We start from the raw sequence: 113,917 nt of genomic DNA on the forward strand, positions 1-113,917 counted from the left end.
TTGGCTGTCCACCAAAGATGACGCCAAGAGTTCAGCACAGAATACTCAGAGAGGTAAGGAAGAACCCTAGCGTGTCAGCTAAAGACTTACAGAAATCACTGGTACAGTACGATATCTATGTGCACACATCAACTATATGTAAAACTATGGCCAAGAATGGTGTTCATGGGAGGACTCCACGGAGGAAACCACTGTTGTCTAAAAAACATTGTTGCTCGTTTAATTTTCGCAAAAAGGCACTTGGGCACGGGTTTTTGGCAAAGTATTTTGTGGACTGATGGAACCAAAGTTGAATTGTTTGGGAGAAACACACAATGTCATGTATGGAGGAAAAAATGGAACAGCTCACCAACATCAACACCTCATCCCCACCGTGAAGCATGGTGGAGGAAGAATCATGATTTGGGGCTGCTTTGCTGCCTCAGGGGCTGGACAACTTGCAATCATTAATGGAAGAATCAATTCAAAAGTTTATCAGGATGTTTTGCAGCAAAACCTGAGGCTGTCGAAACTAAAAAGAGAATGGATGTCGCAACAAGACAAAGATCCAAAACACAGAAGTAAATCAACTTCAGAATGGTTTCAGATGAACATAATACACGTTCTGGAGTAGCTAAGTCAAAGTCCAGACTTGAACCCCATTGAGATGCTGTGGCATGACTTAAAGACAGCGATTCATGCCAAACATCCCAGGAATCTGACTGAACTAGATTAGTCCTGATCAATGTGCCAGACTGATCTGCAGCTACAGGAACCGTTTGGTTGAGGTTATTGCTGCCAGGGGGGGGGAGGCGGCACAAAATATTAAATGTGATGGTTCCCTTTTCTATTTTTCCCCTCCTGTCATTTTTTGCATACTATCCTAATTAAAATATGAAAACCTATTGATGTTGTGTGGTTTTAGTTATAGTAGACTGTTTTTTCATCTGTGTGATTTTGACAAAGATCAGTTCACATTTGATGATGATTTTATGCAGAAATGTGAGAAATTTCAAAAGGTTCAGATACTTTTTCATATCGCTGTCGGTGTTTTCAATATCAAAATTCCTTTTTTTACTAACTACCACGACACATACTTTGTGACCTGGTCTGACAAAGAATGAGTTAAGTGAATGATAATTTTTGAATAGATGTCCACTGTCCCTGAAAGGGTTAAAGTGCATAGGCATTCAGCCATATCACAGAAAATGAAAGTTGAGTCTGTGGTGCATTTCAGTGAAACGAGGGAAGGGTGCTTTTGGGTCATCTATTCTGGAGGACACCATCTAACTCTGGCAGTGACGCTTTTATGCTTAACCTACTTCAATGACTTTCCTACTTGTGCGTTAAATAAAGCAACGTTTGGCTGCTTTCAAGCTAACCTCCGTGACCCCGGACCGCATCATCATGTCTCCGGTGGGAGTGGTGGACCAAAACGGTCGCATTGCCAAAACACTCAGTCAACAATGAACAGTTCATCATATAGCTTTTTGTTCCGCGACATGCGGTTTCCCTGCAAATGCCAAGCGGTGTTTAAGCCGTAACCAGTCGCCATAGCAACAAAAGTCTTGTTTTTCAGGAGAGGGCCGTTGCCAGATTGATGATTTTAAGTGCACTTTGAGTGGGACAGCGGTGAGTCGATGACGAGGGTGGCGGTACCGACGCAATCAACTTTAGTTGGCTTCAATCCAGCTTATGTAGCAAACATGCCGGCCAAAAGTATCGGCACCCCTGCAATTCTGTCGGATAATGCTCAATTTCTCCCAGAAAATGATTGCAATTACAAATGCTTTGGTAGTAATGTCTTCATTGATTTTGCTTGCAGTGAAAAAACACAAAAGAGAATGGGGAAAAAAAATTAAATCATTATCATTTTACACAAAACTCCAAAAATGGGCCGGACAAAGTATCGGCACCCTTTGAAAAATCATGTGACACTTCTCTAATTTGTGAAATTAACAGCACCTGTTACTTACCTGTGGCACATAACAGATGGTGGCAATAACTAAATCACACTTGCAGCCAGTTAAAATGGATTGAAGTTGACTCAACCTCTGTCCTGTGTCCTTGTGTGTACCACATTGAGCATGGAGAAAAGAAAGAAGACCAAAGAACCGTCTGAGGATTTGAGAAGCAAAATTGTGAGGAAGCATTGGCAATCTCAAGGTGACAAGTCCACCTCCAAAGACCTGAATGTTCCCGTGTCTACCGTGCGCAGTGTCATCAATAAGTGTAAAGCCCGTGGCATTGTGGCTAACCTCCCTTGATGTGGACGGAAAAGAAAAATTGACGAGAGATTTCAACGAAAGATTGTGCGGATGGTGGATAAAGAACCTCGACTAACATCCAAACAAGTTCAAGCTGTCCTGCAGTCCGAAGGTACAAAAGTGTCAACCCGTACTAGCCTTCAGCATCTGCATGAAAAGGGACTCTATGTATAGGGTACCCAGGAAGACCCCACTTCTGACCCAGAGACATAAAAAGCCAGGCAGGAGTTAGCCAAAACTTACCTGAGAAAGCCCAAAAATTCTTGGAAGAATGTTCTGTGGTCAGATGAGACAAAAGTAGAGCTTTTTGGGAAAAGGCGTCAACATAGAGGTTACAGGAAAAACGAGACCTTCAAAGAAAAGAACACAGTCCCCACAGTAAAACATGGCGGAGGTTCCCTGATGTTTTGGGGTTGCTATGCTGCCTCTGGCACTGGACTGCTTGACCGTGTGCATGGCATGATGAAGTCTGAAGACTACCAACAACTTTTACAGCATAATGTAGGACCCACTGTGAGAAAGCTTTGTCTCGCTCACAGGCCACGGGTCTTCCAGCAGGACAATGACCCAAAATACACTTCAAAAAGCTCTAGAAAATGGTTTGAGAGAAAGCACTGGAGACTTCTACAGTGGCCAGCAATGAGTCCAGACCTGAATCCCAAAGAACACCTGTGGGGAGATCTGAAAATGGCAGTTTGGAGAAGGCACTCTTCAAATCTCAGAGACCTGGAGCAGTTGGCCAAAGAAGAATGGTCTAAAATTCTAGTATAGCATTGTAAGAAACTCACTGATGTATACCGGAAGCGGTTGTTCGAAGTTATTTTATCTAAAAGTTGTGCTACCATTGGCTGAGGCTGCCAATACTTTTGTCCGGCCCATTTCTGGAGTTTTGTGTAAAATTATAATGATTTGTTTTTTAAAAAATCATTCTCTTTTGTGGTTTTTGTTGCAAACAAAATAAATAAAGATATTACTACCAGAGCATTTGTAATTGCAATCATTTCTTGGGAGAAAATGAGCATTATCTGACAGAATTGCAGGGGTGCCAATACTTTTGGCTAGCACTGTATATCATAAGCATTACATTATTACATACATTATTTTAAACAAAAATTGGTATTTTTAAATTTATTTACAAATCAACTCTCACCTCAAGAAACTGCAGTAATATTTGAAATCCGAAAGTTGACAGCACCTACACCTTTTCCTGTCGGTCATTTCGTCTTTATCGGCCGTCCCACGTCGCGCCGTAGTTAAACGCCACCGCACAAGCCGTCTGTCAAAACCACTGTCAATGGTGCCCTCTAAATATTTACAGCTTTGCCACGCTTGGGTTAGAACGGTTATACTGCCGTTTCCTTTGTCTGCCATCAAATATGTATCCGGAACAATCATTTACGCAGTCATCAGTATCGTCTATTACTTAGAAATTACATGCGAATCGGCTGCAAGAGGTTCTCTTCAAGATTTAGTTTCCAGTCACCAGTCGGCGGTCACCCTTCCCAAGATGGCCTTCAGTTACAAATGCTTTCGAAAAAGCAGAAGAAGAAGAAGCAGGAATAGAAAAATATGTTGTATTTTTTTAGCCTTGGATGTTTAATATTCTGATAAATGTTGTTAAATGTATTCATTTATCAGTCATATTTTTTATGTTTGGGTCTATACAATGGATAAACGTACATGTAAACGGGTAATACCAGCCAGGATTTGAAGTTTTGTGAACAGAGTCATTTTTTAATGGGGTACCATTTGGATGCAACAAAGTGGACACTGACAGAGGGGACATTTTGTGCTAAAGTTAGGCCTCAGAATAGCTTTGCTAGCATAATAGCTAACATTACTTTGGATACTTGATGAAAAATCTATCATTTTAATTAGGGATGTCCCAATCACATATTTCTGAACCTGAGTCCGAGTCACCTGATTTAGAGAATCTGCTTAGTCCAGATTTTTTAACAAAAGTTCCAAACATTTTACTGTCCCACCGTGCCGCCTTCATAATGTGAATTATTTTTAATCATGTATAATGTAGAAAAATGCTTGTCTTTATTAAATGCTTCATTGAGTAAGTTCACTCAAATCCACTCACACCGCTGAGAACAACTTCTCACTTACACAATGAGTTGCCACGGGACACTTCTACAAGTTTAACGATGATTGACACATGTGTGCCTTTGATCAGAGAGCTATCAAGCTTCGCTGACAAGATCAAAGCTACAAACCTATCAATCATCGTTAACTTTAAGTACCAAATGCAAGCTGGACAGTTTGACCGCACTGCTTAGCAGGAGGGAGAGTGAGATGCTGTGGCGCTATATGAGCACGAAACAGAAAAACATTTTAATTAAAAACCCGATCCTTTTCACCTGATTAGGATCCTCTGAAAATATCGCGATCGGCCCGATTTCCGATCACGTGATTAAATCGTGACATCCCTAATTTAATGCAATTAATTTCTTTAATATATAGCAGGGGTCCTCAAATACAAATCTTGAAGGTCCACAACTGTTTTTTTTTTTTCATACAAGCATGGCTCCATTTATTAATGTTGGCCAAGGCACAAGGCACAAGGTACAAGGCAGGTCGAAGGTGGTAAAGGTGGTTTTCTTTTGACCAAACAAAAATTCCATGCACATTCTGATTTAATGAAAATAAATTAACAAAACATTTTCTTGACTAAAAATGAAAATACAAAAAACATGCAAGTACATTGTTTACACATGTACACTAAAAATTGACAAGATCTGACCATAAGCTGCAACCATAATAATTATTGACAGTAACTTTAACTGTAAAACACTTCTCAATATGAGAGAAATGGCATTTGGGGCTCACAAAGCTGTTAGCTTACATCAACAGCCAGTAGTACTTCAATGCGTCTTATGGTTGATGAATGTGAGAGTGAGATTTGTTTGATGTTTGTTGTCATTTCATCCTTTTCTTTTACTTCGAACATTGCTGTCATCACTTCAGTCATACACTCTTTTAATTATTTCTCCATCAGAGAACGGTTTCTTATGTTTGGCCAACACCCACGACATTCTGAGTGAGCACTATGTTGCAATTTGTTGTTGTGTCATTGTGAGAGAATTTTATTCATGCTTGGGACAAATTAAAAACAGACTGGTGCAGAAGGAAAGACTTTGTCACCTTTTGAAATGATCCATGGTCGGCGATAGAATAGGACTGTATAGCAATAGATCAGTGACTCATACAAATAATATATGTTTAAAAAAATTGTTGTTTTTTTTTTCATTCATTGCCATTTGCTCTGGGTCCACAGAGAGGCATACCATGGTCCGGTCGTGGACCGCGGTCCGCTGATTGAGGACCCCGGATATATATAGCTTTAACAGAGTGGACACATTATGATCAACCACACTGAACGTACATCATAAAACTGCCAATCTCATTTTTAAAAGAGGTAAAACTAAAAATTAGAATATCACAGTTGAATTTGCCGCCACTGGTGTTATCTTATCGCAGAAGAGTGACATCATTGATAATTGGAGAATTTTCTTTAACACAACTTGACAGAGTTGACAGTGACACTGGGGACGAACAGAAACCTTTGAAAATAAAAAAAAGAAATAAATGAATAAACTAGGGCTGTAAAAATTATCGCGTTAACGGGCGTTGATTAATTTATTAAATTAATCACGTTAAAATATTTAACGCAATTAACGCATGCACTGAATGACCCGCTCACGCATTGTCTCAAACAGATTACAATGACGCCATTTATGGACATTAGGAGTGAAGAGAATGCCACCGGCCGCTTGGGGGCAGCGCCGTTCCATACTAATGTTATTCCTTCTAAAAGTGGGAGAATTAGTGGTTGTGAGACGTTTATGCTTTTGGATTGGACATATTTCTGTAAGTTTTCTTTCTTTTAGTGGCAATTATGTGTCTCCTGTAGTATTTTGGGTAAGATATGTTCAGAGATATATATGTTATAAAGGCGAGTGGACACAGGCTTTCTTTGGACCGCGCTGTTTATTGGCATAAGCTTCGGCAACTCCTTCACAACAAACATACGTATTATTTAGTGAAAGCACAACAAAAATAATATTCCTGTCTCTCAAAAAAAAAAAAAAAATGTTCACAAAAAGAAAAGCACTTCAGTCTGTAGTAATGAGGCCCTATTCTCACAGAGTTAAACAACAATTCAAAGTGAACTTGCATTCCCAATCAAAATAGCTATGCAAAATACACATAAAACTTACTCAGACTTTGGTCACTCTATTCTTATTATTGTTATTTTTATTCTTATTATTATTATATTAACTCTACTTTTGATAGAAAATTTTACAAATTTTATTAAAACGAAAACATGAAGAGGGGTTTTAATATAAAATTACTATAACTTGTAACTATAACATTTATCTTTTAAGAACTACAAGTCTTTCTATCCGTGGATCACTTGAACAGAAAGAATGTTAATAATGTTAATAATTTATCTTTCCATTCCAACAATAATTTACAGAAAAATATGGCATATTTTAGAGATGGTTTGAATTGCGATTAATTACGATTAATTAATTTTTAATCTGTGATTAACTCGATTAAAATTTTTAATCGTTTGACAGCCCTAAAATAAACACATGATTAAAAACAATAAAATCATAACAATTATTCTGGATTTTTTTATTTATTTATTTATGTTTTTTTACTTATTTTGGTTATTTTATAGACTGAATTTGAAAGAAACACACTGGGGACATAGCAAAATTAACAACCTTTTACCAGAAGTTACCCTGATAATTGATAATACACAAAAATGTTATGAAAAATTGAATGTTATGAAATGTTTTATAAAGGTTAAAAAGTTACCTAGTGTTGCTTTAATGTACATCCTGTGTTCATAAGTAGATAAAATCGAGGTTTTGCATTTAGATGTCAGGAAATGAGGGAAAATAAAAATTAGGAGATGGAGGTTGGGGTAATTGCTGTTTTAGTTTATTGTAATTTTGCAAATCATTGAAAAAAAAATGCAATTCGTATGTCTTGTGATTGTAATTCAGTAGCCTAATGCATTTGTAAGGTTGGATAGTCCATTGCATGAGAAAAAGGGGTGAGCTCTATCATATTTTGATGTTTTAAGCATGTAAATTAACAATAATAAAAAAAAAAATTTAAGGGACAAAAACTTTCACCAGTTTTAAGGATATATTTTTGGAGCCTCCAGAAATGGTGGGAGTGTGGGCAATTGTCTGTGGTTACCTTAATGCAGGTCCACTACTATGTCCACGTGGCCCCAATTTAAGCCCCTCATCTATCAAAGTACGATATTGCGTCGTCTAATTAAAAAAAAAAATCCGCATGCCAGTGCTATGTTACCAATTATAATAATTAATCAACAGTGCCGAACAGCAAAAACCTTATTAAAGTGGGTTATCTATCAGTTACGTCTTTTGAGAGGCGTTTTATTCATTAATGAAATAACTTCATCATTCACCTCCAACGTGACAGGCATTTACAGTATAGCGTGACGATGAATATGATCGCGAGACAGATTATCCCTGATATTTGGACGTCACAATAACTGTCACTGTGAGCAAAACAAGTCCTATCATTTCGAAATGTAGATCAATAACAGTAAGTGGATCCCGTAAAGCCGAAGTGACGTCACAGCAACTGACGAGCAGACAAAAGTGGGGCACTAGAGCATGTTAATTCAATTGTTTCTCATTACTGACCATCATAAAGAACTAGAAGAAAGAGTGTTTTGTGTGTGTGTCGTGTACTAATGCTGCAGAGCAGCTGCACTATGTAAAGTGAATTACTGACTCAAGACTACTAAAGTCATTCTAACTTGTTTAAGCCAAAATGAAGTCGTGCTTTTTGTCTAGAACGAGCACTTCTAAAGTCTTTCCTCCAGCTGTGAAGGTTGAATGACGATGACACAAGCTGTGCGCCTGTCCGTGTGTCACTGATTCACCCCCGTTTACATGGCCATGTTTGTTCGATGCATCTAATTCATCTTCCATGAGACAAGAAGTGGGCATCAAGCCTCTTCAGTCAATGTAGAAAACGAGTGAATGCATTATTACGATTATTATTGTAACGGTAGACATTTAAGTTGAATATGACATGATTTTAATTTGAAATGTTCACCCGAAGTGCACGTTAACCCCATCGGCGAGTTTGACTTATGGGGCAGGGGGGCACGACATGTTGATGACCCCGAAGTGCAGTGTCAGTAATGAAATTAACTTACAAAAATATTTATAATGATAAGTTGAAAATTAGCATTTTTTTGTTTCCCATCATTCTTGAGGGGAATTCTAAATCAGGCTGCTTTGGACAGCTATACTTGTCGCTAAGATCATCATCCATTGAATATGGTACGCCCGCTGGTGTCGTGCCAGTGTAGTTACTAAAGATGTCCCGATCGGGATGCCGATCGATCGGGTCCGATCACGTCATTTTCAAAGTATCGGAATCGGCAAAAAAATATCGGACATGCCTTTTTTTTTAAAAATATATATATATTTTTTAATTAAATCATTTTCTAATTGTATCTAATGTTACAGACAAAATGTCTTACGCTCATCCAGCGTCTTTAGTTTTGGCTTAAAGTAAGGCTATCAAGTTTATCACGTTAACGGCGGTAATTAATGTTTTTTAGAATTAATCACGTTAAGATATTTAACGCAATTAACGCATGCGCTGCACAACCCACTCACGCATTGTCGCGTTCAATCTACAATGGCGCTGTTTTACCTATATATAGAGCTACAAGGCAGCGTAAACTGAGTAGAGAGAATTTTGACAGACTTTGGAGCCTTTTTATAATTGGCTAAAGCCTTACAATCCCTCTCTCAACAATTATTACCATCGTGGGAAGCAATGTGGGGAAGAAAGGTAGTTGTTGATCTTTTTCTTAACACCCTATGTTATTTCCCAACGCAGAGAAGATATATCAATTGGTGCCACTACGCACAGTGATGGTCGCACTTCCCATCATGCATTTGGGCAGAACAGTTAAATGGCTACAGTATTATTTACTGAAAGCTCAACAAATACACTAGATGGCAATATTTAGTCACAATATACAAAGTCTCCTTTAACAATTACAAGTCTTTCTATCCATGGATCCCTCTCACAGAAAGAATGTTAATAATGTAAATGCCATCTTGAGGATTTATTGTCATAATAAACAAATACAGTACTTATGTACTGTATGTTGAATGTATATATTCGTCCGAGTTTTATTCATTTTTTTCTTAATGCATTGCCAAAATGTATATGATCGGGAAAAATTATCGGGAATGATTGGAATTGAATCGGGAGCAAAAAAAGAAGCAATCGGATCAGGAAATATCGGGATTGGCAGATACTCAAACTAAAACGATCGGGATCGGATTGGGAGCAAAAAAACATGATCGGAACAACTAGTTACGCCTGTCAAAAACTGTATCCCCTGCGCATTTGCTTGATTTCTGTGTTTTGGTGATATATGTAGTTATCTACAAGGTTTTAAAACATGGCCCAACCATCAAAAAACAAAAAAAACAACAATTTTTTTTTTCCTGTCGTATAACGTAAGCTATTTACTGAACATAAAAAAAGGCAATGTTTTACTGTTTTACTCGTAGGATGACCTATAACTGTTATTGCTGTAATTCAAGACCTGTATGGAGTTTCTCCAGTTTGATAAACGTTGATGTCCAAAATATACAGGGTGTTCCAAAATAGTTGACCCGACTCTAAATGCCCATATCTCGGACACTACTTGATTGATCTTAATGAAACTAAATAAACTTTATGTTGAAAGTCATACGTTTTATTGGTTAAATTTACAAAGAAAAGTACAAATATCTGTTGGTTCAATGACAGATTTTCATAAATGTTCAAGATGAGTGCCGCCAGTGACACACGTCGAGTCGGTATTCGAGCTTGTGCCAAACTTGCTGGAGCATGTCTCCGGTAACAGTTTCCAGTGCATCTGTAATTCTCTGGTTGTTGTTTAGTTGGTGCCTTTGCAAAATTTGCGAAGAAGGCACCCTGCACTGTCTTCGGTGACTGAGTCCGAGCATACTCTAACACGCAAAATGCCTTTTCTTTTGAAGTGAACGGCATTTCTTAACCTGAAAAGATAGAAATGCCGAACGTTACACATAAAAATTTGAAACGAAATTTGAGGTCATTCCAAAGAAAATTGTGAAAATTATTGGCCTACGAAATAGAGTCAAACATTTTGGAACACCCTGTATGTATAACTTTGGTTCTTTTTTTTTTCTTTTCTAGGCCAACATAACTCATAACTAATGTGTGTGTGTGTGTGCGCTCCCGCGGCCAGGGGATACAATTTTTGATGAGGGTAACAACATTGGCAAGACACTGGTGGTGGCTCTGTTGTACAATTAGCGTCGTTAGTGGCGCAAATGGAAACTCCGCTCACCATTTTGGCAGTGCTCTCTGGCGCTTCATGGTCCAAATTTTCAATCCTTGGTTCTTGCTCAGTATTTGTTGTCGCTTTTGAAAGCTTAGGTTTGAAAAAAATATGTATATCCATCTTGCCTCTTCTGTCCATGTGTGGTTTTGGCTATGCAAAGCAAATGACCGTCAAAGGTCCTAGTCACATGATCTGTTCGAAAAATAATTCTGACAAGAGATGAAAATGACGTGATCGGACCCGATTGATCGGGATCGATCGGGTCCGATCATGTCATTTTCAAAGTATCGGAATCGGCGAAAAAAAATCGCCCATGCCTTTTTTAAATACATATACAGTATATATTTTAATTAAATCGTTTTTCTAATTGTATTTAACATTACAGACATAATATGTTACACTCATCCAGAGTCTTTAATTTAGGTTTAGGGTTATCAATAATATCCCGATAACGGCAGCAATTATATTATTAATAAATGTGTCACGTCTAAATATTTAATACTATTAATATATGCGCTGCACGACCCTCTCACTCATTGACGCGCTCAATCTGTAATGACGCCGTTTTACCAATATAGAGAGATAAAAGGCGCCACAAAATGAGTTGAGTGAATTTTGGCAGCCTTTGGAGCTGGTGTTCAATTTGCTAAACCTTGGATTCCCTCTTCCTATGATTAGAAATATCATGGGAAGCAATGTGGGGAAGCAAAGTGGCAATTGATCTTTGTCTTATCACCTTTAGTCATTTCCTAAAGCAGAGAAGATATATCCATCGGTAAATTATCGGGAATGATTGGAATTGAATCGGGAGCAAAAAAAAAGCAATCGGATCGGGAAATATCGGGATCAGCAGATACTCAAACTAAAACAATCAGGATCGGATCGGGAGCAAAAAAAATGAACGGAACAACCCTAATTCTGACCCATTATAAAACTTTTTCAATCTTGTTTTGCTCATTTCATTCATTTTTGTTTTTTGTTTAATTCAGTGGTTCTTAACCTGGGTTCGATCGAACCCTAGGGGTTCGGTGAGTCGGTCTCAGGGTGGAGCCTCTGCCGCTAAGGTCAAGACATACCGGCTCATCGGATCTATATGCGATGGCATGCCCCGCTTGGCCATCACTAGCTGCAGAAGATCACGTGACATTGCTTGTCCAATCAGTGCTGCGAAGAATTTAGTGCACTCGAGAGTGATACAACATCTGAAAGTCAACGTAGTATGTCGAATAATTATTTTCTTCATATTTTATTCCATACTTACTATGTCGAGCAAAAAGAAAGTGGTCGGACGAATATAAAGAGGTGAAATCGCATATGAAACTGGTGGGGTTCGGTAGCACCAACAAGGTTAAGAACCACTGGTTTAATTGCTTTAAAACTTTTATATGACACTTTTTGGCCATTGGCCGTCTGGCCCTCCCTTAAACTCTGCGTATGGTTAGCCCACTAACCATAAAATTACACTCGGTCTGAAGAGTTTTTGTCGTCATACAACCTGTTTTTTTTCTCTCGTCGTTTGCAAATGTGGTAAACCAGCCTGTTTTCGTAGAGAACTTTTAACCGCGAAGATTGCATTTTGGAGGATCTGCCCTTAGTTGATACCTGGCTAATGTGGTTAGTATGCTGTCTTTCCCCATTAGCCTCAATATAGTAATAATAACAACGCAGTAAGTGTGGGGTATGTATTTTCCTATTTTATATGTCTGAACTAGTTCTACGGTGTGTTGATATGCAATGAGCTTGGCTGTACAATTATAATTGTCATTACGCTGTGCATAAAAAGCACCGTAGTTCTATTTCGCTGAGAAATGTCTACGTGCGAAATATGAGTGATCATTTAAAGGGAATGAGAGGAGTCGTATTGATTGGGGGGAAGGGAATCGTGTGCCAAACTGCCTTTTCGCCCTGGATGTAGTACTAACGACAGTCTAGGTACCGCGTATGGTATCCCATTCATATAGTACTGATGTGTTCTAAGTCTTAACCTTTGCGTTGTTACCTCCTCTTTCACCTTAAAACAAAAATAAAAAAAGATTATAATTTTTTTTTTTTAATGAAATGAAATGTTGGTTTTGTTCCTAGGGGGCGCTACACACATTTACGCATATATATATATATATATTTTTTCATTTTATCACAGTTTTCACCCGTGTTCACCTGGCTGTTGAGTTTGGTGGGTTTTGAAGCATTCTGAGGGGGTCAAAGTAGGGCTCAAAGCGTCGGCGGGACAAAGAATGACTGCTAGGGGGCGCTACATAGTGTATTTGGAATTTGTCTTTACACAGTATCAAAGATTGCACCTGTCTTGACCTGCCTGCCGATTTTGGTGCATTTTGAAGCATTCTAAGGGGGTCAAATTGAGCTCGAAGGGGCTGCGGAACAATCACTATAATAATATTAATAAAACTGAGAAACCACAATAGGTTACCTAAAAAAACACTGTCACCCGCATGTCCATACTGTTCAGTTATGGATGTGTTTTAAGTCAAATCAAATCAAATCAACTTTAATTTGTTTCGACCAAATCACAACAACAGTTATCTCATGGAGAAAACAAAACATGTTTTAACCCTTTAACACCTAAGCCTATTTTGGCCGAATTTGCATGCCTTTGATGTTGCCTTTATATTTCAAAGAAAAAACTGTTCACAATGGCCAAGTTGGGTCCCTTTTTTCAGGATACCTTGAACTTCATGTCCAAACTGTTGTTTTCTTCACTGACCAACTTTAATCCACATTTTGGACCCAAAAAGACAAAAAAATCCCAAAATCTTTTTTCAAAATTTGTAATGTTGAAGTCCCACTGACAACCAAACATGCTCGACCAACCGTTTTGAAGCTTGATAATATTTATTTAACTTGCTAGGATAAACATTCAATAGAAAAAAATAAGATTGTATAGTTTTATGTTTGAAAATTCAACACAAACAGCAGCTATGGTCATAGGCGTTTTTGGCCTTCACACATACTATGGTCAAAACATGTTATATACAGTGCAAAATAGTGAGAAAAAAATTATATATATTATCCAACATAAAAAGGGTTTGGAAGATATCTCTTTGTGAAGTTAGGTATTGTACCCATCACCTTATCAAAGGTATATATGTACAATACATGCAATCAAGCTTCTCGAACACACATCTATATAAAAATTAAAAAGATTCATCGTGAAGAAAAGATAACAAACATTGAAAAAAAAGTATTTTCAAAAATATTGACAAGTAGTTCAGTTCAATTCAATTTTTTTTAGGCATGCGACTCAATAAAGTTTTCTTTCTTTTTTTTTGCGCACTCAATAAAGTTTGTTTTTGAACATGTCACTAAGCTGCGTCACATACAGCGTCACACAGCCTACTCAGCCGCCGTTTGCGCGCTGCTGTCACTTCTACTCGCCGAGACGCCAACTGATCCGAGGAAAACAATGACAAATACAGCTCATCCTATTTCTTGAGTTAATGAAATAATGCATTAGCTTGCGCTAAATTTTGTTTTTGATTCATTCTGCACGTTTCAAAGTCGCTCGCTCAATCCAACCGGCCTTTGCTTGCTACGCGTGTTTCCTTTCCCTTAGTTGACGCGTTGCACGTCAATTTATCAAAAATGTTCACATTAGGGTCGTCCTTCTTGACATCACAATGGCTCTTGGGATATGCTTGGGATATGCTTTTGTGCTGCTTTCGGTTTTGAAAAAAGGACAAGAAATGATGGAAATATGGAGATAGACACATGGTCCATGCAGCGTTTTAATGCATATTTATGAGTGCAATAAAACTATAAAACTCAAATGACATTATCTCCTGTTTTACTTGGTCAATTGACTTCAAATAAAAACTGGTGCGGACATCAACTTCCGTACTTTCAAACGAGAGCAACCAGGGACACGTGGGTGACGTAATTACAGCGTTACGAGGCTTCAAAGATGATATGGGTACACGTGTCGCATACGACACGTTCGGTGTTAAAGGTTTCAGCAGCCCTATGCTGGATTTCGACCTACTTGATCATTGAAGCTTTTTTTTTTTCTCCCAACCCCCCAGGTTTTTGCCCCCCCAACACCCCAGGTGAGAGTAATACCCACCCACACCTGGCATCCTGGCAACACCACTGAGGATGACGCAGTCTTGAGTTTACCAGAAATGCGTTGTTCAAGTTTTTTCACAGCAACATTTGTCAAAGACTGTAATGCAGAAAGAAATTTTAAGAAACAGGAATAAGGTGATGGTAAAAAAAAAAAAAAAAAAAAGTTGACGTGCTACTTGTCTTGAAAAGCTAATGAAACGTTTTTCCTTTGTACTTTTGTCAACTGCTCTCACTGACAAGTCCGTGTTTGCGTGTAAGCTGTGATTACTTGAACAACTATTCTTTTTCCAAGCTCTATTTTTGCATCTAAATTTCCTCGACGGATGCAATGTGTCACGCCGGTAATTGTTTCTGCCGCTCGGAAATAACACCGGTGTTCTGGATGAATCTGAGCAGAATGACACAAACTCAAATTCAAATGGAATAGACAAGTATCGCTGTCAAAAGCAGTGAACTAGTTGAACAAAAAAAAATGCTGCGACGGTTGCATTCAACTAGCTCCATGCAAATGAAAGGCCTCGGGCCATTTTGCTGTGATGCGAGCGTAGCGCATACTGGAGCGCTAAAGTGCCGCTAGCTATGATTGATGGAAAATGGATGAGAGTGCAATCACGCCAGAAGTCGAAAGCACTGCCGTGCGCACTCAACTATTTGGGAGTCTAACACCAATGTTAACTTTCAGTATAATGATATGATAATATTATCGTGCTCACAATTTGTCCTTGTTCCGATTTGTTCAAGTTGTCCAAACTTCGCGCCCTCAGTCGATCGCATACTTTTTTTCAGTTAATAAATAAATACAGATGAGCTGTCCTGAGCCAATCACGTAGTCTCTCTCTCCCTCCTGCTGTTCTTTGTTGGTCAGGCAGTGCACTGGAGTTGCTAATGAAAGTAACGATGATTGACAAACGTTAAGGTTTGATCTTGTCACAGAGGTCTGGAAGTCAAAACGTCAAAGCGCCGCATGTGTTAATCATCATTTAACTTGTTTAACAGTTGCTGTGGCAACTCATTGTGTGTAAGTTAGCAGCTTTAGCGGATTTGAGTGGACTCGCTCAATGAAGCAGTTAAAAAAGACAAGCATTTTTGTACTTTATTCTTATTTCAAAATAATTCGGGGGACAGTAACATGTTTAAAACTTATCATAATTATTATATTTGAAGTGCTTAAAATTATATATATATATATATATATATATATATATATATATATATATATATATATATATATATATATATTAGGGCTGTCAAACGATTAAAATTTTTAATCGAGTTAATTGCAGCCTAAAAATTAATTAATCGTAATTAATCGCAATTATTCGCAATTCAAACCATCTATAAAATATGCCATATTTTTCTGTAAATTAAATATATATATTCTGTAAAATAAATTGTTGGAATGGAAAGATAAGACACAAGATGGATATATACATTCAACATACGGTACATAAGGACTGTAGTGGGCATTTCACTCTACTGTCATTTAAATCTGTCTATGCTGTCCTCACTCCGAAGCGTCTACTTTTTCCAAAGCTAGACAGCTAATGAACGACGCCTTAATAATCAGACTTCTTCCTTTTTCATCTGATTTTTTAATCAAATGGCCTCAAACCACTGTCGTCTTTAGACCGTAGTGAAACAACAACAAAAAAGTACACAGCATTGCATTAGCAACAACGTTAGCTTAGCACGCTATAACGGTTCACTAAACATACACAAAAAGCGTCTCATACAAAAAATATAACATTTCACTTACTAACATAATATGTACATTCTTTACAACAACCATACTTACGGACAAATCTTGTCCAAGGATCATATAAGCACAACATTATCAGCCCGAGACGTCGTGCAGCCATAATGAAGAAAAGAAGAAAATAATAAACCATGTCGCAAAGCAACCACAAGAGTTCGCTGTTGGACAGCGCAAAAAGCCTTGCTGTAAAACTTACCAAAAGGCAGAATACTTTCTGAGCGGGACATGTGCGTTAATTGCGTCAAATATTTTAACGTGATTAAGTAAAAAAATTAATTACCGCGTGTTAACGCAATAATTTTGACAGCCCTAATATATATATATATATATATTATATATATATATATATATATATATATATATTATATATATATACATAATTTTTTGTTAATGATACTTTTGGTAAAAAAAAAAAAAAAAAACGTCTTATACAGTGAAGAAAATAAGTATTTGAACTAGTGTTGTCAAATTTATCGCGTTAACGGGCGGTAATTATTTTATTTAATTAATCACTTTAAAATATTTGACGCAATTAATGCATACACGGGATGACCTGTTCATGCGTTGCCTCAAACAATTTGGAAAGACGCCGTTTTAGCAGATTGAGAGATAAAAGGCAGAGAAGTGCAAGCGGACACAGGCGTTCATTGGACCGCGCCATTTATCGGTTTAAGTTTTGGCAACTCTTTCACAACAATTATAAGTATTGTGGCGAATGACGTGGTGAAGAATGATAGTAGACGATCTTTTTTCTTAACAAGCTTGATTGAACACAAGGCAGATCATACTGTATACCATTTGCGGCCACCACTGACATTTCATGGTTGCCTAACTTCCCATCATGCATGTCGGAGGAACAGTTAAGTCGCTACAGCATCATTTAGTGAAAGCACAACAATTTTTGTTTTTTTTAACCTGTCCTGTTCAGCTGTTTGACATGGAGAATGGAAGTCTAAGTGCCCGGATAGTCTGAGCAGTTTTAATGTTTCGCATTGAGAGTCTGACATACTCCCATTGTGATCATTCAACATACCTCGTTTATTATAACAAAGCAGCGAACAGGACGGGGTTATGGGGGAACAGAAGAAAAGAAACACAAGACAAGAAAGAAAAGAAACACAAACAACAACAAGAAATACATTGAACGCCCAACTACACTAACTACTAATATGTTGGTGCTATCGTCAGCTAAATGTATTTCCGGTTGACACCATGTGGGGGGCCTGTTGACCACGGAAAGAGCGGGAAGGAGGTGGAGGAGTCGATAAGCTAAGTGATAGAAAGGGGTAGAATGTACACAAATCATCTCTGTGATCTAGAACCCAGTAATCGTATGAATCCCTTGTGCCTGTAAGCCCGTTGGCGACCGACCCTACGCCGCCCCATCGCCAATCCCGGCACCGGGACCCCCCGCCCGAGTGCGCCTAATCACATCCAGCCGCACGCGAGCCCCACCGGGCACGCAACAGCCACGCAGACGAGCTGAGACGCCACGCGGGCGCCGACACAGGGCCACGGCCCCCACCCAGCCAGCCCCTTCCGGGAGTGGCAGCGCAGCCCATCCCTCCTCCCGCTGCCCAGCAAAGGAGCCCCCCCCCACCCCCCGGAATCCAGGGTGGTCTCCCGGGCCACCCGCGCGCCCATCTACCGACCTTCAGGGATGGCAAGAGGGGATGGGATGCACCACCAACCCCACGCCCGTCCCCAACCCCGTCCGCCCACCCGGGCCACGAGCCGCCGCCGAAGCCCCCCAGCCGACACGGTACGCCACGGGGCCCCCAGCGGCCCACCAAGCCCAGGCCAGGGTCCCCCGCTGTAGCAGGCAACATCCAGCCGATACACCGCCGCCCAGCCAGCGATCCGCGGCGGAGCACAGGGCGGATACCCAGTTAGAGAAGAGAGGGGAAGGCGGAGGCAGGAGAACGCCGAGGAGCCGCCGTGGGGTGACGCGAGACCGGATCCCCAACCTCCATCCACTCCCGCGGCCGGCAGCCCAGGCAGAGAGGAGGCCACGCCTCGGGAGCCATGCCATAGAAAAAAAAGTGTGGGACCCACCTACCACCCTATTACTGTGGCTGCCAGGTTCCCGGCTGGCAGCCATAACCGTGATGGGATTGTGAGGGGAGGGTAGTGCAATGTATGCATTAAAATACGAGAGCTTGGCTTGGGGCAGTGGGACCGCAGCATGGAAATTCAGCCCAGCTGCCCGTCCCAGCGCCCTTTGCCAGAGCTCTCCTCTGGAGTATGATGTGTGTGGTACGTTAAAAAAAGGTGCAGGGATGGCAGGGCCTGCCGTGAGGAGGTAACCGTGAGTGCTGGGATTCAGCATATTTCAGGATGTGTCGATTTCTATGCTGACTCCTACAATAATTAGAGTAAAGGATGAATAGTAAGGGTGAGAGTACACAACCCTGAGAGGAGCGAGGAGAAGATACACTGCTTTCAGAGATACAACAATTTACTCTAACTCTCTGTGTTCTGTTTGTTAAAAAGTCCATTATCCAGCTCATAAGATTACTTCCAATATTAAATTCTGCAAGTAACTTTACTAAAACACGAGGCTTGATTGTATTAAAAGCTGAGGAAAAATCCAAAAACAGGAGCCTGGCATGTGTACCTGGACCCTCTAAATGTCTGTAAAGGAGATCTAAAAGTGTAATCTGGGCATCCTCTACCCCCTTCTAGCCCTGTAAGCAAATTGCCCGGGGTCCAGGCCCACATGGAAACGTATTCTTACATTATTTCCCAATGGTGAAAAATGAGAAGGCATCTTGGGGAAAATCTCAATTTCTTATACTGAGGGATGCGGAGAGCAAAAATGCGAAAGACGTTTTTCATGTCTTCACAGTAGATTACAATACATCAACAAACACATAGTATTTGAGAGAAGAAGTGAGCTAAGCACCGCTCGTTAGTGATGAAAGGATCTCCGCTTTGAAAAGAGACGTCACTCCGCCCTCGGTGTATAAAACCGGGTGTCCTTTACGCCAAAGTAAAGGAAGCTGATCGAGCGTAAGGTGACATTGGATAAGTAATGACTCACACGCGTCATTCTTTTTCACTCATTCAAACTCAAACAAATGTGTCTGCGCACCTATGTCCATCCTTTGCATGGAAATGAGACAGAAATGTTGTCTTTTTTTACCTCAACAACTTGCTCATAAATCTTTCTTCACGTCCCTTTTTAATTGGATTTTTTTTTTTTTTTTGCAGGGTTCATTAGACATCAAATAAATTAAAAGTGATGTCCTTATGGCACCGAGAAAGTTTCAGCTTTTGTTCGTCAAATTAAAATCTCCTAATATGGTGGTTTTTTTCCATTTAAAAAAAGACTATTTTGCATGTTGGGCAACCTGAAAATACACTTGGAAACAGGGGTGGAGATCCGTTTTCAAAGTTGGGAGGACAATAATTTTAGACAGTAATTATTGGGGGGGATGGTATAAAATTTAGAGTTATACAGCATCTTTTACTGCAATTTGTCGCTTTAATCTTGAAACAGGGATGAACAATATCCTGACAGTTAGCCGTTTAGAGTGATAGAAATATATAATTACAGCTCCTGTCATCTCTTCTCTCTGTCTGTGACTGTCACCTTATGCTTAGCTATCATTAGCTTTTAGCTTAGATTAACAGCACTGGGTAATGGAGGGTAGACCTTTGAACAATGCAAGACAATTGATGCATTTTAGTTCATGGGTTGATTTAGAACTTGTGTAACTGTGCAGGGCCGGCCCAGGCCATTTGGGGGCCCTAAGCAAAATAATGCAAAGGGGCCCATATTTTTGGCCCACCATTTCGTCACAGTGTACTGTGAAACCCATACATGCAATCCAAGCCATACGTCCATATTTTGTAATCAGATTTTGTTGCACTGCATACTTCAAACTTCTCACCCCAAATGATTGTCAGTACTTACAGTAGATAGCGCCAAACCTTTTTCTAAAAGAGGAAAGAAAGAAGTTAAGGAAGAACTTTTATTTTTTTAAGCTTGTAATCGAGTATTAAAACTCACAAAAGTCAAATAAAGCAAACTGTAGTAAAAAAAATAGAATATAAATTTTAAAAATTGCCAGATTGGGGGCCCCCTAGTGGTCAGGAGCCCTAAGCAGCTGCATAGTCTGCATATAGGCTGGGCCGGCCCTGTGACTGTGTTTGTGAGTGGTGTCTCACTTACCTGTACCGTGTTAAATGAACTAAAAAAAATTCAGAGAACGGAGGGGTGACAGAAAGACTCTAATATTTAAATAGCACATTATTGCGTGACTAAAATGAGAACTGGATAGAAGAACTGGATAGATTTTACTTTGAGTTAAGTCTACAACCATAGGCGGAGTTTAAGGGGGAAGCAGAGGGCCAGCCTCCCCGGTGGCCAGAAAGTGTCATTGCATTATATGATTTTAAAATTAAGAATTTTCCGGTAAAATTACAAATTTTCCGGTAAAATATTGTCTATCAATGTTGTAAATTAATTAAACAAACAACAAAAATGAATGAAATGAACAAAAAATATATTTTTGTAATGGGTCAAAATTATATTTCAAACAGATCATGTGACTAGTCACTGGTCATTTGCATGGCTTAGCCAAAACCACCTGAGGACCGAAGAGGCAAGATGGATATATCTAATTTTTTTCAAACCCAAGCTTTCAAAAGCGACAACAACTACTGAGCAAGAACCAAGGATTGAAAATGTGGACCATGAAACGCTAGAGACCACCGTCAAAATGGTGAGCGGAGTTTCAATTTGCCCCACTAAAGACGCTAACTGTACAACAGAGCAACCACCGGTGTCCTCCCAATGTAGTTACCCCCGTCAAAAATTGTGTCCCTTGGCCGAGGGAGCGTACACACACACATAAGTTATGAGTTATGTTGACTTAATTAATTGAAGCCAGAAAAGAACCACAGTTATATATTTTGGACATCGACGTTTATTAAAATGGAGAAACTATACAGGACTTAAATTACAGTAATAACAGTTATAGGTCATCTCACCAGTGAAACATTGCCTTTTTTTACGTTCAGTACATATGTTAGGTTCAGGGGTGCCGAATAGGGGTGAAAAGCGATATGATTTCTAAGGGCCCATGCCCTGATGGGGCCCACAAGCAAAATTAGAACATCAGGTAATCGTTTGCAAATTCAAATATTAATCATTATAATTTTAATAGGAATAAAACAAAGGGTTTCTTTTTCTTGTTTTGTTTTTTGGAAAAAAAAGTAAACACCCAGAGAGCATATGTATTGCCAAACACCACCACGCCCCCAACCCCCGTATTTTTATTAAATGGTTTGGTCGGCCCTTCCTTCGATCAGACCGGGAGCAGCGGTGCACATACACCAGTCAATGACTCGGAGTGAGCGGTACCGTAGAAATGTTTTCAAAACAAAAATCGAGTTATCAAAAGAGGAAAGAAAAGAAAGCAAAACAGGAGAGGGGTAGAAAAGGCCAACAGGATGTGACAAAGTACTTCACAAAGGAAGGTTGGTGTCTTGTGTCAGTGTAGTGCTGAAAATTAACCTGTTATCTTAGCCCACTCCAGCCCCATCTGGAACCTCGCAATGTCTATTAAAGCTACTAATTAAAGCTACTAACTAGCTATTATTGTCTACTAAAGCTCCGAAGCGAGGTCCCAGATCACTCCGTAAGAAATACGGGATTTTCTCAGCCTCAATGAGCGACATTCACCTATTCAAAAACATTAGTTCCAAATACTGACGGCATTTTTTGGTATCCTACAGATGTTGAAAGTTGGTGTGGAAATTTTCTTTCTTCTTTTTTAAAATCGGCTTGCATCCAGTTTGTCAAGAATTTATTGAATTTAGTTTGTTATCAATTGAATTCAGTTTGTTAACAAGGGACCTCGCTTCGGAGCTGTAGCCTATAGTGGAGATAACGAGTTTCCAGATGGGGCTAAGCCAATTCCATAATGAAATACTGCAATTGTTTGCTAACTAGAGTTTGCTCCACTTTTAGATTACATTTAATCAGTACAGCAGGCAAACCCTTAGCAAGCTCTTCATACTAAAACAGTTGTCTCTGCCCTTGCCTGTTTAACAGGCACAACTCCTCTTGCTGTGTCTGGCTCAGCAGCCCTGTCTCCTGACCCCCTTTATGAGCCAGCCTCATCTTTACTCCCAACTGAAGGAGGTGAGGAATTAATTTGAACACTGCCACACCACACATAAAATATCAGTGGTTAGTGGTAAGTTAAAAAAAAACATTTATTCTAAGTCATTTATTATGGTATTTGCTTTGAGAATATTTCTAATAGAAATATATTTAGATTGTAAAAAATGGCCTACAGTACATTGCTTATAGATGATATCACTCTATTCACTATTGCTCTATACGCTGTATGTTGACATAAATATATTTTCATCTTAAATTAATGCAGAAAATGCACAAATTAGTGTGTAAAGATTCACCAGAATGCAGGAAATTACGTAGTTGATACTCTAAATGTGTGTGTGAATCCCGGCACTGGTGGTGGGGCCCAAAGTGATATCTTTTCATGGGGCCCAAAATCCCTGGCAGTGCCCCTGGTTACGTTATACGACAGAAAAAAACTTTTTTTTTTTTTAAAGGACGGGCCATGTTTTAAAACCTCGTACATAACTGCATCACCAAAACACGGAAATCAAGCAAATCAGTGCAGCGCAGTGACTCCGCCCAGGGGATACCATTTTTGACGGGGGAAACTACATTAGCACGACACCGGCGGGCATACCATATTCAATGGATGACAATCTTGGCGAAAAGTATAGCTGTTCTAAGCAGCCTGATTTAGAATTCCCCTCAAGAATGATGGGAAACAAAAAACGCTGATTTTCAACATAACGTAATTTTCGCACTATAAGGCGCACCTGACTATATGCCGCCACCCACCAAATTTGACACGAAAACGATATTTGTTCATAGATAAGCCGCACTGAAGTATAAGACGCAGCTGTTCTCACTGTATTATGAGATATTTACACCAACAGATATTAACCAGTAACATTTTATTGGACAGCGGCATCATACGACTGTCATAAGACCAGATGAACCACCATTAGGCTTTGAACCAGTTGGCTGCAAAGCTTCATCGTTTCAAGAAGCTTCATTTGGCCATCACTGCTCCCTTGGGGGAGACAGTCAACCTCTGCTGCCACCTGCTGTCAACACTCTTGTTGTCCAACATACCTCCTAGCATGCATTGCAGCACTACAGATATAAATAACAATTGAAATTCATGTTCATTTCTTCAGTTACTGTTCCAGTTATTTCATTAAATTCTACCACTTTATTTGACAGTGGCGCCATCTGACTGTCATTACACAATCATATAATTATGACATGACACTGTCATGAGTATTTATGAATGCTTAAAACAGATGTAATTTAGTGTGATCTGGCAAATCATCTCACTTTTGAATGAATGTAAAAGATCCAAGCTGGACATAAATGGAGTTAGTGAAATAATTTGCCGAATGACACTTAATGACATAAGCATCCAGTAATGCCATGATAGTGTCATAATTATAACTGTCTTATGACAGCGTTATGATGCCGCTGTCAAATAAAGTGCTACCTATTAACCCAAATAAATTGACAAATAAGCCGCACTGGACTATAAGTGGCAGGATTCAAAATGAAGGAAAAAAGTAGCGGCTTATAGTCTGAAAATTACGGTATTATTATAAATATTCCTCTAAGTTAATTTTATTGTTGACCCTGCGTTATGGGGTCATCAACATGTTGTGACCCACCTGCCCCAAAAGTCAAACTCCGCCTATGTCTACAAATCCAAAAATACACACCGGTAGTCCCCGGGTTATGAACGAGTTACGTTCCTACGCTGGCGACGTAACCCAAATTTCAGAGTAAATCGGAATTTACCCCAAAATAACCCCAAATCTCAAAAATAACTATCCAAAAACATGTATTATACATAATTGTACTGTCTTCGCCAAGATGTTGGAGCTAACCCTGAATTCACACCGCTTGCCGCTGCGACAAGATTGGCTGCGTTCATGACGTCGTAATAAATATAACATTTCCACTGCCTCGTAAGGGTCAACAACTTGCCGCGGGTAATCATAGGCTTGACGTAGTGGTCTATTTTTTTCTGGACTGGGTAGCCAGACCGCATGAAGTTGAAACAATACCCCGGTGCTAGAAATGACGTTTACCACTGATACAAAATAAAACTACCGGTTCCCTTTCAAAATAAAGCACTTTTGTCAACGAGGATCACGGTTATTATATTTACTTCGAGGTTAAATGTTCTGTAAAGCCATTTTATTTTCAATACTTTTCATTAGCATGAAGAGATAAAATATTTATTTACTTTTTTCATGAGCTTGTAATGTCCTCATGCGGAAACAAGACAAACTCAGTCGATAATTGATATTTTATTATTAGTGTTGTGAGAAAACAACAAAAAACAAACGGTGCACTTATTACCCATCGTTTATTCTCAAGTGTCTGACGTTGGGACGTACATAGTACATATTGCACCTGAATTCGTGCATTCTCATAAGAGCTCTTGTGATTTCCTCTGTACGCTACCGGTAGAAATTGACTTGAGAAGTTTTCGTAGTAGTCACGCAACCGTGCCGCAGCCAGTGTGAATTCGGGGTCAGTCCAAGCTAAACAGCAAGCTAAGTTCCGAAATGACAATGTCAGACATTCAGTTGTGGGATTTGCTGACTTTATTCAGCTGCTCATGACATCAACACTTACCAAATGAAACTAAAATAAAAATGAAATTAAATCAGTTTCATCTTCAATAACAGCAATTCAAATTTGCTTTCATAACAATAACAATCCACACAAACGATTAGCATGTATTAGTTAGCGTTCGCACATGATCAAAAACAATCACATCAACTCGCCACGAGTATTCGACCACAATCAAAAACGCACAATAAACAGAACAAAAGGTGTTTTATACAGGTGTTTCCTATGTGGATGCTTCATAAGCAACAAATTTGTGCGCAGGTTTGCAGCTCTTTCCCCTCTCTCAAGTGGCTCTTCCTCGTGTGTGCTCTTCTTCGTGTGCGCAAATACGTTCTTTTCAAGGGCGAAGGTTTGGTCTCAACATTGGTAGGGACGCTATAACAGCATAACCTGCATGTATATTTTTCGCTTGGGACAGGACATTCATTAGACCAAACAGATTACAGTGTATCCCAAAAGTGAGTACACCCCTCGCATTTCTGCAAATATTTAAGTACATCTTTTCATGGGACAAGACTGACAAAATGACACTTTGACACAAAGAAAAGTAGTCTGTGTGCAGCTTATATAATAGAGTTCATTTATTTTCCCCTCAAAATAACTCAAAATATAGCCATTAATATCTAAACACCTGGCAACAGAAGTGAGTACACCCCGTAGAAACTACATCCCTAAATGTCCAAATTGAGTAATGCTTGACATTTTCCCTCCAAAATGTCATGTGACTCGTTACAGGAGTGCTGTCAGCATTACTGTAGAGATTGAAGAGGTGGGGGGGGTCACCATGTTAATGCTCAGACCATACGCCGCACTCTACATCAAAATTGGTGTGCATGGCTGTCACCCCAGGAGGAAGCCTCTTCTGAAGACGGTACAGAAGCCCGCAAACAGTTTGCTGAAGGCATGTCAACAAAGCACATGGATTACTGGAACCATGCAATATGGTCTGCTAAGACGAAGATTAATTTGTCTGGTTCCGATGGTCTCAAGCATGTGTGGCGGCGACCAGGGGAGGAGTACAAAGATAATGTGTCATGCCTACATCAAGCATGGTGGTGGGAATGTCATGGTCTGGGGCTGCATGAGTGCTGCAGGTGTTGGAGAGTAACATTCCATTTAAGAAAAAAATGAACGCCAAAATGTACTGTGAAATACTGCAGCAGAGCATGATCCCCTCCCTCCAGAAACTGGGTCACGGGGCAGTGTTCCAGCATGACAATGACCCCAAACACACCTCCAGGAAGACCACTGCTTTACTGAAGAGGCTGAGGGTAAAGGTGATGAACTGGCCAAGCGTGTCTCCAGACTTGAACCCAGTACAACATCTTTGGGGGATCCTCAAGCGGAAGGTGGAGGTGCGCAAAGTCTCAAATATCCGGCAGCTCCGCAACGTCGTCATGGAGGAGTGGAAGAGCATTCCAGTGGCAACCTGTGAAGCTCTGGTCAACTCCATGCCCGGAGAGTAAAGGCAGCTCTGGATAATAGTGGTGGCCACACAAAATATTGACAGTTGACATGTTGTATGGTAATATGGACAACTTTCACTAAGGGGTGTACTCACTTTTGTTGCCAGGGGTTTAGATATTAATGGCTATATTTTGAGTTAGTTTGAGGGGAAATAAACTATTATATAAGCTGCACACAGATTACTTTTCATTGTGTCAAAGTGTCATTTTGTCAGTGTTGTCCCATGAAAAGATATATTTAAATATCTGCAGAAATGCGAGGGGTGTCCTCACGTTTGTGATACACTGTAGGTCAGGGGTGCTGAAGTCCAGTCCTCAACAGCCCCCATCAAGCTTGTTTTCCATTTCTCCCTCCTGCAACACACCTGACTCAAATAATCAGAATCATTATCAGGCTCCTGCAGAGCTTGCTGATGAGCTGATCATTTGATTCAGGTGTGTTCAAGGAGGGAGACATGGAAAACAAGCTGGATAGGGGCTCTCGAGGACTTGGACACCCCTGCTGTAGGTGAACGGGGTCAGGGCTACATTTCCCTACGAATGTGCTGATGTGTTTCCTACGTAAAAATGGACAAAAGTTAAAATTACAGTAATTGTCGGACTATAAGGCGCACCTGACTATAAGCCGCCACCCACCAAATTTGACACATAAACGACATTATCTCATAGATAAGCTACACTGGACTATAAGCGGCAGCCGTCCTCACTGTATTATGGAATATTTATACCAAAAGATATTAACGGGTAACGCCCTTATTTGACAGCGGCATCATACGACTGTCATAAGACCAAATGAACCACCATCATTGCTTCAAGAAGCTTCATTTGGCCATCACTACTCCCATAAGGGAGACAGTCAACCTCTGCTGCCACCTGCTGTCAACACTGTTGTTGTCCAACATGCCTCCTAGCATGTATTGCAACGCTATAGATGTGAATAACAATCAAAATTAAATGTTCTGTGCTAATTATTTCTTCAGATACTGTTCCACTTGTTTCATTAATTGCTAGTTATGGTATTTGGTAACACTTTATTTGATAGTGAAAGGTGTGAAAGGTCCCGGCACCTCTCCCTAAGCAGCGTCTTAGACCATAAATAAGTGTCAGTCTTACTTACAGCTAGCTATTTTTTCTTATTTCAAGGAATCTGAGTCAAATTTACTTGAAGCACTGGCAGATAATTTATTTCTAGTGTAATTACACTGAAAACAAGGGAATTTGACTCATTTTAAGGAGATGTGTTTTTGTAGTGTACTCGAGTTTTGTAGGTTAGTGAGTTCACACATTTTAAAGCTATGCAAATTCTGATACAGGTCAGACTGTCAGTAGCAAAATTAGTGGCGCATTCCTTACCGTCCACAACATTCTCTTTTTACATTACTTACAGTGGCTGCTGCGAAAAGGACTTCTAATATCCCTCCTCTTCGAAGGGGGTGAAGGAGGCGGTTTCTGTTGAGGTTGTGTGTGTGCGTTTGTCTTGAAAGGTGAGGTGGGGGGGGGTCTAGTCATCAGCCAATCAAGCATGCCTTTGAGGGTGGTGGGGAATGGACCGGCACATTCAGCATGAAAAAGGGGTAAATGTAAGTCTGAACACAATGAGAGTAGTTCACTTAATAGTGGTAGGGTCAATTTTATCCATACAACATATTGTTGTATAAAACATAAGGTTTTGTGTTTGTTTTTTCCTCCTAGTGTGGCTTGTCCCAGTGTGATTGCCCATTGATTTCACCTGTTGTGCCTGCTCCTAGTGTATCCTCCAATCTGCATCCTCCTGTGTCATCCACCTGTTCCTCGTTGACTTGTTGCCCCGTGTCTGTGTATATATATATAAGCTCCCTGTTTTTGTTGAGTCTTGTTGCGACATTGTGCATGTCCACGTTCATGTCAGCATTTTTGCCAGTTCCTCGTGTTCCTCGTCCTGCTTCGAAAGTAAGCTTAATTTGTTAGCCTGACTTTTGTTTGTTAATAGTTTTTGGATTCCCCGGTCGTTTTGGTTGAAATTTAAACATTAGTGCACCGCCTTTTCTGCCTCACCTCTCTTTCCCTGCAATTGGGTCCACACCACCGGCCTACCCGCGTAACTTAACACATATGGAAAGACAGTCTAAATGGCCTATATAAGTGAAGTCATTATATAATGCAAATAAGGTTGCTTAAAAGTTGGTCGGCACAATTTGAGCAACCAGAAAAGTTGGTAGTGTTTTGTCCCTACCGTCTCTACGCTAACCTACTTGGTTGTTCTTCGTGTGTACATGCGCCCTTGCTCGCGAGCGGAAGTACTACCTGCTCTACGATTCCTGCGCCAAAATAAAAAGCATGCATCACAAAACAAAAGTCAACATTATAAAAACAAACAAACAAAAAGACTGGAGACCCTAGAGTCGTAAAGTCCAATTCACGTAAATCGGGTACGTTTTAGCCCAAATTATTGGAGGTGGACACCTTAGTTGAGGAGGGAGACGTGTCCCACTCGTCCCCCATGGGATATCCACCCTTGCACAGAAATTAGTTTTTGAGCATGCTATAAATGCGGTAGCTGATGAATGAATTCATTCATTCATTTTCCAAGCCACTTATCCTCACAATGGTTGCGGTGGTGCTGAAGTAGTAGGTGGGGTACACTCTGAATTGGTTGCCAAACCAACGCAGATGAATGAATGTACTTTCTAAATTATTCAGGCGTTATTTATAAAAAATATATATATATTAGGGCTGTCAAACAATTGAAATTTTTAATCGAGTTAATTACAGCTTAAAAATTAATTAATCGTAACTAATCGCAATTCAAACCATTTATAAAATATGCCTTATTTTTCTGTAAATTATTGTTGGAACGGAAAGAAACAAGATGGATATATACATTCAACATACGGCACATAAGTACTGTATTTGTTTATTATAACAATAAATCAACAAGATGGCATTAACATTATTAACATTCTGTTAAAGCGATCAATGGATAGAAAGACTTGTAGTTCTTAAAAGATAAATGTTAGTCCAAGTTATAGAAATTTTATACTAAAACCCCTCTTAATGTTTTCGTTTTAATAAAATTTGTAAAATTTTCAATCAAAAAATAAACTAGTAGCCCGCCATTGTTGATGTCAATAATTACACAATGCGCATGGGTGCTTAAGCCCATAAAATCAGTCGCACCCAAGCGCCAGCAGAGGGTGACAAAACTCCAAAAAAACACAAGTAACCAGTTGGCATTGCACTGTGCTGTCATTTTAATCTGTATGAGTGGGGCATGTGCGTTAATTGCGTAAAATATTTTAATGTGATTAATTTTAAAAAAGTAATTACCGCCCGTTAACGCGATAATTTTGACAGCCCTAATATGTATATACAGTATATCTATAGTTTGGGGATACATTTCGCCACCTAAAGGACCGGAATGGAATATTTTTAAACAGCCAACATTTTAAAGGGTTTAATTGCTTGATTATGAGTTTTAAGTGCTAAGCAAAATTATCTTAAATATTTTGTTACATTTTTTGGATTACACTCGTTATTTAACTAGTTGTTATCTTCAAGTTATATAAAAAAGATGTTTTCAGAGCATCAGATCTCTCCATTTATTCAAGCGTTTACTGATGTGCTAGTTCTGTATTGTTTGTTCGTAATAAATAATGATTGAATTTGTTGATTAACATTTTCATTGAATCTTTTTCAGCATTCCAACTGTTGCTTTTACGATGGATTCCAATTTTTATTTCTAAGAAAGATTGTTACCATGTAATGAAGTCTAACGACAACAAAAAATCTCATTTTCTTTTAGACTCACACAGTCCTTTGCACATCACGTTCTTTCCATCGAGAAGGCCGCAAAGAAGGGAGAAGGAAAGGCGTCCGTCCAATGTAAACATATAGAGACCTGGCTAATAGTTTTCACGGTCCCCTTCATCCATCTGTTCAGTCCAGAAAGACAGAAGAAAAAAATGGACCCAAGTGAGAAGGACTTGGACCAAGTTCAGATCTCCTCGATGGAATGCGCGGGAACGAGGCCTCGCTTCTTGCCGCTGCTCAGCTTCACCAAAGTCTCGCCGTCGTCACACTTGCCCACGCAGATCTGACAAAAAACACCGCATTACACCCCACATGTCAAAAAACGACAATTTTTTTTTTTTTTTTTTAAATGAAAAAGACTCAAGAAATGACCTGTTTCGTGAAAAAAATGCACATGTCCATTGAAGGGGTGTGGCTTAATGATTATTGTTTACGTGTTTTCAATTTGTATTTTAGCTAGGGCTGTCAAAATTATCGCGTCAACGGGCGGTATTTAATTTTTTAAAATTAATCACGTTAAAATATTTGACGCAATTAACGCACATGTCCCGCTCGGACAGATTTAAATGACAGTAGAGTGAAATGCCCACTTGATAATTGTGTTTTATGGAGTTTTGCCGCCCTCTGCTGGCGCTTGGGTGCTACTGATTTTATAGGCTTCAGCACCCATGAGCATTGTGTAAGTCATTATTGACATCAAGAATGGCGGGCTCCTAGTTTATTTTTTGATTGAAAATTTAACAAATTTTATTAAAACGAAAACATTAAGAGGGGTTTTAATATAAAATTTCTATAACTTGTACTAACATTTATCTTTTAAGAACTACAAGTCTTTCTATCCATGGATCGCTTTAACAGAATGTTAATAATGTTAATGCCATCTTGTTGATTTATTGTTATAATAAACAAATACAGTCCTTATGTACCGTATGTTGAATGTATAGATCCATCTTGTGTCTTATCTTTCCATTCCAACAATTTATTTTACAGAATATATATATATAATTTACAGATTTACAGAAATATGGCATATTTTATAGATGGTTTGAATTGCGATTAATTGCGATTAATCGTGATTAATTAATTTTTAAGCTGTAATTAACTCGATTAAAAATTGTAATCGTTTGACAGCCCTAATTTTAGCATTTGATTTTTTGGCTCTGTTTTGGCTCTGATTATTCCCACGCGAGATCACGCAAATCATTGTTCTGATTTGATGTTTCCTTATACATTAATGTTGCATGAAACTGTTCCAATAGATCTTTGTATGTGGAACAGCTTTTGAACTGACTGCGTGTGACCACACTGATTAGACAGAGGGCGGAAGTCTGAGTTGATGAATTAATGATTATATCATTCAAGGTCTGAGAGTAGCTCAGTCTTTTGTAAACATGTATGAGGGAGTGTTCTATAGCGAGATGAAAATATGCCATAGTTTCCGTCATATGCTAATAATGTGTGACATTTGCTTATTGTACGAGTTGTCTACATCATTAGTGTTTAGTTGTGTCATTCATGTGACGTGCTGCCCCCCCCCCCACTCAACGGTGTCCTCTACAAACTTGCTATTTTTCAAACACATGGTAAAAATCGTTTATCTTGGCAAGAGGGAATATACAATGTTTCTTTAGCCTTTAAAGCTGTGGTTCTTAACCTTGCTAAGGGTACTGAATAGGGTTGTTCCAATCGTGTGTTTTTTGCTCCCGATCCGATCCCGATCGTTTTAGTTTGAGTATCTGCCGATCCCGATATTTCCTGATCCGTTTGTTTTTTTTCCTCCCGATTCAATTCCAATCATTCCCGATAATTTTTCCCGATCATTTACATTTTGGCAATGCATTAAGAAAAAAATGAATAAAACTCGGACGAATATATACATTCAACATACAGTACATAAGTATTGTATTTGTTTATTATGACAATAAATCCTCAAGATGGCATTTACATCATTAACATTCTTTCTGTGAGAGGGATCCACGGATAGAAAGACTTGTGACTTTGTATATTGTGACTAAATATTGCCATCTAGTGTATTTGTTGAGCTTTCAGTAAATGATACTGTGGCCATCCCAAATGCATGATGGGAAGTACACCCATGACTGTGCATCGTGCTACCAATTGATATATCTTCTCTGCGTTGAGAAATACCTTAAGGTGTTAAGACAATGATCAGTTACCCCCTTGTTTCCCCACATTGCTCCCCATGATATTTCTAATCATAGGGAAAGGGATTGCAAGGCTTTAGCCAATTGTAAAATGGCTCCAAAGGCTGCCAAAATTCACTCTACTCATTTGGCGCTGCCTTTTATCTCTCTATATAGATAAAACGGCATCATTACAGATTGAGCGCGACAATGAGTGAGAGGGTCATCCAGCGCATACGTTAATATTTAACATGTCACAATTATTAATAAATTAATTGCCACCGTTATCGGGATAAATTTGATAACCCTATCTTAAGCCTAAACTAAGGACTCTGGATGAGTGTAACATATTATGTCTGTAACGTTAAATGCAATTAGAAAACGATTTAATTAAAATATATATATATATATATATATATATATATATATATTTATTTAAAAAAGGCATGGCCGATATTTTTTTGCCGATTCCGACATTTAAAAAATGACGTGATCGGACCCGATCGGGACATCTCTAGTACTAAACCCCACAAGTTTCAAATATGCATACACTGAACCCTTTGGAATTGAATAATAAAGCATTTTTTTAAAAATTCAAAACCGATAGAGCTTAGCTATAGCAAGTTAATGTCTGAGTGAATTATGAGTGAATGTTTTTCATGTCTACGTTATCATTTTAGTGTTGCATTCTTGCATCACATACTATTATTATAGTGTACACAGTATAATATGCAAATGCATAATTTTTTTGGGGTCATACTTACTCATACCAAATACGGGTCAACCTTCCCCTGAGCAAACCAGTTTCTCCTCCCATTAGATAGAGCGCTAGCAGTTGAAAAAAACTGAATTACGGTAAGCTTGTAAATGGGGGGAAAACCAGTCCAAAAGAGTCTAAAACGAGACTTTGCCTTTAGTCAGTTTACGAAAATGGGGCCCTGTGTGTCTCAACCTTCACCGAACCCTTTAGACTTACCCACCGAACCCCTGGGTTTCGATCGAACCCAGGTTAAGAACCAGTGCTTTAAGGGTTAGTGCTGAGTGATCATCACACACTAAATGTAACTTGTAGCATTAGCATAGCATTCGCGTTAGCATTAGCATTTAGCCTGGTGAGCGTCATCTTTAACTCTTGGACAACTTTATTTTTTCACCTACAGTTTGTGGCGTCCAGGTGGACATCATTATTGAAAATAATGCATTTTTTTCCTGCTGAGTGTGTATTTTTTTCAAGTTAGCGTTGTCTTTTTAGACGCTACAATATGTGCTCGTTTGTCAATGCTCTTTTGAAATTGTTGGAAATCTTTATTTTTGGACAAAAACCTTTGAATTTTACAGAAGAAAACATTTTGAGTAATTGTCATCTACAACTAGACGAAAATTGTTTTGAGAACAAATACAAATACAGTGTACCACAAAAGTGAGTACACCCCTTGCATTTCTGCAGATATTTAAGTATATCTTTTCATGGGACAACACCACAAAATGAGACTTTGACACAATGAAAAGTAGTCTGTGTGCAGCTTATGTAAAAGTTAATCTATTTTCCCCTCAAAATAACTCAAAATATAGCCATTTATATCTAAACGCCTGGCAGCAAAAGTGAGTACACCCCTATGAAAAAAACGTGCATCCCTAAATGTCCAAATTGAGTACTGCTTGTCATTTTTCCCTCCAAAATGTCATGTGACTCGCTACAGGAGTGCTGTCAGCATTGCTGCAGAGATTGAAGAGGTGGGGGGTCAGCATGTTAGTGCTCAGACCATACGCCGCACTCTACATCAAATTGGTGTGCATGGCTGTCACCCCAGGAGGAAGCCTCTTCTGAAGACGGTACACAAGAAAGCCCGCCCGTCTCATCAGACCAGTAGGAGGTTCCAGTAATCCATGTGCTTTGTTGACATTTCATCAGCAAACGGTTTGCGGGCTGAAACTCCATGTAGTATGTATCACTGACTGCCAAGACAGAGGTGTGGATGGCCACAGCTGGATTTTTTTTACAATTTATAGGTGAAACATGCTAAAATAACAATAGTCGCGATAAAGAAATCGCAGAGATAATGGAGTGGTCCAGATTTTCTTTTTCATATATTTACCCTTTTTTTTTTCAGTTTTTCTATGTTTGGATCGATTATTTATCATCTAACATATCGGAGAAAATGCGACAGTAACAAAAAAAATAGAATTAAGCGAAAGTTATGAGGTAGATATCCAGGACTTTTTTACAGACGCCATTTTTTTCAATGTGACATTATTTGTTTAAAAGTTTAAAATATGGGAGTGAATTTTTTTTTTTTTTTTTTTCAATGAAATACAAGACATTAATTGATGATTCTAAGCTAAAAACGACCGACATTTTGAATAATAAATATAATTGATTACCTTCGTTTTATGGCTGGGTTGAAACAAAAGCGGTTGCGCGACGTCTGTAAAGTGGGGTGTTTCAGGGCAAAACGGACAAATTAAAAATAGTTCTGGGACTTAATGCGCCATGAATCTGCTATGTCAGCATATAGACATATTGTTCTATCAAATACAACAGTTCTCTTGGCTTAAAATACAGCAGGTTGTTTTAAAGAGGAGTGCAAGAGCAGAAACTGCTTTTTCAGTCTTGTCTGTGTTTTCCGCCATATACAAACACACAGTATATTAGATTGCAATAAATGGATCCATATGCTGCTTTTAGCCCTTATTGTCAATGACTGTTTACTGGATATAAAATCATTTCAACTGGGAAGTCTGGTATTAAGTTATCATGTTTCACTGCCATTGATGTTGATAGATATCAAACCCAATTTTGACCCAGTCCAAAATGTATTGGATGTCTATCACCATTAATGGCAGCCTATTTAGTTGACACGTGAATATAGATACGTTTTTAAAACTTGTATCTTTAAAAAAAATAAAATAAAAAAAATCCAATACCTTGAAAATGACATAATTGGGCCCAATTTACGAACACGTGAATGGATCAGGGACATCTCTGTTATATATATTAGTGCTGTACACGATGACGATATACATACAGTGGGGCAAATAAGCATTTAGTCAACAACTAATTGTGCAAGTTCTCCCAATTGAAATTATTAGAGAGGCCTGTAATTGTCAACATGGGTAAACCTTAACCATGAGAGACAGAATGTGGGAAAAAAAAACAGAAAATCACATTGTTTGATTTTTAAAGAATTTATTTGCAAATCATGGTGGAAAATAAGTAATTGGTCAATACCAAAAGTTCATCTCAATACTTTGTTATGTACCCTTTGTTGGCAATAACGGAGGCCAGACGTTTTCTGTAACTCTTCACAAGCTTTTCACACACTGTTCCTGGTATTTTGGCCCATTCCTCCATGCAGATCTCTAGAGCAGTGATGTTTTGGGGACGTCATTGGGCAACACAGACTTTCAACTCCCTCCACAGATTTTCTATGGGGTTGAGATCCGGAGACTGGCTAGGCCACTCCAGGACCTTGAAATGCTTCTTACGAAGCCACTCCTTTGTTGCCCTGGCTGTGTGTTTGGGATCACTGTGATGCTGAAAGACCCAGCCATGTCTCATCTTCAATGCCCTTGCTGATGGAAGGAGATTTTCACTCAAAATCTCTCGATACACGGCCCCATTCATTCTTTCCTTTACACAGATCAGTCATCCTGGTCCCTTTGCAGAAAAACAGCCCCGAAGCATGATGTTTCCACCCCCATGCTTCACAGTGGGTATGGTGTTCTTTGGATGCAATTCAGTATTCTTTCTCCTCCAAACATGAGAACCTGTGTTTCTATCAAAAAGTTCTATTTTGGTTTTATCTGACCATAACATATTCTCCCAGTCCTCTTCTGGATCATCCAAATGCTCTCTAGCTAACCGCAGACGGGCCTGGACGTGTACTAGCTTCAGCAGGGGGACACGTCTGGCAGTGCAGGATTTGAGTCCCTGGCGGCGCATTCTGTTACTGATAGTAGCCTTCGTTACTGTGGTCCCAGCTCTCTGTAGGTCATTCACTAGGTCCCCCGTGTAGTTCTGGGATTTTTGTTCACCGTTCTTGTTATCATCTTGACGCCACGGGATGAGATCTTGCATGGAGGCCCAGATCGAGGGAGATTGTCATTGGTCTTGTATGTCTTCCATTTTCTAATAATTGCTCCCACAGTTGATTTCTTTTCACCAAGCGTTTTACCTATTGCAGATTCAGTCTTACCAGCCTGGAGCAGGTCTACAATTTTGTCTCTGGTGTCCTCCGACAGCTCTTTGGTCTTGGCCATCGTGGAGTATGGAGTGTGACTGACTGGAGTTGTGGACAGGTGTCTTTTATACCGATAAGGAGTTAAAAAAGGTGACATTAATACAGGTAACGAGTGGAGCCTTGTTAGAAGAAGTTAGACCTCTTCGACAGCCAGAAATCTTACTTGTTTGTAGGTGACCAAATACTTATCTTCCACTCTAATTTGTATATTAATTCTTTAAAAATCAAACAATGTGATTTTCTGTTTTTTTTTTTTTTTTCACATTCTGTCTATCATGGTTGAGGTTTACCCATGTTGACAATTACAGGCCTCTCTAATCTTTTCAAGTAGAACTTGCACAATTGGTGGTTGACTAAATACATATTTGCCCCACTGTATATACTATATATGAGTGCTGTACACGATGACGATATACATATATGGTCGTGTTTAACAAATGAAATTCGAAGGATTTCAAAATGTCCCTTGCAGCTTTCGATTTTTCTGAAAGTGGCTCTCGGGGAAAAGAAATTTAGACACCCCTGCGCTACAGTTATCATTTTGACTTTTTGTTATCTTTGATTACACCCTCCTTCAGAGAACAGAATTTTTGTATTGTCATTTTTACTCAGAAGGTGCATCTTAGGACGCAGGAGCTGAGAATGTCGTCAGTCTGTTGCCATGGTTACGCTGGGACAAGAGAGCTCGTAAAATGCACCATAAAGTGGAGGCCTCGGGGTGCGCGTTACGTACCTGAGCCTCCTTGACCACCATGTGTCCTCTCTCTCGGCTGCCGGCAGACGTTGCCCGGATGACGCGCCACACTCTCTCGCCGGGACGCACCCGCTGCACAAAGTTGGCGGGGAAAAAGCCCACCCTGTCGCCGCTCTTGCCCTGGGAAGGAGGTCCAAACAACGCTTAGCTAACGTTAAGCTGAGAGTCAATTCATAGAAAACAGGTGCAGAGAGAAGTCTCACCAGCCAAAACCAAAACCTGAATTCCGAAACATGACGTCAAATTCTGACTAATACTCCTCACCATTTGCTAAATTGTAATTAAGAGTGTGTCCCTTTCATGTGCTTTGGTTGTCGTAGTAGCAAAAAACATAGCAAACACAGACATTTTGGTTTGTTGAGTGTGCAAAACGGTTTTAATATATGTACTACAACAAGAAGACAATGCATCAAAATGCAAAAAGGTAAATTTTGGTTTGTAACTGAACATTTAAAAAAAAGTTTAAGAAAAGTTAGATTATTAAGCTAGCGGAAAAAAAACAACCTGCAAATTGACGATATACAGTGATTTTTTTTTGTCGTTGTTTGCAAATGTTGTAAACCAGCAAATATTCATATTTGAAGCATCAACTTTAAACCACGAAGACTGCGTTTTGGAGGAACTGCCAATACTCGATAGCGGGCTAATGTGGTGAGTATGTTGTCTTTCCGTATTAGCCTGAATGTAGTATTACTAACGCAGTAAGTGCGGTACAGTGATTCCTCGTTTTTCGTGGTTAATGGGGACCAGAACCCGCTGCGATAAGAGAAAAACCACGAAGCAGTGCCCCCTGACCTCCCATTTTTTTTGTGTGTGTGTTCAATTTACTCATTCAGATTTAGAATTAGAAAGAGATACATATAAGACATATTTTTTCCACTTTTTTTCCCCAAGGTATACAGTGCTGGCCAAAAGTATTGGCACCCCTGCAATCCTGTCAGATAATACTCAGTTTCTCCCAGAAAATGATTGCAATTACAAATGCTTTTGGTGTAATATCTTCATTTATTTTGCTTACAATGAAAAAACACAAAAGAGAATGGAAATTGTCACGCCTATTGGCACGCTTTGAAAAATCATGTGATGCTTCTCTAATTTGTGTAATTAACAGCACCTGTTACTTTCCCTTTTGGTACATCGCAGGTGGGCGCAATAACTAAATCACACTTGCAGCCAGTTAAGATGGATTAAAGTTGACTCATCCTCTGTTCTGTGTCCTTGTGTGTACCACATTGAGCATAGAGAAAAGATGACCAAAGAACTGTCTGAGGACTTAAGAAGCAAAATTGTGAGGAAGCATGGGCAATCTCAAGGCTACAAGTCCATCTCCAAAGACCTGAATGTTCCTGTGTCTACCGTGCGCAGTATCATCAATAAGTGTAAAGCCCATGGCACTGTGGCTAACGTCCCTAGATGTGGACGGAAAAGAAAAATTGACGAGAGATTTCAACGAAAGATTGTGCGGATGGTGGATGAAGAACCTCGACTAACATCCAAACAAGTTCAAGCTGTCCTGCAGTCCAAGGATACAACAGTGTCAACCCATACTATCCGTCGGCGTCTGAATGAAAAGGGACTCTATGGTAGGATACCCAGGAAGACCCCATTTCTGACCCAGAGACATAAAAAGCCAGGCTGGAGTTTGCCAAAACTTACCTGAGAAAGTCAAAAACGTTTTGGAAGAATGTTCTCTGGTCAGGTGAGTCAAAAGTAGAGCTTTTTGGGAAAATGCATCATTATACAATTTACAGAAAAAAAAAAACAAGGCCCTCAAAGAACACAGTCCTCACAGTCAGACATGGTGGAGGTTCCCTGATGTTTTGGGGTTGCTTTGCTGCCTCTGGCACTGGACTGCTTGACCGTGTGCAAGGCATTATAAAGTCTGAAGACTACCAACAAATTTAGCATCATAATGTAGGGTCTCCCTCAGAGGTCATGGGTCTTCCAGCAGGACAAGGACCCAAAACACACTTCAAAAAGCACTAGAAAACGGTTTGAGAGGAAGCATTGGAGACTTCTAAAGTGGCCGGCAATGAGTCCAGACCTGAATCCCATTGAACACCTGTGGAGATATCTGAAAACGGCAGTTTGGAGAAGGCACCCTTCAAATCTCAGAGACCTGGAGCAGTTGGCTAAAGAAGAATGGTCTAAAACTCCAGCAGTGCATTGTAAGAAACTCAATGAGGCATACCGGAAGCAATGTTCGCAGTTATTTTGTCTAAAGGTTGTGCTACCAAGTATTAGGCTGAGGGTGCCAATACTTTTGTCTGGCTCATTTTTTGGAGTTTTGTGTAAAATGATGATGATTTATTTTTTTCATTCTCTTTTGTGTGTTTTCATTGCAAGGAAAATAAATGAAGGTATTACTACCAAAGCATTTGTAATTGCAATCATTTTCTGGGAGAAATTGAGCATTATCTGACAGAATTGCAGGGGTGCCAATACTTTTGGCCAGCACTGTAATTAAACAAACAAACAAACAAACAAACAACTTATAAATATATACATATTTTAATAAATAGTTTTTAAGCACTCCAAATTTAATAATTATGATAAGTTTTAAACATGTTACTGTCCCACCAAATTATTTTTTTTAACAAGAATAAAGTCATTCTCTCAGTCATAGTCTCATTCCGTGGCTGAACTTCGCAGTGTACTGACACACTCTCTGAGCTCCTGAAGCACTCTCTTATCTTAACCGATAAGCGCTCAGGGCCAGCAAGCTCGACTCCCACTATGGCTCCAAAGAATTTGAAACCTGGATACTTGGATGAAATAAAATCCTCCATACAGAAGTTGGAGGTCTCCTTGACTGGCTTGATTCAAAACCAGAATCAAGAAATCGTCAGAGAGCTCCAGTTAATTCGCGCTAAAAACGAGAAACTCAAGCAGGCGGTCAAGGAGAGAGATGTTCGCATCAAGAGGCTGGAAATTTTGGCTGACGATCTCGACCAGTGCCGACGCGCATATGAGCTCATCATTTCTGGATTACAACTAACGCCTAGCCCAGGTGACACAGCGGCGCAACTGGCAATTGCTAAGCTGAAAGAGTGTGGAATAAACATGGAACCGCTGGACATCCGTCGCTGCTTTCTGCTCCCATCTGGGGGGAGAGGACCGGCGACAGTGCTCATTAAACTGGCAGACCACAAGACCAAGACTGCCCTGCTTAACCAGCGGCGCCACCTGAAAGGGTCGAAGTTTTTGAATGACAACTTGACTCGCCGAAATGCCGAAATTGCAAGAAAAGCACGTCAACTCAAGAAAGCTGGGAAAATAGCCAACACCTGGGTCTCGGATTGCAGGATCCTTGTCAAGATCCAAGATATGAAGATTAAAGCTATTACGAGTCTTGACCAGCTGACGAAAATTAATGAGGACATCTGAAACCAGACTTCTGGACTACAACTTCTACAATAGCTGGATAACTGTAAATACTACACAGCGGGCCAGTATAACAACTCGTGGATGTGGACGGTAAACTGAAACTTATCAACGGCAGGAGTCTCTACAAGAATCTTGAACACATTAAGGATTATCTACTAAAGATAACAAAGGCTCTGACTTTAATTTGCACGGGTATAACATGACACGTAAAAACATAATTATCTGCTGTGCCTACCGAGCTCAAATGTCTAGTTTACTGAGTATATGGAAAAGATACTGTGTAAAACTAATAGCATGTTTTTCGCTGTGGAGACGTCATGTATGATGAAATTGTTACAGTGATCTTTGTGTGCCCTTGAGTCGCTACTCACACCAGCTGTGATAACACATAATCACTTTTACCACACACATAGCCACAACAAAATGTTCCCACAGCAAAGAGATGCAAAAATGTCAGGGACATGACAGAGCCATAACCTTGTCCTGAAATTAATCGAGCTGCTTGACTGGACGCTGAGTTACTAAACCCAGATTGTTTATTGTACAGTTTTGTGGCCATCTGATGTATGTACCATGTCTGAATGTGCGTCTTTAGTTGTATGGGGGACGGGAAACTGATAAGCATATGCTTCTTCCCGTCTGCCTTTGTCTTCTTCTTCGGTTCCTTCGGGCAAATCATATCACATTTTGTAATTGACAATGATTGTCAATGATACCGATGATAATGACAATAAAATATTTAAAAAAAAAAAAAAAAAGAAAAATGCCTGTCTTTACTAAATGCTTCATTGAGTGAGTCCACTCAAATTTGCTCAAGCTGCTCACTTACACACAATGAGTTGCCAAAACAACTGTTTAACAAGCTAAACAATGATTGACACATGGGACGCTTTGAAGTTTGGGCTTCAAAGCATCTCTGGCAAGATCAAACCTTAACGTCTGTCAATCATTGTTAACTTTAATAAGCAACTCCAGTGCACTGCCTGACCAAGAAAAGCAGCAGGAGAGAGAGTGAGACTACGTGACTGGATCGGGACAGCTCATCTAAATTCATTTATTTTTTTAATTAAAAAAAAAAAAAAATCCGCGATGGACTGAGGGTGCAAAGTTTGAAGTGCATAGTAGCGAAGGATCACTGTATGTTCTTAAAAAAAACTTAAAGTTTCTTACAATTCACAATTTCTTGTTCGTGCGCCGCCATTTTGAAAAGTGAAAGGTCCACTCATCTCGGAAACTCGGGTGTCATAATATAATCCCATTCCTCCAGTAAAAAATACGACTTGAAGGGGTGTTCACATGCAATTTTCCACTCTGTCGAATGTGTGTTATATTGTTTTGCATTGACTCGTTTCGTACATTATGCTTGATTTTTGCCTCTCGCACTTTGTTTCAACTTCGATTAAGAGTCACTCGCTGGCAGCCTTCCCAGTTATCACCGTCAACGGCAACAAACGCTCGTAATCATTTCCCGAATTGGAAAAATGTATACTAGAATGATGATGTCCTTTTTTTGCTTATTAGCGATTGCGATCGGAAGACTGGAGACAACAATCAATCTTGACAAGCTGAAATTGTTTTCGGTACATTTGCATAAACAGCTGAAACATCATGTGCATCCATATTTCACGTTTTTTTTTTCATCCCTATTTCACACTGTTCCATGTACATCACGCACACAACGATTACAGTTGGCTGAAGATGATTGAGCTGCTTGTTTTTTTTCCCTTTTTAGGGTAATCTTCTGACTCCATTTGCGGCTGAGCAGGTGCGCTCGATTTAAATACCTGTTATTATATGCACGACACACACACATCTGGCCAAAATAGGATTTATTCTCATCACCCACCTTCCACCATTCCTCATTGGAGTCGTCTGTGACTTGCACCCGATCTCCAGGGCTGAAAGACAGACAAAAAAAAGAAGGGTAAAGAGACAATGTGTCCTCTGAGGACACCATGATGAAGTCGGAGGTGCGTGACTGTTTTTTATGATAACAACCGGATGAGTGTTGACTCACTGTAGTTCCAAATCATTGTGCTCTTGAGGGAGAAAGCTGTAGAGTGCCACATAAGTGTGGATGGAGTGCACCTCGATGCGTTTGGGGGGCACCTGGAAATGGGAAAAAGAAAATGAGGGACATGTTGATGGAGCGTACATATGCATGCACGCACCTCAGCTGACGTCTCGGCTTGACCCCCTCGCTCGCCTTCATCCTTTTCTACCTCAGCGTTAGCAGCAATGGAGTCTGGGGAAGGAAAAAAGCTATAGTAAGTTAATTGTGGGAACACATGGCCTGTCACGAATAATCGACGAGGTGAACAGGAGGGAGGTCTTTTTATGTCCAATCAACAGGGTTGAAAGTGGGCCGGATTGGTCCGGAACGCCATTATGGTATAAAATTCGATAAAATTTGAGATTACGGGTTTAATTTTTTTTTGTTTTTTTTCTATCTAAATCAAAAAAATTTCATCCCCCAGGAAATTGAGATTTTAAACTTCCCAATGATGTATCACACATGCATATTGGACAATTTTGAAATTTGGCCAAATTGAGGGTCTCAGAGCGGAACTTCAAGTCACTGGAGTGTTTTCCGCCATATACATGTTCTCCAATTTGTATCATAAATGATACATTAAGCATGACATGCAGTTCTCGTGGTATACCAAATACCGTATTGGCCCGAACATATGACGGTGGTTTTTTTGCATTGAAATAAGACTGAAAAAGTGTGGGTCGTCTTATATTCGGGGTCATTATACCCATTCACGACGCTAGATGGCGCCAGATATCATTGAAGCAATGTTCTGTCATGACAAAGCTCAGCTACTCTCAAGTTTAACCAGTTTGAATTATTTTATTGCAATGTTTTCCTTATTCAGATTTGTTTCAAGACTACAGTTACAGTTAGACTTCACTTTGATGGTTAATGCAGTTATTGCAATTTTGTTGTTTTATCACAATAGATTGGGTTATTTACATTGAAAAAAAACAGAAGCCATTCATTTACGAATGTGATTGCACTTTAGTTTACATATCTAAATATTCAGATATTAAGATTTGAATTAAGCAAAATAACATGCTTTTTCTCTCAAATATATTGTTATAATCATTTGTTTAAGATATACTGTAATTGTTTTCTGTATAAACATTAATTTGGTGTTCAAAAAGTCTTTTTTCAAACTTGAGTCTTGAAAAAGAGGGGGTCGTCTTATAATCAGGGCCGTCTTATATTCGGGCCAATATGGTATAACTGAAGTGAGATTGAACACAATAAGTTTTTTAACATTTTTTCACTGCAACGAGGTCCAGAAATGCTTGTCTCAAATGTGATACATTTGGCAATATAGTTAATGTACACTATGGACTTATTTTTGTTCATTTACCTATGTTAGGCTACTTATTTCCTTATACTATATAAAAAGTCAATGTTTTGTGTAATCTTTAAAATATATTCCATTTCACTAAAATATGATTTTGAAACAATTTTCAAACATGTGGCCTTGTCAATTTTCCAAAGGGAAAAGATAATCGGAGAGAGCGTTTTGATGTTCGAGCGCGCTAATGAATTCAACTCAAAGCTCAACTCGTGCACGTCAACACATAGTAATGCATCAATAAATATGTAAATACACTGACATGAACACACCGTGTAAATCCTCGTACTAAGACAACAGAGGACATATTGCACTGATATTACCTCCTGTCTCCAGAGGGACGTCTTCCTCCACGCTGCTCTGCCTTCCCTCTCTATCACCCGCCTCACCCTATGATCAAAGACAGAATATATTACGGTCACTCAAACCAGATCAACTGTTTCGCATTAACCACATAGACACTTTGGCATAATACCCCGTACCATTACGGTACAGGCATCACGGTTCAGTGCACACAGTCAGACGGTGAATACGTTCTAAAAATAAAATCCATGTCGTGGTTAGTTCTCCTCCAATCCAGGGGACGGTAGCAAGCGACATTATGGTTAAGAAGTTATCAATGAATACTGGATGTAACCCTAGACCATGATTTTGCCACCACCAAACGTCACTGTTTTCTGAGTGAATCTCGGATCTATGCAGGCTCCAATAGGTCTCCTGCAATATTTGAGGCGACTGTGGTGTAATTCAATTGAAGATTCATCTGAAAAATCCACCTCTTGCCACAAAACAGTGAAGTTTGGTAGTGGCAAAATCATGGTCTGGGGTTACATCGAGTAAGGGGGTGTGCGAGAGATCTGCAGGGTGGAAGGCAACATAAATAGTGTGAAATAACAAATTTTAGCTGCCTCTTACATTCCTAACCATAAAAAGGGACAAATTCTGCAGCAGGATGGTGCTCCATCGCATACTTCAATCTCTACCTCAAGGTTCCTCAAGGCAAAGAAGATCATGATCCTCCAGGACTGGCCAGCCCATTCACCAGACATGAACTTCATTGAGCATGTCTGGGGTAGGATGGAAGAGGAAACATTGAAGACGAAACCCAAGAATGATGATGAACTCTGGGAGGCATGCATGACTGCTTTCTTTGATGTTCCTGATGACTTCATCAATAAATTGTATGAATGCTTGCCGAACCACATGGATGCAGTCCTTCAAGCCCATGGAAGTCATACAAAATATTAAATTTGGATCTCACAGCACCACTACTTTATCCGCTTATGTTATGTAACATATTTTTTTATTTGAAGTACATTTTCTGTTCAATTTTCACACTCTGTAGGCGACAAAACTTTTGTCTTGCCAAAATTTGACCTTTATGTCTTCATTAAATGCTAAATCTTTTTTCAGTGAAACAAATATATTTTTGTACATTCAACAACATTTGGGAGAGTCTTAGCTTTCATATGAGCCATTTCTGAAACCAATTGAATTCATATGAGCCATTTCTGAAACCAATTGAATTATTAAAAGTCAGATTAATAGCAACTGTTTCTTCAAAATGGATAAGCGACAAGACTTTTGTCAGGGACTGTATAAAGAATTCAGGGATTTAAGCATTTATTTTCAAGAATTTTCACCGAAAAAAGCTCTTTGTGATTTCAATCGGTCAGCTTTGACGGCCACGCCAACATTGCAGGCCCCCTATTAATCGGCCCCGCGCCCCGTGTACCGTCAATATCAATATGAAGTCTAGGCTAATACAAAAATATATCTTATGTCAGAGTTTATGTTCAGTGGTAATGATTTACAGTTAACTGTGCGTAATCCAACATTGAAAATTATGGTAGTATTTTATTTTCATAAAAAAGTTACCGAGCTGATGAGTACTACTTGACTTTAACTGTCACCTCAGTCGATCCCTACAAAATAGGGTGTGTTGTCTATTTTTTGCACATAAACTCTGAATCAAAGAATGTTTGAACAAAAAAAACAAAAAAAATTCACAAGTTCAATGTTTTCTTGTATCTATTTTGCACTTTAATAAGATCTGCTTTTTAGTTTTAGCCAATAGAACAAAACGATCAAATGCTGTGATTAAAAAAGCCTTTTTGTTTCCCCTGTTGTACTGAGGTACGTACTGAACCGTGACGTGTGTACTGTTAGACTCCTAGTCCGACTGTTGTAACTGCTTTAAGGTGCCTGTGACACAAAAAAGCATGTATATTTCATAATACACGTGGTATTTTATGCTCCTGAATGAAATGGACCGCTTGGATGTGTGTGGAAGCGATCGCTATATTTATTTAGTTTTTTTAATCCCGTGCCATGAAAATGAGTGACTTCCGGCTCCAGTCTCGAGTTGAGAAAGAGGGCGCTGTGACGTGTACGGTAGAAGGAGTCCTTTCATTATCCAGCCATACTGTTGTATGAGAAGGACTAAGGATTCAGCTGATTTTGCGGATTAATACGTTTATTTTTTGCATCATGCCAGCCAAACGGCTGCAGAAAAATCTTGCTGTATGAGGGAGAGGCGTGTGCGCCTTTTTGAGGTTTCAAAAGGTTCCCATTCACCGGTGGATATTGGCCAAAACAAGCCCTACTACTGTGGGACCATGGGAGTTACGAGAAAGTGAGTAAACATCGTGTTTTGTATTATGTCAAATACTGGGATCATTTTAATACGGAGGTGGCTTGCATTTTGTGGCTGACATGCTCCGGCGGCTTATCGCACATATCCCCGCTGGGCGAGCACTATACTCGGCTTTTGCCCTCTTGGTGTGCCCGGTGTCCTGTCAATTTTCCACCCGATCAGAAATTGCAACTTTGTGTAAAAAATAGCCGCGAGTACAGTACAGCGATTACAAAGTAAACACTACAAAATTTCTTTAAATAAAGGACCACTTGCGTCTGATCATGAATGGGCATGTAAAAAGCTCTCCTCATACACATTAGCTGCATATGTTAGCTGCACAACAACTGCAGCCGCCCTCCTCCACTGAGTCTTGCTGTTTATGACTTCGCCGTGTAGTAAAGCATTATTTTGCCATATTCCTGTTGACCATTTGGCAGCTACACGCTCCTCCGACCTCGGCCGGTTTGTTCAGCCAACTACAGTCGTCATTGTCCAGCTGCTTCCCTGGCGAGCTCTCCTGTCCGTAGTAGCAGGGGAACGAGCTGTAAATTGCTCTCCGCCGTGGAGTTTGCCGATCGGCGAAGACAATCGACAACCCAGTCGTCATGTGAAATGATCCGGGCTAGTTATGTGCGATTTTCCACTTCGAAGACTTTGAAACATCACTTGGTTCGGGTTAGCATGTCGGCTAGCTGTCACGCCTCTTGGTTTGTTTACATTTTCCAAAGCCAGGGAAGGGAAATGAGATATGCCCGATTTAGGTGGCATAAAATGAAATATCGTTCGGGAGGTGCGACAATAAAGGTGAAGTCGACAGTTTTGACCATTATGGAGTAATTTTGCCATGTCGTCTTGAATAAATGCATTTTTATTATTTCATATTCCATTTAGCACAAGACTGTTATTTGTCATGACCATGCCATTTATTTAGCTATTGGGGAAAAATACATGGATAAGAAGAATATCCTGTAAAAATATTGGAGTAGGGAGACTGAAACAATGACATTTTGAGGCTCTCTTCGTCGCGTTTTCCTCGTTGTGAATAATTCCCCCTCAATGGGCTTGTACTAAATCAGATGAAATCGTGACTCCGCTGACGTCATCCACCTGTTGGGGACACTAGAGCCCTATAATGGTAGGCGTGGCTAACCAGCAGATTAAAAGACTAATTTCTCGTCATGTGCACTTTGCTAAATTGTTGTATACTGTATAGTCGAATCATCTCAAAATATGATTCTAATTCACTTAATAATCCTATGTAAGACTTTTCTTCTCTTGTCGTATGCACTTTAATGTTACTTCATAAATTAACATTAGCTGCCAATGAAAATGATAAACATCCAATCCAGTTAAAGTGGGCGGGCTCCAAATGGATTGGACGTCTATCGCCGTCAACGGGACCGCCACCTACCAAGCTGCGCGTGGGCGACTCCGACAAGCTGCCGAAACTGGAGCGGCTCATCTGCGCCAGCGACGTCCCATAGCGCAAGGCGGCGTACACTGGGTCCGTGCGTGCCCGTGCTGCCTCTGAAAGTACACATACACACCCGCACACACACAATATTTATTTATATAACAGTATTGTACCAGTATTTGGGCAAGGGGGAAGAATGCGGTAGGGAGTCTAAATTTAGCTAAAGTGACCCACTTTAGTGAGAATCGGGGAGTCAAAAAATGAAGTCCTGCCAAGGAGCAAAGATAGGAACTTAGGAAGTTAACCTCTTCATGCACAATTAATGTTTTTTAAAAATTATTTAATAAAACTATTAATTAAATGTTTTTATTACATTTACATAGGACAGAGGTCTCAAAGCCAACGGAACAATATGCATGATTTTTTTTAACAGTTTATTTGTATGATACAGCTGCAAATAAGGATATGAACACCTGTCCATTAGATAGAATTCTCTCCTTGAAAGACCTGTTAGTCCGCCTATTTAAACTCCACCTCCACGCCATGTATTATCCTGAATCAGATGCACTTGTTTGAGGTCAATAGCTGCATAAAGACACCTGTCCACTCCATACAGTCAGTAAGACTCGAACGTGTAACATGGCCAAGACCAAAGAGCTGTCCAGAGACAAAATTGCACACCCCCACAAGGCTGGGAAGGGCTACATAGCAATTACCAAGCAGTTTGGTGACAAAAGGTCCACTGTTGGAGCAATACTTAGAAAATGGAAAAAGCTAAACATGACTGTCAATCTCAATCAGAGTGGCACCCCATGTAAGATGTCCCCTTGTGGGGTCTCAATGATCCTAAAAAAAAGGTGACGAATCAGCCCAGAACTACACGAGAGGAGTTGGTCAATGACATGAAACGAGCTGGGACCACTGTTTCCAAGGTTACTCTTGGTAATACACTAAGACGTCATGGTTTGAAATCATGGATGGCACGGAAGGTTCCCCTGCTTAAACCTGCACATGTCAAGGCCCGTGTTAAGTTTGCCTATGACCATTTGTATGATGCAGAGGAGTCATGGGAGCAAGTTTTGAGGTCAGATGAGAGTAAAATAGAACTTTTTGGTCATAATTCCACTAACCGTGCTTGGATGAAAAAGAATGATGGGTGCTATCCCAACAACACCATCCCAACTGTGAAACATGGGGGTGGTAGCATCATGCTTTGGTAGTGTTTTTCTGTGCATGGGACAGAACAAGTGTTAAGTATTAAGAGAAGATGACTGGGACCCTGTATTGTGAGATTTGGGGAACAACCTCCTTCACTCAGTCAGACCATTGAAGATGGGTCGTAGCTGGGTCTTCCAACATGACAATGACCCTAAGCCAGTACTTCTCAAATAGTGGGGCGCGCCCCCCCAGGGGGGCGCAGAGCGATGCCAGGGGTGGCGCATGTGACCTCGGGGAACATGCTTTTTGTTTTGTTTTGTTTTTTTTGCCGTACTAGAATAAAGTGTACTTGCACATCCACTCAGTGGGTGGCAGTGGCGCTCTCACTTCAAAGTGCGCGCAGTATTTTTAAAGTGAACAAGAGCACTCAGCAGCACACGGAAGAGACTCATGAAGAGCTGGAGAGCTGTGCGCCATTTTCGAAAGCAGTTTTCCGGCCGGACTCCAACCCACTGTCTTCTCCGGTTCTCACATGTCCGCCCGAGAAGTACCATTTTCGGCTTGGGATCGTCACGACGACCGCCCTCATCTATGGTTCTCCCTCACCCGCCTAGAATGCGCTTTTTTTCGGGCCGTTTGACTTTTGACTTTGACATTTAATACAGTGCTAGATGAGGAAAGACCACTGTTTACTGTGTCTAAAAATGATTATAGCGGACAGCCGGAAGCCAAATCAATTAAGACGCCACTTAAAGACATTAGACCCCAATCTCACTAATTAGCCGCTTGGTTGTTCATTTGCGAAAACGTGCCGAATGTTGCCAACAATCGTCCCGCTTTGTCAGTGTTATATCAGTAAACCAGTGAGCACTGTTAGCATGCTCAGTGCAAAATAACCCCACATCATTGTAAACTGGAGGTGATACTGGGAGCAGCGAGCAGCGAAAATGAAAACTGTCCTTCTGTCCAAAGACACTTTTTTTTATCTTCTTCTTCTATTCAGTTTTGTTTTTTCGGTCAAATTTTTTTGGCATATTGTCCTCATGAGTTACTGTTTCTAATCAATTTTAATTTGTTATTATTTACTGATATTATTTTTCAGTATCAAATGGTCAAAAATGTACCTTGAGTGTATTTTTACAGTTTGGATGTGACTTTTTTTTTTTTTTAATTCAGGCAAATTGATGCGCGTTAAGTCTTTTCTGTTACAAACAAAACAATGTTAATAAAGTTATACTTTATAAGTTCATCTCAGTTATTTTCTCTAATAGAAAAAAAGGACGCAATGTGAGGCAGAGGCGTACTTATAATAGTAATATTATAGACAAATGATACTATTTACAGTGGCGGCAGAGTTTGGGAGGGTGCGAAACATTTACGTCTTCCATGGGGGGGCGTAATAGAAAATAATTGAGAACCACTGCCCTAAGCACACAGCCCGGAAAACCAAGGGCATAATAATAAAGAAGCATATCAAGGTTCTAGCATGGCCTAGCCAGTCTGTAGACCTAAATCCAATAGAAAACCTTTGGAGGGAGCTCAAACTCCGTGTTTCTCAGCGACAGCCCAGAAACCTGACTGATTGAGAGAAGATCTGTGTGGAGGAGTGGGGCAAGATTTCTCCTGCAGTATGTGCAAACCTGGTGAAAAACTACAGGAAAGGTTTGACCTCTGTAATTGCAAACAAAGGGTACTGTACCAAATATTAACATTCGTTTTCTCAGTTGTTCAAATACTTATTTGCAGCCGGATCACGCAAATAAATCGTTAAATTGTGATTTCTGGGTTTGCTTTTTAGATTATCTTTCTCACAGTGGACATGCACCTACAATGAAAACAGACTCCTCCATGATTTCTAAGTGGGAGAACAAGTTGTTCAAATACTTATTTTCTTCGCTGTATTTTGTGATATTCAATTAAAAAATATATATATACATAATAATTTTAAATTAAATGAAATAATTGATGGATCTGTTTTGGAGAGAAATAACTATTAAACCAGTAAAGAAGAAGAATAAAACAAATTCAAATTAGTGTGGCCTTTGTGTATTTTGCTCTGGGAATTTTATGTTGTTTTTTTGTTTTTGTTTTGTTTTTATAAATCTCTCGTGACCTTGCATAGCTTAACTCTTTGGCTGCCATTGGCGGGAATACATCTCCAATTCCATTTGAACTCCCAGTTGAAACTGATTGAACGTCTATTGCCGTCAATACGGTTTTTCAATATCAATTTTCCTCGTTTACTAACTACCAAAACACATATTCTACGACCTGGGCTGACACTGAATGAGTTATGTTAATGATAACCTTTGAAAAGATGTCTACTGTCATAACCACTGTCCCTGAATCAGTTAAACAGGGCTTTTTTATTTTACTTATTTACGTTATAGGTTAATTATGTACCATTTTCACAGACGCTAAGAGGAAGCGACAGCACGAGGTGTGAAAGCTTGATTCAGAGCGACATATGAAACCCATGTGTTGACCTATCTATAGTACAGTATGGAGGCCCTTAGGACTTGTCGGCATCTTTTATCGTCATTGTGTACTGATATATTGTATTCGCAGCCAGCTTTGTCTTTATAGTAGCATCAATAAAAAATACATTAGATAGAAAAGATAAATGCTATTATTTCAGTAATTCATTATTTATTGCACAATTCATTTCTACAGTATAATCCAAGTTTGATTACAGTAATCCATTTTTATTTATTTCAATTTGTATATGGCGGAAAACACAGACAAGGCTGAAAAAGCAGTTTCTGCTCTTGCACCCCTCTATAAAATAAACTGCTGTATTTTAGCCAAAAGAACGGTTGTGCTTAATAGAGCAATATGTCTATATGCTGCCATAGCAATTTCATGGCACATTAAGCCCCTGAACTAAACTATTTTTAATTTGTCCGTTTTACCCCGGAGATCCCCGTTTACAGACATTGCGCAACCGCTTTTGTTTCAACCCAGCCATAAAAAGAAGTAAATATATTTATCATTTGAAATGTCTATCATTTTTAGCTTAGAATCATTAACTGATGTCTCATATTTAGTTTAAAAAAAAAAAAAACGACTTAAAAAAATTATTCACTCGCATATTTTAAACGTTTACACAAATTACGTCATAATGAAAAAAATTGTGTCTGTAAATAGGTCACGGATCTCTACCTCATAACTATCACTTAATTGTATTTTTCTTATTTGTTACCGTCGCATTTTCTCTGATATTTTAGATGATAAATAAACGATCCAAACAAAGAAAAATTGAAGAAAAAGTTAAAAGGCTAAATATTTGAAAAAGAAAATTTTGACCACTCTTTGATGTCTGCGATTTCTGCATCGCGCCCCTTGTTATATTACTGTGTTTCACACATAAAATCCCCACAAAGTCCAGCTGTGGCCATTCACAGCTGTATCTTGACACTCGGTGATACATGCTACATGGAGTTTTTGGATCGAAACAAGGTAACTACGCAATAATATCTCGTTAAAATCATCGTGTCATTAATTATGCTTTCTCATGCTCTTACCTTGAGTTAGGGTTTATGGGTTTAAATCTTTTTTATTTAAAAAAAAAAAAAAAGATCTCCAGCTCAAAATTTTTCCTCCACCAGAAAATAGAGATTTTAAGCTTTCCAATGATATATTACACATTTATATAGGACAAATTTGAAATTTGGCCAAATTGGGGGTCTCAGAGCGGAACTTCAAGCCACCTGAGTGTTTTCCGCCATATACAGTGAGGCAAATAAGTATTTAGTCAACCACCAATTGTGCAAGTTCTCCTACTTGAAAAGATTAGAGAGGCCTGTAATTGTCAACATGGGTAAACCTCGACCATGAGAGACAGAATGTGGAAAAAAAAAGAAAAAAAAAAGAGAAAATCACATTGTTTGATTTTTAAAGAATTTATTTCCAAATTAGAGTGGAAAATAAGTATTTGGTCACCTACAAACAAGCAAGATTTCTGGCTGTCAAAGAGGTCTAACTTCTTCTTTTTCTAACGAGGCTCCACTCGTTACCTGTATTAATGGCACCTGTTTTAACACATTATCGGTATAAAAGAGACCTGACCACAATCTCAGTCAGTCACACTCCAAACTCCACTATGGCCAAGACCAAAGAGCTGTCGAAGGACACCAGAGACAAATTGTAGACCTGCACCAGGCTGGGAAGACTGAATCTGCAATAGGTAAAACGCTTGGTGTAAAGAAATCAACTGTGGGAGCAATTATTAGAAAATGGAAGACATACAACACTACTGATAATCTCCCCCTTGATCTGGGGCTCCATGCAAGATCTCACGCCGTGGCGTCAAAATGATAACAAGAACGGTGAGCAAAAATCCCAGAACCACACGGGGGGACCTAGTGAATGACCTACAGAGAGCTGGGACCATAGTAACAAAGGACCCTATCAGTAACACAATGCGCTGCCTGGGACTCAAATCCTGCACCTCCAGACGTGTCGCCCTGCTGAAGAAAGTACACGTCCAGGCCTGTCTGCGGTTTGCTAGAAAGCATTTGGAAGATCCAAAAGAGGACTGGGAGAATGTGTTATGGTCAGATGAAACCAAGATAGAACTTTTTGATAGAAACACAGGTTCTCGTGTTTGGAGGAGAAAGAATACTGAATTGCATCCGAAGAATACCATACCCACCGTGAAGCATGGGGGTGGAAACATACTTTGGGGCTGTTTTTCTGCAAAGGGACCAGGACGACTGATCTGTGTAAAGGGAAAAAAATGAATGGGGCCATGTATTGAGAGATTTTGAGTGAAAATCTCCTTCCGTCAGCAAGGGCATTGAAGATGAGACGTGGCTGGGTCTTTCAGCATGACAATGATCCCAAACCCACAGCCAGGGCAACAAAGGAGTGGCTTCGTAAGAAGCATTTCAAGGTCCTGGAGTAGCCTAGCCAGTCTCCAGATCTCAACCCCATAGAAAATCTGTGGAAGGGGTTAAAAGTCAGTGTTGCCCAACGACAGCCCCAAAACATCACTGCTCTAGAGGAGATCTGCATGGAGGAATGGGCCAAAATTGCAGCAACAGTGTGTGAAAAGCTTGTGAAGACTTACAGAAAACATCTGGCCTCCGTTATTGTCAACAAAGGGTACATAACAAAGTATTGAGATGAACTTTTGGTATTGACAAATACTTATTTTCCACCATGATTTGCAAATAAATTCTTTAAAAATCAAACAATGTGATTTTCTGGGTTTTTTTTCCACATTCTGTCTCTCATGGTTGAGGTTTACCCATGTTGACAATTACAGGTCTCTCTAATATTTTCAAGTGGGAGAACTTGCACAATTAGTGGTTGACTAAATACTTATTTGCCCCACTGGACTTATTTTAAATTCTTGTTTTTATTCATGATTTCAGATTTACTTCCATTTTTATGGGCTTAAATCAACTTTTTATTCAACTTTACGCGTGCATGTCAAAATCCATTAGCCGCACTGGACTAAAAAACGCTGTCACATTTGCGGCAGCCCATTGTAAAAAGCGTAAAAAGCAAGAAGCCACGTAGGCTGACGATGACGCTGTCAGGAAGTGAAAAGCGGGTGGACTCAAGCAAGCTTATTTACTATAATCCCACGCACCAATGTTTTAATTTTTCATTGTTGCACAAAAAAAACGACTTTTCCTATTTTAGGGAGTAGGGAGAATTATAATAGCCATGTAAAGAGTTTGAGAAGGTGAGAAGGTGAAGCATTTTTTTTTTCTTTTTTTTTTTGTTATTCATGAACTACATTTCCACACAAACGCACATCGAGGTATCATTTAGCTTAGCAAGGAGAGATGTGAGAGTCATTTTTCGAGTATCAGAGATCTCGCGAAACTTAAAAAAAAGCACATTTATCAAGGTTTCATCGGCCGTGATTTGCGTGTATCTGTCTGCCAAAATAGCCTGATGGCACAGACATCAGTACGTCTGCCCCTTTGCTACTGGACACGTTTATTGACGTCAGCCCGGAAGACCTCCCTGATGTTGCCCTCCCATCGGACAAATTTATGAGTTTAAAAGACAAATATATAAATAAATAAATAAAAAACCGATGTCAGTCGTTTGTGCTGTGAAGCTTCATTTGTGCTGCTATTGTTTTTGAGAAAATTACAATCCTTTTATAGGTCAATCTGAGGTCAGCCAGCCCCCCATTTTGAAGACATGATTTTGTAGTGATGACGTCACGCAGCATTTACTGCAAAAAAGGGACCGGAAGTGGTGTCATTCGTTTGCGTTAGTTGTTGGGACACCCCTCTGTTGTTGAGAGAGTTGGTACACTCAGTCAGCCACAGGAGTTAGGATACAGAAGGGCTGCGAGTGACGTCATCACTCGAAATTAATACCTCAATAGCAGCGCAGTACACAGTGTTGTTAATAACGGCGTTAGAATATAACAGCGTTATTTTTTTCAGTAGTGAGTAATCTAATTAATTACTTCTCTCATCTTGGCAACGCCGTTACCATTACTGAGGCGGGAAAGGCGTGCATTACTATGCGTTACAACGTTGGTTGAATGACGCGAGAAAAGTCTGAGAGAGACGGACTCATGGAGACGAGAGAGCAGAGCAGGAGTGGGGAGGAGGCAAGGGAGTTGTGACACCGTTGCAAACGTGATGCTAGGTAGCTCCAATAATACCTGACTGTAGCCAATAGCCTACAATCTACGCCCACATGATGCTACTGTAGATATCACGTTTATATAGAACTAGATGCGATATTAGCAACATGTATAAAGAACTAGATGCATTAGTAAACAGCCGCCATCTTAAAGCAGTAGACTTCTCAGGAAGGCTCTGTTGTAGAGAACATTCCTAGCGAACCTAAGTAACTTTTTATCCAAAATGCTCCTAAATCGGCAAAATCTTGACTTAAATCTATCTTTAAATGATGAAACAGTTTTAAGACTTACACATGTCAAAGAAGACAGAAGGGATCTAATGCAATAACGGGAGCAATTTTAACAACTTTAAAGGTTGATTCACAACATTAAATGATTTCCATACATAGCAAAGGTTACTATCTAGTTATCGTAATATCCGTAATACCCCTGTGTCTAGTTAAGTTTAGGGTAAAGAATTGGGCTAGGGCCAATTGTCCCAAAAAACCCTCTAAACCTCACATTGTGTGACCTGTTTTTTTTTTTTTTTTTGAGAAAAAAAACATGAAAATTATCACCAGTTACCTTGCCAAGTAACTAATTACTCTTACATTCAGGTAACTGAGTTACTAACGCAATTACTTTTTGGGAAGAGTAATTTGTAACTGTAATTAATTACTTTTTTAAAGTAAGATGTTGTGTCCAAAACACCTTCTTCAATTTAGCTGTTGACCCAGAGCGAGGTGACAAAAGGCAGGACACAAAGAGTAGACAGAGAGTAGACTTTTACCAAACTGCAGTTATGGGGAGAGTCGGAGAGCACAACGTGCCAAATCGGAATCTCACCGAGGTCTCTCTCCGGACTCCCCGCGCTGCTGACTTTTATTGAGGGCTTGTTGCTGGGCGGAATATAGTTACAACACTGTTGTCCAACGTGGCAGTTTCAATCGGCAAGTTCCATATTCTAGTCATTGATTTAACAGTCACACTCTTGATTGAATTAACAGTCACACTCTTGATTAAATTAACAGTCACACTCTTGAGCGGGCAAGATAACTTTGTTTTGAACACACATTTGCACTCAAAGCACTGTAGCTTGGTGGAAAAGTACTGAGACATTGTGTGATGAATCAACATATGTGTGTGTATCTATTCATCAGCAGAATGTGAGCAATTGCCGGTAATAAAAATGTATGCCGGTAATAAAAATGTAAGCACATGATTATGGGCTAAAGCTGTATTCTTCATAATAGCTTGGGAGTGCGCATATAATAGCTGTGGGAGAGCAATCTTGTATGACCCGCAGATTATAATGGTCACACAATTAAGCATATTTTACAAAGATTAACAACAAACAAACAAATTTTTTACAGCACAAACTTGGCACCAAAAACACAGTGAAAGGCGAGTACTACGGGCCGTAGCTGGACCTAATTTAAAAAGGCGGCCGCTGCTCACTTTCGCCGAGAAGTCCCCTCCCACATACACAATGAACGGTTTGTCTCGCACCCTTTCACACCGGGCTGCCGTTAGTGTGAAATGGCCTTAAAACGCAGGGTTCAAAGCAGGGAAAAAAGTAGCAGCTAAAAAATGTTGGCACTTCTCTACATACACACACACTCATTCACTCACCTTGATTGGGCTGGACTTCCTTGACAACAGACAGCTGATCAGTGACCAGCATGGGTGAGCTGAAATTTCGCTTGAAGGCGCCCGACTAAGACAGAAGAGCACATATGATTTTAGCTTCACCTTTCCGTTAGTCCAATTTGAATGCACGCCCCCATAACGGGAGACTCCGTGCAAGTCATTTGCAGATTCTCGCAGACTCGGCCTTCGCGGGGATTTCAATGCGTGGCTATCTAACAGCCGGCTGTCATTTCACACTGAATTAAGCACAATACGTGTCACTGGCTCAGCTTGCAAATGAGCAACGCCGACACATTATGTGAAGAGAATGCACTTGCCAAGTCATCAACAGTTTTTGTACCCGCATGACTCGAGAATGCGTTGATCTACAAATCCTCACTAGAACACTAAAACATAGCTGTCCAAACTATGGCACAATTTTATTGGTCCCCAGCAAGTGATGAAATAATTGAATATTGTCCACACAAGAAGCTTGAGTTCACCTTGCATTCTGTTTCACTTCTCAGCTTCAACACTAGATAGAGCTAGTTATTTAAACAGTGCCTCTCCATTAGCTCAGGGGTCGAAACATGATAACATGTTGGAATCAATGTAGGAAATTGTGTAGAATTTTTTTTTTTTTTTTACATAAATAAAATTAAAACAATAATCCAATGTGATTAATTGAGCTATCTTGGTTGTGATTTTCCTGACTTTTTTGTGCTGGTGTTGTTGTTGTGTGTTATTGTTGTGCTTACTTTGGTTCATTAGTATATATATATATTTTGTAATATTCTTATACCTCTGGCATAGACTTCACTCTCAATTGACGAGACAGCTCCTGCAGACATTGCGCCACAGCTTCCCGTAAAGGGCCAGGCCAGGCAGAGCGTCGTGGCGGCTTTCACTGTGATAAACTCAAACACACGCAATGTTCCAACGTTGAATTTACAGTGCCCTCCATAATTATTGGCACCCCTGGTTAAGATGTGTTTTTTAGCTTCTAATAATTTTTTTTAATTCAAATAATATGGGACCTTAATGGAAAAAAAGAGAAAAATCCAACCTTCAATACAAGTGCATTTATTCAGTGGGGAAAAAATCCCACATAAAGAAATAATTATTTGACATCAAATAATGAGTGTCACAATTATTAGCACCCTTAGTGTTAATACTTTGTACAACCCCCTTTTGCCAACAAACAACACCTATATTTCTCCTGTAATGTTTCACAAGCTTGATTTTGTTTCTGGTGAACCATTTCTGTGTAGATTTGGCCATGGGTTTAGGGTCATTGTCTTGCTGACAGACCCAGTGACGACCCATCTTCAGCTTTCGGGCAGAGGGCAACAGATTTTGATTTAAAATGTCTTGGTATTTCAAAGCATTCATGATGCCATGCACCCTAACAAGGTTCCCAGGGCCTTTGGAAGCGAAACAGCCCCACAGCATGACTGACCCACCCCCATACTTCACAGTGGGTATGAGGTGCTTTTCAGCATGCGCATCTTTCGTGGCACGCCAGACCCACTTAGAGTGTTTGTTGCCCAAAAGCTCAATCTTGGTCTCGTCTGACCAAAGCACACGGTCCCAGTTGAAGCCCCAATACCGGTTGGCAAACTCCAGACGTTTGCGTTTATGATTGTGAGTGAGGAAAGGTTTTCTCCGTGCATGCCTCCCAAACACCTTGTTGGCGTGTAGACAGCACCTCATACCCACTGTGAAGTATGGGGGTGGGTCAGAGATGCTGTGGGGCTGTTTCGTTTCCAAAGGCCCTGGGAACCTTGTTAGGGTACATGGCATCATGAATGCTTTGAAATACCAGGACATTTTAAATCAAAATCTGTTGCCCTCTGCCCGAAAGCTGAAGATGGGTCGTCACTGGGTCTTTCAGCAAGACAATGACCCTAAACATATGGCCAAATCTACACAGAAATGGTTCACCAGAAACATAAATCAAGCTCCTCCCATGGCCATCTCAGTCCCCAGACCTTGTTTTGTTGGCAAAAGGGGGTTGTACAAAGTATTAACACCAGGGCTGCTAATAATTGTGACACACATTATTTGATGTCAAATAATTATTTCTTCTATGTGGGATTTTTTCCCCACAGAATAAATTCACTTGTATTGAAGGTTGGATTTTTCTCTTTTTTTCCATTAAGGTCCCATATTATTTGAATTTTTAAAAAAATTATTAGAAGCTAAAAAACACATCTTAACCAGGGGTGCCAATGATTATGGAGGGCACTGTAGGTGGAAACAGGACGAAATTTTTAGATCATACAACCAGGCTGGAGTGTCTCGAGAGTGATTTGGTCAAGGATTCAAGGTGATTATTATATAAAATAGCATGCATGCACTTTGAAACTCGGTGAAAAAAAAATGAAATGAATGGAAAAATGTGCGTAATTTTAGCTTGTAATATTTACGTAAAATGAATGATAACTACCCATTGTTTTGCTTTTAACCAAGAATCTAGACTGTTGTACGATCGTATTTATAAAAATTTCGGGATTTACGCAATTATGCACAAGAATTTTCAACTTAAAAAGCTCTTTGTTTTGTGACGGCTGCCACGTAGGATTTTGTATCTATACACAGTAGCGTAACTTTACATTCAAATAATCAGGGAATTTTCGGCCGACTGCCCATTTTATGGCAAAATACTAGTAATTAAGACATTTCTATGTCCATACAAAAAACTAATTCGGCTTTTACGTGTTTTATGTAACATTTCAATCTGAAAACGGCGAGGGCCAGATAATTGGGAAGACGTGCTGAGACAATAGGGACAATAAAATAAGATGTGATTGTATAAAGAAAAATTAAAAATTTGAGTGATTTACTAGCTTTTGAAAACAAGTCAAAAAAAAAAAAAAAATCAAGTCGCTATTTCGCCCTAAAACTTTAAAAACTGGTAAATACGGCTACTGAACCTGAAAATATAGGTGATTATCTCTGCATTTGCTGATTTTTGTGAATCTAACGTAAAATCTGAGAATTTTATAGCCATTTTACGTTTTATTATACTTATATAAAAAAAGAATTGTGATTTTATTAGAGAACCTCAATTTTTTGATGCCGCTTTTGGTTTTGGTTTTAGGTCACTTGCGGCTTTGGTTTTGAAAATATTTGAATTTTAAGTTTTAAGAAAATAGGCGCCGCGCCCAGCTTTCTGCCAACTGATAGTGAAGTCTATGCCTCTGGATTATTTTGTTGCTTGTTTCATTCAGTGCAATTTACAGTTCTAGACAGGTGCGGAATTTAGGAGGGTGCTTGGGTGCGACTGCACATGGGCCCGGTTTGCAGGCTTAAAGTGGGCGTAGTTGGGTGAGGGGTGGATCAAACAGAAAGGTAAGATGATGCATGGAGCTGGAATATAGTGTTTAAGTGTTAAAATATCTCTGTCAGACGCTTGGCCGGTTGTCTAGAGGGGCGCACAAAAACAATTCCACTTGCATGCCACACATACAGTGTATCACAAAACGTGAGTAGAACCCTTGCATTTCTGCAGATATTTAAGTATATCTTTTCATAAGACTTAACACTGACAAAATGACACTTTGACACAATGAAAAGTAGTCTGTGTACAGCTTATATAATGGAGTTTATTTATTTTCCCCTCAAAACAACTCCTGGCAACAAAGTGAGTACACCCCTTAGAAACTACGTACATCTCTAAATGTCCAAATTGAGTATTGCTTGCCATTTTCCCTCCAAAATGTCATGTGACTCGTTACAGAAGTGCTGTCAGCTTTGCTGGAGAGATTGAAGAGGTTGGTGGTCAGCCTGTTAGTGCTCAGACCATACGCCGCACTCTAAATCAAATTAGTGTGCATGGCTGTCACCCCAGGAGGAAGCCTCTTCTGAAGACGGTACACAAGAAAGCCCGCCCGTGTTAGGGCTCCTTGATTGCAGACTGGAGACCAGACGGGCGGAGACGATGACAGCTGCAAGCCATCGGAATCAGCCGCCTTTATAAACCAGCTCATTGTTGCTGCTCGTTGCAAGACCAAAGTTTCAGCTTTCCCGTCAGTGAAGTCCAGCATTCAGGTATTCACGTCTGGATATGCGGAGGATGCCTGGGGAAAATGGAGGCCCATATGCTTAACGTCTCTCCAGATTGAGGACGTCGAAGACATCTATCTTCGGCTCACTGATGGTGCTCGCCCTCCCGCTGCTTATTGGTGCCCTCTGGATACACCAATTCTCGGTGAGAATGATGCGGCAACACAAAGAGGCAATGGAGATTGCTCGTAACATCGGCGACGAATTGTCCCAGGTTAAGGAAGGAACAAGCAGCGTTAAGTGATGCCGCCCCTCAAATGGTCACGAAAATCATTACGGAGATCCGGGATCAAGAAAAGCTCGCTCGCGGGAGCCGGACAAGGGCGGATGACGACTAATCTTCCGGAGCGGATTACAGCGGACGTGGGCCTCAATGACACCCCCGGCCATCCCTCCCCACGCCAACTTGAAAATCAGCCTATCCAATGAACCTACTCTAATTGACAATATTGCGTAGTGCCATGGCAATCAATGACTTTTGGGAAGATATATAAGTGAAAAAATGGACAAAAGCAAAAAAATAAAACAAAAACGGAAAATAAAAGCTCACGTAATGTGATGTATGCAACTCTACCATGCTAGACTGTGCGTCCCGGGCTGTAGGGGGACGGGTATTGATAAGCATATGCTTTTTCCCCGTCTTCCTTTGTCTGCCATCGGTCTCTTCGGGCAAATTATTCCATATTTTGTGACTGTCAATGAATCTCTTTCTTTGGCCAAATTATTCCAGATTTTGTAACTGTCAATGATACCGATGATGATGACAATAAACATTTCATTCATTCATTCATCATTCATTTACCACATCTATTCTTACCTGGCTAATCAGACCTCTTGTTTCGTCCCAGGATTCCCTGTGCCTGCTCCCAGAATTGTACCGACGCCTGAATGACCTCCCGTCAACACCTGCCAGCTACAAGCCAAGTGCACATGCAATGCTGCGACCCTCGTGTGCTCATAAATAAACTTCAAAATCACCACAGCCACTCTTGCCTGCTTTGGGGTCCACTTCCAAGCGCACCCTAACAGCCCGTCTCATCAGACCATAGGACATGGTTCCAGTAATCCATGTGCTTTGTTGACATGTCCTTAGCAAACTGTTTGCGGGCTTTCCTGTGTACCGTCTTCAGAAGAGGCTTCCTCCTGGCGTGACAGCCATGCACACCAATTTGATGTAGAGTGCGGCGTATGGTCTGAGCGTTAACATGGTGACCCCCCCACCCCCACCTCTTCAATCTCTGCAGCAATGCTGACAGCACTCCTGTAATGAGTCACATGACATTTTGGAGGGAAAATGACAAGCAGTACTCAATTTGGACATTTAGGGATGTACGTAGTTTCTAAGGGGTGTACTTACTTTTGTTACCAGGGGTTTAGATATTAATGGCTATATTTTGAGTTATTTTGAGGGGGAAATAAATGAACTCTATTATATAAGCAATTTTGGGGCCTAAAGTGAACATATCCAGGCACCCTCTTCATGGGTCAGGGGTTAAAAAGATGAGAAGGGTGTGGAGGAAATATGTTCTGGTACACTAGGGCTGTCCTAAACGACAAATTTTCTCCTGATTAGTCAGCCGACTAGTTTTACGATTAATCGATTAATCTAATAATTTTCTTTCTTTTTTTTTTTTTTACTAATTCAGCAATGAAATTTTTGTTGACGCTTATTAATTCACAAAACTATTTTGGAACACGTAAATTCTTTATTAAATTACAAATAATCATGTAAATAACAATTTACTAGTGCAAAAGAATGGAAAGTAAACAGATTCAGAACACTGACTTTGCCTTTCCAACATTATTCAAAACAATTCTTAAAAAAAAAAAAAAAAAAACTCTAGTAATATCATTATAGTATACTACTATATATAATAGTAGTATAATAATTATAACATTTATTCATTGCCAATCATATTTGTCATGAAGAGTGTCATTTGAAAGCTATTCTTAGTGTAGAATCTGTATAATGTAGTATTTACTCAACATATTATAATATTAATTCTGAAGTATGTGGGATTAACTCCAGAAATCATTATTTATATGACGAACATGACGTGCTTTTGCTGTTAACCAGCTGTTGAGTGTTATTGTATGACTGATTGGAACTGTACTACATTGTTTTGCCACAGGGTGTGCTGTCGTGTATTTTATGTTCGGTGTGAAGAAGAAGAAGAACGTTAAAAGAGGCATTAGAGGCCTCAGGCCTGTTCTCAACTTCTCCCTCACTGCACTTTGGCTCTCATGGAGAGCATGTTCGCTCATATGTTCGAAATAAACGATAGCTGACGTGCTAAGTAGCAAGTGAGCTGTAAAAATAGCGAGCTTAGTGGCGTGAAAACAGCGGGAGAGCTAAGTGAAGCTAACAAACAGCTAAACGATGCTAAACGGCGCTAAATTAAGCTAAGCGACTGATACTCTGTCCGTCGTCGTGGAACAGTCCATTGTAGTGCGTGTGTGGGGGGAGAGATATTATAAATGCAGCATTCAAATGGCTTTCTTTTTTGTTTTGTTATTTGTTTGTTTGGTATGCTGACATAATTATCCATGACGAATAGTTGGGGGTGCTGCTGGCTCCGGTGGCCCAAGCCGTTGGCAGCTGGTTGGGGGCCCCCTACTGCTTTGGGGTTGGGGGCCTAAGGCAATAATCTACTTCTCCTGAATAGTAGATCCGCCTATAGTCCCTACTCACCTACGTCACGAAATGACGTGTCGCTGTATCCGGCCGCCATATTGTCCGTCATTTTTTAGCCCTACTCTCAATGGTTTCAAATACGTCGTGCAATTTATAGAGCAATTAATGGAAGCCCCGGTGTTATCTGACGCTGTAAACTCATTGGATACGTTGCATAAAAGGCGTTATGTGGAAAAGCTTCAGTTTATCCATTCGCCAGATCCATATTTGATGCCTAAATCGATGTTTTTCGACCCGCTGTCTTCGCCGTCTCTGCCTGACATCTGCTCCCCTGATATTTACAACTATCTTGTCCACACAACATCAGCCTATTCTCACGAAAGTTTGAAAAACTTTAAGAGCTTGGAGGCTTATAAATACTTTGTTGCTGGTTGGGTGAAACAGGTCCTCGTCCACGAAAATTCGGCAGGAATCTATCTTGTGCTCGGGAAGGTGAGTTACGAAATTTTCAATTCAAAATCTTTTGTTCTTGCTAACATCCACTGTCAAGTCTAATGTATTTCATGTCATTTGTCAATGGAGCTAGGGCTTTTAATGTTTATATGGTTTAGCGATAGCACTCTCACTACATACATATATAATATGTAATAAATATGAAGTGCGATAGCACTACTCCAGATTGTCCCTAGTTCAATTTATTTTTTGGCTTTTGACCTCAATAGTGAAATTGTAAATTAATTGTATGACAACTGCCTTATAATTATATATTTTCAGGTAGTTCATTCACAACGTCTGAGTGTATGTTGTCGGCGATCAGCCTAGCAATGATCTTAACTGTGGTTGTCAGCCCCAAACCCTCTAAATATATATTGAATGCATCTTACCAGATATAAAATGACTACTACATAATCTGTGGTAATCGTTTGGAGCCCAGTTTTCTCGTCGAATTGCAGCAGCCCATCTCGCTCTCCTCTCCGGGTCTCTCGGAATCCGGTAGAACTTCAAGTCTCTCCGTCTATCTTCTCTGTTATTGCAACCGACCGCCACACACGCCTTCACCATTTTGATTATTAATGTTAACGAGCAGAAAAACACGCCATAATAGGAGGAATTTACGTAGCCGTAATGCTTAAACCCGACGAGCTGATGGACAATATGGCGCGGAGGCGTGGTTGTGACGTCATGTGAGTAGGGTCTATACACAGACTACAGTATTTTTCATTGTGTCAAAGTGTCATTTTGTCAGTGTTGTCCCATGAAAAGATGTACTTAAATAGCTGCAGAAATGCGAGGGGTGTACTCACTTTTGTGATACACTGTACACACACACCGGACGATCGTCTTGAGGGGACCAAGAAAGTGTGTAGGGGCCCACAAATAATTGTCTACTAGCACCCTCCATTGGACAGTCCACTCAGGTGGGGGTTCCGTTTATGCTTGTCGCACCCGGGTCCTGTTAACATTTGTTCCGCCACTGGTTCTAGACATCAAATCAATATTAACTGGGAAAGCTGCCACTGAGTGATCATGTTTCACTGCCATTGACAGCAATAGACGTCCAATCCAATTTTACTGGGTGGTTGGCAGGAATCAAATGTCAGTTTTGGATTCCGCAACAAAAATTGAGTTCAAAACAGCTGTCAAACAAAAACGATTTTTTCCCCTTTGTCATTTGTGAGCTAGATTGTAAATTGTGTGTTTGGTACGCGTGCATTTGTGGCACCTTTCCATGACACGGCTGTTGCGAGAGTTCCGACGTGCACCACAGGTGAGCTGCCAGCTTGCATGTTTTACACCGCAGAGCCTGTTTGGAGTTTCCTGTTCCGGAAGGAAGACAGAAACATTTCATCAGTCACAGTGTTAAAAGCACTCTTACGCAACGCTCCTAGCGCTTTTCAATGATTTACGAGCGCTTTTTTGTTCCCTACCACGTCGGAATTAAAAGCGAGCGCTTGGTTGACGCGCTGATTACAGCTGCACAGGGAGGAGGTGAGCACAGGAGGCTGCAGGGGAGTCAGATGATGCATCACATAATAATAATAATAATAGCAATGGAGATACAACGCGTGCTGGGAATAGGAATTACAACGCGAGAGAAAACGAGCTGTTTGAGGACGGTAATCCATGGGAAGTAGCGGGAAGAACATTTAAAAGCAAAGCATACGCAAAACAATAAAACCCAGAGAGGGAAAGATTCATACACAAACAGCATTTCAGTTTACACAATTACAGCTTTTATATTCAAGTTGCCAGTGGGATTAACACAGTAAATTAGGGTGACCAAACGTCCCCTTTTGCCCGGACAAGTCCACTTTTTACAACCTGTCCGGGGCGTCCGGCGGGGTTTTATAAATTCATGAAAAAGTGTAGTTTTCATTATTTTTCGCGGGACCAATAAGCTTGTGTTGAAACTGACTGACGCTTTGCACAGAATACTCGGGTACTGTGCTGCCTGTGACATGTTCCCAGAGAGCCTGCCCAGTTGTTTAAACTTTTATTATGATCAATACGTAGATAATCAAATGCTCATGTACAGTAGGGCAAATAAGTATTTAGTCAACCACCAATTGTGCATGTTCTCCTACTTAAAAAGATTAGAGAGGCCTGTAATTGTCAACATGGGTAAACCTCAACCATGAGAGACAGAATGTGGAAAAAAGAAAATCACATTATTTGATTTTTAAAGAATTTATTCCAAATTAGAGTGGAAAATAAGTATTTGGTCACCTACAAACAAACAAGATTTCTGGCTGTCAAAGAGGTCTAAATTCTTCTAATGAGGTCTAACGAGGCTTCACTCGTTACCTGTATTAATGGCACCTGTTTTAACTCATTATCGGTATAAAAGACACCTGTCCACAACCTTAATTAGTCACACCCCAAACTCCACTATGGCCAAGACCAAAGAGCTGTCGAAGGACACCAGAGACAAAACTTTAGACCTGCACCAGGCTGGGAAGACTGAATCTGCAAATGGTAAAACGTTTGGTGGAAAGAAATCAACTGTGGGAGCAATTATTAGAAAATGGAAGACATACAAGAACACTGATAATCTCCCTCGATCTGGGGAACCATGCAAGATCTCACCCCGTGGCGTCAAAATGATAACAAAAATCCCAGAACCACACGGGGGGACCGAGTGAATGACCTACAGAGAGCTGGGACCACAGTAACAAAGGCTACTATCAGTAACACAATGCGCCGCTAGGGACTCAAATCCTGCACTGCCAGACGTGTCCCCCTGCTGAAGCCAATACACGTCCAGGCCTGTCTGCGGTTTGCTAGAAAGCATTTGGAAGATCCAAAAGAGGACTGGGAGAATGTGTTATGGTCAGATGAAACCAAGATAGAACTTTTTGATAGAAACACAGGTTCTCGTGTTTGGAGAAGAAAGAATACTGAATTGCATCCAAAGAACACCATACCCACTGTCAAGCATGCGGGTGGAAACATCATGCTTTGGGGCTGTTTTTCTGCAAAGGGACCAGGACGACTGATCCGTGTAAAGGAAAGAATGAATGGGGCCATGTATCGAGAGATTTTGAGTGAAAATCTCCTTCAATCAGCAAGGGCATTAAAGATGAGACGTGGCTGGGTCTTTCAGCATGACAATGATCCCAAACACACAGCCAGGGCAACAAAGGAGTGACTTCGTAAGAAGCATTTCAAGGTCTCGGAGTGGGCTAGCCAGTCTCCAGATCTCAACCCCATAGAAAATCTGTGGAGGGAGTTGAAAGTCCGTGTTGCCCAACGACGGCTCCAAAACATCACTGCTCTAGAGGAGATCTGCTTGGAGGAATGGGCCAAAATACCAGCAACAGTGTCTAAAAAGCTTGTGAAGAGTTACAGAAAACGTCTGGCCTCCGTTATTGCCAACAAAGGGTACATAACAAAGTATTGAGATGGACTTTTGGTATTGACCAAATACTTATTTTCCACCATGATTTGCAAATACATTCTTTAAAAATCAAACAATGTGATTTTCTGTTGTTTTTTTCCCCACATTCTGTCTCTCATGGTTGAGGTTTACCCATGTTGACAATTACAGGCCTCTCTCATATTTTTTCAAGTTGAAGAACTTTTACAATTAGTGGTTGAATAAATACTTATTTGCCCCACTGTATACATTCAACATACTGTACACAAGTACTGTATTTGTTTATCATAACAATAAATCCACAAGATGGCATTAACATTATTAACATTCTTTCAGTGAAAGGGATCCACGGAAAGACTTGTAATTCTTAAAAGATAAATGAGAGTACAAGTTATAGTAATTTTATATTAAAACCCCTCTGTATGTTTTCGTTTTAATATAATTTGTAAAAAATTTCAATCAAAAAATAAACTAATAGCTTGCCATTGTGGAAGGTAGTGATTGAAATACACCACAAGGTCTCAAAGGCGAGTTTTAAATTAATTCGAGATCTAGCCAAGTTTTTCCTAGTACATTTTGCCCCTCGACTGACGCCATAGTTTCCGGGTTCGTTGTACCTTACGTTCATTTGAGTGTTGACTTCACAACGTACGAGACCTCTGATAGTTTGTATATTTTGACTAAAATTGCCATCTAGTGTATTTGTTGAGCTAAACGAAATGTTTAAATAGAGTTTGACCAAAGTCTGAGTATTATTTTGCATAGCTATTTTGATTTGGATTGCAAGTTCTCTTTGCATTGAGCGCTTTTCTTTTTGTGAACATTATTTTATTTTTGAGAGATACGAATATTATTTTTGTTGTGCTTTCAGTAAATGATACTGTGGCGACTTCACTGTTCTGCCCAAATGCATGATGGGAAGTTGGGCAACCATGACTGTCAGTGGTAGCTGCAAATGGTATATCGTCTCTGTGTTGATTTCAATACAGAGTGTTAAGAAAAAGATAATCTCCAGACATTCTTCCCCACGTCGCTCGCCATAATTGTTGTGGAAGAGATGCCAAAGCTTATGCTAATAAATAGCGCATGTCTCTGCCTCTTAGCTCTCAATATTCATGAAGCGTCGCCATTGTAGTATGTTTGCGGCAATGCATGAGTGGGTCGTTCCGCGCATGCGTTAAATGCGTTAAATATTTTAACGGGATTAATTTTAAAAATTAATAAATTAAATAAATTTGACAGCCCCAGTATGAATACTTGCTAAATTTACCTTTGGCAATTGTTGACCTCTGTTGGAGCTTTGTACTGATGTGATCTGTAACATCTCATTTGGTGACACATCGTTGCACAGCTGATGTAAACTTTTATAGCAATGTTTGATTTTTTGCCTTGGCTACCGGTGCTCGCTAATAGGCTGTTAGTGAGCTAAGCCGTGCTGGGCATTATGGGAAATGCAGTTTTGAACTACTGCGTTTGGAAACATGCTGGTTGACTTGTTTGTCATTTTATTTCGGTTATTGTTTGTGTGCGCTCTCGAACATAAAATCAGGAAAATAATTGTGTGGGAATAAGAATTTGTCAACTACAATTGTATTGATTGTAATTTATAAAAATTTCTAGTTGGCACATTGTCTACAGTGTGTGTGTGTGTATGGCTGGACTACATTTCCATGGGTCTGCATTATATTACTGAAATATTCAGCTAGTAGTTTTTGAACAACTTCTATGTAATGATGACTTAATGATGACGTTGCTGACTATGATTAGACTGTATGGAGGTAGATTTGTGTCTTATTATGTATATTACACTTATACATACTGTACATTAAAGTGATAAGGCATCTTTGAGTGAACTTCGAGTAAAATCTAAGTATCTCGAGTCCAGGCCAGCCGAGTGTCCTCCTTTTTGGAAATCAAAATACGGTCACCCAACAGTAAATTCATAACAAAATTAAGTAACAAATAATAATGCACACAAGAAATGTCTGAATTATTGCAATATGGGATGGAATTACACAAGCAAGCTTCTCTGAAACTTCAAAATCTGATGCACATCAAAACATCAATGTCATTTGAATACACCCTGGCCATATTTCTATAGCATTATTCAAAAAAATAATTTAACCACATCTGTAGGAAGTACACCTTTCAACACATAGGAGAAGAAACGCATTGCACAAAAAAACTGGATATTGTACCGATACCTCCATAAGGCTATCAATATTAACTTAAATTTCTAGTACTGCTGCAAAAATAGCACAACTGGAATCTTTAGCATGGTCAAGTGAAATCTGTCCTGTTTTCATTCTTCCTCCTCAGTCAATTTAACAGTGCCAATCAATAAAACATGCTGCTATCTCGTGATCAATACTGGAATCACACCTATCGTAAACATGAAGGCATCAAATAGTCCGTCTCACCTAGTATCATGTGCTTGCACAGCTGGCAGTTGGCAGACTTGCGAAAAACGTGATTTTGGAAGCAGTGTGTCATTTGAGGCGCCTGCGGGGGCAGCGACGGGGACAGTCTGAGCGAGGGCGAGTAGGATGCAATGGAAGGGTTGGGGCTGACCGACGGCGATAGCGATGGTGACGCCCGCGTGCCCGGAACGGGGGAGCCCATCAGCTCCATGGACGGAGGCGAAGGTGGGGACGGGGGCGCGGCCTCCGTCGACAACTCTGGGGGAAGGCGGGCATCGCTGTAGGACCGCTGGAAGAAGTTCTCGACGCTCTTGCTTCGCATGAACGACAGCGAGCGCTTCAGCCTCTGCAACTAAACACATACACATTAATACAGCACAAGCATAATTCAAATTTACCTCCTCGTAGGGTTAGGGATTGTATATGAATTTGGCTACTTAGGCAAAAATCTACTCTCTTTGCATGCTCCTCTAGTTGGTTTTTGTAGGCTAATGAGCCATAATGCAGATTGGACACCCGCGGCTCACCGTCAAGTGTGTTTTATTGCCCAAAAATTACTGTATGTAAGCAAGTCAATAATTGAGCATGTCAAAATGTCGAACAAGAGAAAATAGGAATAAAAATGAGCATTTGTGTACTGTAAGAACTCAGTATGTATAGAAACATTCAGGCCAGTGGTGTCACTAGGTTTTAAGAACAGGGGGAGCTTAGCCCCAAGGAGAGGGACAGGATGTAAGTGAACGTAGCGTACAAGCACAAAACTCCACAAACAGCTAACAAAGACTGATATATACAGTGTATGACAAAAGTGAGTACACCCCTCGCATTTCTGCAGATATTTAAAGACCAAATGTGAAGTAAGGTTGGCCAACCATGTTTTTGAATAATTTCAGTGGCTGAACAATTATAAGCATAATTTCGATATTTTTTTTAACGCAACCCTTCCAGATTCTTTGTTTAACCCATAGCAACGCCCTTGACAACGAAAATGCTTTTCTTCGACAATCTTCGTAAATCTTCGGAAATTACGTCACACCGAGAACTGTGAGAGAAGTCCGCCATACACACAGTATTGTTGCATTGCTTCTCGGTAAGATGCCACGGCGGTGTGTGGCGATGTATTGTTCTCAATCTAAAGAAAAGTTGTATGAGTGGCTGAAGGATAGCAGGGCACGTAAATGGACATCTTTGGTTCGCACAAAGCGAAAGAATTTCACGCCATCATCGAGTCGTAACAACAAAGTCTTCGAAGATGCCTGCTTCCTTAACCGGTCTGCTTATGATCAAGGATTTGCCAAAAAGTAAGTGTGATTTTTGGATAGATGACTGATGACTTTGTCAAAGCAGAGCTGCCAACTGTTGTGGTATGAACAGTAGAAGCTAGTGATGTTAGCCGAAAGCTAACTGGTGGCAATCCCCGATCATAGTTGTTGTTGCGTTCGCTAGGTTAAGCGTGTTTAAATTGTGCATCATCTACGATCTTGTCCGAAAGCGTTAATTCACTGTCAATCGGGAAAGGGGTGTGGATGTGCATATAAGCGGGTTGGCATCGGGGTAATTCACGGTCACGTTGCCGTAAGAGACACACAACGCCGGTGAGTTTGTGCACATTTATTTGTATTTGTATTATGTATTTTCACCTTCATGCTTCAAGCATTGCATTGCTTCTGGACGGTTCGGCGTTTTTTTTTACGGTGATCGCATGACAGCCTTCTAGTTTGTGTTTTACGAGAGCCGCTGACAGGTGACAGTTGACAAATAGCGTGTTGGTTTAGCGTAGCCATTGAGTCAATCTCGCAGTGAATCATGGCAAATGTCGTCTCGGGACAACTCTGAAGTGGTGCTTTGTAATCTGTTCGCTTGTGTGAAAAAACTACATTTCCTCACGCCATTAGACGCCACTTCTACAGGCTCTATCTATCGCTCCGCACAGCCTGCCGAGAGCCCCAAGCTGTGTTCGTACTGTTAGCTTTATGTGTTAATAAGGAAACAAAGTTGTCAGCACGTCGTGTGTTCGATACCTTTGTCAACAAAAAGCTCATAACAAGACACTATGCGCGATCCGTTTAAGACACGCTGGGACTGGAGAGCTGTGAGTAGTAGAAGGCGAGGGGGAGATGACGACAAGCAAAACTTCGCGGTCGAATGTGGCGGCAGTCCGCTATTATTTTGTTTTCTTATTGTTGCCACAATAAAGTGGAGAAAGCCATCAACGACTCATCTCCTTCTTTCCCTCCAACGTTTTTATATTATTATTTTATATGCACGAGAGCTGCTGGATCTGCCAAAATGAACAAGAAGTCTGATTATTTTTTTTAAACAATATCATCAGATAGACAAAAACATAAAATCATGTGCAAATGCCTGCATCTTCAAATCATGAAAATAATAACAACCTATATCTCACCAATCCTTTAATCTTGATGGGTCTTGTCTCCATTCCATGTCAGGTAGTCTAGGCACATTGTTTGCATCCTGATTAGCGTCTGGCTAATACATGTTAGGTCCAACATAAAATTCCAACCTCCTCTTCTTCCTCCAACTCTTCAAAAACTTGGATTTCCTCCCTTGCGCTTGATCTATCGCTTATATCGCTGTTTGAATCATTGTTTGAAGGGCTTTGTATGGCAGCCGTATGGAGCGCTGCCATCGCTGTTCTCGGTGTGACGTATCACTTCCGGGTTCGTCCCCTTTCAGGCTCGAACTTCGGAAACGCGATTATTTTGTCAAATATACAACATATAAATTATTTTTTTCATGCTTTTTTTGTTGGGCAATGTTTAATTACTTTAATTGTGACCCTATTTGGCATGTTATGAAATTACTTCACATTTGGTCTTTAAGTATATCTTTTCATGGGACAACAATGACAAAATGACACTGACACAATGAAAAGTAGTCTGAATGCAACTTATATAATAGAGTTTCCCCTCAAAATAACTCAAAATATAGCCATTAATATCTAATCCCCTGGTAACAAAAGTGAGTACACCGCATGGGAACTACGTACATCCCTAAATGTCCAAATTGAGTACTGCTTGTCATTTTCCCTCCAAAATGTCATGTGACTCATTACAGGAGTGCTGTCAGCATTGCTGCAGGGATCGAAGAGGTGGGGGGTCAGCATGATAGTGCTCAGACCATACTCCATATTCTACATCAAATTGGTGTGCATGGCTGTCACCCCAGGAGGAAGCCTCTTCTAAAGACGGTACACACGAAAGCCCGCAAACAGTTCGCTGTAGACATGCCAACAAAGCACATGGATTACTGGAACCATGTCCTATGAACTGATGAGACGGGCGGGCTTTCTTGTGTACAGTCTTCAGAAGAGGCTTTCTCCTGGGGTGACAGCCATGCACACCAATTTGATGTAGAATATGGAATATGCGATTTTTATGTATAATTTTATTTCCTGTTTCGATTGTCTTTGTTTTTACGTTCTATTGATTTAATGTGATTTTTATGATCTTCATGTGATGTAAACCCCGTGAATTGCATTGTGTTGAATTGTGCTATATATATTTGCCTTGCCTAAAATAGGCCTAGCAACACCACTGATTCAAGCCATCTTCATGTTTGATCCCATTCTTATTTCTATGATTTTCTCTAGCATGAAAACCAAACTGATATAGCCATTATTACACACCTGAAATGTTGGCAAACAGGAAACAAAGTTGCTTCCCAAGTGCTCATACCCATAAAAAAGGCAATAATGCTGCACACATTTTTACAAAAGTCCAACGTTCCCTCAGGGAGGGAAGCAGAACAATTTGATGGTTTCACTCTGCGACAAAACGAGCACTGCGGGGGGAAAAGGAACGTGACAAATCCCAAATAAAGTAACAACTGGGAAAGAAACAGCACACTCAGCAGCACACGAGAATCGTGAAAGCACTTGGGAGGAAAGGATGGAGTGATGGGACGTCATAGGAATTTACAAATTCTGTTCCTAGATCAGAGTCCTAACAATTTTTTGTCATATCGCATCAAAGCTGCCCCATCATGTTATTTTCAGAAGTTCGGAATCGGGTGTAAAAGATGGGTTTGTACCATTTACCGTAATTTTCGGACTATAAGCCGCTACTTTTTCCCCTTCATTTTCAATCCTGCGGCTTATAGTCCAGTGCGGCTAATTTGTTGATTTATTTGGATTAAAAGGTAACACTTTATTTGACAGTGGCATCATAAGACCGTCATAATTGTGACACTATCATGGGCATTACTGAATGCTTATGACAGGTGTCATCCGGCAAATTATGTCACTAACTCTGTTTAAGTCCAGCTTGGATCTTTTACATCCATTCAAAAGTGAGCTAATTTGCAGGATAACATCTGTTATAAGCATTCATTAATGCTCATGACAGCATAATGTCATAATTATGATTTTCTAATGACAGCCTTATGGCGCCACTGTCAAATAAAGTGTTACCAAATACTATAACTAGCAATTAATGAAACAACTGGAACAGTAACTGAAGAGTTAATTAGCATAGAACATGAATTTGCTTGTTATTTACATCTGTAGCACTGCAATGCATTCTAAGAGGCATGTTGGACAACAAGAGTGTTGACAGCAGGTGGCAGCAGAGGTTGATTATCTCCCCCAAGGGAGCACTGATGGCCAAATGAAGCTTCTTGAAGCAATGAAGCTTTGAACCAATTGGCTGCAAAGGTGGTTCATTTGGTCTCATGACCGTCGTGTGATGCCGCTGTCCAATAAAATGTTACCGGTTAATATCTTTTGGTGTAAATATCCCATAATACAGTGAGGACAGCAGCGGCGTATAGTCCAGGGTAGCTCGTATACAGTGGGGCAAATAAGTATTTAGACAACCACTAATTGTGCAAGTTCTCCCACTTGAAAATATTAGAGAGGCCTGAATTTGTCAACATGGGTAAACCACAACCATGAGAGACAGAATGTGGAGAGAAAAAAAACAGAATCAAAACCAGAACCAAATCACATTGTTTGATTTTTAAAGAATTTATTTGCAAATCATGGTGGCAAATAAGTATTTGGTCAATACCAAAAGTTCATCTCAATTCTTTGTTATGTACCCTTTGTTGGCAATAACGGAGGCCAAACGTTTTCTGTAACTCTTCACAAGCTTTTCACACACTTTCCATTCCTCCATGCAGATCTCCTCTAGAGCGGTGATGTTTTGGGGCTGTCGTTGGGCAACACGGACTTTCAACTCCCTCCACGGATTTTCTATGGCGTGGTGATCTGGAGACTGGCCAGGCCACTCCAGGACCTTGAAATGCTTCTTACGAAGCCACTCCTTTGTTGTCCTGGCTGTGTGTTTGGGATCATTGTCATGCTAAAAGACCCAGCCACGTCTCATCTTCAATGCCCTTGCTGATGGAAGGAGATTTTCACTCAAAATCTCTCGATACATGGCCCCATTCATTCTTTGCTCTACACAGATCAGTCGTTCTGGTCCCTTTGCAGAAAAACAGCCCCAAAGCATGATGTTTCCACCCCCATGCTTCGCAGTGGGTATGGTGTTCTTCGGATGCAATTCAGTATTCTTTCTCCTCCAAACACGAGAATCTGTGTTTCTACCAAAAAGTTCTATTTTGGTTTCATCTGAACATAACACATTCTCTCAGTCCTCTTCTGGATCATCCAAATGCTCTCTAGAGAACCTCAGACGGACCTGGACGTGTACTGGATTCAGCAGGGGGACACGTCTGGCAGTGCAGGATTTGAGTCCCTGGCGGAGCATTGTGTTACTGAGGTCCCAGCTCTCTGTAGGTCATTCACTAGGTCCCCCCGTGTGGTTCTGGGATTTTTGCTCACCGTTCTTGTTATCATTCTGACGCCACGGGGTGAGATCTTGCATGGAGCCCCAGATCGAGGGAGATTATCAGTGATCTTGTATGTCTTCCATTTTCTAATAATTGCTCCCACAGTTGATTTCTTTTTATTTTTTTACACTATGGTCTTGGCCATAGTGGAGTTTGGAGTGTGACTGACTGACATTGTGGACAGGTGTCTTTTATACCGACAATGAGCTAAAACAGGGGCCATTAATACAGGTAACGAGTGGAGCCTCGTTAGCCCTCGTCAGAAAAAGTTAGACCTCTTTGACAGCCAGAAATCTTGCTTGTTTGTAGGTGACCAAATACTTATTTTCCACTCTAATGTGGAAATAAATTCTTTAAAAATCAAACAATGTGATTTTCTGTTTTTTCCACATTCTGTCTCTCATGGTTGAGGTTTACCCATGTTGACAATTACAGGCCTCTCGACTATTTTCAAGTTGGAGAATTTGCACAATGGGTGGTTGACTAAATACTAGGGCTATCAAAATTATCGCGTTAACGGGCGTTAATTAATTTTTAAAATTAATCACGTAAAAATATTTGACGCAATTAACGCAGATGCCCCGCTCAGACAGATTTAAATGACAGTAAAGTGAAACGCTCACTTGTTGTGTTTTATGGAGTTTTGCCGCCCTCTGCTGGCGCTTGGGTGCGACTGATTTTATAGGCTTCAGCATCCATGACCATTGTGTAAGTAATTATTGACATCAACACTGGCGGGCTACTAGTTTATTTTTTGATTGAAAATTTTACAAATTTTATTAAAACGAAAACATTAAGAGGGGTTTTAATATATAATTTCTATAACTTGTACTAACATTTTTCTTTTAAGAACTACAAGTCTTTCTATCCATGGATCGCTTTAACAGAATGTTAATAATGTTAATGCCATCTTGTTGATTTATTGTTATAATAAACAAATACAGTCCTTATGTACCGTATGTTGAATGTGTATATCCATCTTGTGTCTTATCTTTCCATTCCAACAATAATTTACAGAAAAATATGGCATATTTTATAGATGATTTGAATTGTGATTAATTGCTATTAATTACGATTAATTAATTTTTAAGCTGTAATTAACTCGATTAAAAATTTTAATCGTTTGACAGCCCTACTAAATACTTATTTGCCCTACAGTATGAACACATGTCATTTTCGTGTCAATTTTGGTGGGTGGCGGCTTATTGTCAGGTGCACCTTATAGTGCGAAAATTACGGTATGTATTTACTTTAATTTTTGAATATTTACTCTTTGGCTGCCATTGACGTCAAATCAATTTTGCCTGGGAGGGCTGGCAGCGTTCGAACTATCGCTGACAATGGCAGTTAATAGTGTTTTTTTTTCTAATATTTTAACCCCAACCTCAAAACATTGGGCAGGAGCTCATTTTCAGTGTAATCTAAGAGCATCATGCTTGCATCACTCAATTAGGACAAATGACTAGAGAACCAGAGCACACGCACGTCTCAATTACAATTGATCAAATTGTTGGTGAGCCGGAGAGGCAAGAGCCTTACTCCGGGCTTGTTTTTCACCATTAGCTCCATGGGTGGAGGTCATTTCATGTGGACATTGCATGAGAAAGGTCGGATGAAATCTATTATTAGCTCAATTTTGGCTGCCAGGGATGGTGAAATACAATTTTTTAAAAACATAATTTTGTCAAATTGGAACAGGTTCTTTATTTTTAGGTTAACACAGATGCTGCATTGTTGTTTTTTTATCTTAATAGGTCAATTATCAACGTATCCTCACACCAAATGATGGTGATAGCATCACACATCCTATTCCACTACTAGGACCTGAAAAAAAAACTTCAAAGCAGCTCAAGGAACAAGAGTGCGGTGTAATTTTAGGATACAATCTTTCACGCTTTAAGTAGGCCGCCTCATCTCAAACAGCTTTGCGGCTTCAAGACGGGGGATTTTGCTCTTTTCCATGCTAACATGCAGCCGCCATCCAAAATCAAGCGCTTTCGTTCCCGGCCCCAAAACCATTCTGATCATAACGTAGGAGATGATCAATTGTAGATTTTGATGCCGTTTGACCACGAATCAATGCAGATGAGTTGTCCCCTGTAATGAATGAGTCCCTTTATGATAGACTCCTTTTTTTGTTTTTCAAAAGGCTTGACTCGAAATTTCAGCAAGAGGAACAGAAGTGTCAGGAGAGCATCTTGGCACATCATTAGCGAAACAGTCACTGACTGCAGTGCAATACCGTGTTCTCTTCTGACACTCACAGAAGAATGAGAATACCAGAGTACCTCCACTTGAGTTTCAGTATTTTATAACTTTACAAAAAAAAAACCAACAACATATCCTCACATATCGGCATTTACAAAGTCTTAAAATTTGAACATTAAATATTTGAATACTACTAACACTACAACAAAGGAAAAGTTTCAGTTGCACCTTTGTTTACTAAAATTTACTCTCGATTAATTTTAGAAATCATCTTTTAACATGGTATCTATTTGTAAATATAATTAGCTAACAACACCACTATGTTCACAGGTAACACAGGCGTGTAATAATGTATTTCTGGTTTGTTTGTTGTTCTCCTCTTCTGTCGGCTTCCTTCTTTTCTGTCCCCCCCATAATCCTTTCCTGTTCACTGCTTTCTCCTAATCATAGATTTCAATATCAGTTGGAGAGACAGCTCCTCCAGACATTGCGCCACGGCTTCCCGTAGGGGGCCGGGCCAGGCTGAGCGTCGTTGCAGCTTTAACTAAACTCAAACACGGATTTAGGTGGAAACACCACAGGAGTTTTAGTGCATACAAGCATGCAGGAGTGTCTTAAGAGTGATTTGGTCGAGGACTCAAGGTAAATATTATGTAAAATAGTAGTGGTGTCAACAATAATTGATGCGGCGCTGCATCCCGATGCGGGGCATGGACGATTCGATTCGATGCGGGCAACAAGCCGAATCGATTCAGCGCATTTTAAAATATATAAGTACGTTCAAAAATCTTCCCTGCGCAATTCCAGTGATGCAACGGATTTGGTTTCGCCATTTGTATTATTATTCTCATGTTTCATTTTTACACACCGCATAACTCTGGTCAAGTTTCCCACCTACCTCGTAGAAGACAAAATGTCTCCAAATGTCTGCTTTCAATGTCTTAGGTGCATCAATAATCTTTTTCGCTCCCTCTTTCTCCGCTTCAGCCATTCCTATCTCTTAGAGCAGACATATCCAAAGTCCGGCCCGGGGGTCAAATGCGGCCCCTGGTCAAATTTCATCCGGCCCCCAGCCTCTGTCATAAAATCAATAACGTCCGGCCCGCACACAGACTTAATAAATTGGTCAGCAGTACTGCTACCATCATATGAAGTAGCTTACACACTAAATGCTGCTCCTCATTTACCCAATAAAACGAAGCAGCACTCTAAGCAACATTACCCCATGTGACCCTTAACTCCCAATTTTCTAAAATGGTGACAATCAACACAAAAAAGAAAGTTGACTGCGACGGCCGACGCGATAGGTGGAAATTGGACTATTTCCTCAATAAAATTCGCAACAACTGTGTCTGCCTCATTTGCAAAGAGACAGTCTCTGTTTTTAAAGAGTTCAATGTGAGGCGATATTAGCAAACAACAGACGTTGACATGTACGACAAGATTACAGGGAAGATACGTAGTGAGAAATTAAAGCAACATGAAGCTAGTTTAATTTCACAGCAGCAGTATTTCGCAAGAATCCGAGAATCGAAAGAGAACGCCACAAAGGCTAGTTGCAAGATTGTTGATATTATTAATTTTAAAAAAATAATAAAGCAAATGAGATACACAGAATGGCTTGCTAAAATTTGCTTAAATATATTGTTCTATGTAAAGGACGTCAACCAAGGTCGGCCCCCCACATTTTTACCACACCAAATCTGGCCCCCTTTGCAAAAAGTTTGGACACCCCTGTCTTAGAGGTTAGATCTTGTGCCCGAACCTGAATAACATTTTGGGCCAAAAATGTTAAGCATTCACGTTCAGGTCCGGTCGGGCCGCCACGCCGGATTAATAAATTATTTAAAAAAAAAAAAAAAAAATTTTAAAAAGGGATCAAACCGAGAGCAGGCTCTCTCTGTATTGTGCATTTGATTGTGCACGCACATGAACGCCTTGGCCCGCATGTTTTTTTTGTTTTTTTATATTAAACTTTCCCAGTGTTATTTCGTTGTGTAAATGCTTTTATAATGATCATAAAAATATGTAGACTATTTAAACATTAAGAAAACTTGCATTTTTTTCTGCCAACTGAGAATTCGTTATGAAGGACACTTTTATTCATGCACACAAAGGCAAAAGAAATGTGATCCTTTTGAATCTTCTCCTCTGTGTGTCTGCAAAACCGCATGTTTGTTTTTTTTATATTAAACTTTCCCGGAGTTATTTGGTTGTGTAAATGCTTTTATAATGATCATAGAAATATGTAGACTATTTAAACATTAAGAAAACTTGCGTTTTTTTTCTGCCAACTGAGAATTCGTTATGAAGGACACTTTTATTTATGCACACAAAGGCAACACAAATGTGATCCTTTTGAATCTTCTCCTTTGTGTGTCTGCAAAACCGAAGGTTTTTTTTTTTTATATTACTTTCCCAGCGTTATTTGGTTGTGTAAATGCTTTTATAATGATCATAAAAATATGTAGACTATTTAGACATTAAGAAAACTTGCGTTTTTTTCTGCTAACTGAGAATTCGTTACGAAAGACACTTTTATTTATGCACACAAAGGCAACACAAATGTGATCCTTTTGAATCTTCTCCTTTGTGTGTCTGCAAAACCCAAGTTTTTTTTTTTTTTAATATTAAACTTTCCCAGCGTTATTTCGTTGTGTAAATGCTTTTATAATGATCATAAAAATATGTAGACTATTTAAACATTAAGAAAACTTATGTTTTTTTCTGGCAACTCGAAGAAATGAAAGTAAATTGCTGCTGCTGCCTTGTTTTTTTCGTGTCACTCCAAAAAAAAAAAAAAAAAAAAAAAAAAAAAGTTTTGTTTGCAACTGAACTGATCCCTGGATTGATATTGCGATAAAGATGCTGCTGCACTACAATAGTTTCTTTGTCGTTTTCTTTAATATTTACTTGAATATTTTTTTTGATAGGTCGTTGTGACTAAAATACAGTGACTGTTATTACTTATTTTGCACAGGAGTTCAGATGTTGCACTGTGTGAAAGGCTGCTACTGTGTGTAAAAAAAAAGGGAAAGCCCTGGTCTCATTCAAAGCACTAATCAAATGCTGTGATCTGTTTTATTTTTTTTTAATATATATATCTGAAAGTATTTTCATTTGACTTCAACCAGGAGTGACACACAAGAGCCAATAAAAAGTTGTTTAATGTCTGACGGCTCGTGTTGCCTCATGATTCACGAAAAATATGCTTTGCTTTAGAATTTTAATGCATCCCAGGCTTTATTGCATCGAGATGCATTGCCGAATCGAACCAAATCGTGACCCTCTGAATCGAATTGTGGCCCTCTGAATCGTAATCTAATCGAATCGTGAGGGGAGTGCCGATGCATACCTCTATAAAATAGCACCATGCATGCACTTTGAGACGTTGTGAAAAAAATGAATGGGAAAAAAATTGCCTAACTTCAGCTTGAAATATTTACGTAAAATGAATTTCCTGTTTTTTTTTTTTTTGCTTTTAGCCAAGAATCTAGACTGTTTTACGTTCATATCTATAGAAATTCCAGGATTTAAGCATTTATCTACATGAATTTTCAACTTTTTGTTTTGTGATGGCTGCCATGTTGGATGTTGTATCCATGCACAATAGCGTAATTTTACATTCGAATAATCAGATCATTTTCGGCCAACTGCCCGTTTTTGGCAAGAAACTCGTAATTTAGATATTTCTGTGTCCATACAAAAACAAATACACTTTTACGTGTTTTATTTTATGTAACATTTCAATCTAAACACTGTCCAGATAGCCGGCGAACATGCTGAGGCAATAGTGACATCGGAATTCAACCTAAATAAGTTGTGATTGTATGTAGAAAAATGCAAAATTTGCTTTTGTTGAGTAAAATTAAGATGATTCTGCATGCTCTACTCAAGTAATTCGTTTCTGATGTAAAAGTTAAGTGATTAGATGTTGAAAACTTATGTCAAAATTGCAGTGAATAAAAAAAAATTGAATCCACTATTTAGGGCAAAAACATATACTGTATGTTATGTTAAATATTACTATTGATCTGGAAAATATAGGTGATTATCTCGGCATCTGATGATTTTTCTGAATCTAGCTTAAAATCTGAAAAATTTACAGCCATTTTAAGTTATGCCATACTTTAAAAAATAAAATTAGATTTTATTAGGGAACGACTTTTTTTTTTTTTAAATGCCGCTGCTCATGAAGACTCATACAGTGCCCTCCATAATTATTGGCGCCCCTGAAAAAGATGTGTTTTTAAGCTTCTAATATTTTTCTTTTTAATTCAAATAATATGGGACCTTAATGGAAAAAAGAGAAAAATCCAACCTTCAATTCAAATAATATGGGAACTTAATGGAAAAAAGAGAAAAATCCAACCTTCAATACAAGTGCATTCATTCAGTGGGGAAAAAATCCTACATAAGGAAACAATTATTTGACATCAAATAATGTGTGTCACAATTATTAGCACCCCTGGGGTTAATACTTTGTACAGCCCACCTAGAGTGTTTGTTGCCAAAAAGCTCATTCTTGGTCTCACACAAAAATACACACGGTCCCAGGCTGGGACCGTGTGCTTTGGTCAGATGAGACCAAGATTGAACTTTTTGGCAACAAACACTCTAAGTGGGTCTGGCGTGCCACGAAAGATGCGCATGCTGAAAAGCACCTCATACCCACTGTGAAGTATGGGGGTGGGTCAGTGATGCTATGGTGCCGTTTCGCTTCCAAAGGCCCTGGGAACCTTGTTAGGGCGCATGGCATCATGAATGCTTTGAAATACCAGGACATTTTAAATCAAAATCTGTTGCCCTCTGCCCGAAAGCTGAAGATGGGTCGTCACTCGGCCTTTCAGCAAGACAATGACCCTAAACATATGGCCAAATCTACACAGAAATGGTTCAACAGACACAAAATCAAGCTCCTCCCATGTCCATCTCAGTCCCCAGACCTTGTTTTGTTGGCAAAAGGGGGTTGTACAAAGTATTAACACCAGGGGTGCTAATAATTGGGAAACACATTATTTGATGTCAAATAATTTTTTCTTTATGTGGGATTTTTTTCCCCCACTGAATGAATGCACTTGTATTGAAGGTCTTTTTTTCCATTAAGGTCCCATATTATTTGAATTTTTAAAAAATATTAGAAGCTAAAAAACACATCTTTTTCAGGGGTGCCAATAATTATGGAGGGCCCTGTATATGCCTAAGGGAGGTGCTTGTTTTGGTTCAGGTCGCTAGCGGCTTTGGTTTTGAAAATATTTTAATTTAATTTAATTTAATTTAATTTAATCTAAAATAGGCCCCTATGGCTCGGCCCCGCGCCACGTTTTGCGTCAACTGATAATTGAAAGTAAATTCATAGACTTCACTAATTTTAGAAGTCATCTTTTAACATGGTGTCCACGTGTAAAAATAATTAGCTAACGATAGCACCACTATGTTCATAGCTAGCACAGGCATGTAATCATGTATTTCTTGTCATTTGTTGCTCTCCTCTTCTGTCTGCTCCCTTCCTTTCTGTCCCCCATACTCCCTTCCTGTTCATTGCTTTCTCCTAATAAATAAAGCATAATGGACAACAACAATGGGAGTACAGTGGTCCATCGCTGATTTTTTTTTTTTTTTCAATTAAAAAAAATAAATACAAATGAGCTGTCCTGATTCGATCACAGAGTCTTCCTCTCCCTCCTTCTGCTTTTCTTGGTCTGGCAGTGCACTGCAGTTGCTTATTAAAGTTAACGATGACTGACAGACGTTAAGGGATGCTTGGAAGCTGAAACTTTAAAGCGCTGCATGCGTCAATCATCGTTTACCTTGATGAACAGTTGCTGTGGCAACTCGTTGTGTGTACGTGAGCAGCTTGAGCAGATTTGAATGGACTCACTCAATGAAGCATTTAATAAAGACAAGCATTTTTCTACTTTATTCTTGTTTAAAAATAATTCGGTGGGACAGTAACCTGTTTAAAACATAATATAATATAATATATAAACATATGATAATTATTACATTTGAATTGCTTGAAAACTATTTATACTAGGGCTATACTAGGGCTGTCAAAATTATCGCATTAACGGGCGTTAATTAATTTTTTAAATTAATCACGTTAAAATATTTGACGCAATTAACGCATGCAATGAATGACCCGCTGGCATATTGCCTCAAACATTACAATGAGGCCGTTTATGGACATTAAGAGTGAAGAGAATGCGACCGGCCGCTTGGGGGCAGCGCCGTTCCATACTCATGTTATGTCTTCTAAACGTGGGAGAATTAGTAGTTGTGAGACGTTTATGCTGTATTCACAATGCAATGCAAATTGCTATTTGTGCTCCACACATATTTCGGTAAGTTTTCTTTCTTTTAGTGGCAATTATGTTTGTTTCTTGTTTTATTTTGGGTAAGATATGTACAGATACAGTGGGGAGAACAAGTATTTGATACACTGCCAATGGGAAAACCCATTAGCAGTGTATCAAATACTTGTTCTCCCCACTGTATATGTTATACAGTAAAGGCGAGTGGACACAGGCGTTCTTTGAACCGCGCCGTTTATTGGCATAAGCTTCTCCTTCACAACAAACATAAGTATCGTTTAGTGAAAGCACAACAAAAATAATATTCCTATCTCTCTCTCAAAAAAAAAAATGTTCACAAAAAGAAAAGCACTTCAGTCTATAGTAATGAGGCCCTAATCTGACACACAGTTAAACAACAATGCAAAATGAACTGGCATTCCATATCAAAATAGCTATGCAAAATACACGTAAAACTTTTCACTCTATTTTTATTATTGGTATTTTTATTCTTCTTATTATTATATTAACTCTACTTTTGATTGAAAATTTTACAAATTTTATTAAAATGAAAACATGAAGAGGGGTTTTAATATAAAATTACTATAACTTGTAACTATAACATTTATCGTTTAAGAACTACAAGTCTTTCTATCCGTGGATCACAAGAATGTTAATAATGCCATTTGTGGATTTATTGTTACAATAAACAAATACAGTACTGATGTACAGTATGTTGTATGTATACATCCGTCGTGTGTCTTATCTTTCCATTCCAACAATGATTTGCATAAAAATATGGCATATTTTAGAGATGGTTTGAATTGCGATTAATTGCGATTAATTACGATTAATTAATTTTTAAGCTGTAATTAACTCGATTAAAAATTATAATCGTTTGACAGCCCTAATCTATACATAAGTTTTTTTTAAATTATACTTTGGGAAAGAAAAGTGAAAAAAAAACATGTCTTATATGTATCTCTTTCCGATGCTAAATCTGAATAAATACAATAAACACACACACACACACACACACACACACACACATTTTTTTTTTTTTTTTTTTTGGTGTGGGGGTGCTACTTCACAGTTTTTAACTTATCGCGGCGGGTTCTGGTCCCCATTAAATGCGAAAAATGAGGGATCATTCTATAACAAACTCCCATGTGATACATTAAAACTGTTCAGACCATATGGACACTCATATTCCTATTCTCCATGTCCTAGCAGCTGGACGGGTAAAAAGAAAAGGAAAAAAACCCCGATGGTTTAATTATTCATTCTATCTTCTGTACTACTTATCCTCATGAGACCCTCGTGGGTGTATTGGAGCTTATCCCACCTCACTATGGCAGGAGGCAAGCTGGCAGCCAAATTAATTTTTTATGAATCAATTTCTTAGTTACATATTTTTCATTTTTCTTTCATATAAATAGTATTGAGTTCTGTAAATGGTTGGTAACCAGTTCAGGGTGTGCCCATAGTTAGTTAGGACAGGCCCCGGCACCCCCACGACATCCACAATAGATTAACCAGTACAGGAAGTTGTTCCGTCTCAAACTTTGGCAAATTTTTGACAGACAACCATTGCCAACTATTGAAAAGATCATATGCTCCCTGCTTGAAGACAAGCAAAGCAAGGGGCTATAAACAGCAGCGTGAGTCGCTCCAATTGTGCTCCAACAAAGGGATTGAAATCACAACAACGAGCGACGGGTCGTTCGCACGCTCACGTCCGCCATCCTTGGCAAGGCACCCGCGGCAGGAGAGAAAGAAAATAGAAAAGCCTCCGCCTTCTCTTGACGTCTGATAGTCATCTACAAAAAAAAAACGTGTCAACCGCGCCGCGGGTGGATTTGAGTGAGCAATCGTGACCACGATGACAATCCCTGCTATCCTTGTCTAATTAGACACCACATTTATATGGAATGCTCGGATAAGAGTGGCAAAAAGCTTCTTAGATACTTTCTTCCTCAAAGTCGAACAATGTGCGTGACCACCATTTCATAAAACTAGATGTTCCATTTTTTTCCAGGTCAGTAAATCAGAGTTGACAACCGGCAATTTGATCTTCAAGCACAAAAACATTTGGCAGCAGGCCTTGAGTTTTACACCTGCGGTCTTTCCAAATTCCAACAAAGACTGGTTCCAGAGATAAAAATGGGATCGATAACTACTAGGGGTGGGAACGTCATGATATGATACGATACGATTTGTGATACAAGGCTCACAATAACGATGATATCACGTTATGGGGTTACAGCAACTATCGATACAGGTAGTCCCTGGGTTGCATTGTAACCAACTTACGTGATTTTGACTTTGCGACGAGTCTCATCCGCCGTTTTGTCTCCAGTCTTATTTTTTTAAGTCACGTAAACAGTACCTTATTGTACCTCGCTCCTTTTTTTTTTTTTTTTTTTTTTTACTGGTGCATGATAATTATTGGTCCGAAAATTATCGGCCCGATAATAGGAATTATTACGTCATCCCGATAAATCCAATAACATTTATAATAGGACTGATAATATGTACTGTTCTGGCTTTACAGTTTCTAGTATAGGAAATCAGTTGACCATTTGCGGGCCATTGCTCCCACCTACTGGTCAGAATAATTCACTGCACCTATTTTTTTTTGTTACAGTAGTTTAGTTCAATCACTTACACATTGGGGTGTCTAGCGGGAGCGCTGACAGTCGTGAATGCTTTCTGTTACGTTTCCACCTCGGAAATATATGTAAGTATTTTATGTTTACTATAACATGTGGATGTGCAATATATGTTTACTTCTGTGGTGAAGGGTCATATGTACAGAACTTCATAAGTTGTGTTATAGAAGCCAGCCAATGCTTTAGTAGCTCAAGCTAGTGTGCAATGCTATACATATAATAGTTGTGTATACAAGTTTATTGTGCAGTTTGTTGTATATTGAGTATTGAATATGTGTATTTTTCTGTTGTACTTTCACAATATTAAGACAAGTGTCTTCCCATAAAAGCAAGGAAAGACCAAGCCTTGTGGTTTATGGAAGTGCATTCATTCATTCTTAGCTGGCTGTCGGGCAGTGCAGAAGTGAACCGCACTGTTTTGTTCATGTCATTATGAAAAATTTGATGAGATCAAAGGCAAATCTATGTTGAATCTACCACTAGTTTTTTTATTTATTTTTTTTTTTTTTTTAAACCTCCAGGTGTTCAAAAACGCAGATTATACATTTAAAAAATTATATATTTATTATCGGTTATCGATATCGGTATCGGCTTTGAGCAGCAGGAAGTTATCGATTTTGGTATCGGTTTCAAAAAATGGATATCGTGCACCCCTACTTTATTTTAATAATATGACTGTTCTGCGCCTTTGAGGAAATGTGTATTTGATTATGTTAACTTATGTTTTGTGATGCATGCCTTTATTTTGGCGCAAGAAGTGTAGAGCAGGTAGTTCTTTCGCACTCGAACAAGAAAATACACAAAGAAGAGCGCACCCATGAGGAAGAGTGCATTTGCTCCCACGAAGAAGTCGCGCAGCCGAGTGAGAGAGAGAGGGGAAAGATGACTGCTTAGCTTGCTGTCTAACTATAGGACTTAGCTACAATGTCTTGGCGAGGACAGGACAAACAATGACTCAGGGGCGTTGGGGGGGGGGGTCTGTGCCCACCCACGGACATGCTCTGCCCACCCAAAAAAAACTTGATGTAGTACTAACAGCAGTTTGTGTTGTTACCTTCTCTTTCACCGTAAAAAAAAATAAAAAATAAAAAAAATTAAATGAAATGATGGTTTTGTTCCTAGGGGGCGCTAAACACATTTACGAATATTAGATTTAAAAACAAAATTTTTTTTTTTACATTTTATTAAAGTTTTCACCTGGCTGTTGTATTAATTATGAACACTGTTGATGCTTTATTTAATCTGTAAAAAGACAGCTGTAGAGTGATGATGGTGTAAAATAAAAACATAATAAAGCTAACCGTCAATTTTAGCTCGGCAGTCATTGCTGGATAAAACACCAAGAAGCACTGGTGCCTAATGTGCTCCAATACAGCAGGTATCATATATTCATTTTGAACAATGCAAAACTGAACATTCAAAATCCTATCAGGGAAAACCGGTGTAATGTGGTCCAGTTTCTTTATATTAATGAGGATTCTGGCTGCAGCATTCTGTACTAGCTGCAGCTTCCTGACTGATTTTTTATCAAGACCTGTAAATATACCGTTGCAATAGTGCAATCTACTGAAAATGAATGCATGCATAACTTTTTCCATGTCTCATTAAGTCAGAAGCCCCTTAATTCTGGCTATATTTTTTAGGTGGTAATACACCAATTTAGTGACGGACTTTAGATAGCTATCAAATTTTAGGTCTGAATCAATAATTACGCCAATATTTCTGACTTGATTGGTAGCTGTAAGTGACATTGTGCTCAGGTGCCTGCTTATCGTTGGCCTTTCCATTTTTGGCCCAAAAATGATCACTTCTGTCTTCTCCACATTTAGCTGGAGAAAATTCTGGCAAATCCATTCATTGATTTGATGAATGCATTTACTCAGAGAGACTAAGGGACTATAATCATGTGGGGACACAGAAATGTAGAGTTGTGTCATCTGCATAGGTGTGATAGGAGATGTCATACTGTTCCATAATCTGAGCTAGAGGAAGCATATAGATGTTAAATAAGAGTGGTCCAAGAATTGACCCTTGAGGGACTCCACGTGTGAATTTGGTTTGTTCTGACTGATGGTTTCCGAATGACACAAAGAAATCCCTATCATATAAATAAGATGTGAACCACTGAAGAACCTGTAAATGCCCACAAGACTGGCTATGAATGCGTTGGTTTCAGGGCCATTGACGGCGCTGGATGTATAATTCAGTCTAAACGAACTGGATGTCTAGCGCCGTCAAATGCAGCCAATGAACTAACATAGGCACTATTCTAATGGCAGATTTTGGTAGCAACCTGTTGGTTCCCTTTATTAAAAAAACAAAACAAAAAAAACTATCAATTCTTGGTGGGAGCATATTGATAACCTTTTGGACTACAAAGAAAAAAACTATTAATTCGTGCCTCAGGGCTCTGTCCTGGGGCCGCTCCTCTTCATCATCTACATTCTCCCCCTCGGTTCCATCTTCCGCAAACACAACATTCACTTTCACTGTCACGCGGATGACACCCAGCTCTACATATCCTAAAAACCAACCGCCTCCCTCCCACATTCCTCCCTCACCCTCTGCTTAGATGTCATTAACTTTTGGTTCTCCTCCAACTTCCTCCTACTTAACAGCTCCAAAACAGAAGTCCTCTTAGTTGGAACCACCGCAACGCTCTCTAATGTCCATAAGTTCTCTATTACCATCAACAATTTACCGATCTCTCCTTCGTCTCAGGTTAAGAGTCTGGGTGTCATCCTCGACAACACACTTTCCTTCCGGGCACATACCAACAGCATCACCAGATCAGCCCATTTCCACTTTCGCAACATTTCTCGCCTCCTCCCTTCTCTCACCCACCATACCGCTTCCACCCTGGTCTGTAATCTAATAACCTCCCGGCTCGATTATTGCAACTCACTGCTCTTCGGTCTCCCTAACAAGTCCCTCCAGAAACTGCAGCTCCTCCAGAACTCAGTAGCACGCCTCATCACTCGAACCCCCGCAACACACCACATCACCCCAATCCTCCGTCAACTTCACTGGCTTCCCGTCAAACAAAGAATCAACTACAAGATCCTCATCATCACCTTCAAAATACTCCATGCCCTGGCCCCTCCCTACCTTTGCGATCTTCTCCGTCTAAACAATCCAACCCGTTCACGTCGCGCTACCATTATTCTTCCCCTCTCCGTCCCCCGTGTCCGCCTCTCCACCTTTGGTTCCAGAGCTTTTAGTCATTGCGCCCCCCAGCTCTGGAACTCCCTACCTCCTGATCTTCACAGCATATCTACCCTATCACTTTTCAAATCTAGACTGAAAACACACCTGTTCACTCTTTCTTACCCACCATAACCCCTAGCTCTGTTATATTTTTACTTCTTTTTATTGTGCTTTTAATTTTTTATCGTTTTAATACCTTTTTATCGTACTGTGATTCCATGTCTCTTGTGAAGCGTCTTTGTGTGTTTTGAAAAGCGCTTATTATTCATTCTTGGTGGGAGCATATTGATAACCTTCTGGACTACAAAGTATCGCAATATATCACCTTTTCGATGTATTGTAACACCCCTAATAACTGTATAGAACAGGAAATGGAACTTATTGGAAAATAAGGAGGCAGTGTAAGGCGACTGACTGTAATAAGGGAGAAAGACTCTGAATGGAGTGTACCTTCCATGAGAATCAATAGAAATGTGAGTCAGAAAGGCTCAAAGAGTATGAGGATGAACGCTCGTGATGCAGACCAGTGGCTTGTCAGTGAATATCAGCAGATGGTGAGCTACAAAAGCTGTTCCAAGTCATTTGGAAGCCTGTAGACATTTGTGCTAACCACGACCATGAAACTATTAATATGCTCTCCAGATACTGAATAGAATTTTTAAATAGTATTTTACACAGTAAATCAGTTTTAAGTAGGGGCACGCCCCTTCTACCTTAGGCTTGATTCTTTTCTTTGAAAAATCTTTAATTATCCATTGGGGTGGGCTGTGATAAGAAAGCTTGTCACTTTCCAATCATAATTAGGAAAATCATTACTGCACATCTCTGAAATATTGAGGGATTGTTAAAAAGGACTCCTTTTTAACTTAAGATGAAAATAAGAAAAGACTCGATTATCTAATGCATGTAAGCGATCATACTAAGATAATACTGTATCTAGTGTTAAAGAGTGATTTTTCTCTTTCCCGGAAAAATGCTTGACAATCTTAAGCAATAAATGGTTCGACTCGCGGCTGTCTCAGAATATCCTGAGAGATGACCCTGTGACGGGAGGTGTGTTAAGAGCAATTTTACTGTGCTGATCAGCTGAAAAATGGCTTGACAATCATTAACCTTTTCAATATTAACGACTGCAAATTATTGTGTAGTGTCCAACTCATACTGATTGATAATCAAGTTGATTTGTGTGTACGGACTCGTATTTTGAAATTCATGCTTTTATTTTTGATACAAGCACCAGAAAACCAGAGGTTTTGGGACCTGTGATGTGTTAAAAAACTTAACAATTAGTGTCAAACCCTTCAAAGTATACCCATTGGAAGCTGGAATTACATCACTAAATCCTTGATGATGTATTCCCATTTGAATAGCTCTAGTTATCACAGAAGCGAACAAAGTATCACTATCTGACTTAATGAGGTGTCCAGTTGCATATGTGGGTTATGGGAAAAAGAAAAAAAAAAAAAACGATAATGTGGAGGGCTTTAAATTGAAAGAGCAGAAGAAAGTCTCTCAGAATCATTTTTACCACATCAAAATAACAGAAGAAAAAAATCTCTTTACTAAAAGTATTTTAAAAGATACAAGTTTTTGATTAGAAATAGATGTAAAAGCAAGTAAACTGAAAACAAAACTGATGTGATGATATACTTTTTAATTCACAAGTGATGGAAAGACATTTGTGTCAAGAGCGTAAGTTTGCATAGGAACGGTAGAGACATAACACTAGCAAATTTTCAGAATGCTCAAATTGTCCCCACCAACATTTAACCAACCTTATTTGTATTATACAATGGGTTCAGTTACCATATAGACCCTACCCACCTACGTCACAAAACCACGTGCTCGCTGTATGGTTCCGCCCACTTGTCCGTCATTTTGACTCTGTATTAGCATTGTTTTCAATTGATGGCGGAATTTAAAATGCATTTCATGGAAGACCCGGTGCTTTCTGATGCCGCAAACTCACTGGATCTGTTGCATAAAAGGCGTTATGAGGAAAAGCTTCGTTCTATACAGTCGCCAGATCCATATTTGATGCCCAAATCGATGTTTTTCGACCCACTGTCTTCGCCCTGTCTGCCTGACATCTGCTACGCAGATATTTACAATTATCTTGTCCACACTAAATCAGCCTATTCTCACGAAAATATGAAAAACTTCAAGAGCTTGGAGGCTTATAAATACTTCGTTGCTGGTTGGGTGAAACAGGTCCTTGTCCACGAAAATTCGGCAGGAATCTATCTTGTGCTTGGAAAGGTGAGTTACGAAATTTTCAATTCAAAATCTTTTGTTATTGCTAACATCCACTGTCAAGTCTAATGTATTTCATGTCGTTTGTCAATGGAGTTAAGGCTTTTAATGTTTATATGGTTTAGCGATAGCACTCTCACTACATACACACGTGTATGTTGTCGGCGATTAGCCTAGCAATGATCTTAATTGTGGTTATTTGTCAGCCCCGTAGACGAGGCCAGTTTCTTTCACTTGGTACCAGCTAAATATTATTCAAAAAATAACGATGGTGGAAGAAAGGGAAGTCACAAACATCTTGAATTTGAAACTATGTCGTATTACGTCGTATGTTGTCGGCGATTAGCCTCGCAATGATCTTAATTGTGGTTATTTGTCAGCCCAAAACCCTCTAAGTATATTTTAAATGCATCTTACCGGATATAAAATGATTACTACATAGTCTGTGGTGATTTTTTGGTGCCCAGTTTTCACGTCGAATTGCAGCCGTCCATTTCGCTCTCTTTGGATCCCTCGGAATACGGTAAAACTTCAAGTCTCTCCTTCCATCTTCTCTGTTAGTGCAACCAACAGCCACACACGCCTTCACCATTTTGATTATTAATGTTAAGGAGCAGAAAAACACGCCGTAAATAGGAGAAATGTACGTAGCCGTAACAGGTTAACACTATGTTTGACGGACAAGTGGGCGGTACCATTCAGGAGAGCGGAGTTGTGACGTCACGTGGGTAGGGTCTATATAGGTAATTTAGATTGTCTACCCATATGTTGTAAGGATAGAATCCACCCTACCATTATTAAGTGAATTATTTTTAATGTGTTCAGACTTGCATTTACCCCTTTTCACTTGCTGAATGTGCCGGTCCAACCCCCCCCAAACGCATGTTTGATTGGCCGATGACTTGACCCACCACAGCCACATCACACACGCTCACACTCACACAGCCACGACAGAAATACGTTATTGTTGAGAAGATGCCACATCCTCCGCCCCCTTCGAAGAGGAGGGATATTAGAAGTTTTTTTTTGGGCCAGCAGCAGCCACTATATTTTATCTGTGCTTCTGTCTGTTTTTGCTCTTACTCTTTTATTCTTAGTCTTTTTATTTTTTATCAGTAATGTGCACTTTGAGATTTGTTTTTCAAATGTAAAGTGCGTTATAAATAAAATGTATTATTTTTACTATAAGTAATGCAAATATAAGGGCTGTCAAAATTATCGCGTTTACGGGCGGTAATTAATTTTTTAAAATTAATCACGTTGAAATATTTGACGCAATTAACGCACATGCCCCACTCAAACAGATTAAAATGACAGCACAGTGTTTTTTGGAGTTTTGTCGCCCTCTGCTGGCGCTTGGGTGCGACTGATTTTATGGGCTTCAGCACCCATGAGCACTGTGTAATTATTGACATCAACAATGGCGGGCTACTAGTTTATTTTTTGATTGAACATTTTACAAATTTTATTAAAACGAAAACATTAAGAGGGGTTTTAATATAAAAATTTCTATAACTTGTACTAACATTTATCTTTTAAGAACTACAAGTCTTTCTATCCATGGATCGCTTTTACAGAATGTTAATGTTAATGCCACCTTGTTGATTTATTGTTATAATAAACAAATACAGTACTTACTGTATGTACCGTATGTCTAATGTATATCTCCATCTTGTGTCTTATCTTTCCATTCCAACAATAATTTACAGAAAAAAATGGCATATTTTATAGATGGTTTAAATTGCGATTAATTACGATAATTAATTAATTAATTTTTAAAGCCTTAATTAACTCGATTAAAAAATTTTATCGTTTGACAGCCCTAGTAAATATACATCCATGTTGTGAAGGTGCTTCATATGTTGCTCACACAACATAATTAACTATGCACACATAAATGGTGCTGTATAACCTCATATGTTGCTTACACAACACAACATACACACAATAATAATTACCCAGATAGCAGCCAGACAGTGAAAAGATGTTGGATCAACATTCCACTGTCGATCTTATATCGTTGAATCAACGTCACTTTTGCACCCTCAAATAATGTTGCTTGAACATTGAAATCGTTACAAAACCTAAATGTCATTTTGATTAATAACAATATCGGAACAACGCTGAATCATTGTTATGTGTTTGACCAAAATGCCCGCTCATCCATAATTCAATGACTTTTCTATCATATTTCCCGGTCAGTCATAAATCAACTATTTGTCAAGATTAGTTCATCAACTATAAAACAATGTTAACCCAGTCATCGCCTGACATATCATAGAACAACGTTGTTTCAACGTTAGAGATGGGCGATACCAATGATTTTGGATTCGATCCGATACCAAGTAATACCAAGGCCAAATATTGCGATCCCGATCCGATATCGATACCGGAAGTTCATATTCTATATATACATATACAGTATATATTAGTGATGCACGATAATACATTTTTCAACCGATACCGATAACCGATAATTTCCTCCTCATTCCTACCGATAACCGATAATGTCAAGCCGATAATTTATTAAAAGATTTATGTAAAATTTTAAACAAAAGAAAATATTACTGTGCAAAAATATAATTTATTGCTCTTTTTTTTTCAACATAAAATATGAACAAGTCGTCAATTCCAACATCTAAATAATGACATTGTCTGACATTGTGTAATGGTAAACTTTTGGCAACAATTACTTTCAGAGTAAATACCTAAGTTGCACAAAAATGCCTTTAAAAGTAAGCCATTCCTAACATAACATTAATACACTGCAAAACACACTTCCTTAAAACTAGTCAGTTTTAAGTGTAAATCTATTGGAAATAAGTGAAATTATCTGCCAGCGCTTCAGGTGTATTTCTCAGATTTCTAGCTAGCTGAAAATAATCTTAACAGCCTTATTTTAAGCAATACATTATTATACTTAATCCTAAAAAAAACTTGGAAGAAGAAAAGATTTTGAATATTTGTGGCTACAGAATATTATTGATATTTCATTACAACAGGAATGTGCATATTTAAATTAATAAGTGTTAATAAGTGCCAATAAGTTTAGATGATCTACTGTGACTAATTGAGCAGACAAATAAATTAATTTGAAAAGTGATTGCTAATGTTATATGCTTTGTTGCACACTGTGATAATGATTAACTCAAAAGAGCGAGATGTCTTGTACCCATTCTGCAGCGCTTTGTTTACATTTGCTGCACTCACGACACCTGCTTAACAGCAGCTAAACTGATACACGGCAGTACTATTTGGACGGAGTTGGAGCTCGCATCTCCGTGCGTGTTGTTTTGTGCCTGAGTTTTGTTAAGCCGAAAATAAAGGCAGCATTACAAAGTCATCTGACCGCTCGTCATTTTACATACTGAATGCATTATTGACGGGCTGACTTTGTTTTCTCCATGTTTAAATTATCATCTAACCACTGTGCAGTCATGATAAGCTTGCTTACTGGACATCACTTTTCCAAATGTAGTGGTGAAAATGTGATTGGCATGTTTTTCATGAAGAATGGTGGTCGTATAAACTGCATTATTTTTTATCCAGGGCTTTGGCTCTCGGTTCATTTCGGTTAAAAAAAAAATCGTGTCTCGTCTCGGCGGCGGCTACGTTCGTACCGGATAATCCGCCTGCACCGGCCGGTTTGCCGCGGCGTATTTGGGGCCTGGCTCTGCTCACACGCCGTGAGGGAACGCTCAAGAAACCGGGGTGTTCGCCGGAGGTCCTGAAGCTGGGGAACCGGGCTGCCTGCCGGACCGGCCAGAGCGGCGGGCTCCGTCGGAAGACGGCTACTAGCCGACTATCGGTCTCCAGTCGTGCCGGTGTTTAGCCTTAGATGCGAGTTTACCACCCGCCTTAGGCTGCTTTCCCAAACAATCCGACTCTGTATCGTCACAAGCCCCTAGTTTAACTTAGTGTTTACAATAGCTTTAGCATTCCCGCTAGCAGCAGCAGCCTGGTATTCGTTCCAAAAATCTTTGTGATGCAGTTTTAAATGGATGCTGGGTTAGTGGTTTTGAATGAGGACGCTTTCTTTCGGCCTCATGGAACTTCTGCGGTGCATGTTTCGCAAATAGCGAGAGCGTCGTTTTTTCAGTAACAGCCGCCATAATATTCAACTATTTCTTGTCGTGTAACTCCGCCTCCTCAACCCCTCCTCCCTCAGGGGCTTCAGAGAGGGGAGGGGTTGAGGAGGCGGCGTGCTGAATTCTTCGGTTGTGCACATTTGGAGGCTAAATCAAGTATATAATTATCGGATTGCATTATCGGTTGAATTTTTTATTATCTGGATTATCTGTGTGACGTCATAATTGCCATTATCGGCCGATAATTATCGGCCACCGATATTATCGTGTATCTTTAGTATATATATGTATATATACACATATATATATATATATATATATATAAAACAACCCTGCAGTGTTCTCAGCCATTCTGATGATATCTAATGTACAACTACATCAAGCACTCAAAAACTATTAAGTCTCTTTGTGTCAAATATGCTTTGCAATGGAAAACTGCTGCTTTTAATAACGAGCAAAGCAGTTTCCCTCAAACTCACAAACCAATCCATCAACAACAAACTCTGATTAGTCAGTCTCACTCTTTAACCATGACCCTTAAATTCATATGCACAGAACATTTCCCTGCTACACGTTGTATTTGACCAAATTTTAATCTACCTAAATTAAATATTTTTGATCTAATTAAAGAACGAATTAATAGTAGCATGTTACTGCCCTCAAATGGTAGATCACTAAAAATAAATCCAATAATCAATAGTCACTTGCCGTTTTTGAATTTTATTTTACTAACACAATTTTCAAACAGATTTTAAAATAAAAAAAATAATAATAAAATAAATAAATTCTAAAAAACAGATCTTGAAATAATTGAAACAGACCTTTAACAAAATAAAAATAAGTAGCAACAAAACATAAGAAGTCAAGCATTTAATTGTTTGTAACATAAAAAAATATGGTAAAACATTTCATGAAAAAATAAAAATATGAAACATAAATTCACAAGAAATAATAATAAATGAATAAGAAATAATAATAAGGTTACCATAATTTTCGCACTATAAGGCGCACCTGACTATAAGCCGCCACCCACCAAATTTGGCACGAAAACTGCATTTTTTCATAGATAAGACGCACTGGACTATAAGATGCAGCTGTCCTCAGTGTATTATGGGATATTTACACCAAAAGATATTAACCGGTAACACTATTTGACAGCGGCATCATATGACTCTTGTGAGACCAAATGAATCACCATGAAGCTTTGAACCAATTGGCTGCAAAGCTTTATTGCTTCAAGACACTTTATATGGCCATCACTGCTCCTTTGGGGTAGTCAGTCAACCACTGCTGCCATCTGCTGTCAACAATGTTGTTGTCCAACATGCCTCCTAGCATGCATTGCAGCGCTATAGATGTAAATAACAATCAAAATTCATGTTCTGTGGTAATTATTTTTTCAGTTACTGTTCCGCTTGTTTCATTAACTGCTAGTTATAGTATTTGGTAACACTTTATTTGACAGTGGTGACATAAGACTGTCATTAGACAATCATAATTATGACATGAAACTGTTATGAGCATTAATGAATGGTTATAACAGATGTCATAGTGTGTTATCCGGCAAATTATTTCAGTTTTGATTGGATGTAAAAGATCCAAGCTGGACATAAATGGGATTAGTGACATAATTTGCTGGATGACACTTAATGACAAAAGCATTTAGTAATGCCCATGATAGTGTCATGTCATAATTATGACAGTCTTATGACGCCGCTGTCAAATGAAGTGTTACCTATTAACCCAAATAAATCAACAAATAAGCCGCACTGGACTATAAGCCTCATGATTTAAAATGAAGAAAAAAAGTAGCGGCTTATAGTCCGAAAATTACGGTAAGTAAGAAATTAGGCGTGAGAGGGGCGGAGGAAAAGCATGCTGTTCGACACAGGATAGGGACGTGAATGGGGGCGGGAGCACACGCCGGCGCACTGCTTACGTGCGTGTAGAATGCAAAAGGGAAAAGTAGTACAAAAAGTGTGCACAAAAATATACCCAAAAATTGACAAAGAAAATATAATATATTAATTCCAGATATCGATACTTTTGCTTGGGGATCGATACCTAAAATTTAACGCACTGGATCAAAATATCGATATTTTGGTATCGATCCGCCCATCCCTATTCAACGTCACTGGACGTCGAAAATTGCAATGTCAACCATACTGATAATTTTGATGGAAAAGCAATGATTATTCAACGTCTTTCTGCTATCTGGGTAACTATGTACATTTAAAATAAAATAATAATAATAAAAAAGGAGCAACACATGTTAAAGGAATAAAAAAAAATGTTCACAATCAACATAATGAGCACTCCTAATTTAGCTTATGAAATAATTAGGTTCATATTTGTGAAAACTGTAGCTCTGACCTCTGCTCACCCAATCTGTTTGGTCTTATTAATTCCCCGTCCCCACCAAATAGTGTACATGCAGGTTGTGCTGTTATATTGTCTCTATTAATGTTGTGACCAAACCGACACTGAAAAATTATAACTGGTGGATTTACTTGATAAAATCATTGTATCAATTAGCACTTACTTCTATTAAGTAAATTAAGTAAGTGCAAATTGTTTCAATGATTATTTATTTATTAGTGTCCATCGTTTTGTGTACATAAACTCATGAATCATTTGTGTTTTGTATACGGCGGAAAACACAGACAAGACTGAAAAAGCAGTTTCTGCTCTTGCACTCCTCTTTAAAAGAAACTGCTGTATTTTAAGCCAAAACAACTTTTGTGTTTGATAGAACAATATGTCTATATGCTGCCATAGCAGATTCATGGCGCATGAAGCCCCCGAACTATTTTTAATTTGTCCGTTTTACCCTGGAAACCCCCGTTTACAGACGTCGCGCAACCGCTTGTTTCAACCCTGCCGTAAAACGAAGGATATCAATTATATTTATTATTCAAAACGTCTGTTATTTTTAGCTTAGAATCATTAATCGATGTCTAATATTTCATTTAAAAAATAAAAATAAAAAAATAAAATAATTTTTTTTTAATTATTCACGTGCATATTTTAAACTTTTAAACAAATTACGTCACAATGAAAAAAAATGGCGTCTGTAAAAAAGTCACGGATATCTACCTCATAACTCTCGCTTAATTGTATTTTTTGGTGTTACTATCGCATTTTCTCCAATATGTTAGATGATAAATAATTGATCCAAACAATGAAAAATTGGGGAAAAAAACATTTAAAAGGGTAAATATATGAAAACGAACATCTCAACCACTCCTTGATGTCTGCAATTTCTGCATCGCGACCCTTGTTATATTACCATGTTTTACCCATAAAATCCCCCAAAATCCAGCTGTGGCCATTCACAGCTGTGCCTTGACACTCAGTGATACATGCTACATGGAGTTTTTGGATCACAACAAGGTACAAGTACGCGATAATATCTCCTTAAAGTCATGGCATCTGTAATTCTGCTTTCGTGTGCTTTCGCCTCCAGATCGGGTTTTGCTGTTATTTATTTTTTTAATCTCCTCCTGTTCAAAAATGTTCTTCCCCCAGAAAATTGAGATTTTAAGCTTTCCAAAAATGTATCACACATGCATATCGGACAATTTTGAAATTTGGCCAAATTGGGAGTCTCAGATCAGGAACTTCAAGTCACCTGAGTGTTTTCCGCCATACCCATGTTAAAAAACGCATAAGCGCAGTTTGCAGCGTGCGTAACGAGGCCACATCCACTTAAAAATGTACTACACAAACCTGTGATGCCATCGAATCAGTGACTTCTTACACATTTAAGGAACAGGTGGAAAACACAGAACATGACAGGTGGAAAAAATAAAAAACTCTAAGACGTCGGACTATAGTTTGGATATACTTTTCTTTTTATTATTCTACTGCAGATGTACAGTTACTGGCGATTCCAAATTTAGCTGTTCAGTGTTATTTGTGTGTGTTAATTCATTTACCTTGGACGGCAAGTGCTGGCTGGTCAGTTGGATCTGAGATTCGCTCTCCATCTCATTGATCTCATTCATGGATAACTTGATTAGAAGGGAGGAAAAAAGCACGCAAAAATATGAGAAAACACACGTTGAGGTGGGTCAAGTATGGCCCACGAGGGAATTTCACGCCACGCGCGGATGACAAGTCGAGTCGCGCATTACCCAAACCTTCCCATACAAAGCTGAAAAAATGTCACTTTGGTGCGTCCCAGCCAAAAAATCGAATACTATAATGTCTCGTATTCTGCAGTGATGATAAGAGGTGCACGCGCATTTTTGGTACACGAGTGTAAAAACCTGCTCGAGTGCACGCGGAGCACGCCCACTCGTGCGTGCAGGGCGCGCCATTGGCCAGCGCTCTTACAACCGCGCCACGAAACGTCCACGCAGCAAACACAGAAAACGTCACGCTCACGCGTCATTTGGTTTCCTCGTTTTTAAACAAGAATTGCACATCATCACAGTACCGTAAGGTACAAGTAGATCAATGATTCAGTCTTCCAAGTATTAATAAGCTTAGACAAATATATGAGCACAGTAGGTGCAGCAAAACATTTAGGCAGACAAGTTAGTCACATGCACATTGTCTTTGAGCCTTTTTTGCAGTTGAGGCATAAGCGGACTTTAAGGGGGGGACAGGCCTCCCCTGGTGGCCTTTCATATATATATTAGGGCTGTCAAAATTATCGCGTTAACGGGCAATAAATTTGTTTTAAAATTAATCACGTTAAAATATTTGAAGCAATTAACGCACATGTCCCGCTCAGACAGATTTAAATGACAGTAGAGTGAAATGCCCACTTCTTAATTGTGTTTTATGGAGTTTTGCCGCCCTCTGCTGGCGCTTGGGTGCGACTGACAACAATGGCGGGCTACTAGTTTATTTTTTGATTAAAAATTTTACAAATTTTATTAAAACGAAAACATTAAGAGGGATTTTAATACAAAATTTCTTGTAGTAACATTTGTCTTTTATGAACTACAAGTCTTTCTATCCATGGATCACTTTAACAGAATGGTAATAATGTTAATGCCATCTTGTTGCTTTATTGTTATAATAAACAAATACAGTCCTTATGTACCGTATGTTGAATGTATATATCCATCTTGTGTCTTATCTTTCCATTCCAACAATTTATTTTACAGAATATATATATAATTAACAGATAAATATAGCATATTTTATAAATGGTTTGAATTGAGATTAATTGCGATTAATTACGATTAATTAATTTTTAAGCTGTAATTAACTCGATTAAAATTTTTTAATCGTTTGACAGCCCTAATATACATATATATGTATGTATAAATTGTAAAGTAATAAAAACTGCAACAAAAATGAATGAAATGAACAAAAAAATATATTTTTATAATGGGTCAAAATTATTCTTTGAACAGATCATGTGACTAGCAACTTAGACGGTCATTTGCTTTGCATATAGTTTTCAACAAAAAAATAAAATTAGGGGAGAGCAATTTTTACAAAAAGGATTGCTTCAATCCAAGAAAGCTTTTTCAATGAAAAATTAAGTCATCAAATGCAAATTTTTCAATCTCAAATATTTTTACGCATTCAAAAACTTTTTCCATGATTGAAATTTTTCTTTTTTTGATTGAAGTGATTTTTTTTAATGAAAATATATATTTTTTGAAGCGACTTATTTTTGATTGAATAATAAAGACAAAAATGTCCTAGCCAAAATGTAGCCTAAACACAAATCAATCAAAAAAGTTGCTTCAATCAAAAAAGACTTGACTTCAATCAAAAAAGAAAAAAAAAAATCAAAGAAAAATAGCTTTCACATGCTTTTTTGAGTTTCAAATGTATTTTTGCATTCACTCACTTTTTTTTTTTATTGAAGCAACTTTTTTGGGGGTTGAAAATATATATTTTGATTAAAGCAACATTTTTTTCTATTGAAGCAACTTTTTTGGGGGGGGATTGAATAATAAAGACACAAATCTACCTCCATATGGCTCCGCCCAGGGCATACAATTTTTGACTGGGGTAACTACATTGGCACGACACCGGCCGGCGTATATTCAATGTATGACAATCTTGGCAAAAAGTATTGCCTAAGCAGCCTGATTTAGAATTCCCCTCAAGAATGATGGGAAACAAAAAACTTTTATTGTCAACTTATTATTATAAATATTCTAAAAAGTTTAATTTTATTGATGACACTGCGTTTCGGGGTCCTCAACATGTTGTGCCCCCCCTGCCCCAAAAGTCAAACTCCGCCTATGGGTTGAGGGGTTTGCGTTCCCCCAGTGCTTCCAATTAAAATGGATTGGATGTTTGTCGCCGTCAATGGCTGCAAAATGAGTTCAAGTTTGAATAGGGTTGATTTGTTCGGAGCGCAGCCACATCCTGTTTATAAGCGCAGAATCAACGCAACACGTTTAAAGCATCTACCACAAGCCCAATCCTATTTTTTAAAAAGTTGTTTATCCGTCACCGACTCCTGGGATGCACTCCTATTGATCACCATCAACCCCTCCTCCTTTGAAAAGAAGCAGCTGAAGCAATAAGGTTTTGGACACGTAGAGCCAATAAAAAAAAGATGTAAAAATCAGCAGCGTCGTTTTGATCTTCAGAAAGGGTAGATTTGTGTTGGCATTCACTCTTTGACTTAGAAAAACACTATAGTCTCTATAAACGCAAATATTTGAAAAATTGATCAAGGTTTTGAAGTTTTTACAATGGCAAGCACATGTGTAGCCCATCGCATCTTGTGACCAAACTAGCTGACTGTGTGTCATTGTGTCAAAGCCATATCTGTACTGGTCCGACTTAAAATAATCGTCTTTTTTTTCCCCAAACATAAATGTTCAAAATTGAAGACATCAAACATTCGTCATATGGTTCCTTTATTGTGTCTTAAAAATACACAACTTAGGCAATAATTTCAGAAGGCTTTGATATTTGCCAACCATAAATTGGCAGAAAATGCTTTGGTCCATTTTAAGCTCCAATTCGGTTAAAAACATCACCAGAATATGTCAAACCAATAAAAGTGGCTCCTTTCATTCCCTTCAAATAACAATGACAGTCTCAACATGGTGGGTCATACTACTTGTATACATTACAGGTCTTTCTAAAAAAATTAGCATATTGTGATAAAGTTCCTTATTTTCTGTAATGTACTGATAAACATTAGACTTCCATATATTTTAGATTCATTACACAGAACTGAAATAGTTCAAGCGTTTTATTGTTTTAATATTGATAATTTTGGCAAAAAAGTCAAGAAAAACCAAAAATCCCTATCTCAAAAAATTAGCATATCATGAAGAGGTACTCTAAAGAAGCTACAAACCTAATCATCTGAAGAAACGAATTAACTCAAAACCTCTGCGAAAGATTCCTGAAGTTTTAAAAACTCCCAGCCTGGTTCATTACTCAAAACCGCAATCATGGGCAAGACTGCCGACCTGACTGCTGTCCAGAAGGCCATCATTGACACCCTCAAGCAAGAGGCTAAGACACAGAAAGCAATTTCTGAGCGAATAGGCTGTTCCCAGAGTGCTGTATCAAGGCACCTTAGCGGGAAGTCTGTGGGAAAGAAAAAGTGTGGCAGGAAACGCTGCACAACCAGAAGAAGTGACCGCACGCTGAGAAAGACTGTGGAGAAGGGCCGGTTCCAGACCTTGGGGAACCTGCAGAAACAGTGGACTGAGTCTGGAGTAGAAACATCCAGAGCCACCATGCACAGGCGTGTGCTGGAAATGGGCTACAGGTGCCGCATTCTCCAGGTCATGCCACTTTTGAATCTGAAACAGCGCCAGAAGCGCCTGACCTGGGCTACAGAGAAGCAGCACTGGACTGTTGCTCAGTGGTCCAAAGTACTTTTTCAGATGTAAGCAAATTTTGCATGTCATTTGGAAATCAAGGTGCCAGAGTTTGGAGGAAGACTGGGGAGAAGGAAATGCCAAAATGCCTGAAGTCCAGTGTCAAGTACCCACAGTCAGTGATGGTCTGGGGTGCCGTGTCAGCTGCTGGTGTTGGTCTACTGTGTTTTATCAAGGGGAGGGTCAATGCAGCTAGCTATCAGAAGATTTTGGAGGACTTCATGCTTCCATCTGCTGAAAAGCTTTATGGAGATGAAGATATCATTTTTCAGCACGACCTGGCACCTGCTCACAGTACCAAAACCACTGGTAAATTGTTTACTGACCATTGCATTACTGTGCTCAACTGGCCTGCCAACTCTCCTGACCTGAACCCCATAGAGAATCTGTGGGATATTGTGAAGAGGAAGTTGAGAGACACCAGACCCAACACTGTGGATGAGCTTAAGGTCGCTATCCAAGCATCCTGGGCCTCCTTAATACCTCAGCAGTGTCACAGGCCGATTGCCTCCATGCCATGCTGCATTGAAACGGTCATTTCTGCAAAAGGATTCCCTACCAAGTATTGAGTGCATAGCTGATATAATTAATTGAAGGTGGACTTTTAACCCTACAGGGTGACCCAAAAAAAAGTTTACACTGCCTTAATACAACTTAAATGCCATGTTTATACATCTTAGAATTAGAATTGAATCACAAATTATACATTATTGTAAAGAACATGTACAGTACACTCTATTTTTCAATGTGTCCTCCCTTAAGTGTCACAACAGCCTCCAGGCGCCTGCGGAACGCTTGACAGGTCTTCTTTATGTAGGATGCTGTCATCTTTTCCCAAGATCTAACAATGGACCTCTCCAAGGCTGCCACAGAAGTTTGTGACTTCTTACAGGCACTGTCCTCCACAGTTGCCCATATGCTATAATCCAGGGGATTGAGATCTGGACTCTGGGGTGGCCACATATCACCTTGTCAATCAACTTTTTGGTCCGCACAGATCGGCACTTCCAGACCCAGGTTTTCGTGAGGCTGTTCCAGTATCTTTCAGCTTCTTTTTAACCTTGTAGACTGCACATCTGGATATTCTCAGATTTGCTGCAATCTCAGTAGGTGTCAGACCGGCACGCAGCAATTCAGGTACAGCTAAAGTTTTCTTCATTTTCAGCAGAAGCACAGGAATTGTAGAGACGAGAGATTACCAGCTGCATTGAGTGACCTTAATGTATCACTTAACCATGACAACCTATTTAGATATGTTTCAATGGCTTTTAAACAAGCAGTCAACTGAGTGTAAACTTTTTTTTGGGTCACCCTGTAACCCTTTGTATCAAAAAACACTTTTTGTATCGGTCGGATGAAATATGCTAATTTTTTGAGATAGTGATTTTTTTTTCCTTCTGGGCTTTTTTTGCCAAAATCATCAATATTAAAACAATAAAAGGCTTAAACAACAAAACCGATTCGGTTGAAGTTGGGAAATTGTGTAAAATGTAAATAAAACCAAAATACAATGATTTGAAAATCCTTTTCAACCTATATTCAATTGAATACACTACAAGGACAACATATTTAATGCTCAAACTCAACTCAAAACTTTTATTTTTCAAATAATAATTAACTTAGAATTACATGGCTGCAACACGTGCATCACCTTTCCTTTTAATAACACTCAACGTTTTGAAAGAGAGGAGACTAATTCTTTTAGCTTCTCATGTGGAATTCTTTCCCATTCTTGCTTGATGAACCATTTCAGTTGTTCAACAGTCCGGGGTCTTTTCTGTCAGATTTTACGCTTCATAATGCGCCATACATTTTCAGTGGGAGACAGGTCTGGACTGCAAGCGGGCTAGGGGAGAACCTGGACTCTTTTACTTCGAAGCCACGCTGTTGTAGCACGTGCAGAATGTGGCTTGGCATTATCTTGCTGAAATAAGCAGTGGCATCCATGAAAAAGACGTCACTTGGATGGCAGCATATTTTGCTCCAAAATCTGTATGTACTTTTCAGCATTTATGTTGCCATCACAGAAATGTAAGTCACCCATGCCATGGGAACTAATGCACCCCCATACCATCACAGATGTTGGCTTTTGTTGAACTTTGCGTTGATAACAGTCCGGATGGTCCGCTTCCTCTTTGGTCCAGGGCAGGGGTCCCCAACCTTTTTTGCACCACGGACCGGTGTTATTTGGGTCTTTTTTTCACGGACCGGTGTTCTGACAAATTTTGCAACCCATCAAAAGTTGTAATGATGCCGTTCTGCGCATACGTGTAACGTTAAACATAGCCACAAAATCCGCAAATGCAGCGATTCCGAAGTAAACACTACAAACTTTCTTGAAAGAAAAAAATATTAACTTACGTTTGATCATGGAAGGACTTGTAGAAATGTTCTCCTCAGATACATCCTGCCATGTAAGCTGCACACAACAACTTCACACCGCTCTCACCATTAACGACTTCGCCTTGTCGTTAAACATTAAGAAGCCTGCTTCACAAAGATACAATGTTGGAAATTGTAGCAAGGTTTTCAATGCTCTTGTAGCGATGTCAGGATATTCCAGAATGACTTTAATCCAGAACCTCGGTAGAGTTGTCTCAAATGTACGTTTAATAAGGTCGCCGTCATTTGCGATCTCTACAAGTTGAGCTTCCTGTTGCACAGACATGCTCGAATCACTCGGTTTATTCACAAACGGGTCACGAATCACTCCTTCGCAGTTCGTGGGTCTTAGAGGTAGGTTGTAAGCTAGGCTCGTCAGGTGCCCTTTTCGCCGTAAAAATATCTCCAAAGACGTCTGTTTTCCAGTCATCTTCGCTCGTGTGGGGGCAAATTTTTTCCGGAAACAAATGTGCTTCGCACATGGCTTAGCAATACGTTATTATTGAGGAGAAGCGCACATAGATATATTATATACACAAACAAGATGTACTGCTAGCAGTCCAATCAAAGGATTTCTATGACGACATTCTAATATATCCCGTAGTATTATATCTATAGTAGACAGGGATATTGGTGTGTTAAGCAGGGGCACAGGGTTAATTCTGCCAGAATGCGGTCGTTATTAAATTATTATTTCCGTGCGGCCCAGTAGCAAATGCGCCACGGACCGGTCCGCGGCCCGGCAGATGGGGACCCCTGGTCCAGAGGACACGACGTCCAGTGTTTCCAAAAACAATTTGAAAAGTGGACTCATCGGACCACAAAACACTTTTCCATTGTGCATCAGTCCATTTTACATGAGCTCGGGCCCAGAGAAGCCGGCAGCGTTTCTGGATGTTGTTCATAAACGGCTTTTGCTTTGCATTGCAGAGTTTTAACCCGCACCTACTCATGTAGTGACGAACTTTATTTACCGACAGTGGTTTTCTGATGTTTTCCTGAGTCCATTTGGTGATATCCTTTACACACTCATGTCGGTTTTGAAGGCAGTGCCGTCTGAGGGATCGAAGGTCGCGGTCATTCAGTCTTGGTTTCCGGCCGTGGCGCTTACGTGCATTGATTTCACCAGATTCTCTGAACCTTTTGATGATATTATGGACCGTAGATGTTGAAATCCCAAAATTCCTTGCAATTTTGCTTTGAAAAATGTTTTTTTTAAACTGTTCAACTATTTTGTCACGCAGTTGTTGACAAAGTGGTGAACCTCGCCCCATCCTTGCTTGTGAATGACTGAGCATGTTTGGGGAGGCTCCTTTTATGGTTACCACCTGTTCCCAATTAGCCTGATCACATGTGGGATGTTCCACATAGGTGTTTGATGAGCTTTTCTCAGCTTTCTCAGTATTTTTGCCACCTTTCCCAACTTCTACTGGATGTGTTGCAGCCATGAAATTCTAAGTTAATTATTATTTGGCAAAAAAACAATTAAGTTTAGCAGTTTGAACATTAAATATGTTGTCTTTGGAGTGTATTCAATTGAATATGGGTTGAGAAGGATTTTCAAATCGTTGTATTTTGTTTTTATTTACATTTTACACAATTTCCCAACTTCAACCGAATCCGGTTTTTACTTCAGTTGTGTGTAATGAATCTAAAATATATGAAAGTCTAATGTTTATCAGTAAATTACAGAAAATAATAAACTTTATCACAATATGCTATTTTTTTTTTAGAAAGCACTCCTTATTTAGAACATACAGGTTCAACAGGCTTCAGATAAAAGAAAAACAGTCCCCGAAACCGCCCCCACAATGGCCTGGCATTTAATTTTACTAGTGTATTATGAAACGTGGTATTATAAAAACCACAGGTAAAATAAAGCCAACAGCCAGGAAAATGTCTGCATTCATACATTTTGAATTTTCCTTGCAGCTTTTCATCCTTGTCCAGATTGAAACGCAGCTGGATGACAGTGTGAAGCTCAGTGTGGAGCTCTTAGGAGCGGGAAGAAAACTTAAGTGGGACACAAAAGGATGGATGCAAGAATTTGCTCATTTCTCTTGTAAAATGACGTCACTTCAATAAATGCTGGGTTGGTACAAAATGAAGTAAAATAGGAGTATTTGCACCCCTTGTGATTTTGCAAGTTCACCCACTTAGAAAATAGGCAAGAGGTCTGAACCGGAACTAACATTGTATGATTTTTCAATAATTTAATTGTAATTTACAGGGGTTCAAAAGTATTTATACACCTGAGAAAATCAGTGCTAATATTTAGTGCAGCAGCCTTTATTTGCAGTTACAGAGGTCAGACACTTTCTGTAGTTCTTCACCAGGTTTTCACATATGGAAACAGGGATTTTGGCTCATTCCTCCACACAAATCTTCCCTAGATCTGTCAGGTTTCGGGGCTATCGTTGAGAAACACAAAGTTTCAGCTCCATCCAAAGATTTTGTATTGGATGGAGTTCTGGAGACTGGCTAGGCCACTCCAGAACATTAATATGCCTTTTACGCAGGCACTCCTTGGTCAGCTTGGCTGTGTGCTTCGGATCATTGTCATGTTAGAAGATCCAGCCACAACTCATCTTTAAGTCTCTGACCTGAAGGAAGGAGGTTGTGGCTCAAAATCTGACAATACATTTCAACCATTCTTCCTCTGCTTTATACAGTACAGTCGTCCTGTCCCCTTTTGCCAAAAAGCAGCCCCAAAGCATGAGGTTTCCACCCCCATACTTCACAGTGGGGATGGTGTTCTTGTGATTGTACTCATTCTTCTTTTTGCAACAAACAGTTCTACTTTGGTCTCATCTGACCACGACTTTCTCCCATGACCCCTCTGCATCATTCAGATGGTCCCTGGCAAACTTCATATGGGCCTTCACATGTACTGGCTTCAACAGGGGAACCTTCTGAGCAATACATGATTTTAAACCATTGCTGTGTTCTACTGACAGTAGCCTTTCAAACTGTGCATCCAGCTCTCTTTGGGTCATTGACCAGCTCCTGTCATGTATTTCCAGGCTGAGCCTCACTTTTCTAATCATGCGTGATCCTCCACAAGGAGAGATTTTACATGGAGCCCCAGTCTGAGGTAGATTATCAGTCATGTTTAGCCTTTTCCATTTTTTAACAATTGTTGCAACTGTTGATTTATTCTCACCAAGCTGTTTTCCAATCGTCAATTGTTTTTTCTGTGGTGTCTTTCAAAAGCTCTCTGGTCTTGGCAATGGTAGCAGTTGGATTATGCCTGACTGTGGGGTGCAAAGATGACAATAATGAGCTCAAATGGGTGAAGGGCGGGTGGTTACTCATGGGGTAAAGGTGGACTTTTTTAAAGGTTGACTGACAACTCTGAGTGTCATAAATATTGCTGATACTCAGGGGTACAAATACTTAAGAACCCCCATAAATTACAAATAAATGATTGAAAAGACCATGTGACTTCCAGATCTTTTACGATTATGTTTCTACGAGTGGAAATGCATCTATGATTGAAATTTCAGACCTCTACCTATTTCTTAAGTGGCTGAATTTGCAAAATCTCAAGCGGTGCAAATACTTCTGCTCCTCACTGTATATCTATCAATATACTGTATAGCCATTGAACACAAGACTAAATATATTACTAATAATGAAAATCAGTCTTTGTTATTAGACTAAGACAGCGGATCTTAACCGTGCCAAAGGTACCGAACCCCACAAGTTTCACATGTGGATTCACCGAACCCTTCGGAATTAGATAATATAGCTTTTTTTTTTTCTTCTTCAAATTCAAAACCGGTATATCTAAGCTAGGAAACTAATAATTTAGCAAAGTCCTCCCATTTTGGCAGCATATTTTATAAACAGGTCAAAATTTGAGACCACGCTGCCCATTGGTCTGTTGTATTCCCTCATACCAAGTTGTAAGTCAACCTTCCACTGAGCAAACCAGTTCCTGCTCCCATCAGATCGAGAACTTGCAGTTAAAGAAATGTATTCAGCCCGTAAATTGGAAGCAAACCCGTCAAAAACCTGGTCTAAAAAGCCACTTTGCGTAGATTTAATCAGCATACAAAAATAGGGCTCTGCATTTTACATCCCTTAGACTTACTGACCGAACCCCTGGGGTTCGATTGAATCCAGGTTGAGAACCATTGGCCTAAGATAATAATTATGAAACATTTATAGTTACAGTTTGTGCACATTTGTACTGCACCATTATACCGTAAATTCTGGACTATAAGGCGCACCTGACTATAAGCCGCCCGCCACCCACCAAATTTGACAGGAAAACAGTATTTGTCCATAGATAAGCCGCACTGGACAATAAGCTGCAGCTGTCCTCACTGTATTATGGGATATTTACACCAAAAGATATTAACCGGTAACACTTTATATGACAGCAACATCATAAGACTGTCATACGACCAAATGAACCACCATTCATTGCCTCAAAAAGCTTCATTTGGCTATCACTGGTCCCTTGGAGGAGACAGTCAACCTCTGCTGCCACCTGCTGTCGACACTGTTGTCATCCAACATGCCTCCTAGCATGCATTGCAGCACTACAGATGTAAATAACAATCCAAATATGTTCTGTGCTAATTATTTCTTCAGTTACTCTTCCAGTTGCTTCATTAATTGGTATTTGGTAACAATTTATTTGACAGTGGCGCCATAAAACTGTCATAAGACCATCATAATTATGACATGATACTGCCATGAGCATGAATGAATGCTTATGACAGATATCATTTTGTGTCATCCAGCAAATTATCTCACTTTTGAATTGATGTAAAAAAATCCGAGCTGGACACAAATGGAGTGTTGGTGACAAAAGTTTCTGGATGATACTTAATGACATTCATTTATTCATCAATGCCTATGATAGTGTCAAAATCATGTCATAATTATGACTGCCTTATGGCAGTTTTATGACGCTGCTGTCAAATAAAGTGTTACCTATTAACCAAAATAAATCAATAAATAAGCCGCACTGGACAATAAACCGCAGGATTCAAAATGAGGGAAAAAAGTACAGGCTTATGGTCCGAAAATTACAGTAGTAATACAGAATTAGTAATAACTAATCAATACAATTTAACCCTCGTGTTGTTCTCTGGTCAAAATGACCCGCCACTGTGTTTTGTTTTGGAGAGTATTTACACATATTGTCAGAGGTGTAGCAAGGGCAACGTGGGGCCCTTCGAGCATGTGCAAGTAAGGGGGATAGTTGGACTTGGACCAATAACACATGTAATAAAAGCATAATAACGCCTCGGTCTCATAGAGCGCTTTCGGACACTCAAAGTGCCCGGCTTCTACTACATTAGGACATAAAACTACAGTAACATAGTGCCCTCACCGCTGTCGTTCTTCCTTTTCTCCTCTTCTGCCTTTTTTTTTTCTTTTGTCACTTCCAGATGGATAACTTCTCTTCATTTTGGATATACGCCAATTTAAAAAAAGCCAAATCGCCGCTCACTCTGAGACACGTGAAGGAGGGGGGGTGGAGTGTAGAGCAAGTGAAGGGGCCCCTTCAGGGAACTCAGACACAAGGCTTTCACTTGCACTAGCGCACTTGTCGCTGCGACAGTGCAGTAAAGCTGCGTGTGCTAAATCTGTCAGTGGCGCCACCAGGGGGTGGCCACGGCCACCCCTATAAATTGGTTGGCCACCCCACTGGCCACCCCGCTTGCCAGTATATTATTAGATTGTTGTAGCATCAGTTATGCATTTCATCCGAAATGTATGCATTTATTTTGTTTTGTTAAATGTAGGGCTGTCAAATTTATCGCGTTTATGGGTGGTAATTAATTTTTTTAAATGAATCACGTGAAAATATTTATCGCAATTAACGCATTCGCAGTATGACTCATTCACGCATTGCCACAAACAGCCTACAATGGCGCCGTTTTACTTTTATAGAGCGATGAGAGGCAGTATCAAGTGAGTGGAGTAGATACAAGCATTCATTTGGGCCGTGCTTTTAATTGGCCAAAGCTTTGTCATCCCTCCCACAGAAACTATAAATATTGTGGGAAGCGACGTGGGGAAGAATGGCAGGAGTTGCACAGGGAAGATATAGCATTTGCAGCCACCACACACAGTCATGGTTGCACCACTTCCCATCATGCATTTGGGCAGAACAGTTAAGTCGCTACAGTATCATTTACTGAAAGCTCAACAAATACACTAGATGGCAATATTTAGTCACAATATACAAACGCACATTTATCCTTTAAGAATTACAAATCTTTCTATCCGTGGATCCCTTTCACAGACAGAATGTTAAAAATGTTAATGCCATCTTGTGGATTTATTGCTATAATAAACAAATACAGTACTTATGTACAATATGTTGAATGTATATATCCGTCTTA

At 39.5% G+C, this 113,917-nt stretch overlaps 1 protein-coding gene across 1 annotated transcript; it reads right to left on the bottom strand.

Annotated features, from left to right (window-relative positions):
* Window positions 1-27,081: 27,081 nt before the first annotated feature.
* On the bottom strand, window positions 27,082-101,573 carry LOC130904650 (SH3 and cysteine-rich domain-containing protein 2-like). The gene is made up of 11 exons (XM_057817560.1): window positions 101,280-101,573; window positions 70,807-71,158; window positions 66,233-66,327; window positions 57,810-57,894; window positions 48,416-48,531; window positions 44,690-44,756; window positions 43,164-43,237; window positions 43,010-43,101; window positions 42,839-42,890; window positions 37,585-37,725; window positions 27,082-30,749 (listed from the first exon to the last, which is right to left on the bottom strand). The coding sequence occupies exons 1-11, from the start codon at window positions 101,346-101,348 to the stop codon at window positions 30,651-30,653; spliced, it is 1,242 nt and encodes a 413-aa protein (XP_057673543.1). The 5' UTR covers window positions 101,349-101,573; the 3' UTR covers window positions 27,082-30,650.
* Between the last annotated feature and the right edge of the window lie 12,344 nt (window positions 101,574-113,917).

This window comes from Corythoichthys intestinalis, chromosome 16, assembly GCF_030265065.1.
Source record: "Corythoichthys intestinalis isolate RoL2023-P3 chromosome 16, ASM3026506v1, whole genome shotgun sequence".
NCBI lineage: Eukaryota > Metazoa > Chordata > Actinopteri > Syngnathiformes > Syngnathidae > Corythoichthys > Corythoichthys intestinalis.

Coding starts and splice junctions, on each gene's coding strand:
- LOC130904650 (XM_057817560.1), bottom strand. CDS start 101,348: ATGAATGAGATCAATGAGATGGAGAGCGAATCTCAGATCCAACTGACC. Junction 43,238..44,689: donor CGTCCCTCTGGAGACAGGAG/GTAATATCAGTG, acceptor TTCCTTCCCCAG/ACTCCATTGCTGCTAACGCT. Junction 42,891..43,009: donor CACAATGATTTGGAACTACA/GTGAGTCAACAC, acceptor TCTGTCTTTCAG/CCCTGGAGATCGGGTGCAAG.